This window comes from Bicyclus anynana, chromosome 14 (assembly GCF_947172395.1).
Source record: "Bicyclus anynana chromosome 14, ilBicAnyn1.1, whole genome shotgun sequence".
NCBI lineage: Eukaryota > Metazoa > Arthropoda > Insecta > Lepidoptera > Nymphalidae > Bicyclus > Bicyclus anynana.
The window spans coordinates 10,644,034-10,746,985 of NC_069096.1; the positions used below are offsets into that span (position 1 = coordinate 10,644,034).

The window sequence follows — 102,952 nt, forward strand, 5'->3', positions numbered from 1 at the left end:
ATAAGGTCAATATTAAGTAATTAATACGTCAAAACCAAAGATTGACTGTATGTTTGCAAAATAAATAAGATTATAAAGTTTCAGTAACTAATAAAATTCTTTTATCGTAATTAATGAAAATTTATATATTTTAGCTTTCTTACATTGAACGTAACATTTTTCAATATGTGAACTATATACTAAATGTAAACGCAAAAATAACAAAGATGATTGAAAGTTTGTTTGATCAGCGAATCAACGGCGTTATTATTTCGTGCCATTTTGTATTGGGGGTTTTTTAGACCCTTTAAAACAAACCCTTTAAATCCCTCTAGCTCCGAAATAATGATCTATATACAATGAAAAAAAAACTATCATCATCCCTATTATATAGACTTCTCTATTATAGGACAGTGCAATATAAGCTTTAGATATATGCACTGGTATATCTATATCATAAAAAATACTTAGCCTGACTGAATGAACTCAGAGCCCAAAAGTTAAATGTTTCTTTTTATTCATTAGCCTATTTAAGTATTATCTTCATTAATAAAATATTAACCTTTTTATTCATAATATATGTACACATTTGTTTAATTATGTGTATTGCACCTTCCCGCTCTTTCTTGGCAATCCTGTCATCAGCTCAGGGGCTGTCTATCAGAGATTGCTTATTTATTGCAATAAAGCCGCATTTGCAAGCGAATTTCAAGTTTTAATTATTCTTTTTAATTATTAATTTATCTTATAGTGTGTGCAATAAATTATTTCTTCTTCTTCTTAATATTTTTTTACAATCTTGTATAGTTAACAAGAAATTGGATGTGCCAACCTTGACATAGTGGTGTTCTTATGCCCAAGATGGTCGAGGTATCAGGCACTACAATAGTGTTAAGGTGTAAAGTGTGGAACAATTAAAAAAATAAATTCTTTATTTCTTCAAATTATACCACTACCAATAAAGTTAATTTTATGAATGAAACATTTTCGAATAAAGTTGCAAGTTAATTAAATAGGCTTCACAGGTAGGCTTTTCTTCGAAAATGCTTCGCTAATCTTAGGAGTAAGGAATAAAAAATATAGATTTATCAGTTCTTTACCAGGATAATCAAACTATGGATTCTTTGATATTACTTTTGTAAGAAAGCAATTTCAAACGATGCCTGTAGGCGGTACTTTCTTGGGAGTGCACGCACGGCTGTAAATATAAGCCTTTTTTTCAATTAAGTCCCAGAGTTCAATAAGAAAATCAATAATGTTTATTTATTAAGACCACTCTAAATACAATAAGTATTTAATATACAAATGAGATGTAAGTAATGTTTATATTAAAGAAATATTACCGCTTGAATCATCCAATCAAGAGACAAGAATTCCCCTTTTCGTTTTATAGATGTTTTCAAAAGGGAACGTACCTTTCGCTTAGGATATCTCGGGTAATCTGTACAGCTTTGAATCGTTCAAATGGTCATGGTAAAAGAATTGATGGTGTTACACCCCGTTACACACGTAGTCTGTTCTGTTTATTATTTAAAATTACTATACACTTTATAGTCATTTTAAATAATATTTTTGTCTTCTGAAGAGAAGAAGCCTTAAGCTGATTATGATGATTATTAGATGTTTTTACACCTATAAAGTATTTGCTTAGAATTTTTTACATTGCGAGAGTTAAATAAGTTTAAATTTTCTTAAACAAGTTCTCATAATTTATTTACTCTCTTTGATAAATTGTAAAATGCTCAATACTTCGTTACAACTTTCCTTGAATCTTTTTCGCAAAGTTTCTAACCACTGACTAATTAATGGTTCCAAGCAATAAACGTAAAATTAACTCTTTGCAATTAATGTTAATTTCATCGCCCCATTTTGTAATTCATGTATTTTTTTTTTATAATTCAGGTATATTTTTATACTCTTACAACAGAGAAGCAAAATGTTATAGATATTCTATTTTGGGAGGATAGATTTGATTACCAGGACAAGCGTATTTGTGTGTGTTACTAAAGGAACGCATTGATCAATTATTACCTTGACTACAATCTCACGTGATGGTAAGTAATGATGCAATCTAAGATGGAAGCGGGCTGATTTGTTAGGAGGAGAATGAAAATCCACACTCCTTTCGGTTTCTACACGACATCGTACTGGAACGCTTAATCGCTTGGCGGTACATCTTTGCCGGTAGGGTGGCAACTAGCCACTGCCGAAGCTTCCCACCAGCCAGACCTGCACCAATTAAGAAAATCTCAGTCAGCCCAGCCGGGGATCAAACCCAGGACCTCTAGCCAGTCTCCAGCCAACCATACCACAAACCATGTTTACTCACTTTCTGACAAACCTTCAGTTTCATCAACTAACGTGCCTAGGTGTACAGACAGGCACGTCAACATGTTTTGGCGTTGGTTGGAGTTGCTACTCTATCTTAACTTGGACAATTTAAGTTCTGAAGCCCTGAAACCTGCTAATTCCCTTAGCTACCATGGTGTAAACTCCTAGTGGCCTACCATACTTTCCTAAGGTAGAAACACGAGCTGATATTTCGGCCTTCCTAAAATAAGGCAAATCTGACATACAGCAGGAGTTTACCGTTTCTGTATAAAAGGTCTACGTAGTATTTTGTGTTTACTTTTGATTTTCTCTTTATCCATGTCCATCACGTTAGCATCATTTTTATTATAATAACCGCTACTTCATTATTGAGGCGGACTTTCTTAATTATTGCTTGGCGCCTGAGGACATCACTGGGAATATTAAAGAAATACACCATTCACTATTTTTAAACAATGTCTCTTAATTACTAAATTGTGTTCTTATGAGATCTCTCATTATGACTCTTTGCTTCAGTCTGTCATTAAAAATAATTAAAGTATAGGGGAAGTTTAAACTTGAACCTCGATTACTACACAGTTACTAGTAGTATTAAAATTGAAAAAGTCTTCCACCATACCATATTTTATTTTTTTTCCATTCTATATATATCACACTAATATTATAAAGGCAAAAGTTTGTGTGTAAGTGTGAAAGTGTGTAAGTATGTTTGTTCCTCTTTTACGCAGCGGCTACTGAAGCGATTTGGCTGAAATTTGGAATGGAAATAGATTTTACTCTGGATTAAAATATAGGCTACATTTCATCCCGGAAAATCTATGGTTCCCACGGGATTTGTAAAAAACTGAATTCCACGCGGACGAAGTCGCGGGCGTCTGCTAGTATTAAATATTAAATTATATATTATTTATATATAATAAAATGTAATGTTTTTATTATTTTAAGGTCTGCAATAAAATATTTTTGCTACTTTATGTCAAGAATTTAAATTACTGCCCTAAAAGTAATTATAAACGAAGTACAATTAATTAAAGTATCATTTGCCGCTCTCAAACATAAAGACATTTCCGAAGAAATTACTTATTATGTAGCTTAAATAAAGGTAAAATTTATTTCTATTTATATTGTTTGTGTGAAAGTGGAACGAAATACTATATATTTTAATTATAATATTAAAATCTGGGAATAGTTCTGGAAATTTCTTAGTTAAAAAAAAGTAGAAATGTCCTGAGCCAGCCAGTTGTACTAATTTTTAGGGGGAAATAATAATAATTGTATCTAAAAGACATAGGTATTAATCACGCTCATCCAAATCTGCGTCAATAATTTCATACGAAATTCTAAAAATAATTGATAATTACCCCTTTGTAAGACCTCTTGGAAATAATGCCTACACCAAGGTAGTAATTTATGGGCTATCATTAGCACTGTTGTCGCTTTTAAATCCCTCGACCTCCATTGATCATGCTCCTACGAAAAATCCGACACCTATTATTATTTAAAACTGGACAAAAAATATAACGTGAAGTTTTCCTTCCGTTTTTATATGGAATACGACCGTTTTGACGACCTCTTGGGCGCAGTCGATAATGCCATGATTGTCAACAGAGTGGTTCCCAAGTTGCGTGCGATTCCCAGATTGGCTCAGCTAAGCTATTCTGTTACGACATTTTTATAACTCGCAAGTGCGAGTTTCGATTTCACCTCTATCTCTGTTTAACACGTTACTATAGAATGAGAAAGAAAGCGGAGAATTCAAATTCGCACTTGCGAAAAACAACTTTAGAGAATAGCCTCGCAGGTCTGGTGTGGTGGTAGGCATAAGCCACGTACTCCCAAGCGATTTAGCGTTCCAGTACGATGATGCGCAGAAAATATCATACAAGAAACTGGTACCTCTTCAAGCAGGTCCATTTTCATCTTACTGCATCATTACTTAACGTCAAAGATGAAGTAGAGACGAAGGAGATGTAGGCATTTGTAGCAACGGTCTACGTATATCTACGAGATACTACGATGCTACGAGAGCTACGAAAGTTATTTAGATTCGAAGTATATTGTGCCCTAACGTTCGTATTCGCTTTTTTCGCATCCAACGTCATGTAGATTTGATTAGACCCTACATCAATTACGTGCTTCGAGTATGCGACGTATTTACGGTACCACTGAACTGTAATGAAATGTAGCTTATTTGTATTTCTGTTTCTATACACCGTAGCAATATAATAAAGTTGAGGAATTCGTTATGTTTGTTTAAATGCGCTAAACTGTAGAAGCAAATGTTGGATTGTAAAAATAATATTAATTGTTCTAGTTCGTGGTAAGGGGGTTTTCCAAAAAAAACATTTTAACTTATTTTGGACTTTAATTTCATAACTACTGGTTTCTCATTTAATCAAGCAAAAAGTATCCGCAAGGCTCCTACGTTAAATTGTTACCCATCAATCAGTTACAATATAACTTAATAACTTTGCTAATTTAAACTTTAAAGGTATTGAATAATCGTTTATTTTGTTTTATGGGAGGGTAAACCGCTTAGTAACGTAATGATTTCTTTCTTTATGATTTAATCTTAATTTATGATTTTTGTCGAGCATCCAGAGACGCACACATTTTTATTTAATTAAATAACTAACTAGTTTATGCGGTACCATTCATACCATCCGGTATTAGTAAAATATTAAATAATGTATGTTTTTTAACGGTATCTACAGTTCGTTTCATGTAGAATGGTGCGGGTAACAGTTCGTTTCACTCTTGAAAGTTTGCCACGATTTACGATAATAGTACGTATTATGAACGTCATACAGGCGACTGTCACCGTACCCATGCTATCTGAAAAACTACTTTAGTTATCGAATATGTTTTTCCGGTCAACAAAAACTTCGTCGGCAAAAAAGTTTGATGACGTAGCACCTGTTAAGCGTATTGTTAGAGTTAATCCCATTATCTAGAGTGCTCTTGAGTTTTAATAACCGCACTCGACACGAAGTGCGATACAAATCTGATGTTCATTCGACTGTATGTGCCACCGAATGATGTCATGGACATGCGTCAACGGATATCAACTGGACAGATATTGAGAGAAAAGTTTCCTTACCATCATCATCATAATATTTTTAACGGACAGTCCTCTTTTCTCCTACAAAAAGAGATATTTGTGGATCAAACAAACAAATATCTCTTATTTAAGCAATGAAATAGGGAAGGTTAATCGTGACTTTCTCTTCTCAAATAAAACTATATAATCCATTATCTTACGAGCCGTGACAGCCCAGTGGATACGACCTCTGCCTCCGATTCCGGAGGGTCCAACCTCCAACTTTTCAGTTGTGTGCATTTTAAGTTAAATATCACGGTGAATTAAAAACATCGTGAGGAAACCTGCATATCAAAGAATTTTCGTAATTCTCTGCGTGTGTGAAGTCTGCTAAACCGCATTGGGCCAGCGTGGTGGACTATTGGCCTAACCCCTCTCATTCTGAGAGGAGACTCGAGCTCAGCAGTAAGCCGATTATGGGTTGATCAAATTAAAAATTCTTTATTTTGCCAGAATATGGTACAAGATAGATAATTTCGTGCATAGGTTTTATTTAACTGTATTTAACGCATATCCTGCCATAGTTCCTGGATTTATAAGACGGATGTCCTAGGTTCGATCCCCAGCTGGGCTGATTGAGGTTTTCTTAATTGGTCCAGTTCTGGCTGATGGGAGGTTTCGATCGTAGCCAGTTGCCGCCCTACCGGCAAAGACGTACCGCCAAGCGATTTAGCGTTTCGGTACGATGTCGTGTAGAAATCGAAACGGGTGCGGAGTTTTGCCCCGTTCCTAACAAGTTCCCTCTCAGATTGCATCATCATTTACCATCAGGTGAGATTGTAGTCAAGGGCTAACTTGTACAGAATAAAAAAAATGTTCTAACTGTAACTACCTCCTTGGTCCAGTGGTTAGCTTGTGTGACTTCGGTACATTCAGTAGGTTCGAGTTTTGGGTCAGGATAGCAGATACTGACCTTTTTCAACCGACTTCAAAAAAAGGAGGAAGATCTCAATTCGACGTGTATGTTTTTTTAATGTTTGTTACCTTCTAACTTAGTCATTTATTGTCAATTTTTAAAATTCTTTTTTGTTTGAAAGAGTATACCAGATTGGAGTATATATGGAGTATTCCGTATTGGTCCCATTTCATTTTCATGAAAATCGGTTTCATAATTTTTGTATTCAGTCAAAATAACTGAAATACGTCTTTGAAGTCGGTTCCATTTTTATGATAAAAGGATTATTATTTTCAAAGAAATTTTTAGCTTAATTCTCAGCCTGGAGTTTGGAAGTTGGTGGTATTACCTTGGATATAGATGCCCTGGATAACACGTTACAGTGTAACGGTAAGGTAATTATCTTTATGGTACACGTTACGGTAAGGTAAATATCTATCTTTTTCCTATTCAAAGATGCAATTGAGTTATCAACCTAATAACTGACACACATTGGGTAATAAGGCGTCTCTGTTGGTAGAAAGATACGGTTATTGACCTCTCGTAATAGGTAACAGTCAGTACTACAGTCTGCAGAGACGTGCCTGTTTTGTAATTTGTAGTTTATAGTAGGATTACAGTAATAATAATGATAACATAAACAAAGCAACATTCTGTACCTATTGTATTTCTGAATTACTAACACTTCTACAATGAGAAGAGTACGTTTTAATTTAGAATCAGAATTAGAATTATTTATTTGCAAGAAATATTAAATTTAGTCATACATGGATGTTCTTATGTTCTTATATAAATGTTTAATTAATAAAATTTAAATTATATAAGTGAAGATTAAATGACATTAAGTTTAAAAGAAATATAATTACAACTATTTGAAGTATCAGCAAAGTACTCTTCTATGGAGTAGTAACATTTTTGTTTTAGGAACTTTTTAGCCTGTTCGAAGGGTTATTAAGTTTTTCTTTAAGTGTAGGTTTGGTAATGCTTCTGTCTGCCAGGTGTTGTGGCAAGCTGTTATAAATTTTAGGAGTCATGTGTAAGATACTTTTGTTAAATTGCGCTGATGAATGTTTTATGTAATGAATTTTATTTTATCTTCATGGATTCTTAGAAAATGTGAAGAGGCTTTCATTTAGATTTTAGAAATGAAATAAAAGATTACCTTTTTTATTTATTTATAAGCAAATTGGTATTTCTTGTAAGCATTTTATTTTAAACCAAAATTTCTTTATTTATTCAGAATTTTCACTCTATTTTTTTACTATACTCCCTATATAAATATGAATGAAAGTTATGGTGATAAGTAAAGTCGCAAACTTAAAACTAAAGTCACGAGGTTTCCAAATGCGTCTTTGCTTTGTGCTTGCTTAATTATTTTATTTTATGTGTATAATCATTGAAAATGGCCAAAAAATACCACTTACGAAAATTAGTCTACAAACAAGTTGAACTTAACTTTAATTTACTTTATCACAAAAAGATCTTTCGAACGCGATTCCGATCGGTATAAAACTTGTAACTTACAGACAGTAGTAGTAGCACGATCTTAGTATTATTTAAAAATCGGCTTATATGTTCCGATGTGGAAATGCATTCTTGTTCTTTGTAACAAGCTTACTTTGTATTACACCGTGTACTCGGAAAAATATTATCTTTTCTGTGCAGATCATAAAGTATAATATAATACTTTACCTCGTGTTTTAAAATACCTAAACCAAACATGCTTCTTACATACACAGCTTTATGAACGAATAATACTATATTTTTACTACTACAAAATTTCATAGAATTCGGTCCAATCGTTTTGGAGGAGTTTGGTAACAAACACCGCGTCCTTATATATTTTAGTTTGTGTGTAAGTATGTTTGTTACTCTTTTACGCTGCGGCTACTGAAGCGATTTGGCTGAAATTTGTAATGGAAATAGATTTTACTCTGGATTGAACTAACACATAGGCTACTTTTCCCGGAAAAATCCATGGTTCCCGCGGGGTTTGTGAAAAACTGAATTCCACGCAGACGAAGTCGCGGGTATCCGCTAGTAGTAAATATTATAAAAATTAATATTCAATCTGATTTGTTTATTAATATTTTCTATTCCTCAACTGACTCATAAGTTTTATTCTCAAGAGGTCACTGGTTAACCAAAAGTTAAACTTATGTAATCCTGTCTGTCAACGTTTTACTCGTAGTCATGTTAATAGATTAGATTGTTCAAACTCTTTATAACGAACTTATGGTCGCTAACTATGGGCTTCATCAGAAGTTACTCAGCGGGCGCTGGAGCTACGCGTGGATTATCTCTGTATTAGTGCGTGATTGAGCCAGATATGAAGAGATTTGCCAAAGTCATCGATATATCTCAACTTGTAAAGCTGAAATGGCAAAGGTAAAGACACATTATTTGAAAAATTAATGGGGTCCCAAGGTGCTCGGGACTGTGGTGTTTGAAAGCTCTTACAAGAAGCAAGCAAAAAGCCGAAAATGTAATGATAAAGATATTAATATTGCAATTTTTATATCTAGTCGAAACCCTTGGCCGGATAAAGTTATGCTTAAAGTTGAACTTTTGGATAGCTAGTCAGCTATACTAAAGGGTTTACACGAATAATATTATGTGTTTAGCCAAAATATAATATAAAGGAAAGATTAAGAAATACGATTTCGGGCTTAGATATACATAATGTTACCTTCAATACTTACTTTATAAACTTTCAGCTATAATAGGTTATGAAAACTTTAAGAAAAGCTTGAAAATTCATAGAATAGTGTATAAGTAAGTAATCAATACAATCGCATTTTAAGGTAGGTTGGAGAGAAATAGCAAGTGAATTTCATACAAATTATCTCCGATAATGCTGTCATTTAGAGCCTATAAAAAGCTTTCGTAAAACATGAATCCAATTATATGAGCGGATTCGTAGTAAAGATCGACAATTTTATTTGTCACATCCCACGTAATTGACTCGACGGGCATCATGTATTATTTTTCTCGTTTTGTTTTTAAAGCCAATATTCTAATAAAGGTAATTTATTTTAACCTAGCATACGAATACACTCATTATGAGTATAGTATGACACGTCTTGCGCTTATTCATAGACACTAAACTATATGCAATGTAACAATGTATTTAGGCTATAGATTACATTAACTTGCTTACTCCTACATCCATAAATAAATACGTATTCATACGTAATAGCGATGCGATAGTAACGATCGATGTATGTGGTGACACTATCAATTATCTACGACGTGGTGTATCTTCACAGATACCAATTACTATCTTGCCACATCTGAACACCAATAACCTAAATAGGTTCGTATTTTTTCAGAGCATATATTTAAAAATACATTTTTAAATTATGTATTGTTTGTTTACAAAATGTTGTTCAAAATATATTAAATAATTTATTTTCATTAATTTAATAACAAGTTATCTATAACTAGCGGACGCCCACGACTTCCTCCGCCCTTAGATTAAATCTCTTTAATCCAGCCCTTACAGTAGTATCGCTGTAAAAATGGAGTAACTTCTCCCGTTTTCCCAACATTTTCCTTTACTGCTCTGCTCCTATCGATCGTAACGTGATGAAAAGTTTGCTATAACCTACCCAGGAGTATGAAGAATAACTTTGTGCACAACAATATCTACCAGCTGTAGCTATAGAAAATAAAAGAAAACCTTTTCTGTGGAAGTGGGGTTACAAAGGTAAACTTAAGACATACCACGCGTGAAGGTATCTAATATTAATTCTTCATTCATCGTCGTAGAATCAGTTGGTAAAGGTCTATGATCCGTTTGCACATTATTAAAGTCATTATGAAGTTTCAGACCCTTATATAAGTCGTGTCATATTAAAAGGGTGCTGACAGCTTAGCTTGCTTTTGTACCGCATCTATGGGATGTTATTGTTTTCATATATCATGTGTACATTGTACATAAAGGATTTTTATTCTAAATGAATAATCATTGAAAAAATGTATGCCGTTCGCGTTTAATTTTTGAAGTTGTTCAAAGTGCTCTTTTTTCGTGAAACGAACTAGGTACGTCTACCTAATCTACCAAGACCAACTTCGAAGAAACTTAGCAATAACATTAATAATCTAGATAACGGGGCAAATTTAATCGAAATTTGTAATATAAATATTTGTAGAGCGAATGAGCTAGGTAATTGTATACAATTACTCTCGCGATAGATAAGGTTTGAACCAGGTTAGTAAAACCAATCTATAATATATAATTGGCTCACTACAGGGTTAAGCATATAATATGAGAGGCGAGTTAAAGGACTCCCTTTTTATAGCAGTGGTGATATGGAGCTTACACACACCATGGTGCTCTAATACGGATTGGTGGACTTAGGGTAATATTTGACTATGTTATGATCATTACCGGATTTTAATAATAAGCCCGCCAACACGCATTTGAGCACCATGGTGAGTCTAAGCTCCATATCCTTTGACAGAGAAGAGATCGCTTTTTAGCGATAAGGTCGCCTATTGTGCATTTTTTAAGTATATTTTTTTGTATTTCTTGTATTGTATGTTTCTTTGTGGTGGTCAATAAAGTATATTTTCATTTCATCCCCTCTGCTATAAGAAGGGAGTCCTGGTCCTGAAGGAGGCCTTTAAAATAGGCTGACAATGGTAAAACGGGAACGAATTAAAGTGCTCTCCGAGGTGCTACTCCGTGCTGCTGCTACTGAGAATTTCTTACAAAAAATAATATTTCATAGACCGACCCAGGATTCGAACCTAGGAATTCATGATTCAAAGCTACATATGATTAACACTTAGACCAATTTTAAAAAATATTTTATAATATTTTATCCAATATATAAAAGAGAATGTCACTTCTCTTTTTCACTAAATTTTCAATTCACTAAATTCTTGAATATTTTGCACGCTTTTAACGGCAAAACATGTTCGGATCGAATTGTGTATTTAATTTTATAACCAATGTATGTTTGAAGAAAATAAATAAATTATTATTATTAATGATAAGATTATGATGACGTATAAAATGAAAATAAATGTAAATCCAACTGTTTTCTAAGTCCATTATTTCCTCCAGTGAGATGACCTCAGTGGTCGACAAAAACATTATTCCTTGGGGTCAGACATCAGCCCGTAACCTACATTGAACGTCGAAACCGCATTTAAACTAAGTTCAATTTCAAACTCAAACCATTAACGAAACAGAGGTAAAAGCACTCGTATCTAACATTGAATTAAATTTCATCCATTTACAACTTTCCTGGTTCTCATTAAAACTGATTAAAGTTCTCCTAAAAGTCTCACATTCCTGTTTCTGTACAATTACACTACGATATTTAATTACCTGTTACTTGGGATATAGTGAGGCTAGTAAAATAAACACAAATTGAAAAGCAATAGAGTTCTAGAGTTTTTTTTATTATTATTTTTTACAACTAAACTACTTTAAGTACTAGCAGCCGGCTAATTCATTAATTTCGGGCTGCTGATCTGATGATTTTTTTACAGGAACTAGAAATAATAAAATAGGGATTTTTATATAATCTGTATACTGATATAATCTGTATACGGTTTGTACTTGCCTACAAAAATCCTCGCCTAATTTCGAAAAAATATTGCGCGTTTTTTTTTTTATTTTGATAAAGAATGTTATATTGGTGTCTATGGTAAACGGGGTCACGATAAGATATCATTTTTATTCAGATTAGAGTAGAATATTACCTTTAAATCTACCCAGACATTTAGGAAAATTAATAATTATCTAAAAAAAGCTTTCTCGTTTTGATTATTATCTATAAATTGCTTTCTCACTTTATTGTCAACTACCCTGGTCACTGACAATATCTTAATTAAAAATTAGTACGTAGAAACACAGAAAACTGCTTTGGACAGGTTTCAGCACAACTTCGGGAGAACCGAACTTATAATAATTTAAATGCGAGATAAGATCTATTGATTTGAAAATTGGAAAAGTTGATTAATGAGTTCCCATTGTCAGTGTCAGGCAACGAAGGACTGATCGTTGATGACGAGATTTGTGACGGTGGGCATTATGACGCTCAAAATTTATTACGCCGGCCACAGACGGTCAAGTTATCAGAGTATAGCAGCGGTGTCTGTAGTAAGCGCAGTGATGTGTAAATAAATCAGTGTACTTTTAGAACAAACGATTGAACTACATTTTTATTCTATGACAAGGTAGCTCGTGACTGCGATCTTTAATTAATATAATCCTCTCTCTCTCTCTTGTTTAACTCTTAATTAAGCATATTTAAAAATAACAATTTGTTAGTAATAATTTTTGAACAACTTGAAGTTGGGAGGACGACTTCTTAACCTCGCAACTCAATTAACCAACTGTTATTTTTACATATGCTTAATTAAGAGTTATAAAACTTAACAGTCACATTATCTTACAAATTGCGTTTTCTCGTTACTCTCAGAAGTTTTTTATATAACCATGTTAGCTACCAGAATCAAGAATTTTCTTTACTAATATTATAAAGAGGAAAACTTTGTTTGTATGTTTGTTTGTTTGTTTGTTTGATTGATTGTAATGAATAGGCTCAAAAACTACTGGACCGATATTAAAAATTCTTTCACCATTCGAAAGCTACATTATCCACAAGTAACATAGGCTAAATTTTATTTTGGAAAAAAATAGGGTTCCGTAAGATATTTGGGTTTTTCGGACACAAGGTGTAAAAAATCAGGGTAGGGGTAGGTAGGAGTAGTTAGGGGTAGGATAGGAGTAGTTGAAAGTTTACATCGAGTTTCACGCGGACGAAGTCGCGGGCGTCGGCTAGTCGTATATAAAAAAGTTGATCGTGTCATCAAGATGGAGCTACTCACGAAAAATTAACTTGATTAATTTTAAAAATCATGTTACAGAAGGTGGGAGAAGTAAAATAATATTTCACTGTACACAAATTTATTCGATAACAATTTCAGCATAGCTTCCGCTATAATGTTAATATTACACGCTGATGGTAGTATATCAATGAATCTGCTAAACAACCCTCTAATTTAAAATATTTGCAAAGTTAGTGTCTACTGTTGGTAGCACGAATATGTTAACAATACAAGTACGTTTTAATAATAGTTCCGGAGTATTATTATACAAACCAAACGTTATAATTCTATCTAAAACACATTAATAATTAGAAGATATTTATAACGATCGTAAAATAATATTAAAATATCGAAACACAAAGTTGAGAAATTAAATACAAACTAAATCATAACGTGACGTCATAGTTGTCAAGAGTAAAATAACCAATGATGAATTTATATCATGTAAAATAAATAATTATATTTATATCAATAATTAATAATAACCTCTCCACTGTTCGGATTGATAATCATTGTTACTTAATTAAATTTAACTATAATAACCGGAAGTCATAAAAGTATGAAATGAAATGACGCTACTATACGCTAGGCGGCGACACTTATCTATACGAAATAGGCGGGAAGCAGGTACTATTTGTAACATTCGGCCATCCTGAAGAAGCCGTGTCCCACGGCGTTCTGGTAACACTCTGGTACCTCCCACTGCACCATCAGTTATCTGGAAAGAACAGGATCCAGCAGTAATTTGAAACTGACAAGGTTTTGATCAATATACATAATCGAAGTGCTATCATAAAGCCTAATTCGTTTCTGGTAATTATGTTCATGGGTCACTTAGACTTCAAACCCAAACAATAAGTATATTGTGCTATCTATATGAAAGAAATTCAGAAATTATGATAAAACAAAAACATCGCTATTAGTACTTCCAGACAGGTACCTAATCTGGAAATACTTATTTTACTATAAAATCACATATTTGAATTTTATCTGCATATTAGTTACTAGGTCATTCCGACTTCAATAAATATGAATCACTAAGATAACTTGATTAATCAACATAACTCGGACCAATTCAAAATCAAAATCTAAAATCATTTATTTCAAGTAGGCTCAGTTTACAAGCACTTTTGACACGACAGTAGACTATTTGTAAAGATTCTACCACCGGTTCGGAAGGCAGGTTCTGCTGAGAAGATACCGGTAAGAAACTCAACAGTTGCTCTTTTGAAAAAGTCATAGAGTATTATAATTTACAATTGATAACAATTACAATTTCTTATAGTTTTATTTCCTGTGTGAAGGTGGAAGCTGACCCAATGGCCTCCAAGCGCTTTTATCTTTATAGGAACTCATCAATGTTGTAGTAACCTCGACTAAGTAAATGTTTTTTAACACATTGCTTAAAGCTATGCATTGGCAGGTCCATCACAGTTTTGGGGATCTTGTTATAGAAGAGTACACCCAAACCTACAAAAGATTTTTTTTTTACTCTTTGGAGACGATATGCAGAAATAACTAACTTATGCCCGTGTCTAGTAAGACGTGGGTTTAAATCTCCTTTTCGTTTGGAATTCGTTCGTTCAATTTAGGTAAGCACACAAATACTTAGGTATTTCACACAGACAAAAACGTGTGTCACACAGACCCATGTCACACAGACGCAGGTCACACAGACGCAGGTCACACAGACGCAGGTCACACAGACGCAGGTCACACAGACGCAGGTCACACAGACGCAGGTCACACAGACTTAGGTCACAAAGTCGTATATCATACAGACATATAGTAAAAGGTAAGCCATAGTCGAATATATAGATATAGACAGACGTGAGTCGCATAGAAGTGAATCACTGACGAGTGCCACATAAGACAGAAGTCACGTAGAAGTAAACCAAGAGGAACCGAATCACATATATCGCCACTTATGCATTAGTCACATAGAGAGAATCTTACAATAATATTATTTCAATTGTGCGTTTTTTTTTTATTTAGAACTGTGAAAATCAATGTTAATTCTCGACTACCGTATATGAGGACATCTGTAACTTCATTTTCCTCCCTATCTACCAGAACAATCTGCAAATACGTAGAACTATTAATCTTGTTAATATTACAAGAATATAATTTAATATCTGTTCTTATTCACTACCACATTCTATCAATAGACGAACTTTGAATTAAATTAATTGAATCTGTAAACTGCATCCCATAAGGTCTTAGCCCCCACACATTATAGTACAAATTTTATACGTACCGACCTATCTCATGTTACGCTTTAGAAATCTCTTATGATTAGATTTTAGTATATAAGTACATTTATATTGTAGTTTTCCCAAAAAACATATGTTTCCAAAATCAGTAATTCTGTGTATATCTATAATAATAATATGTGGGTACGAAACACCATTTTCATTACAGACATATTTTTGTTGATATAGCTATTGTTCCGTTTATTGTGTAGGTCTTGCTCTTGTACCTACATTAGGTGGCTGTAGTTCGCGGGTTGGACAAACTGACATTCAAACATTTTTATGACTGAACATTATGATGAGCTTACTGGAATAAGGAGTATTAATTCCTCGTGTAATATAGAAAAGTGTATCGTCTCACGTTTTTCCACTATCGGACATAATAACTACTATTTACTCGAGCCATCTATGATCGTTTAAATTTACACACACCTGACCATTAGCATACATAAAGTTCTATAGCATTCAATATAACCCTGATTTACCATTCTTCAACAAACTGTTAAATTACGGATAGTGGAAGCTTTACTCCATTATTATAAAGTAACTAGCTGACCCAACCGATGTTGCTTTGCTTTAGAAGTTTTACTACTAATCACCCTTATCGTTTAAGGGTATCAAAAATGTATAACAACCTTTTCTCGGACCTACCTAATATTATCTACATATAAAACTTAATCAGAACCGGTCAAACTATTTTGGAGGATTATAGCAACTAATCATATTATGATAATTTTATATGTAAAGCTAATCCAAATGATATTATTTATTTACCCATTAACTTTTAATCTTTTGATAGTATATAGTGAACTGAAAATTGTAACAGGAATACCCTGACTAAAACACATTTTGTAAGAATAATCAATTGATACAGTTAGCACCATAGTATAAATGGTTCCCTAGTATTTACAAAAGGCCCCTTAATGATGTAGACACATATAGTATTCAAATAAATAATTAGAACTCCCTTTAACTTTAGGCATACGATAACTTTCCATAAGCGCATGGTACACAATACTGCATGTATTTTTTTAATATAAGAAAAAGTAAATCTTTATATTTTTTTCACTTATTTAAAACCTGTGGTATTAAGTACTTAAATATGATATTTTTGCAACTACTACTAATTGTTAAGTTTTAGCTTAATTAATCGGTCTCAGTATAGTTTTCTTATTTAAGCAGTTATTTTAACTAATATAATAGTTTTGTGTATAGGTGCGTTGAAAGTTGTAATTTTCGTATTGAATTTGAAACTAGATGGCCCTGAGCTACGGATGATGCTAGATGCGGTAACTTTGGTGTGTTACTTAACCTAAACTAAATGTTGAATTGTGATTAAGGGCTCTTATGTTCAGGGTATAATGCTTATCATTTCTCATCGCGAAGACGACTCTGTTCAGTTAGAGTTAGCCGTATACCACTGTATTCTAATTAGAGAGTCAGCTTGAATTGTCTCTTTCTTTCCTGGCTTATAAGTATCTTATTTGTGAACCGAAATCCTGAATAGCTAGCCACCCTTAAGCTAGGAGTAAACGAGGTAATAAATTATATTAGAACTAAAATAGCCCGTTGAGCAATTGATAAGTACAGACAAACCCTAAGAGCAGATTTTATTATTTATCAAATCTACATCAGCTAAATCCTCGAATTATATGATAGAACTCTTCTTCAGAAGTTACTTCAATAAAGTACGCGATAGGCATACCTAATTATCACGTCTTGGCTAGTACCTACTGATTCTAATTTACTATAGCGCTATTAATGAACTCTGTAAACGCTTTACTGTCATAAACGTCAACACCAAGTAATATCAAGTATTTAATTTTTCTAATTTTAAATGCTTTGAGATGTCCTGTCTGACTGTAATAAAAACTGGATAAACTGAATTCTGAACGAATACTATAATTATGATTAGTTACGATAAGTTGTTATATTTCATGAACAGTTTAATATGGGAGTATTTTATAGGGTGATATAATAAGCAATAACATTTAATAGCTAATTGTGCAACCTACCGTACAAGTAATTCAATCAATAATATTAAACAATCTTATTTTGCCCGCGGTTATTTAACACTTTTATGGAATACTTTACGAGACTCTTTTGATATCGGTATATGTTAATTTGGTTGTTTTAGGTAACATGGCGTTATGAACGGGATATTATTTATTTTTACTTGGCAGTTGGATGGATCTAAACATAAAAAAGGTTTTTTCTAATATTTGATATATTATATGCTGTTTTTTTTTTACTGTTTGTGAAATAGCTCTATTCACTTATCAACTTCGCCAAGGAGAGCTATAATTTACTCAATTAGCTAAACAGAACTTTGTACAAAATGCCTGTTTACTTTTTATTATTACTCAAACAAATCAATAAAATGTAGCTTTGGTAAGAATCATACATTTAAAATAAATCAACTAAGGTTATAAACAGTTTTCTTGCTAGAAACTATTATACGACTGCAAGACTTTTGTACAGGACAAGATTACTAATAGGTTTTTGAATCAGTGACTAGTTGTACCAGCAACTTGATCATTTACTGCCTTCTATAAAATGTATAACAGTATAATAATCATTAAAAACTTTAACTTTCACGTATCACTACTTGAACACATCACGAGTACTTTATCCATATACCTACATGTCTCGTCACATAGACATATGTAACCTATACCTACTACTCCACTCTAATATTTACTAGTGAGCACCTTCAAAACTTTTCATAACAATGGGCGATTTTTACTATTTTTCTGGCAGTATACTCAATTTACTTGTCGTACCAATGTATTATGTAATTTTATATGCACGCGGCACACCAATGGCGAGGCGTTTGTATAAGCGCAAAAAAAAAAAGTTTACGATATAAAAGTATACATAGCTGGACTAACCTGGACTGCTGCCGCGGAGTTCACGATGTCGCAGCAACCCAGCAAATGGCTCGGCGCGGCGGCGCGGCGGCGCGGCGACTAGAGGCTCGTGCTCCCGCAGGTGTAGCAGGGCCCCAGTCCAGAGGGCTGAAGCGTAGGAGAGGCGCCATACACTGCAAGTTTTCTACACGTTCGCTGCCGCATTGACGATGCTTCTGTCTTCTTAGTTGCTTCTTTCTTGTTCAGATGAAAACCCAAAGAGTTAATCAGACGTTTTGAGGCTGGAAGGCATTTGAACGTAGCTCCACCAGAAGGCTTTTGATGATAGACGATAAAGCGTCTTCTCCAATAATGTTGCACTTCTCGAAGTCTTCCTTAATCCTTTGCTCTTACCGACATGACATCAAATTTTTCAACAAAGTCGACTAGTCGTAGAATGCTGTATCCGGACACGCTTGTATGACGATATTGTAGTCTTCGAAGTCTTTGTACCAGCGTTCATCAGGGTATTGTAGACGAAGCTTGATTACAAACTTCTTTGAGTTCCAATTCTGTGCGTCACATGTAGTTGATTTCTTGGTAAGGGCGTGGTGTAGAAGAAGAAAAAAAATTTCCGTTTTTGCTTTCTTCGATTCTTCTTCTTGCCGAGACCCGTAGCGTAGGATCCCAACAGTTTTATGCCCACTTCTGAGATGTTACAGAAGGTGGGAGAAGTAAAATAATATTTCACTGTACACAAATTTATTCGATAACAATTTCAGCATAGCTTCCGCTATAATGTTAATATTACACGCTGATGGTAGTATATCAATGAATCTGCTAAACAACCCTCTAATTTAAAATATTTGCAAAGTTAGTGTCTACTGTTGGTAGCACGAATATGTTAACAATACAAGTACGTTTTAATAATAGTTCCGGAGTATTATTATACAAACCAAACGTTATAATTCTATCTAAAACACATTAATAATTAGAAGATATTTATAACGATCGTAAAATAATATTAAAATATCGAAACACAAAGTTGAGAAATTAAATACAAACTAAATCATAACGTGACGTCATAGTTGTCAAGAGTAAAATAACCAATGATGAATTTATATCATGTAAAATAAATAATTATATTTATATCAATAATTAATAATAACCTCTCCACTGTTCGGATTGATAATCATTGTTACTTAATTAAATTTAACTATAATAACCGGAAGTCATAAAAGTATGAAATGAAATGACGCTACTATACGCTAGGCGGCGACACTTATCTATACGAAATAGGCGGGAAGCAGGTACTATTTGTAACAATCAATTGTAAAAATGCTCCCCGGATTCTGAATCAATATTACGCGCGCTACAGACTTGATCGTCAGTAGCTGGCTTTAGTGAAGCGACGGCGACATATTTTGCGAGCAATTCGTTTTCTTGTATTTTATTGATGATCCAATTACTTACTCGTCGAGGCACATTTTTGTACGTCATGACGATTTTACGTTTTAGTATTAAGGTTTATAGACAGACGTTGGACAGGTGCGTGTGTATGTATCCTGAAGGAGCGTCATCTTGAATATAATATGAATTCCTGGTAACGGTTTCACCTGCGTGATTCCCGTTCCCGTTGGGATAAGGGTTTAAAATATGGCCTATAGTACTCGGTGATAGTGTAGCTTCCTAACAGTAAAATAATATTTCAAATCGGCTTAGTAGTTTCAAGAGAGAATAAACAAACAATCATATCTTTATAATATCATGATTATATAATGATTTATTTATTTTGCTATCATCTGCGAAAAGTCGACGAACCCATGCGACGACGTCACCCAGGTCCGACTAAATACTCTCTACGTACCTTTCACCCCGAAACCGGAGCATCCTCAGGACTCTATAACGTGCAATTGCACGTTGTAGAGTCAACATCGTTCGACTTTTCGCGGATGATAGCAAAATAAATAAATCATTATATAATCATGATGAACTTCCGCAAAGTAACGCCGGCTTCTATCCAATATTTATAATATCAGTTTATTAGACAGTCAAAATCGCATAATATGACTTCGTCTGCTGCGACGGATTGTTTAATATCACTAAATGGCAATTTGGATTATCTACTACTTAGTTTTCCAGCACGTCCAGCGCTGGTGTCTCCTCACCAAAGTCTTTGATTATCTACTACGCATGAGCATCCAAAAATCTATCTCGCCTTGCCATCCTTGCCCTATATTTATGATAAAAGCCCGACATGTGCAGGTACTTAATACAAATTCTGTTCATCATGATATTGTTAACGTAAGTACAAACAACCCCAGGATAACTTTTGTATACTTACTAGTACAAGCAAAACATAGAATAGGGCCACTGAAGTTTAGTTTCATAACACGAACAATATAATGGGATCGATCGATACCAACACATATTCGGCTCACTGCTGAGCTCGAGTCTCCTCTCAGAATGAGAGGGGTAAGGCCAATCGTCCACCACGCTGGCCCAATGCAGATTGGCAGACTTCACACATGTAGAAAATTAAGAAAATTCTGTGAGAAAGAGATGTTTTCTTCACCGTTTGAAACACGTGATATTAATTTCTCAAAATGCACACAATTGAAAATTGGAGGTGCACCGTTATTCGAACCCACACCCTCTGGAATCGGAGGCAGAGGTCATATCCACTGGGCTATCACGGCGCTCAATATAATATAATGGGAACTAATCATAAATGAAATTGATCTCTGTGTCTGTCTACCAACTCTATATGGGTCATCATCATCATTATCAGCCTATTTTAACGGCCCACTAGGGCTATGCCTCCCTTTTGATACTAGAGGGGATGTGGAGCTTAGACCCACAACCTTGTTCTATGGCGGGTTGGTGGGTGGGTGATAATGTTAAATTGAAATTGAAAAATTTAATGACCGACGGCTTAACATGCTCCCCGAGGCACGTGGTGTAACACCACTAACATACCCAACTCTAGGCAGAGAATTTTAGCTGAAGATTTCTTAGAAGAAAGTAGGTTTGACGAACTCCGTGGCGCAGTGGTGTGCGCGGTGGATTTACAAGACGAAGAAGTTCGATCTCCGGCTGCGCCTATTGAAGTTTTCTTAATTGGTCTAGGTCTGGCTGGTGGGAGGCTTCGGCCGTGACTAGTTACCACCTTACCGGCAAAGACGTACCGCCAAGCGATTTAGCGTTCCGGTACGATGTCGTGTAGAAACCGAAAAGAGTGTGGATTTTCATCCTACTCCTAACAAGTTTTCATCTTAGATTGCATCATTACTTACCATCAGGTAAGATTGTTGTCAAGGGCTAAGTTGTAGAGAATAAAAAAAGTATGTGTGTATATAATTATGTAGTCAATGATTCGAACCCAGGACCTCGTGATTCAAAGTGATTCAGTTAATAAACCGGTAGGTACCTGTTAATGTAAAATACAGGTATAAAGTTTACCAACCTAAGTGGTAGGTAATTACAATATTTATGACTCGACTTTACCTAATGCTAATGATAAACTAAGTCGCAGAGAAAACTCTTGCAAACTTTCTGGTTCACGTATCTTATAAATCATACATTAAAACTAAGGCGATAAACTCGACATTCAAAACAACATAATATACTGCAGTGACTAAAGTGACTTCTTAAATATTTACAGAAGGTTACGAGATTCTTTGTTATTTTATGATAGCTCTGTCTATTAAATATTTATAACCTTTAGCATATATATAGAACTTGACTTATATATAATTTAGTAGAGAGAGAGAGAAGTCATAGTCCTGTATAAGCTACGTTTCTATTGCGTGCCAAACATTCGGAATAATAAAGACTTGATTTTGAAACTCTGTTTAATGAATACACAAGATACAATACAAATACAAAATAAGCAATAGTGTTAAAATATATACTATACGAAAATAGCGGACTGTGAACCGAACCGTTGCGTTTCGAAATTAACGAATGACTAACTTGAAAACTGCCATACCAACACGCGTCGGATATAACGCTGAGTTGGCATTCCAATTAGGGCTGCTACAAACCTATCCCTACTTTTTTTCTTTTTACAATAAAACTACTAAGCGTAATCTCAGCCACTGACGATCAAATAAGCAAACATGTCTGCAGCGCTAACGGCTTGTTAGTCGCGAAGTGCATGACGGCTCGATTCGACACAAAAAAATATTTTTATTCATTCGTTCTACGAGTTTGCAGCGATTCAAGCAATATCGTACGTGTGTTTTTTCGTCAGTCAAGTATCGAGAGGCGGGATCGAGCGCACGTATCGTGCGCACGCTCGTGATACCTAGGCAACTTCATTACCTAAAGTGGGTTCCCAACTTTATGCTTTAAAGGACGTGGATTCCAGTGGAATCGATTCTGTCTGTATGTATATATACATTATATTTATTCATTTCAATTTCATTCCATTTTACAACCTACGCTTACATTGGGAATAGAGAGATATCTGTGTATTGTCCAAATAAATGTAATTCTTCTATTTCATCTTTATTGCGAGCTTATAATAAACCTAGCACATATAACGCGTCAACATCCGAGCGGTGCCACGCCATCGTTTTTACCTAGTGGGCTGGGCAAACTTATACTATATAGGAATGGCTACCGAACTGATGTCTGTCGTTAGCGCTGCAGGCATGTGAGCTTACTTGATTGTCAGTGGTTGACATTAGTGGTAGTAAAGGCGTGAGGCTAGTAATAACAGAGTATTTTGAGTTTGGTTTGAACGCTGGAAGATACGGGGAACCTGTCGCTCTCCAGAGATACAAGGCGCGTTTGGAACCCTCGAAACTTTAATTTTAAGATTTCGAAATTCTATTTATCATCAATAAATATAGCAAAGGACAATGGTCTGGTGTTTGTTGATAGAATTCATAAGCGTCTACTAATGTAAACTATTACAGTTTGTAGAAAATAATTTATTTAATTTTATGAAACAGAGCAAAAGGTCTAATTAAGTCCAAAAACTAAAATATATTCACATCAATTACATTTAAATAATTGAGTATGGCAACCATACTATTTATACGAATATTGCATATATCGGACAACTAGGGACGCGCACGATATCGAAAAGCCAGTATCGAATCGAATAAAATATCGTCATTGAACTACACGTATTCAATGCATCAGTTTAATTTCAGTAGAACAAACATATAAACTAATATTTATGACGAATTAATATAATTATTTTGAAATATATATAAAATATTTTGATTTTCAAACAAGAAATAGTAATTAATTTAAATGCAATAGGTACACCTATTTAATTTAAATTACTTATTTCTAATCATGACAAAATACTGCTAAAGTTCACTCTTACTTGGCGGCATTTTACATTTAAGTAATAAAATAACCAAAATGTAATAGTCAAACATGTTAATAACAATTATTAACAACAGTAAGCCATATGATATATTTTAATAATCAAAGGAAACGAACAAGTGTTTACAAACGTATTTATTGTTTAAGTATGTTCGACATGATTTTAAATAAAACTAAAAATAGTAAGTCCTGAAGATTACTTATTGATTACAAAAATAACAGTATCGAAAGGAGATCGATAATCATTAATCTATACTATAAAGTATCGATACTTTTACGTGTTCCTATGACAAGTCATGTACTAACAATTCAACTGTGAACTGTCAGTCAGTTGTCACATCGCGTCGTAATTTCGTTGTTTGCGTACTTAAGCGTCTTGTAAATCTTGTTGCATTTTTCCGATACTTATCAAATGATTTTCTGTACCTACACTCTTTTTTAACGACCGCTTATGTTTATGGACACCGATTCTCCCGCTAAACTACTGACTTAAAACACTATTGTATTAAATTCCACGTTGGTTTTTAGGTTTAATTATATTCATTTTTATAAAGTATGTATATTATCCATATCCATGTCTAAGAGAAAAATGGGGATCAAACCTACTTTTTATGTTCTTCGATCGAACCCAAATACCCTGCTTCATAATCGTGGAATAATTAAGACTTCAATTTAAAAAGTAGGTCTCTATTCGTTGTTGACAAACATAACCTCTAAAACTTCAAACATAAATATCTCGAATTCCAGACTTCACATAATATTAAACCATAAGAATAAATTGTTAAGAAAATTATTATCTATCATTTTATATTTTTTTCATTCATAGACGCTTAAAAAAAATGTCAGCAAAAATTTGTTTGGAAATAGACCATTGTCCTTTCGGTTTCTAATTATCACTATTATCTAAAAACATTCTTTGACGTATGAAATGTGCTTGTAAACTAAGCCTCATTGAAATAAATGATTTTTACTTTGAGTTTGACTTTGATACTCGTAATTCCTCAAGCTGGTACCTAAACGCTGTTTATGTTTCAGATGCATTTTCAACGTGTACCTAAGGTTTAGTGAACCTTAAGGGAGAGTTTCTCTTCAACCTTTATTCCTCCTCGTGGCAAGAAGTTATCCATAAGGATTTTTCCACATGAATAAAAAAGATGGTGCGAACGACCGGATAAATTCATTTCTTGACATAGTAATTAAACAAAAATAATGTAATAACGGTATATTATCTGTTACTTATAATATAATCTTTTACTATAATGTGTGCAATAAGCTAATATTACAAAAAAATCATAGTAGGTTTCTTGCTTTGGTGTTCTACATTTTGTAAGGGATTTAAGTATGTTTTTGAGTTTAAGTGCTCGTAGGTATGTCCTTGGGCAGCGAAATCTTGAACTGCAGCAGAACTATGAGGTATATTGCGATCATGCTTATTGCCTGAAACATAGAGACAAGAAACAATTATTGAAATACATAAGCACTTAACATCAGTATGTCTAAAGCCGGATATAAATTTGTCTAAGGTGTCGTGTTGTGACGTATCAGAAAAGAATCAGAATCGGTTTCATACATTTTGTATCGTAAACCATCACGACATGTCACAACACATAAGTGTAAACGTTACTATACAAAATTTATGAAACCGAGTTACTGATTCTGTTAGACATATTATCAATTAATAGCAAAGATATGGCGGGTTGATATAAATGTCCTAAATGAAACTCTTACTCTTCTCTTCTACTCTGCCAGATTGTTGCTAAGTTATTAAATACGTTATTGGTATCTGGGTGCTATTGTCGCTTGGATTCGTTGGTTTCATCGCGGATAATGTTAAAATTAATAAATTAGTCACTATCACACTAATATTATTAAGCCGGTAGTTTGTGTGTAAGTGTGTGTTTGTTCCTCTTTTACGCTGCGGATACTGCAGAGATTGGGCAGAAGTTTGAAATGGAAATAGATTTTACTCTGGATTAACACAGGCTACTTTTCATCCCGGAAAAATCCATGGTTCCCGCGAGATTCATGAAAAACTTAACTCCACGCGGACGAAGTCGCGGGCGTCCGTTTATAATTAAAGCATTTTAAATACCTTAGACTTTTTAACAAAAAGCAAAAACATCCAAAACAATTTGCCTAAAAACGGTCGGATGGGCTTGACATCGGATATGGCCGCTCTCTGCGACAGTATTTCACTTTATTACAAGGTATCCGTTACGGGCTACGACATGACACCTTGGAGCATAATTTAGTAACAATAAAAACTGAGCTTTATAATGAAATTATAAAGTCACGTTGTTAAGAGTTTTGTGGTCTGCAGTCTAAATGAATCACACTAATATTAAAGGCTGTTCGTCTGTGTACATAGGCGTATATATAGCGGGTGGGCCGGATGAGCCGTGCCCACTCTAGAACGAACCTGTCTCCACCCTAGGATTCTGGGCTACCAATATGGAATTCTACTAAGATACTAATAATAGACTTGATGTCTGGGGCCAGGCCCACCCTAGGAAATAATCCTAGATACGCCAATGTGTGTGTATGTTTGTTACTCCTACACGACGCAATCACTGGTTTGATTTGGTTCCAATTTGAAACTTAAATTATTTCTTGGATTAGCACATAGGCTACTTTTATCTCGGTTGATTCCATTGTTCCCACGAAATTTGTGAAATTCGGTATATCACGTGAACGCAGTAGCATGTGTCTGCTAGTAAGTACTAAATAAACAACTAGGTAGGTACTCGTATATCTATTTACTGTTACTATGCTACGGTGCTGGTAGAACTACAACTTGATTTTCTAGTAAAAATATTCGTACTGACCGATGTAAGAAGTTCTCTATTAACGTGAGCGTATCCTTTCAGACTAACAACAGCTGGATTCATTTCTATGGCCTGGATGAAGTGATCAATCTGTAACAAAGGCCTCAAACCTCAAAAAACCAAAAGGTGGCAGAAACTGAATGTATTTTATAAGCTGAATTCAATTTTACAACTTAATTGTTGGTATATTGTATTATTATTACCCTAATTTCAAAAATTATTAGGTACCCTCGGGTTTTTTTTAACAACAAAACTATTTTTAATTACTTAGATAATAAAAGACAATCCATGCAACTTGTGGAACGAACGAAATGTAGAACTTTTTCATCAACTGCACTGCATGGTATAATGTAGGCAAGAAGTACTGTGTATGTCAAAATGAAAATATTAAGTACCTCTTTTTGTGTTGGTCGGTCTACAGACAGAACATCAATCGAAAGTAAAGTGTCTTGAACTCCAGCAGCTACCTGATAAAATAAACATCACAATATGATTATCATCATAATATGGTTCGAAATTTAATCAGGGTTTTTTTTATATTACAACAGATCGGTCGAGTTTTCCGGTCTTATAATTTATTTTATGCTGATATAGGCATTTATCCTTTTTCGCTGTGTTCCAGATACATGTTTTCCTAGTTTCCTGATGGTTTATTGCTTTAATAAATGGGACGTCGCCAAGAAGAATCAGAGGGGTCAGTTGCTTACCTAAAAAAATATAGCTAAATGCAACCAAAGTCCTAAAGACATTCAGTCGATTTGCTTTTCAGTAATAATCGCGAGGTACCCATATTGTTACAAGTATTGTGAAGCTGGATACTCTACGAGTAGATCTAGATCTAGAGTATGCAGCTCTACATAGAATTAATATTTTTCTCATCCTCCATAATATTATGAACCTCCCCCCTCCCTGGCTTCGGGCTGGCAACGCCCATGAGCACGCTACTGGGTGAAGTACGAGTATAGTAACTAATGCAAAAACAAATTTAATTTGAAATGTATAAATGAAAAAAGGCTAGTAGAAACAAACTGTAGGTACCTGAAGCGTGGCTTTATGTGAGCAATCAGCAAAAATAAAGAGCAGCGTAGAGCAGTAAGCAGCGTCCACGAACAAACCCATTTCTTTGAAACTGAACTTGAAGCCGTGGTCAACGATTTCCGACAGCGCGCCGTATACCGCTATCGTTATATTAAAAAACCTAATAAAAAAAGAATGTTGAGTCAACTATTATTGTTCCGACAGTCGTTACAGTCAATGGTCTTATAGCAAAAAGCTTCGACCAACACCATAATGAAGCTTTCGCTAAACTGCTGAAACAAGCGTCGGATACAGAAGGTAGTTATTATTGAGACGGCGCGTATTGCTAGGAGTCCTCACTCTGGAGCCCTGATCACCGGTTGCCTGGGCACTCACATGTCACGCAGCGGGAGGGTCAAATTTTTTTATAAATTTTTAATAGTGTATTAAAACTTGTATTTTATCAACATTGTTAAAAATTAAAAAAAAGTTAAAAATTAAATAAATAAATAAGAGAAAAAAATAATTTCTAAAAAGTCATCCAGTATTATTCCGGTAGACATTTCAGATAATTAATAGGCGAAGAAAGGTTTGAGCAACATCTTCAGAAGCTTTCGCTTGACATTAAAATGTTTTAAAAAGCAATGTCAATTAACAAATGAGTGAATATATAATCGTCAAAAAACGTATTAATTGGAGAAAAAAATATTAGGGATTATCATCATCATCATCATCATTATTAACAGCTCTTTATTCGGCTCACTGTTGAGTATGAGTCTCGTCTCAGAATGGGAGGAATTAGGCTAATAGTCCACGCTGGCCCAATGCGGAATTACATACATTACAAGTAAAGAATTAAAAAAAATCTCAATTCACAAGGGTCTTATTTTGTAAATTCCCATCCATAAATTACAAGATCTCTCATTCACATGAATGTGAGATCATGATGAGCATCATCATCATCATCATCATCATCATCATCATCATCATCATCATCATCATCATCATCATCATCATCATCATCATCATCATCATCATCATTGACAGCCGATGGCCGCGAGCATCTAGCGGCTTCCCGCAACCCGCTTGATGTCCTCGGTCTACCTTGTAAGGTTTCGACCAACACTGCGCTTTCCGGTGCGGGGTACCCATTCTAGCACCTTAGGACCCCAACGTCCATCGGCTCTTCGAACTACTACTACATGAACTCATAGGTAGGTATAGCTTACATAAAGAGGCAGTAGGTGGAGTAAGTCCGCGCGTACGCATTGCCCAGCGATTGAAGCAACTCGGACAAGTTGAGCCAGAGATATCGATAACTTGATATCAGACTCGCTGAGCACTCTACGTTCACGTCCTAATAAGAAAGAACAATCAATAACTACTAGCCTACTCTACGTGGTTTCATTCGCGGGAATACAGGGAATAAATACGAGTATCGCTGATAATGTAGCTTTTCTTTGGTGAACGTATATTTAATGTTGAGTGATGTGTTTGATTTCTCCTGGTACTATATTATTGATGCTATAATGTGCTATAAAAGCTACAAAATATACAATGAATTGTTATATATTGTATGTATGTAGTTATTTTCGTGCACAGATTTCATTGTGCATTTATGAAACCAGTGGTTTATATATGAAAACTCAACAAACAATCGCACTCCCATAATGAAAATGAAATAGTAGTTAAATGTGTGAGGAAAAGGTTTAAGGTTGTTAGTTAAATTATACCTTAAATTTTTAGTTTTCGGCAAATTTTTATCACTATTAAATAATAATACCTGACTTTTCAAAAGTGCTTGTAAACTAAGCCTTTTTTAATTGCTTAGATTGAAGTTTACGAGCGTAGAGCATTGTACTTATCTAAATATTATATAACTCAAAACTGACTAACTGACTTAGTGTTCTATTAACGCACAGCCCAACCACTGGGCGGATCGGGCTGAAATTTGGCATGCAGGTAGATTTTATGACGTAGGCATCCGCTAAAAAAGGATTTTGATCAATTCTACCCCCAAGTTGGGGATGAAAGTTTGTATGAAACTTTGTCAATTTTTATCAGATCGTGCTGAGACTTTGCATGCATAAAGCTACTATGGCGTAGGCAACTTCAAGAAAGGATTTTGATAAACTTCACCCCTAAGGGGATAAAATAGGGGATGAAGGTTTGTATAAATCTTCTTAGATTTTCGGCTGATTGAACTGAAAATAAAGGTTGGAGCTACTACGATGAAGACGTTCGCTTAAATAGGATTTTGATAAATTCAACCCCCATGGGGATAGAATAAGGGATGATAGTGGATCTCCTTTGTTCTGCGGCTACTGAAGCGATTTTTCTGAAATTTGGAATAAAAGTAGATTTTACTCTGGATTAACGCATAGGCTACTTTTCATCCCGGAACAATTCGTGGTTCCCGCGGGATTCGTGAAAAACTGAATTTCACGCAGACAAAGTCGCGGGCGTCCGCTAATTGTTGTATATGTTCTAAGCTGAGTGTCCTACTGATATATAGACAATAACAATAACTTATGTTTCGAACATACGAGTACCTACATATCGTGTAATAGTATAGTCTAATACCTCAAAGTAATCGATACCTATAGACAGAATTTAATTAAGTAAGTATCTAGCTAAATGTTTTTATTATGATGTATGCTAATCCAATCTCATCCGATAGAGTGATGTGTTCCAAGATTGAATCAGTTTGCCTATAATAATAACCAATGTGTTCTATAATTTAAAATAGACCGAGAACAAATTTGAAAGTTTTTCAATAGGTAAGGAAACCCACTGTTAAATATTAAACCTTCAGGGATTCTGTCAAAGGGTTGCCATGATGATCGGCATCATTTCCCAGGCAACACAAACACAAGCTACACAGAGTCTGCGGTACCCGATATCTGACGTCACCCGGATGGACCTAGTTCTTAACTCTGGACGGACCGGACGGAGTGACTGATACACTCAGGCCAAAACACCCTTCTAGAGGTTTAAGCCGAGGTCCGAATCTCAGAGATGACGCCCTTAGAGAGTCGCTTGCTTTACCCATCTCGTCTGCTTCTGCCTTCCACCCCATCAGGCGATTCTGCGCTTGCCCAAAATCATATTCCATACACATCATTGCAAGTTAAATACAAGCTCTTAAAACGGTTACCTACCATGAAGCTGAGTGAGTGATATTATTTATTAGTTTTAAAAGGAAAATATAAAAAAGTTAACTTTAGGTAGGTACAATTCTTGGCAATTATTATGGGTTCTTTGAAACATTCCGAAGCCGCCATGATTCAAACACCATAGTTATCTACTCTTATATGGTAGAAGCAATATATAAGCAATATAGACAAACTTTTGGATTTTATAAAATGACGAAGATTACATTGGCGGAAAACCGAAAAGGGAAAAACTATTTAGAGGCGAAACGCGACTTGCAATTCAGTTTCAGTTCAGAACCATGAAATTTCCGCCGATGACAAGTAGTGCCAGTCCAGGTTCCATTCTAATTTTCAGCTAAATGCATTGGCGTGAATTATTAACAAACATTCATACAAACTTTGGCGTTTACAATGTAAGTGGAGCAAGCAATACATTACCCTGTGAAAACACTTCGAAAGGCTCAGCGAAGCTATCTTGATGCCTCTGCAATTAATGTACCAGAGAGCGCAGTTCATGTTGATCATTGTTATTATGTGGTAATACGCCGACGTGTGCCGTAGCAGGAACCCGTCCAACAAAGCACACAGACTGAGAAGGAAACCCACCGCTAGCAGCAAACAACCAGCGCTTATTATGACTATGGTTGTTTTCAAGTTGGGAAACTGCAAATTTTCCCCCGTTATACGGTAATATCTTACCTGCAAGTAACAGTAAGTTTTTAAACTATTTTAAGCTATAAATAGTAAATCTATCTAGACCACAGAGCATAGATGAAGCAGGTGGTAATAAGACGAAGTGTGTCACAGGAGGAACCCGTCCAAAAGAGCACACAGGCGGAGAAGAAACCCGACCACTACCAGCAAACAACCAGCACTTATTATGACCATAGGTTTTCAAAACTTCAAAGGTTCACCTGTTATACGATAATATTTTACCTGCAATTATAATAGAGATAGTTTTTGGCTATTAAATACTTACGACCTATCTACGAGTATACCTCAGAACATAAAGCTAGTGCGCGTAGACGAATTTAAAAAAGATTTTAATGTATTCTACTCATATCTACCTACACGACTTTGTTCGTCTGTGACTTTCTGATAAAAATACTGAACCAATTTGGATGCAGATTTCGTTATTTAAATGCATATTTTTATGGAACTAAGTAATTTGAAAGCGGCTTCCTTTTTCTTAAAAAAAGAAAATAATTTAAGCTTTTATTGGTAAACTTGAGGTAGGTCTCCTCTAGGCAATGGCTAGTTCATTATCAACCCATATTCGGCTCACTGCTGAGGACGAGTCTCCTCTCAGAATGAGAGGGGTTAGGCCAATAGGGCACATTGGCCCAATGCGGATTGCCAGACTTCAGAGACGTAGAGAATTAAGAAAATTCTCATGTATGCAGGATTCCTCACGATGTTTTCCCTTCCTCACCGTTTAAGACATGTGATATTAAATTTCTTAAAATGGATATAACCAAAAAGTTGGAGGTGTATGCCCCGGACCGGATTGGAATCTATGCCCTCCGGAATCAGAGGTAGAGGTATATCCACTGGGCTATCACGGCTCAAAAGCTAGTTTAACAAGCAAAACTACTTTTAAGTGTACACACAAATTACCTACATAGTACAAGTATCTTCCTTCTGGTCTACGACGAATTTGAGTCACGTATATTTAGTAGCAACTAACTTTGGCATACAAGTAAGTAGAGTATTCGGTAACTTTGTTAAAAATGGGGCCCTTACTTGAAACTTTCCCCAATTCGTTTTATAAATGGCCACTTGATGTGCTACGCCCCATCCGACGAACGGTATCCAAAAGTGTGGCACGAGGAAGGCGACAAATAGAATAGAATAGATGTAGTCGTCGAACTTTTTCGTCGAACCTAGTATCATGATGCGTTCGTAGCCAACGACGAGGACGATGACTGTTGTTACGATGTAGAAGAATATAGCGTAGGCCGTGGCGCGAGATCTCCAACTGAATGTTATTGTACCTGAAACAGTTTTGACGGCCTTCGTGGTGCAGTGGTATACGCGGATTTACAAGATGGAGGTCCTGGGTCCGATCCTCGGCTGGTCCGATTGAGGTTTTCTTAATTGGGCCAGGTCGCAAAGACGTACCGCTGAGCGATTAAGCGTTCCGGTACGATGTCGGGTAGAAACCGAATAACCGCCCAGCCCGTTTCCCCCTTAGATTGCATCATCACTTACCATCCCGTGAGAATGCAGTCAAGGGCTAACGTCTTGTAAAAACTAGAAAAAAAATAATTCTCCTTGTCTTGTAATTCCATCGTGCATACCACTGCGCCACGGAGGCCGTCTTTCGTACAATTTGTGAGTATTATACTCTCATTAAAAACCTTGTGCCATTGATAATGATGATGATGATGATGTAGAGATAGAAGGTATGGTAAGTATGCACTTACCAGGTCTTGATCGAGTGATCGGCATAACAGCCAAAGCTCTGAACAACACAAGCAGAAGCTTATGGTCTCTGTAGAACTGATCGTGTATCTCGCACGTGTCACCATCCTGAGATGATAGTAGATTGCGCTGTTCACGCTCCTACCGCACAAAACCATATTAATCATAAAAATAAATAGATTATTAACCATACAAAGATTCCTTTTTAATTTCTATTAGGAAATTAAAATTTATATGAGGAAATCGGTGCAGGTACGTGACCATTTTTTAGAAAATATACTTGTATCTATCCTTAACGATAGCACAGGTGATAAATATTTATGTCGTATTTTTGTAGGCCTATAAAAAAGGAATATCCAACCATGCATTTGATATATAAGCATGGTTAGGTTATCAGTAGGTAGATATAATATCTCGAAAGCTAAGGCAGCGTTTTTGGTGAAAGCTCCCGAGCCGCTTGACGATTGCCGGCACATCCAACAATTATCATCCTACTTGTATATCAAACAATTTACATAAAACCTTGACAATCGACATGCTGTTAATCCAGAGTAAAATCTATTACCATTCCAAGTTTATTTTTATGGTACGTAAATACTTATACTTACATAATCCCTTTGCGTTTTACCATAAACCACCCTATTTATATGTAAATGTTTCATATCTTTTCTCAATAACGAATTATTAATGCCTTCATCAAACATATGATCTGGTATCATTTTTCCGACCCAAAGAATTAGGAAAACTATTAGGTACTTCAGTGTTAAGCGCAACTTCTGTAATGGTAAAGGTAATGGTGTAGGTAAATTGTCATAACGTAATAGTTCAGGATCCGGTGAACATTCTTACAATCGATTACTATCTAGCTAATTTACTGTGAGTAGCTTCATCTTCGCTAACTGTGGCCCTTTTAAAATGGCTCAAAGTCACTCAGCGGGCGATGGAGCGAGCTATGCTTGGGGTCTCTTTGCGTGATAGAATCATAAATGAGGAGATACGCAGACGGACCAAAGTTACTGACATAGCTCAGTGAGTTGCAAAACTGAAGTGGCAATGGACTGGAAGTCCGAAGAGCGACCCTGCACCGGAAAGCGAGGTGTTGGTCGACCCCCCACTAGGTGGATTGAGGACATCAAGCAGGTTGCAGTTGAACCGCTGGATGCTGGTGGCTCAACAAGGGGCCTACGTCCAGCAGATGACATTCATCGGCTTTTATTGATGATGATGATGAGCTACATCTTAAAATGACGTACCCATGCTAGTTACCAAAATAAGAATTTTCGTAAATTAAAAAGTTAAACGTCTCATCAAGATGATTAAGATGAATCTACTACTGCCAATTGTAAAAATGGTCCCCGGATCCTGGACTTTATCAGATGAACAGTCCTAAAATATTCTATGCAACGAGAGCCTGCCATAGCCAGACTGCCTCATTTAATGTAACCTAAAAGTTTGTCAACCTATACTTCTTTTATAGCTTACCTATGTACGCACACAAGTATTTATGGATTTTGTGATGGTTTCGGAAGGTAACAGTTTCCAAGGGTCCAGATCCTCAACTGGTCAAGTATAAAACGGAGTTTTATGATAATTTCTACGGAATATAATGAGCCCATGCGGAAACATGTCTCCAGTCGCCAGACCCTTAGACGTTTCGTGGCAACACTTCGCCAGGAAACCATAAAGTTCTCTTAAAAATCTTTTGCTGGGTCTGGACCCTTGGAACCTGCTGTCTTTCAAAACCATCACAGTCCAATTTTAGCAATTTTCGTACCAATGGTAGTAGGAGCATAGGCTGACTAAGCGGACAAACTTAGGCGAACAAAGGTGGCTAATTATCTTAATTTCATTCAGTCGCATAGGCATAGTAAACAACTATTATTTAAACAGACACACAGTGTGGAGTAGCTAAATTCGTATCACTTATTGCGGTGATTTGTAGGCGCATAACATACCTAGTAGTTAATATCGTTCAACCTTCATGTAATGAGGTAAGTCTGGCTACAGCAGGCTCATGGGCCAAAGGGCCATATCGAAAGGGCAAACAAGACGCGAATGGTATTTCATTAAAATTTAAAGCAAACGATGGCAAACGCTTTGAATTTTAATACAAACGAACGTGTTTGGATAATGACTGGAGTGTTATGGGATCGCCTGAATAGGAAATGGATTTGGTGAATATAAAATGTATTGTACAGTAGGAACATACTTATTGAATTTTACTTAATGGGGATGATGACTATGTTTGAATATATTGACTTTTATGATAGGTACATTTGCGTAAATAAGGTCAATATTAACCTAATATTTTGCAAACATTTCAACAATCTTGGTATTTTCATGTCTACACATTAAATGTAAGGAAGCTAAAATCATGCATTTTTAGCTTCCTTACATTTAATGTGACATTTTTCATTATATTAGTGTAGACATAAAACAACAAATACCTAACAAAGATATTTGTAATATTTGTTTGAAAAATAAAAAAAAAATCACTATTACTAGTACTTCGTCCTGGTACTCGTAATATTACAATGACGCATTCAAAATGTACGAAAGTTATGAAATAAAAATTCCAAGTTTATAACTCCAAGATACCATTTATTCAAGTTAAGATATCACAGTTTTATAACATTACTTTTATGTATAATTTTGTTTCAACGATAAATGAAATAATATTTAATAAATATGGTAAATATACCAAGTAAACAAAAAAAAGTGTTTGTCGGCTCCGACGCACGAATGGAGTTAACTCTTTTAGATCGACTATCTAAGCTAATCGAGGTTCCCCGCAGCATACACTATGTTTACGCTTTGGCAGCAGCGCACGGTGAAAGGTGCGCAGAATAGCTTGCGCACAAAAACGTAACTCTGTCATTCGTGCATTATATTTTACTGCCCATATTTTTTTCATACCGGCGGCTATATTAGAAAAATCGATTCTTAAGGAGTAAACTCAAAATCATACATCATGTACGACACATATTTTTGTCGTCCATTCGCTACAATTACTTACGAAAAAACTCAACAAGAAAACCAGTAAAAATATGACTAATTCGAAATGATTTTTATTATGGTATGGTAGAAAGTTGCAAAAGCTACACTTGTTTTTTTATAAACAAAAATAATTGTATAGTCTGCGAAAAACTTAGAGTCCGCTCTGATTACGGGGCTGCGCAGTAAATGAAAACATATGCCGGTACCTACGATAGCAAATTGACAGCCTCAGTGGTATGCGCGGTGGACGGAGGTCCTGGGTTCGATCCCTGGCTGGGCCGATTAAGGTTTTCTTAATTGATTCAGGTCTGGCTGGTGAGAAGCTTCTGCCGTGGCTAGTTACCACCCTACGAGCAAAGAAGTACCGGCAGACGAATTAGCGTTTAGGTACAATGTCGCGTAGAAATTGAATGAGGTGTGGATTTTCATCCTACTCCTAATATGTACCATCAGGTGAAATTATTATTGAAAAATGCTGCACAGTTTTGTATCTAAACGTCAGAGCGGACTCGAAGTATTGCGCATAATATAATTGTGTTGAAAGAAATAGCATCTTAAAATACTCTAGATACATTATAATGTACTCTATTTACAATTAGCACGAAATGTTAAAGTAAGCTTGCCATATACATTAACACGAAATAAAAATAACAACAGCATATTATAAATGTGCGACGCATCTTTCTAGAGTTCCCGTGGAATTACGTAAAGCCAGTAAGTATCTAAACTAATATCATATGATATTAGCTTATCAGCCCCCCTAGTCGAATGACACGTCGATTCTCTTTCTACGATCGCTATCGCTTCGAAAACTAGAAAAATGTACGGGAATGACAGATCTTGATCACGTGACCTGTTGATAGCAAATGTCATTCCCATACATCTTTCTAGTTTTCGAAGCGTTAGCGATCGTAGAAAGAGAATCGACGTGCCACTTGGCTTGCAGAACGTTATACTTTATAGTGTGCCTAGTGGCACTTTGATACTGTGACGATCGCGTAAACGTAAACGCGAATTTCTAAGAAATTGAAACAGCGTCATTTAGTGGCACTTCTGCACAGATGTTTCAATTCCATATAAATTCGCGTTTACTTTTACGCGATCGTCACAATATGAACACAATGAAAACTCCCACTAGGCATTCCCAACGTTATACGAACTATAGGGGTGTGAACAATATGTCGGACGAATCTCAGACCTACCCGATACTCACACAAAATTTCAGAAAAATCGAACCATCCGCTGAGACACGAGAATTTTATATCATCTTAACAACACATATTCGGCTCACTGTTGAGCACGAGTCTCCTCTCAGAATGAGGGGTTAGGCCAATACCCCTCTGGCCCAATATGGATTGGCAGACATCACACACGTAGAGAATTAAGAAAATTCTCAGGTATGTAGGTTTCCTAACGATGTTTTTCTTTCACCGTTAGAGACACGCGATATTTTAATTCTTAAAACTTGGATCGTCGGTTCGACTTCCTCGTTAGGCTATGAATTATTGAAGTTCTTTAATCCAAAAGGTCTTATGATATCAAAATCGCAAGCTTCTGCCAAATGAAAATACTTTAGTTTGCTATACACGTAATAAATATGTAATAAGCATCGAGTGATATGTACTACTTACTAGAGAAGCTGTTCCGAACAAAAATCATGTCGCAACACACATATATATATCGCACTAAAACATTTGTACACAAAATATATTTATTGGTGTTGAATATTTTCTTAACTAATTAATTAACTACAGATAATTTTGTTGGTGAATTTGTGTGTGATGAATGTCCATAGTTAATTCCTAGTTAAGTTTAATACTGAAAAATATTCAGCACTAAATCGTTCACAGAATATTGTTTGCTTGCTTAACATAAGTTATCAAGAAACTGTTAGACTTAGAACTTGCATAGCCAGAAATACTTCATTTTAGGAGAGCTGACTTTGTCAGCCTATGCCTCCTCATAAGTATGGTAGCTAATTATTGTGTTTGGACCGAAGTGGTGTTAGAAGCTTACATAAAAACTCTTTGCGAAGATTTAGAAAAGTACCGTTCGTTTTAGACGGATGATAAGATTTTATAATACATTACGGCACATGTGCATTTTACTTTACATTACGATATTTAAATTGGTGAAATAAGCAATACTTTACTAGCCGTCTACTATCCGTTTCATATTTTATAACACATTTGTGTTATAAAATATGAAACGGATTTTTTATACATTTTCTACAGTATATCGTGAGAAATCATTAGTTCTGATGATAGCTCCGTGGCAAGTTTTCGCTAGAGACCTTTAAAGTACTCTTGAAAAAAATTTTAACGGTGTTTTTCAAATGGTTGCCGTGAATATAGTTGACAGTCTTCCTGAAATGAGGTATGTCACAGTCATATGAAGTGTGGCGATATAGCCGCAGTCGAATGGAACACAGTAGTGTCTTCTCTAGTACGTAGTACATGTAACTCAATGGTAATAGGTACTTATGTTAAACTATATTTGATTTGAACCCTACGACTTAAGTTTAGTCAACTGCGCCATTAGGTCCTTATCGATGTCGGAAGTGGATTCGCCAACTTTGTTACGTGATACTGAAGGTGCGTTTGCCATCTGAAAATAAACGTGATTTTTTATTTTACTTGTTAAAAAAAAAATAAATTAAATTGTATATTTTTTAAATTAAATTATGTAAATACTAGTGGACCCCCGGTAAAGCTTCGCCTTGATTTATTCGCATATACTTCTTCCCTAACCTTCTCTTCTCTACTCTACTTTTACCCTATTTTTCCATATATTCTCATCATTTATACCTTCCCTGGACTATGGCAAAAATTTCAAAACCAAATCAGCTAAACCATCCCAGGTATTCTGGAGTTTTAGCAAGACAAACGAACATCAAATGATTTTTGATATGGCTATATACTAGCGACTTCGACAGCAAGACAATTGGTGTAAACTATAATTCTACTTGACAATTTTTTTAGAAGATAAATGGGTGCATGCCGCATTTTCACTCTCAGGCGACTTGATTTCCAACCAATATCGTCATATTTCAACTGATTTTAACGATTAATACCTTGTCAAATTACTTAAACCACGAATCACCTTACCTCAATAGGTAAGGTGAAAACCCCATGAAAATCCATTTAGTAGCTTTTGAGTTCATCACGAACAGTCAAACAGACGCGCTGACGACTTTGTGTTATAATAGGTGTAGATACTAGATAAACATTTAACACTCCTTTTAACTAACTTCGAAAAAGGACGACGTTCTATGATCGTTATTTAATTTTTATCTTACTTTTGCCATATCAGAAAACGATAAAACAGATATATTTAGGCTAATTATAAGGCCTTTAAATTCCAATAATCAATAAATTCAGAGCAAATTCAACCTTAAGAATTGTTTTTATGGTTGAATTTGCAAATGTGGCTACTTGAATTGACTACCAAGAAATTGTGTTTGGCACTAATTTAGTGGAGACGTTTTTGGTTGCTGATTGTGCATCCACTTTATAATAGGAGATTGATGGCTATTGATGCTAATAAGTGAAGTGATAAGCTTTTAAGCCATACCTTCCCGCTAACTTCGATGCCAATTTCATCCAACACCTGGTTGACAATGCCCTCAGTCTCCTCTTCGTCGCCCGACTCCGTCATGATGTCATCTAATGTATCTGAAACTAAGAAAAACATTTTTCCAGATATTGACAAAATCTTTGAAAATGAACTTACTAAGAAACTAGCGGACGACCGTGACTCCGTTCGCGTGGAATTCAGTTTTTCACAAATCCCGCGAGAGCCGTGGACTTTTCCGGGATGAAAAGTAGCCCATGTGTTAATTCAGAGTAAAATCTATTTCCATTCCAAATTTCAGCTAAATCGCTTCACTAGTGCAGCATACAAGAGGAATAAACATACACACTTACACAGAAACTATCGCCTTTATAATATTAGTGTGATGTGCTCATTTATTCCTATACCCTGAGATCGGTTAGTAGGTATAGCTTAATAAAACCCTTATCTGGGGGAACTAGTAGGTCCTTGTCTGGGGGCACTTTTTTATTGCAACACTTAGTATGCATGTAGATCAAAAACTTTTGGTGATTCCATCTTTACTTTATTCACGCACAGCACAAGGAACCAACAAATTTTCAGTTGTTTTATTTAGTTTCATAACATACAACAAAATACCATATCACACGTTACCATAGATAAAATACCATATCATATGTTACCATAGTAGTCTCGTAATGCGAAATGCGACTTGAGATTTGAACAATATTGAGTCAATGGTAAAAAGTTTTACTTTAAAAGTTTGAGAAGAACTTACTCATGTCATCGGTCATATCCATTTTCAAGTTGGCCTGTTTGAACGCTTCCATGTCCTTGGCTATCTGGTGCGGGTTCATTATCTTGTTCATGCTTCCCATTGTCTTGGCTGTGGTGCCCATGGCGCCTGCTATGGCTATGTTGGCGCCCATCGCTTTGTTATGTATCTGTATACTTGATACCTGCAAGTAAATGAAATCAATGAGATGATGTACCTTCATCATTATCAACCTATTTTAACAGCCCACTAAGGTCAGGGGTTGTTATAGGAGAACGGATTTTTTTTTTATTGTACAAAAACAAAAAGTGTTACATAATTTAGGTACATAAATAGCCATCCACTATTTGCTACTCGTAAGTTAATTTATAAAATTACACACATTAGGGACACAATTAGGTACTAATTATGACCCCTAGCAAAGTGCATCTCCGAACCCTCTAAATAAAGTAGTCTCAGCGGCGGATATTGAGCTAAGGCCCACCTGCAGGTGGATGCTGCTCCAATGGGGGTTAGCGGAATATGACATCATAAATGACACCATAAAATTATAAATACTGTTAGATTATAATCTATCCAGTGAGATTGTGAACTGTCAAAAGATTGTGAACACTCCGTACATACTTCAAAGAACCTGAACTTGAGTGGCTCAGAAACCAATGTTTAGTTTAGCTTAGGTATTTTTTTATTTGTACCTTCTTCCTTACAATCTACTGAATTTCTCTTGAAATCACATTAAATTGTAAGCAGTACCTATGTTTTCTACCTTCATTGTAATTTGTTTGTTGGTAAACAGTACACGTCGAGTAGGGCTATACACACATTTTACACATTTTAATTCCATTACTTTTATAATAATTACAAAGTGTAAATTGTTAATTTTCTTACCTTACTATTAGCTGTGTATAACCTTGTTTTTTGTTTCCTCATTAGTACAAGTTGCTTTGCCAGCATTTTACATCCTTCATTGTTTCCTTCCTTTGCCATTTTTTTGATCTCCGCCTCCTAAGAGTCAAAAATATTATATATCATCCTAATGAATAGAAATATGTAGTAATATTAATTTTATAGTTTGTTTTGTTAATAACTTTTGCTTTGTAAGGATTAATATTCCCTGCTTAAAAATATATAACTTTTATTGCTTAATTTATGTACTAAAGAAAGATACAGTACCATTGCATTATTCAAATGAAAAAAAACTATTTTTTTTTAATTGGAAGTCTATGTTTCTTAAGTCTCAGGCTATCATATACAAATATTTTTTACAATATACAAAACAAACAAACTCTTCTGCTTAACAATATATAATTGTATTCATTGTCTGTATATCTAGTGTAGATATTAGTGTGTAATTTATAATAAGATTCATATGCATCATCATTATTAATTTATTATTAAGCCATATTCAGCTCACTGCTGAGCTCGAGTTTCCTCTCAGATTGAGAGGTGTTAGGCCAATAGGCTGGCCCAATGCTATTATAATATATTGCTTGTTTCCTTGTTTTGTGGTATACAAATAAAGTGCATAAAAAATATATTGTTAACCATAAGAGTTTATTAGCAAAATCAGCATAAATAGATGATTTTTTTTGTTCCATGTAATATAGTGCAATCAGCAAAAAGACTATGAGCAGATGGATTTTAGGTTGGTTGTTGTAAATAGGTGATTTAATTTTCAAAACAAACCAATTTCTTTTCTTCTCTCTCTAATGCTAACTTATCCCTCTCTAAATCTCTTCCTGCCTTGCGTAGCTCTCGATCATTTTGTCTCTGTTGTTCTGAAAATTTTAAATGTTCTATTTAGAAATCTATGACTCAAACTTCAGGGCAACTGCACCTTCAAAGTGCAGATTAAAACCTTTTCTGATAAATAGTTTGATTCACTCTTGAAAGTTTGCTGTGATTCACGATAATAGTATGTACTAGCGGACGCCCGCAAATCGTCCATGTTGAATTTAGTATTACACAAATCCCTCGGAAACCATGGATTTTTTCAGTATAAATAGTAGCCTATGTGTTAATCCAGAGTAAAACCTATTTCCATACCAAATTTCAGCCAAATTGCTTCAGTAGTAGCGGCGTTAAAGAGTAACAAACATCCAAACATCCATACAAATTTTCACGTTAATAATCTTAGTAGGAGTAGGATAATAGGATTACGAATGTCATACATGCTATCTGAAAATCACTTTAATTCAGGAATACTGAGAATTTGCAGACTTGCAAACATACATGGTTACATTTGAAACACAACACTTTCCTTTTATACTTTATTAATATAATAATCTTACTGAAATAAGTATTGTTAAACTTAAATCTTCATGCTGAGGATGTTTCAGATTTTATTATTTAGAGTATGATATAAGGTATTTCATATTTGAAAATGAGGTATCAGGTAATAATGATGGTGAAAATTTAACACTTAGTATTTGAAAATAAGAATCAGTATCATTTGACTATTTAAGTGTTTTATGTACAAAGATATCATAATAGGGCACTTGTAAAATAGCTAACAACCTTAAATAACAACATAGATAGTAAAAGATATTTATCTTTTAACTTTATGAGGTATGTCGTAATATTATATTCGTTAGATTAAAGATGAGGTCATACTACTTATGAAGTCTATAAATAAAAGACATCATTATTGGATATGTGAGCTAAACAAAACTGTTAAATTACCACCAAATATGTTAAATTTTATTTCAATTAATCAAAACAAGATATTTCCACGGAATTTAAAATAGTTTGCTAATTACCTTTAACAGTAGGCTCTTTCCTGAAGAAATTCATTTTAATGCCTAATGTAGGTCTTTAATTAGTAAACTTCTTACTTCTATTATATTTTATTTAAGCTTGATTAGAACGATTAATTAGTACAAAGTAACGATGACTAATTTTGTTGTTTTATTTATTTTCCCAATGATAGTAATTTCATTTTCAACACAAACACAAATGAGTAATTCACGAATGTCAATCACAGATCACTATAGACTAGAACAAAGAGTATAATAAATATATGTATGGAACTGTCCCCCCCTGGACTAGAAAATGTCCATCGACAATTGACATTAGACATTGACATTGACAATTGGCAATCATAGCGGACTTTTTTAATAGTTTCCCAGCTCTGGGTTCTAAAGACAAATCATGATAGAACCCACAGACAGAAGAAAAATGACTCCGTAGCTAAGTTCCACTTAGCGATCCTGACCATCACGCTCATGATTGCAGGTTTTCCCGTTCCAAGAGCTTGCGAGCGTTTTTTGCCTCATAGCTCCGGGAAAGTACTCGGTACCGACATGCTTACAGGTACTCCTGTCGGCAAGCAGCATTGCTGTGTTTAGATTTTAAGGGCATGATTGCTGATGTATTTATAGGCACATGAGGCTCAAAGCCCATGCCTAGAGATAGGGCAGCACTTATAAAGTGCTCCTTCCTTGCATGTTCTTATATTTAAACCGCTTTGGCGGTATTCACTTTGGCATTCACATTGGCCTATAGATAGGCAATGAGGTAGATTTATAGACTTAGAGCAAGTTTGATGGTATCCGCTCTTTCGGATTTCGGATGGAGTTCGGAATATCTCAGCAATTTAAAACAAAGGGGAAAAAAGCCTTACATCCTAAAATTAAAAAACGTAATTACGTAAATGAAACTTTTATTTTCGAGAGCAAAATCGAAATGTTTTTACTTACACTTCAGTCACTTCATTTATTAAATACCCCATAGACATATTGTATTAATATTAATATTCCTAAACATAAATGTTTTAAATAGTTACATTCATTAAACACAAAAGTGCTAATGCACCATCTATATTTTTTTTTGTTTCATATTTTTTACGTGTAAAATTATTTTTAGAAATATAAAACGAGTGTAGTCATTATATTTAAATAATAAAATCAGGGGTGATAGAAAGCATTAAAATCAGGACAACACAAACAAAAAGAGAATAAATACCTAAGTACCTACGACATCTTAGTTTATAATTATTGCATCCAAAATAAAATATTGTAAAAGTACTTAACATAAAAATAAATTAAGTAGGTTGATAAGTATTAGGATAAAAAAATAATGACGGTTTTTTTAACAATAATAATTTTCGTAAAGAAATATGACTGTCAAGATTCTAAAATTTTTCAGGGACGGACAATTTTATTATTTAGCTACAAATAAATTAGGTATTATAATTATATTATTATGAAATTTTTAAAATGTTTGAAGCAATATTATGTATGATTTCACAAGAATAGGTAGTTATAATTACATAAATAAGAAAAAATATATTTTCTATCAATATTCATTGCTAGTTATGGTGTTTTCTATAATGCATTACATTCACCAAGACCAAACCGGGCGAAAAGGACCAAAATTCCATAAATCTGGAAGACCTTCATGGGGTTCTTCTTTAAAATCGCTTTCAGACCAACTGAATGGCTTAATGACATCTTTATTCAGTATCTCTAATGACCCCCTTTCGGCTTCCTCTTGCTGGTGTTTCACTAGATCCCTTATTTCTAAGCCGTTTATCATTGGTACGTCATCAAATTGGTTAGTGTACGTAGAAGCTACGTTTCCTTTATTTACTTTGGTGATGTTCAGTTTGGCAGGTTCCGTGAATGGTGGACTGGATATCGCGATGAAGTCTAATGATGTGTCGCCAATAGAGCCTGTAGAAAAAGAAATAATTATGGTAAAATAATAATATGAAATTATCTTATAATTATGTAAAAATAACTAGTAGACCCGAATGCTCACCACGATATGCTATTTCGCTACGAAAGTGCGATGGAATGAAAAATAGAACGATATTTATGAATTTAACTGTCGACATTTGATTTATTTTGGTCTCAAGAACCATAAAAAAATAAGATTAAGAAATAATAACAATAAAAGAAGTATGTTTCGTTTATCTGTCAGTGGTTTGTATGTGGACATCTGTCAGTTGACAATCTTGGAGTGAGCACGCGATAGTAACTCTCAAGTTTATTTAATTGAACGTGGGTGAACGCTTGACCTGGATCTAGTCAGTTTAATAATGAGATTGTGAATTAAGTAAGTAAGTCAGTTATCGACGGCCATTGCAATTTACATTGTTAGTTACTTGGCTGAGATGTAACACGAGCGGGGAAAGGGAGCGTTAACTAGTTTTAAAAGGATCCTTTAACCCTACTACTAGCGGTTGCAAATCCGTGATTGACTCTATGCCATACGATAGCTAATCCTACATTCCATCGGATAGTATCAGCTGCTGCTATACTTGATCAATAGTGTCATTAAGGGGTATACCTGTAGAAGTAAGTCAAGTTATCATCCCGGTAATGATTGATAATGTTACTTTGTATATTTGCCATCCCTAACGTAAAGTTTAGAACCTAGTCGAGACCAAAGAGTAAAATAATTTATAGTTCGAGACGATAGTAGCGGGGAGTAAACGATACGACACGATATCCCGATAATTAGCCCGTGACATGTATTCTCCGATAGATAAATAATTAGTCAGGGCCCATTTATTAGCCCACACATGAAATATTTTAATGGAGCCATTTTTGACCTATTTACGAGTACTTTCGAAGAAAAGTTCGTAGTTGTAAAAATAAATACAAAATGAAGCACTTACCGCTAATAATTTTAGTATCAATAATTCCGTAAGGTTTCTTATTTTCTTTAACAATATCTCCTCGGTATCCTAGACCAGATAAATATTCCGCTTTCTGTGTGAAACAGTTTTTACCGTCCTTGCAATTGATTTCGCTGGTGTTGTTAATAGTGGACAAGTTGTTTGACCTCATCAGTTGGAATATACTCTTTACAGTTGTTGCGTTCTTGTGACCGTTTCGAAAAATAACTGCTCGAGGTGATTCAGACTCTGAGAATATGTTTCCGTGCTCTTCTTCCATTTTTGTGACATGTGTAATGTTTGCTATATCCTGGAACCAATGATGTTAAATACTGTTACATGTGTTATGTCATGAAAAATGAGGCGCTCAAAAGAGGAAATTTCCACTTTTTAACGTTAGTTGTGGTGAACAACGAACGTTATTTAAAAAACAAATAATACCTAAATATCGTGTACAATGTCGAGCTGTGTTTTCAGGAAATTTTAAACTATATATAACAAATAAATAATAGAATTAAAGACAAAATTGTGCTCTTGTGCGCTCAGTTTTGTAGCCTATTATTTGGATCTCTTTTTGCGGTGACTTTGTAGGGACGTAACCGATCTATAGTGTAAAATTATAATTGCCTGGAACAGACAGATTTGTATTTTAGATCAACTAGAATTTTTTTGTAAATATTCATCCAGTGGATTTTCGTATATGCAGCATTGCATCTTATATTATGATTCTTATTCTTGATGTAATGAACGTAATACGGCAAAATACAAAGCCGCAGTGATAAAAGGGTCCTCCTGGGTCGAGATTTGAAATATTGAGTTTCCTTTCATCCAAGAAATTCACAGTAGCGCCTCGAAGTTAATATATGTTGGTAGCTCAGACAGATAAGATATGTACCTATTTAGTCTGAGGTTGGTAGCCCTCCATATGCCTCAGAAAGCATGCCAGCCATTGGTCCCGGCCATTATCATCTGATAGTCATCGTTAACCCCAAGCCCGCCAACCCACATTGGGGCAGTGCCATTGGTCTAAATTCTCCTTAGGACACCCTTGACCCTGCAGTGGGATGAGGTAATCCCGAAGTCCTTCTGCACTTCTAACAGTGGAATTCATAGAAGTTGTAGAGGCACACCCAGGGGATTATTCAGCCGCTGAGTGTCGAATTTAACCTCTATTTGTTGGAGACTTTGACAATCAGCGGGTGAATGATGAATTTCCACTGTAAGTTGTTATTTTGTAAAGCATTCTTAGATCTTGAGATTCCTTCCTAGTAACTAGGTACTTAATAATTAAGAGAATATAGTAGAAACTAGAAATTTTGACGGCCTCCGTGGCGTAGTAGTATGCGCACTGGATTTACGAGACGGAGGTCCTGGGTTCAATCCCCAGCGTGGGAGGAAGATTGTAGTCATGGGCTAACTTGTAAAGAATTAAAAAAAATACTCACAATAAAGAACGGTAGACCGTACGTAGCCCAGTACGTCTTCTCTAGGAATGCGTCAGAGATGTCGGCGGAGTGTGTTCTGCCAGGAACTTGTTCTATCAGCCAGAGGAGACCCTTCGCTCGCCCGCTGCCCGCGCGGTGAACTATCGTATGCTTTATATCACTGTTGAAAAGATAAATGATATCTTTGAAATAATTGGTAAACTTTTTCTAGACCAAGATTTTTACTGATACCTAATTGCATAAATCTAAAGAGATTCTAGCAATTTTCAATAATTTGTTTTCAGCAGGAGCTAGAAAGTGAATTATCATGAACCGATCACATTGTATGTGAAATATAGCTGCCGTTAAACAGCCTTGCTATGTGCATTGTTGCTTCAGATCAATTACCATATGATAGGACCTGCCTCGCTAGACGTTACCCCTCTGTCAAAAATCATTAAGATCACGATCCAACGTTTATATAAACTGCGTCTTTAAAATAAATGTTTCACTGTGTTTAAACTACACGTGTGTGTACGAGTATTATGATTTTTAATTTATAGTTGTGTAGGTACTAAAGACACAGGATGTATTTATTGGTGTTAAACATTTTGGATGTGCGAGTTTACCTCGTTAATTGTGTTAAAATTACACGTGTGTGTATTATGCAGGGGCGTAGTAGTACTGCCGTTTCAGCCATATCAATGATACGGGGTACTCGGACTACAGAGCCTCCTTACACAGTAAGGCACGCTACGCCACTGGTACTATGATTTAAATTTATAGTGGTGGGTGGTATAAGGACACCAGATATATTTATTGATGTTAAATATTTTCGATGTGTCCCTCAATGTCTCCCTCAAAAAACGACAGACTGACAGATAATTTTGTTGGTGAATTTGAGTGCGATACATGTACCTATATATACAAAGGTTTTATTTATTTTTATTTCATGCATGCCCTGTGAAGTGTTCTCTTTATGGGTTTCCATCTTATCATCATCTCCTTAGCCCGTCAGTCATTATTATAAAAAAGTAGGTAGTTAATTAGAAGAAACTAAAACTTTAATTATGATAAATCAAAATGGAGTGCATAAGAATTGTCGTTGATAGAAATTCCCTAGTCTAAACGTTGTAAATTAATATCAACACGGCGCAGTTCCAGTAGTGATTGCCTTTGTTTATTATGACACGCATGTTGTACGTCCATTGATTACTCGTGTACGATGTATGTTGTGACAACAGAGATGATTATGATTGATAACGCAACGTACACTCGGCTGTTGGAGCGTTGACGTTGATTGGAGAGAAAGCGTTTGATTGTTTTAGAAAATTTCCACTTTGTACTATCTACTTACTCTAGTACAGTTTGAATATAATGTTTTAACTTAGCGGAGGCACTGTCCTCATTTTTGAAGGTCGGTTAAAAAAATATAATGATACAATTTGTGAAGAGTTTTCGAGAATCTGGCACATTTAAGTGGGTACAACTTTTTGGACCTATAATGCGATGTCTTAATTTTTTACGATTATTTTTGTCAAGTGAAAACCGTGGCTTTTTGACCCTTTAACATAATTTTAACGTAATTATATTTTTTTTATTAAGCGTGGTTATTTTTTTTTTTAGTTTTTCATAATTTTCAAAGTTCATCATAATTTTGGATTCTGCTTTTTGATGCAACATGCTAAGTTATCTTGCCATCATAAATTAGGTGAAGCCAAATGATAATATTTATGCTTGACAATCAAGCTTGATGAAGCAACGATAAAGGTCAAAGTTTGGTACATTTTATCTACAAGATGCCTATTCTTAGATATTTAAATCAGGGATATGTTCATTTGAAAGATATTTCATGTTTTGCATAAGGGGCGCCATTGATTTGAGAGAGGTTTCATCCTGACCTATTGAGTTGTAGGTTTTCGATTACGGAAGGGAAAGAAAACATGGATGAAAGTTCTTTGTATAAAAAATCTATCAACAGCAATACTCACTTGTTAACCTTGCTCTCTGTTACGATTTCCTTCTTCTCGATCTTATGCGCGACGTATTCCGCAGAATCTTGTAGTTGGTTGAACTTGTTGTAATCGACGACGAGCCACTGCTTGCAGCCGGTGCCCGAGTTGCTGCGAGCGAGGGTGTGGCCCCAACTGCTGACGTTGGACGCAAGGTGGTTGGCTGCTGTTATACGAGGCCCGAGTGGTACCTAAAATCATCATAATCATCATATTAATATGACGACGCTACGAAGCCCGAGTTTTATCTAAAATCAACATATGACATTGAAGACCTCTACTAGACCCGAGTGGTACCTAAAATCATCATATCATTGTGACGACCTCTACGAAGCCCGAGTTTTACCTAAAATCGTCACATCAATATGACGATTTCTACGAAGCCCGAGTTTTACCTAAAATCATTATATTAATATGACATTGACGACCTCTACGAGGCCCGAGTTGTACCTAAAAATCATCATTATCATCATTTTTAACAGGTCCAGGTACCCTAGGAGCAAAGATGATGTCGAGTAGAAACCGAAAGGGGTATGGATTTTCATCGTACTCCTAACAAATTAGCCTGCTTCCATCCTAAATTGCATCAAAATTTACCACCAGGTGAGATTGTAGTCAACTAACTCTAACAAATCTTCTTAATATGCGGAAGGACATTCATAACGAAATCTCAGAAACCACTTGACGTTTATGGATAGTAGAGGTCTGCTAAGAACGGCCGGATTAAGGAGGGTCGCAGGCGTCCGCTAGTATGTATATATATATTATTATTATTGTTATATAAAAAAAAATTGGCAAGTGAATATATTTATTACTAGCAGACGCCCGCGACTTCTTCCGCATGGTATTCAGTTTTTCAGAAATCCCGCAGTAACTTTTAGATTTTTGGGATGAAAAGTAGCCTATGTGTTAATCCAGAGTAAAATCTATTTCCATTCCAAATTTTAGCCAGATCGTTTCAGTAGTATCGGCGTTAAAGAGTAACAAACATTCAAACAAACATCCATACAAACTTTCGCGTTTATAATATTAGTAGGATTTAATTGTATGCCAATATAATAACCTTCTCATATCAACAATAGTTTCCGTATCTGTCTTTAAGTAGAATACTAATAAGTATTCGTTTGTTGGCATGCATTTGAAATATTTACGTTTAACTGAGTAGGTACATAGTAAATATCTACATCACTTCATAAGCTTACAGTTTACGCAAATATGAGGTACGTAAATAGACAATAATCTATATTAAAATATTTGGTTTGCTCATATGCAGTATTTTAAAGATATTTTTAACATGTTTGTGGTTTTAGGATTTAAATATATTGAACAGCGAATGATATTATTCCGTTTGAGTGAAGTTCTATTGACTCTGATAACTTTTTATTCCTTACAATCGATCTTTATGATTAAAAGTCATGATTTTCATGAGGCATTCACAGTTAATTATGAATGGATTCTGTTAGTTTTGCTGATTATCATCAACAGACAGACGAAACAAATTGGATTTTTGTATAAAAAAGGGCAGTAGAACTCAATTAGTCTTTCAAGTATATTTTTACTAGTGACGTCCGCGAATTAATCTGTCCTTACACCTCTTTAATTCGGCCCTGTCGCAATATCCGTTCTTAGCCGACGTCTTATAACTATAAAATGTCTTCTTTGTACGTTAAGAGCTATTTAATATTTCGCTTTAATAATTAATTATACGACTAGTATAGGTACAGAAGATTACATTTTGGGTAATTTTATTAAAACTAAATACAGACACTTTGATTCCTTTTCTCTTATTATAGTAGTTACTAGTATATAAATAGACTATCTGACGCCGCCCGGTTTCACCCGCGTGTTTCCCGTTCCCGTGTATGGGGATAATACATAGCCTTCCTCGATAAATGGGCCATCTAACACTGAAAGAATTTTTCAAATCGGACCAGTAGTTCCTGAGATTAGCGCGTTCAATCAAAAAACAAACAAACTCAAGCTTTATAATATTAGTATAGATTGGTGAGTAACAAATGACCTCACCTGTTCAGTTATATTAACATTCTTCCACAGTTTGTCATTGTAATTCCTGAGCGCGGTTCCGGTGATAGCTAGCCTGTGGTTGTCTCCTCTCGCTATGTAGAATTCGTCCTGACTTGTAATCGAACCTGGGTACCCGGCGAATTCCACTGTAGCTCCCGGCGCGGAATCGGTATCTTTAGATGTTTTGTGATAGTTGAGTTTGTACCTTTTCAAGATACGCGTCATTGATGAGTAGCTAAAAAGAATAGACGTCATCATTAACAGTACATTTTAGTAGGCCTCCCCTGTTTATAGTAGAGATATTAAAAAAAAAGAATATTTGCCATATCTTTTAAATATGACTAACTTTTCATTCCTTTCCAAAAACACAGTTGGAAAACACTGTGTTATTCGTATGACAACAAAAGTCCAGCGGGCGTGGATCGAACCACCACCTCTCGGTGATGGTCCGATCCCTTTACCACTGAAATATTGAGGCTTGAGCCTTGAGATTATGGAGCTTAGACACACCACTCTGTTCCAATGCGGCTTTGCGTGTTTTTAGCTTCGAATCTTGTTACGATCACGAGGATAATGACTATGACCTTAATGAAGGCTTGATGTCCTTACCAACTCCAGCTGAGAATTTTCACTAAATAAATAGAAGACCAATAGGTATTTTATCGCTTTCATATGAAATCTCGTGCCTTATTAAGAATGTGGACTCGAGCGATCCGATGCCTAACTATGGCTTGGCAACTTCGTTCGTAACACTCACGATGTTGCGTTCGAGGCGGGGGGCGTGTAGCGATGAATGAAAACCCCACGACTGATGCACGTCATTTCCCTGCACGCACGATTTCGCACCCGCGCAGTCTTTTCGCCCGTCGCCCGCATATCATGGGACTGTTACCAACGAACTTGCCAGACTTTAACATAGGCTAACGTACCAATAAGAAAACAGTGTTGTTTTTCTGCCTTGTGCCCTGTTACAGCTGAGGTCGTGGGTCGGGAAAATGCAATAGCAGTTGGGAAGTCGGTAGTGTTACAGCAATTTTTGGTTTACTAAAATATTCTATGGTCACAAGCTTTTTATTCTGTGCAACTCACCTTCCCGCCACATCTTGCGCCAAAAACAGCTTCTTAATATCTTCCCCATCCTCCGACGTTTCGTTCGCGATTCTCAGGAAAGCGCTGGATAATCCTGGCATAGAACTAAATTCTGTTTCTTGCACGGATATGTTTAATTTATGCTGGATCTCAACCACCTCTGCTACCGAGTTTAGCCAGTATAGATCGGATATGTCGGTCTCATACTCATTGTTGCTGCGGACAACTCCGTGATTCCATCCGGTGTATATCCCTCCGATTTGTGTGTAATGCAAGGCAACCTGTGGACATTAATTATTGCAGTTAATTAAAATTGCATCTAAACCTAAAAACTCAAAGGTGACTGACTGACATAGTGATCTATCAACGCACAGCCATGACATGCTGGTAGATGTTATGACGTAGGCATCCGCTATGAAAGGATTTTGATCAATTCTACCCCCAAGGGGATAACAGAGGGGTTGAAAGTTTGTATAGAAATTCCTTAATTTTTCAGAGTTACGTTCTTAAATCATATCTAATATATAAAATTCTCGTGTCGCGGTGTTCGACATTGAACTCCTCCGAAACGGCTCGACCGATTTTGATGAAATTTTTTGTGCATATTTAGTAGGTTTGAGAATCGGCCAACATCTATTTTTCAAACCCCTAAATGTTAAGGGTAGTCCACCCCTAAATTTTTTTTTTATTTTTTAGGCAAAATTTTTTGTTTTTATTTTTTTATGACACAGCATACAAAAATACATACAACCCTAAATTTTCACCCCTCTACGATCAACCCTTATATTTTATTTGTTAATTAAAAACTATACATACAAATGATTTGTAACTAAAACGTAGTCAATTTGAGCTTTATTGTTATTGTATAAAGTTCATATTAATAATAATTAGAAAACGGGGTAGGGGTAGGGTAGGGGTAGGGTAGGGGTAGGGTAGGGTAGGGGTAGGGTTGGGGTAGGGTAGGGTAGGAGTAGGGTAGAGGTAGGGTAGGGGTAGGGTAGGGGTAGGGGTAGGGTAGGGGTAGGGTAGGGGTAGGGTAGGGGTAGGGTAGGGGTAGGGTAGGGGTAGGGGTAGGGTAGGGGTAGGGTAGGGGTAGGGTAGGGGTAGGGTAGGGGTAGAGTAGGGGTAGGGTAGGGGTAGGGTAGGGGTAGGGTAGGGGTAGGGGTAGGAGTATGGTAGTGTAAGGTAGGGATAGGGAAGAAGTGCAAATAAATAAATTAATAAGTCAAAGCGAAGCTTGAGCGAGTCCGCTAGTCAAATATATAAAATTCTCGTGTCGCGGTGTTCGAACTTGAACTTCTCCGAAACGGCTCGACCGATTTTGATGAAATTTTTTGTGCATATTCAGTAGGTCTGAGAATCGGCCAACATCTATTTTTCAAACCCCTAAATCCTAGGATAGGGTAGTGGTAGGGTAGGGGTATGCTATAGAGATAGGGTAGGGGTAGGGTAGCGGTAGGGTAGGGGTAGGGTAGGGGTAGGGTAGGGGTAGGGTTGGGGTAGGGTAGGGGTAGGGTAGGGGTAGGGTAGGGGTAGGGTAGGGTAGTGGTAGGGTAGGTTTATGGTATAGGGATAGGGTAGGGGTAGGGTAGTGGTAGGGTAGTTGTAGGGTAGGGTAGGGTAGGGGTAGAGTAGAGGTAGGGTAGGGGTAGGGGTAGGAGTATGGTAGTGTTAGGTAGGGATAGGGAAGAAGTGCAAATAAATAAATTAATAAGTCAAAGCGAAGCTTGAGCGAGTCCGCTAGTAAAAATATAAAATGTAACGTGATTCAAGAATTTTTAAAATTCAACCTCTAAATTGGTGAAATAGGGGGTTGAAAGTTTACATCTTCCACGCGGACCGCTAGTCACTCTATAATATGACTTATGATATTCCGACCGTAAGATACAGGATTATATCGATAAATTGGATGAGGACGATTGTAAGTATTTATTCGAATTAGAAAGAATTTACACACATAAATATGATAACGGTGATCATAAATATTTATTTTAGAAAAGCTGAGAGTGTTTAGATATTTTTCATATAATAGTTAACCGTTTCTTTCTCAGGTTCATTGTCACACACAGTTTTACGCTGGAACCACATTTTTGGCAGTTGCAAACTCTATATATCCGCTTAATTTTGTGAAAAAACATTGGCATCCACACGTTTGGTAAGTAGGTACATATAAATGCATTAATTTAGTGTATTCTGAACATTATAGACGTTAAAACAATCTAGGTTTATCCCTGTACCTACTCTTAAATCTATGGTTTAACGAGTTACTATTTTTTCAGTGAAGAATACGGTAAGGTGTTTGTGTTGTACGGTAAGTGACAAAATGATTTGTTTGACCAACTGAAACAGAGACCATTGACATGATTGGTTACAAATGCTCGCAAACCTGCGCAAACCAAATTTGTATTAGTAATGGTTTGTTATGTTTCAAGCGAAGGGGATCCAGCTTTAGGTTGTACTTGAACGATACTTTCAGAGTTTCAAAACTAACTTACATGATGCCAAAATGGATCTGTAGCTGCTCGCTCGGCGGCATAAGTCTTCCATATATTAACAGATTTGTCCAAAGTGTCCCTCAGTTTGTCGCATTGCTTCTCTATGGGCTGGTCTTCGCATTTCGCTCGAATAGTGTTTTCCAAATGCGTATGAATGAGATACCAAGTTAGTGCGCCTTCTACTATTCCCGCTGCGTACGCTTGTATTTCGTCAGGATATGAGCCATCTGTTTCTATTTCTAGAAGCGACCACCTAACAAAGAAGAATATTTTATTAGAACATAAAGACATTCATTCAAGAGACGTGATAGCCCAGTGGATATGACCTCTGCCTTCGATTCCGGATGCATCTAAAACTTTTCAGTTGTGTGTATTTTAAGAAATTAAATATCACGTGTCTCAAACGGTGAAAGAAAACATCGTGAGAAAACCTGCACACCTTAGAATTTTCTTAATTCTCTAGGTGGCCGTGGCTAGTTACCACCCTACCGGCAAAGACGTATCGCTAAGCGATTTAGCGTTCCGCTACGATGCCGTGCAGAAACCGAAAGGGGTGTGGATTTTCATCCTCCTCCTAACAAGTTAGCCCGCTTCCATCTTGCATCAACACTTATCATCAGGTGAGTCAAGGGCTAACTTGTAAAGAATAAAATAAAAAATACCCCCCTACACATAGCAAAAATAAACTTGCGTCCTCTAAAAAACGCAGGGTAAGGCCTAAAAAATGTAACATTTCAATGGATTATAAATCTATACTTCTATATTAAAATAATAAAGCTGAAGAGTTTGTTTGTTTGTTTGATTGAACGCGCTAATCTCTGGAACTACTGGTCCGATTTGAAAAATTCTTTCATTGTTAGATAGCCCATTTATCGAGGAAGGCTATAGGCTATATTATCCCTGGATTCCTACGGGAACGGGAATCACGCGGGTGAAACCGCGCGGTGTCAGCTAGTAGATGACATAAAGTAACTGACCCGGTAGTGTCAATGCCTTCTTTGAAGTAGGCCCGGGCCACTCCCTTTGCGATATCCTTTAGATCGTTGCTCTGACCCCAGTACTCAATGCGATATCCGGTCTTCTCTGAATAGAACACAGTCGCCGCGTAGTTTCCGTCTTCCTGGATTCTAAAACAAACGAGAGTTATTTTGAAATAAATACTACGAGAATTAAATCTGATAGCGTTGCGATTACTTAGACCGTGTAAACGTCGATTAAATCTTGATTCATATTAATTGTGGTATTGTGCTGTAATTTGAGAAATATTACTGACTAACAAATGTCCTGCGGTCTCACCTGCGTAGTTTGCGTTCCCGTGGGAATAAAATATAGCCTACATGTTGCTTATTGCCAATATAGCTTTCTTAAAGAATTTTCGAAATCGTTTTATGGTTATTTCATAGAGTTTTAAGGCGAATAATATTTTACGAATTGGAATGTCCAAATGTGAACATCAGGATATTCTCTTTTCTTTTTGAAAACAAATTGAATACCTATTAGTGATGTTGTAAAAAAATCATGAACTAGTATTTTTAATTTTTTTTTCAAGAATATTTACAATATCTTTAAAAAGACTAGTCTACAAGAAATTAACATAACTGAAAAGTTGAAGATGCATGCACCGGACCAGATTCGAACCTACGCTTTCAGAATCCACTGGAATGTCACGGCCCTCCCACATGACATAAAAAAGGCTAAAGCTAATGCTTTATACAACAATAGTCCAACGGGCAGCGATCGAATTCTCTCTCTCCTCTACTCTCCATTTCTTTACCGTGGAGCTATTAAGATCATGTTTACCTCTTTTTACCGTATAGACTATAGATACCACATATCTTCGAACAAAAGTAAGTACTAGTACTGAACAAGTCCCGAAATAACAATAAACGGCCTCGCTTAGTTAAAACGGCCTCGGCTGGAACCTCGTCCTTTTAAAATCACATCGGAAGGATTTACACATTTCTCGGCCGCGAAACGCCTTGTTTCCTGCCTCGACGGTTGTTCTTAATGAACGTATATATAGGTATACTAGTGAACGCCTACGGATTTACTTGTGTGACTTTCCCATTCCCGTCGGAATAGGGACTAAAATAGAGGCTAATGTTACTCGCTTTTAATATTGCTTTGCTTTGTGTAAGATGTTTTAAAACCGACCCAGTAGCACAAACAATAAATCGTTCCTCTTTATACATACTTATAATAAATCTGTACAGAGGTCAATTCTGTAGTGATCGATACTGATGCCAAAAATGCAATCAGTATAATTTTTGTCTGTCTGTCTGTATATTCGTTATAGAAACAAAAACTACTCGACGGCTTTTAACGAAACTTGGTACAATTATTCTTCATACTTCTAGGCAGGTTATAGTATACTTTTCATCACGCTACGATCCATAGGAGAAGCAGTGAAGGGAAACGTTGGGAAAACGGACGAAGTTACTCCATTTCTACAGCGATACTACGAATACTGTAAGGGCTGGATTAAAGAGGTCTAAGGGCGGATGAAGTCGCGGACGTCCGCTAGTTATACATAATTTAGTCAATAGATATATTGATTAAATGTGTCAAATTAGTGTCTAATCCTTATAAAAAGTATCGCCTGTCAGTTTGACACTTTTAGCAAGTAATTTAACTGATTAGGCAAATATAGATTTCTTTGAAAATTGGCTTCATGAGTTCGCCATAATTGTCCTAAATTATGCACAATTTTTGCTTCTGTACCATTCGTATAACTTAGCCCGTTTGTATGGAGACTGGGTTTCTCTTTTGTTTGTCATTGTTCCAGTTTCATACACTATCCATCTAAGCCACATTGGATCAGCGTAGATCTTAGCTCCAATTCCAAATCCTCTCTATCTATCTATGGTAAACAATGAAAGTTATTTAAAACATAGATTTAAGCAAATATATACCTAGAAATATGTCTATAATATTGAGAATACTTATAATGAAACTGTAGCAGGTCAAATTCTGTACATTGAAGATACTTTGAAAATTTTAGTTGGTTGAAGGGCTATAGATACCTAATCGATACTGAATTTTTATTTTTGTCTGTCTGACTGCCCATATTTTTGTTAGCTAGGCATCGCGCTGAAACTATAAGGAAATAAGCTGCAGTGGGCCATTGAATATGATTATAACATAGTATCTGTTCCTGCGAGAATACCAGGTAAAATATTTAGTAAAATAAGCGTTATTCGTGACTGTAGGTTATATTTTTTATAGCCTACACTCACAAATAACGTGGCATTCTATCAGTAAAATATTTATCAAAATCGGTTTAGTAGATACACAAATTACTTCCTACAATACCACAAACTTTATCTCTTTATAATATTAGTAGGTATAGATCAAAACTATGTGTTTATTCGAAATCTCATAACCGCCAAACCGATCTAAATAAAACTTTGTGGATGAGTATTGAGTATATTTTTTTATACATTTTACGTTTATTGAACTTTTAGAATCTAAATCGATCTATCATAAAAGCAAAATATAGCATTAGTAATTTCAATTTCACTGTGGAAGGAAGCGTAAATGTGGAAAATGATTTATATAGTGTGGTTCCATACAAAAATATTTACTACCGAGAATTTCAAAACACAACATTCCGTCATCGCAATGAATCTCACACAATTTAAAAGCTTCCCAAAATAATGAATGTTAAAAATATTTATATTCCTTTTAAAATATTTAAACGAGCAATTCTGGGCACTTATATATATATACAATATCTTAATGATCAGTTTATTTTTCAATGGTCTCCTACAGGGTAGGTACAGGCCTGCTCACCCTTATTTAAGAGAGAAGGTCTCATACAATGCAAAGAGTTTAAATGTAAGTAATTACATCAATACATTATACCTTTGGGTAAACGTCCTACACTGAAAGGAATTTTTCAACTGTAGACAACTATAGTAACTGTAGATTACATTATTAAACATATATATGCGATTATTTTATGCTAGTGGAACCGCGTGGTACGGTGGTAAGTAGTAATATATAAAAATTACTCATAAAAATATTATGATAGCATACAATATAATTTCAATAGATCTCGAAACCTACATCCAGCCTCGACCCGTGTAATAAAAGCAAACTGTATATTTGCTCAACCTTATATTATATTCGAAAATAACTCCATCATACGCTTTAGTTCATAGACATCGTAAATGTCTGACCCCGTATAAATTCTTTGAAAAGGAAAAGGAGTATTCTTAGATATGTTTGATGAAAAACGGTTGAGCCGTTTTAAAGTTGTTGGGGGGTGAAAGTGGGGATGAGTAACCGAATGTTTACAAATATGTATATACTCGTGTGGGTAATTGAATATTGACCGAAAGTGTAATTAATAATTTCATGACCTGCGGAAGTTTTTAAATATTTTCAGTTGTATGTTTATGTAGAACGTTATCTTGCAAGTTCTGCGACGTGTTGCAAAGTTTATAGACATAGTTTTCCACTTACTAGGTAGGCTGACGCTAACTTTTTGGTCTGTCAATTAAATACTATACAAAATACAAATCTATACTTCTATACTAATATTATAAAGCTTAAGAGTTTGTTTGTTTGTTTGATTGATTGAACGCGCTAATCTCAGGAACTACTGGTCCGATTTGAAAAATTCTTTCAGGGTTAGATAGCCCATTTATCGAGGAAGGCTATAGGCTATATTTTATCCCGGTATTCTTACGGGAACGGGAACCACGCGGGTGAAACCGCGCGGCGTCTGCTAGTAAAAATATAATCTCCCTGGCTTGGGTTAGGTACAGTTATTACATCTAAAATAACTGTACCTAACCTAACTTTCCTATAACATTATAGATATATGTAAATTATATAAAGGAATACCTACCTTTCTATCTGTCCAACGAAGAGCGCCAAGATTGCAAGTACTCCAAGAAAACCCAAGATGTATGAGCTTATTTTAGTTTGCATCCAGGATGCGCCGACCACTTTCAAGATTTTACTCATTTTGCCTTTCTTATATATCAATAAGGAAATTAAATATATATTATAATATGAAGAAGATGTTTAGGAATTTAATAGCAATGAAGTGACAGTGCGTGTAGATGAGTTTTTCCAATGGGAGAACTGTCATCAAAGATGTTGCGTGGCTCGTTCACGGTGTTAGTGCCTCTCCAAATGCGTTCGGAGTCGGCATTGGAGGTTGTTGGAATGATGTGGTGTATCCTCACACCTGAGTTTTGACTGTTATCCGTCAACCCTGTAACAATAGAGAAGTTTATCAATATTTATAGTGTTACTGTAGTCATCCGATCATTTTTATGCCCACTTCACACTGCTCCAATTTGAGTTAGCAGGCTTAGGGTAATGTTTGGTTTGGTTCTTATTTTCTTGTAACCAAGGCTCGGGTGTAATATATGTAAAAACCCAAATTCGAGATGTTACTAAGAAATATTATTACTGACGAAAGATTTTTGGGAATTTATAGCCCGGGCGAAGCTTGGGCGAGCTGATAAGTGAAAAAAATTTAACATCTTTGATAAGTTAAGATAGGTTTTTTTTTTATTTGCTCAAATATGGGTAATGGGCATCTAAATAAAATGAGTAACCTCATATAGAATAGAATAGAATAGAATATATCTTTATTTGTCCACACACGAGTAATAAAATAAAATAAAATAAACAAACAGAACATACAAATATCTGGTCGTGGACAAAACAGGTATCCACCTCAGCACGATGCCACAGCGAGCTGTGGCGCTGGTTTTCAGGTGAAACCTTGTGAGTTCACGGACGTGTCTACGTGACGTGTCTTAACTTAAAACTTATACATGAATACAAAGTAAAATAAAATAATGATGATATCAGTATAATATTTGCTTTTTGCGTTTGTCAGAGACCCCCCTGTGTCCATAATGTTTGTCCGGACCAGCGATGAGACAGTTCGTCCAATCTAATTGTTTGAAATATTGAATTTACAAAAACTACGTAAGCTATCATCCTAAAATTCTGTAGAATATAGGTTACTACTATTACATACTATAATCCAATAATTCAATCAAATCAAGTACCTACCGCTACATGAGGGATTGGAAAATATTTTCTGAACAGTTAGTTAATATAATAAATATAAACATAAATAGTGAAACGAGCTTTTATATGAAAGTGAAGCTTTTATGTAAAACAACACAAAAGGTTTTATATGAAAGTATACTCTGATATGTAGCACAAGAGTGTTTGCCAAAACAAATGAGTCCAAACTCGATTGGTATACCTCGTGTAGTTTAGAAGTTCCTATGCCCACCTTATTCCTTCCCCATCATCCCATCTACAGGGTAGGTACCTACTATAATATCATTGCATTGTTACCGAAACTCCTAATGTATCAATAAAATTCGGGTCTATATCAAATCATTCAAATGTCAGGAAGTAGTTTCAGTTTAACTTCCAAGATTTTTCTCGTAAATCCCTATAGATTAGTTGATAATGGAGTCTTAAAGTGGCCATAGGTACTTCTAATCTACACGAGGTAAACTATCCGTGTTTGGACTCATTTGTTTTGGCAAACATTCTTATCTATCAGATTTCTTTATATAGCATAAATAATTAATGTAAATAAATAATCAAAGCAAAATATTATATTTGAAGTAGACTTTTAGAAAGTCAAGTCTGTGAGTATTTGTTATGTTGTAGGGTCAACATATCCTTAAAATACTTCGCTTACGGGGTGAAACGTGTATAGAGGGTTTACTGGCGTAGTTACATAGGTTCCTCAGTTTTTTGCGGATAATACCAAATTAAATTAATAATTACTAATCATTAATCTATTAAATGGCGCTGCGTGAAAATCGTTAATGCGCGAAGTGCGTAATGAGTTAATTGCGTAATTTTGTGTGGTTTCAACTCCAGTCTTGTCTTTGTAAGACGCGAAACCAGAGCTCCTGAAGGAGGTCTAAGTAACGCCTGCTTCTTTTCAATATTTGTCATAAAAAAATAAAAATAAACAAGATATAGTGCACCTACCTAAATTCAAACAGAATGTACCTAGCTAGGTATATTGAATTCCTGAAACAACACTTTGAAATGTCTTTAAATTTTTTCTTTGCTATTCAATTAAGCTCACTTGTGAACACTCAAGTTAAAATACAAAAGATTCCCAATTTACAATTTTTTCCAAACAATGAATCACAGATGCACTTGTAAATGTTTATTCCGTTTATTTCCAATCGTTCGAGTGTTATGTTCGTTTGTCCTCGCGAATACAACTAACTGCTAAAGTCGTCGGTAGTTTGCTATCACAGTATCAACAAAAGATACTACTATGGAGGATTGCTCTTGTTATCAATTAAATGTAACTAAAACAGGAATTAAATATCATTACTTACTAGCCTTTCAAACAAAAGTTTTATAGATATGTACTCTTACGTAGGTACATATGATGAGACGAATTTTGGCATAGTTGGTGACGTTTGGTTTAAAACAATCAGGTTCCGAATTCACATCTCGCATTTTGTCACTGGTTTGCTTTCAGAAAATGAAAGCCATTGAAATTTTAACATTGAATGGTCATAGAACAATATGTTATGCTGTGATTTTTTTGTTACTCGTTTGACTTTATTATATAACTTCACCCGCCTGATTCTCGTTCCCGTGGGTATACATGGATATAATATAGCCTTTAGCACTCGGGGATAGTATAGCTTCCCAACAGTGAAAGAATTTTTCAAATCGGTTAAGTAATCGGTTTTGTCTGGTGGCAGGCTTCGGTCGTGGATAGTTACTGGCAAAGACGTATCGCCAAGCGATTTAGCGTTTCGGTACGATGCCGTGTAGAAACCAAAAAGGGTGTGGATTGTCTTCCTACTCCTAATAAGTTAGCCCGCTATCTTAGATTACATCATCACTTACCATCAGGTGAGATTGTGTTCAAGGGCTTTAGGGTTGTAAAGAATAAAAATAAAAAAAAGTTTAATCACTGCAAACAAACAATCAAATTTCCTTTTAATAATATTAGTATAGATAAATAACGAGTTATCGAACCAAATAACCATAGCAAAGTCTAGATTGACCATCTACTTGACTGGACATTTTATGTTTTCCAAATTCAGTCGTCGGTCGGAAATGTAGAAGGAATAGGCTACGGGCTACATATCCAACGATGTAGATGGTCAATGATCAGGTCAAATAAAAGAGACGGCTACCCGTATCTTCTATAGAGCTTTTCAAATGGCCAGGAACCGTACATGGAGGAATATCGTTTATCGGGAGGTATCGCCACGGTAAGATATCAGGTAATGACAGTTAAATTGCCTCAGATCTGATACGGTAGAAGATTTCGGTCGTGGCTAGTTTTACAACCCTACTGGCAAAGACGTAGGTATCCCCCAGCGAGCTATCTTTGCGGTACGACGCCGTATATACTATACCAGTCAGGATTCAAGGGTATAGGGTAAATGCAATGTAAGCGCGATTCCATATTAGATTGCATGGGCGACCCCGCTCTAGAAAACGCAGTGTATTTCGACCCCCCACCAGGTGGACTAACGACATCAAGCGAGTCGCAGGGATTCGCTGGATGCAAGTGGCTCAGGATCGTGATGTTTGGAAGTCCCTACAAAAGGCCTAATTCCTGCTGTGGACGTCCATCTGCTGATATGGTGATGATCACTCATGACGCGAAATTTCAGGTAAGCGTTAATTAATATTGCTCAATAAACAAAAAATCTGAATTGTTCTATAATTACAAATAAATCGTCTGTAACACGTATGAATTGCTACATTATAATAATAAAGAAAAGTTATTAATACACAATTATCGTGCACCGTGTCAGCTTAATCTTTTCTAATTGTAAGTGTACCTATTTGTTAAGAATAATCTACGTTTTTTTTTATTCTGTACAAGTTAGCCTTCGACTACAATCTCACCTGATGGTAAGTGATGATGATGATGAATCTAAAATGGAAGCGGGCTAACTTGTTAGGAGGAGGATGAAAATCCACAATCCTTTCGGTTTCCACACGGCATCGTACCGGAACGCTAAATCGCTTGGCGGTACGTCTTTGCCGGTAGGGTGGTAACTAGTCACGGCCGAAGCTTCCTACCAGCCAGACCTGGACCAATTAAGAAAACCTCAATCGGCCCAGCCGGGATCGAACCCAGGACCTCCGTCTTGTAAATCCGGCGTGCATACCACTGCGCCACGGAAGGCGTCAAATTATTACGTACGTATAATTAACATAACGTATTTTGAAACATGACCAATATTTGTCTTTTTAGCCCCCGACACAAAAAGAGAGGTGCTATAAGTTTGACTTGTCTGTCTGTCAGTCTGTCTTTGGCACCATACACAGATGAAGCGATGCCAATTTAGTTTGTTTTGTATGAAACGTGTTTGATGACAATCGGTTGAGCCGTTTACAAGTTCTGGGGAGAGTTCTGAAAGTGAGGAAGAATAACCGAATAACCAAAAATACTCGAGTCTCAAATGAAAGCTCACTGAAAGAGAATATTGATCAAGAGTGTAATTTAATAATTTCATAACCTTCGGGGGTTTTTCGAAAATTTAAATTTTATGTTATTCTTTCCAACAAGGCGAAAATACTGTGTTTTGCGGAGCGGTCGTACTCTAAGAGTGAGTATGACCAATAGTCCGGGTAAGGTTCGAGCCCGCGACCTCTCGTATCTGAGTCCATCACATAACCGTCGAGATAGGAGAAGGCTCGAGAAGTTAAAATAATAACCAAGAGTAGAAAGTATTTTTAAGTATGTAAGCGAAGATCTTTTCACAGCTATTAACACCTAAAATACAGATTTCGTGTTTTCACAATAATAAAAGTAAAATTTATTAGCTTAGCTTAGATTTAAAGTGGACCAAAATATTTCTTTCAAAATAAAGAACAACAATTTTACAAACCTACGACCAACTAAAAAAAATACCTACCTTCAGGCTGCACTAACTAAGTACCTAACCAAAACACACTACATTTCCTAAAAGTAAAATAATAAATATAGGTAACCTATAAATAATAAAAAAATAAAAGATTATTTTTTTTAATTCTCGAATCACATTATCACTTCATTTAAATTTTTCAGCGAGTATCGAGCCAGGGCGATCAGACGGCTGATCTAGAGCAAGCCTAACGTATGAACTAGCTCTAATATAGCTCATTTCCGTAGCTGTGTGTAACCGTACACTACCTACGACTTTACACGTGTAAGAAACAATCGCCTAATAATAACTACCCTGTTACTATCCACCTGTGGATCTAAGGGTGTCATGTCATTTATCATCACTAACAACCCATATTCGGCTCATTGTTGATCATGAGTCACTTTCAGAATGTGAGGGGTTAGGCTAATAGTCCACCACCCAATGCGGATTGACAGACATAGAGAATTAAGAAAATTCTCAGGAATGCAGGTTTCCTCACGATGTTTTTTGTTTACCCGTTTGAGACACGTGATATTTTTTTTAAATTCACTTAACATTTGACAAAAGGGTTTAATGTAAAATAGGGAAATTCTAAATTTATGCTGAGTTATTCCCGTGGGAATACGTGGATAAAATTTAGCATATATGTTACTCTCTGATAATATAGCATTCTATTGGTGAAAGAATATTTCAATTCGGTCCAGTAGTTTTCGAGTTAATTCGTATCATACAACTTACAAAAAATAATCCTTCTTTATAATATTAGTGGAAATTTTCTCAATATTTGCCTATGATCAGTGAAATGCATCATCTCATACTCAACTTTGAATCTTCCCCCCTGAACTTTCCCCCTGAAGTCTTTTTTTTTACAACCAGTTGTGAAAAGCAGAAAACACAGACTTCAGGAGGTAAATTCAGACTCTTTGTGTAAACTAACAAAAATATTTTTTTGGTTTTTTAAAAGGTTTACTTCTCTAATTCCCTTCACTCATAAAATAATGGAACGATTTTTATGCGGTTTTACAAATAATAATTTTACAATCAAAAAAAATGTTTCAATCAAAAAAAAGGAGCAGAGTTTGTTAATACATTTAACAGTGTTTTAAAACAACAATTTTGTTTTTGTAAATTAGTGATAATACAGGGAAAAGAGCAAAATAGTCCAAACACGCATCTTTGTAATAATAATAATCCTATAATAATAATAAATTATCTTCCAGTCATTAGCTTCATTAGCAAAACTTTTTCCTTTTGGAAATGATGCAATATTTTGTGATGAGAATACCTACATACAATACTTAATTTTATTTACGCTGACATGTAAGTATATTTGATGTATAAGCAAAACAGGCAACATGCATTGTGCCCTCAATTCGGTATTCTTTTACTTATTACATTTCGCTTCACTAGTTTTTCTTTTATAATGATAAAACTCTACAGGTAATATGACAAATAATATTTTGAATTATTTTGACAACCTTCTTCGAGATAAATCCATCTTGCTGTATTGGTTGAGCAGCGGCCGGCAATAGTTGTATGAAATTCTTTAATAAATAACTGTATAAAATCATATTTCTCGTGTAATTTAAAAATGGAACGATCTTCTACTCAAAGAAGAGGTAATCAAAGGTTTAATTTAAATTTCGAACTGGCTTGCACATAGCTGCATTACACAAAGCTGTTGAGTGACAAAAAAAATCTTTGGCGCGTAAAAAACTACTGGTATTAGTTGTTCGTCAACTTCGTCATTGGTTTTAAAATAGTATTACACGTAAAATAAAGCAAAAATTGACAGTTTTTTAAGTGAAGTTTTCTACATGATTGAGCGTCCCTTTATTTTAAGAGGTCAATGAATCTAATATATGAAATAAGAGGGAATAGGCATCTTCTAGGCAAGCATGTCCCATCTTAGACCATCTATAGTTGCCATAAGAAAGAAAGTGTCGGTATGTCCCATTCTGGAGCTTACAGAAATAACACAATCAGAAAAAAAAGTGAAATCATGGTCAAACGTCGCTACGAATAGGTAAACAGTTTGCGGAAAATCAACCAACTGGTATTATTATGATGAAAAATCAAAACAATCCCTGAACTTATTACGTCCACGACGTGACTTATCACAAGTTTTTATACTTATAGTTATTGCCGGTAGCAGGAAATACTTAAACATATTAGTACTGTTCAAATATTAATATTTATGCTTCTACAATATATAATAGTTGACTAGTAGATGCCACGCGGTTTCACCCGCGTGGTTCCCGTTCCCGTAGGAATACAGGGATAAAATATAGCCTATAGCCTTCCTCGATAAATGGGCTATCTAACACTGAAAGAATTTTTTAAATGGGACCAGTAGTTCCTGAGATTAGCGCGTTCAATCAAACAAACAAACAAACTCTTCAGCTTTATAATATTAGTATTGATAGTGAAATAGCCTACTGGACCCGAGGAGCATGTTTATACAATTGATTACTATCAAGTTAGTTTTCCATGAGTAGCTTCATCTTAATGAGACGCTCGATATATGAGACGCTCGATATATTCTCGAAAATACTTGATTTTGGTTACTCAGAAATTTTTATTACTTAGTAACTAAGTAATAAAAAATTCTGAGCGTAGGAAGGAGATAACGTATCACGCAATTTGTAGGACAATGTAGCTGGTACATATACTCGTAACTATTAAATAAGCAAAATTAAAAAACAGCTGGTTAGTAAAAAAATTTGATGACCTCGTTAATGATACAAGTTCATCAAAAATTGTTACTAACCAGCTGTTTTGTTTGTTTGTTGAACGAAGAATGTTTTTATTAGGCTCGGATAAAGTGCAAATGTACTGGCTCGAGTGCGAGGTGCAACCCGACGCGGTCCCTGTGAAGCCTCGCGAGGCGCCATGGCAACGAGGACGTATATCTGGTTACGAACTTCCTATTACACTCATAGATAAAAATAAAACCACATTAAGGCTGGATGTAATCGGTAGTATTAAGAAAACCAATTAAGTAGCGTACTAGGACAATTAAACGACTATTGAATATAATTTGAAATTTTTAATTTCAGGGCTTTATAATCGATACTGGTCAAAAAAATATAGTTTTTGTCTGTCTGTCCGCATTTATTGTTGAACGAGCATCACGTTGAATCTACTGATAAAATTGAAATATTCGATTTTTTTCTTCAATACAAAAAAAAACCTCATGTTAAGACATTTGACATAACAAAGTATTTTTACCAAAATTGGAGTTAACGTAGTATTAATTGTTGTAGTCGGTCTGTTTCAGATAGCTTTATACTTAAAAATGTAGATAGCAGCAGCTTAGATAACTTTAGATGTTATTCTTGTATATTTTATATTTTTTATTTCTTCTCCATAATTGCCACTACGACAACAAAAATTATATTTCGATGTGGCTCGCCTTACAGATAAGGTAATGTGTGAGATGAAATTAAACGCTACTTGAATCTCATTATCAAGGGTGAAATATTTTATCTAAGATTTTATCTAAATATAGATTACAAGGAAATCCATATTTGCAAGAGCGATCTCGTCAGAAGAAAAATGACGATATGTAAAATAGAGCTGGAAAGTTCTTTATAAGTCCTCAATTATTACAAATTATATTTATCAATAGGAATCGTGATAGCCCAGAGGGTGTGGGTTCAAATCCGGACCGGGACATGCACCTCTAACTTTTCAGTTGTGTGCATTTTAAGATGAGAGGGGTTAGCCAATAGTCCACTACGCTGGCCAAATGCGGATTGGCAGACTTCACAAACGTAGAGAATTGAGAAAATCCAGTTATGCAAGGCTTCCTCACGATGTTTTCCTTCACCATTTGAGACACGTGATATTTAATTTATAAATGCACACAACTAAAAGTTGGAGGTCCATGCCTCAGGCCGGAGTCGAACCTACGTCCTCCGAAGAGGCAGAGGTGATATCCAATGGGCTATCACGGCTCTCACTTATAGTTTATATCTATACTTAATATTATAAAGCTGAAAAGTTTGTTTGGTTGAACGCGCTCAGGAACTACTGGTACGATTTGAAAAAATATTTCAGTTAGATAGCACATTTATCGAGGAATGTTATAGGCTATATATTATCCCCGTATTCCTACGGGAACGGGAACCACGCGGGTGAAACCGCGTGGCGTCAGCTAGTAGATATAACGATAACGCATTTAAACATAATCTGTTAGAATTACCTGGTGAATTTGTTTACAAATAAACCTCGCCCGCAGCGCCGATCCATGGAAGCACTTTATATTTTTCCGAGTACGTTATATATATAAATATCAAAAAGAAATTTCAAAGGACGTCCGTCGGATGCGTAAACAGTTCTGAAGTAAATCAATACGTCTGGAGCCAGATCATACATTTGGTTTTATAAATTTTATGATGATGTTCTTGTGGTAATGTATATTTTTGAATATCACGTGTAACGTACTAACGTGCTGGAATAGTGGAGTTTGTATAAATGGAAACGCTCCGAAGCATTGATAGCCCAGTGGGTATGACCTGCCTTCGATTAGGAGGGCGTTGGTTCGAATCCGGTCCGGGGCATGCACCTCCAACTTCTAAATTATGTGCATTTTAAGAAATTAAATATCACGTGTCTCAAATGGTGAAGGAAAACCATGGTGGTGGAAACCTGTGATGTAGTCCGCATTAGGACAACGTGGTGGACTATTAGCCTAACCTCTCTCATTCAGAGGAGACTCGTACTCAACAGTGAGCCGGTTGTTATTGATGATGATGAGAGGCCCCGTTGGTCCTATGCTTAACATACCTGGCAATAGATCATGAGGGCCAGAGTTCGAGGGCAATAACATATTGAATGTCCTTTTAATAAATTCTTGCTCATGGTAACACCGCTGAGGTCATGCCGTATGCGTGTAAGAAAGGGAAGCCAGACAGAGTAACGTCGTAACGCGTTACGTTACCAATCGGTACCCTCCCATAAGAAGTTGTCACTTCAAAAACTATTGCAGAACTTAGATAATCTGAACTCGTAAACTATAAAATCCATGCAACAACTTAGAATATGTTAAGTTAGACCTAGATCAGCATAGAGGTCAATGTACACCTGTTGTTTTGCTGTTAAAAGTAGCTATTCCATTGAATTGGGGGGAATGTACTTAAACGACCTGATCAAATACATTGAATAATGAGTACCTATAGAGAAATATCGTTTTTAAATTCTACCCGACCGGCTGTATTCGGTCACTCTTTCGCTAAATTGGCAAAACTAAATTTTTGCGAAATTTTTCGACTTTATGTTTATGATTCTGTTTTCAGACTATATTTCCTAATCCTTGCATATACCAACCTTAGGTCTATAATAGTTCCATTGGTTACTGAATCATCAAACTGTGAAATTAAGCCAAGTTTTCCATTTTTTGACCTGAATGGCGTCGTAACCTACGAACGATAATTTGTAGACAATTTAATTAGCTTTCAATAAGGTGAAGAGCCGGGTCTGTAAACCTTGCAGTTTTCTCAAATTCTTGAAACTTGAACGTATGGTAAAATCACATTTTTGCAAAAAATTATTTAATATTTCCCAGATTTTCTTTTAACGTAGCAGATTTTTTAGTTAATGTTTCATGTTTTGTTAAAAACAACATAATTATTGAGACTACTCAAATAAAAACAGATATTCAGGTAAATTCGGTAAGCACACAAATGACGTCAAATGTGTAAATAAAAATAAGCCTGCGTTAACATTAAATAGAGATTATAATTACGCACGCCTAAGGCGAGCCTCATACCTACATTTTCCGTATTCGTTTTCCTTGTTCGGAAAATCAAATGCATGAAATCAATATAAAATACATTAAATGACACACATATACCTAATCGAACGGGAGAAAATGAAGAAAAACGTAAAGTATCACGGAATTCCAAATAGGAATCACGCAATAGGAAAACGAATACGGAAATTAAGTGTATGCGGCCGGCCTAAACATACTTATAAAAGTTTTAATACATATGACAACATTACAAATAGTAGGGGATACGTTTGGGATCCGAATATAAGACGACCTTCACCGAAAGTGATTTCGTAATTACATGTACATAGTAAGTATATATTTAATTAGTTAATATTAAGTACATATTTTAACGTCCTCACGTCTCAAACAGTAAGGAAAAACATAGTGAGGAAATCTGCATACCAGAGAATTTTCTTAATTCCGTAAAGTCTGCCAATTGGGCAAAATTGGGGCTGCGTGGTGGATTATTGGCCTAACCCCTCTCATACAGAGAAGAGGAGCTCAGCAGTGAACCGAATATGAGTTGATAACGACATCAAGTAATATTGTGACGTCACAAAACGGACGACAGTTTTTTTGACGTTTTTATTTAATTAAGTTTTACGAGAAATCCTAAACTTTTATTAATTAGTATCGATATATTTCGGACCCTTATTCCATCCTACTTCCTACTAATATTATAAACGCGAAAGTTTGTATGGATGTTTGGATGTTTGTTACTCTTTAACGCCGCTACTACTGAAGCGATTTGGCTAATATTTGCAATGGAAATGGATTTTACTCTGAATTAACACATAGACTACTTTTTATCCCAAAAAATCCATAGTTTCCCGAGATTTGCGAAAACTAATGATTTTAATGATATGAATGTTTGTTACTCTTTCACGCCTCGACTACTTAACCGAATTAGCTGAAATTTGGTATTGAGATATATTATAGCATGGACTAACACATATGCTACTTTTTATCCCGGAAAAATTTATGGTTCCCGAGGGATTTGTGAAAAATTAAATTCCACGCGGACGAAGTCGCGGATGTCCGCTAGTGTTATATATATACGAAATACATCAAAAACAATATAAAGCGTTGTTTATATCAAATTTGATATGAGTCGTCTATCCTATTCTAACGTAAAGTAAAGAAAGCCTACGAAAGTAAAGTTCAGTATTTCGTAACCTAACTCAGGACTCGAGGCCAGGACTTCGTGATCAGAAACCACATAGACTAACTACAACCAACGAGGCAAAATCAAATATATTTACGCCAAACAAAAACATAAATCGTGTATTCCAGTTGAGTGATTGCTGGCTCGATGATATGCGCAGGCGGTGTTATTTCAGAAGCAGATAAGTCTCCAGTACTTTAAGTATGTGCGCTTATGGCTTTGGCGCCGTCTGCCGATGCACATAACATTAGTTATGGGAAATTTACATAAGCGTATATATTTGCTCGTATCAGCGAAATAAACGATGTATTTACCGTGATATTCAATACATATAAATACAATAGGGATGATGACAGTTTTTTAAATTGTATATAAATTAGGAGTATGTTAATAGTAAAGCAATTTTGTAAAAGTAACAGGGTATCTGCGATCATTACTTTAAGGGATTTAAAGGGTCAGATTTGCGGCGCTGCCGCGGATCCCTGAAAAACGCCCCATACAAAATGGTACGAGCTGGCTAACTTGTTAAGAGGAGGATGAAAATCCACACCTCTTTCACGTTCACGTTTGTACGTGCCACGACCATGACCGAGCCTCCCACCAGCCAGATCTGGACCTATTAAGAAAACCTTAATCAACCCAGCCGGGGATCGAATCCAGGACCTCATGTAAATCCGCCGCGCATACCACAGCGTAACGGAGGACGTCAATAAGGCAGACGAGGCTGTCTGATGTGACTTCAATATAACTGTGTTTTTTCAAGTGCCTATAGCCTATATATACTTATATTATTAACACAATACTAAAACACAATCAAGCTTTTTTTGTCTGTCTGTCTGTCTGTTTCTCCGGGCTAATCTCGGGAACGATTAAACGTGTCTTTCACTAGTAGATAGAGGAGGTTATTGTGCAACATATAGGTAGGCTACACGGAAAAAATCTATGGTTCCCGCGGGATTTGTGAAATATTAAATTTCACAATAAGAAAGTTGCGGGCTAGTTATATAATATACTCAGAGGCACTATTATCCGCCCACTTAAATATACTCGCGTCATATTAACGTGGGCGGATAATTGTGCCTCTGAGTATATATTACCTACGTCAAATAAGCCAATGGCGTTTGTAGTTGTACGTAACTCGTAGTTCTAATGTAATCTTTGTGTTTAGAGTAAATAATGCTAATCTGTTTATTCTTGAGGTACCTACTAGCTGTATTCGCCAAGCAAACACTTAAATGCAAAGTGCATTTTACGTTGTAATGACGTGTAAATGGAATGAATGCTTAGGTTTTAGCTTGATGTACTTTGTGATTTCAGCAAAAAAATATAAAAAAAACATTCCTAACCACCTTAAGCCCGCCAACCCGCAATGAAGCAGAGTGGTGGGACTATTCTCCATCCTCCTCTAGAAGGCCGTTAAAAACAATTAATAAAATAAAAAACCCGACTACATCAAAAAAAACTAAAAAAAAAGTGTAGAAAGCAATTTGAAAACAGTTGAAAACTTCAGACTTTTTTGATTTATTGGATCATTTTATTAGTTGCCTACAGTACAGTTACTAATCTCATTCTAGTATTCTTTAAATTGTTAATATGTTGAGTGACTGTTTTTTTTTTAGTAATCTAAAATAGAAGTGTGAAATACCCCATTCACTAAAATTTAGGATAAAAAACGTATCAGTTATTTTTAACGGTCTCGTAAAAGGCAGAACAGTTCGTAGAAGGGCTCAGGTAGACATACCGACATTCCTTTTTAGTTGTCTTTAAAGATTGACATAGATTTGGTAAAAGTAACATATTCTCAAAAATATAACAATGCGTTTTAAAAACTTTTCTTTAACTTGCAATGTATATGTAGACAACTTAATTTTAAAGCAGATATCTTTAACCAATTGTGCTGAAATTTTGTTTGGTTGACAATGCATGGTTAACTTTGTGACGTTATTCTAAATTCAACATGGCGGCGTATTTAGGATAGCGGATTAATTGTTTTTTAAGCACTACTACAATATAGGTATCAAATGAAGGGGATTGCTAAGAATAATTCGAAAAATAAAGTGACGTCAGTTTAAATCCAATATGGCGGCATATCTAAGATGGCGGAATAATTATTTTTAGTTCTACTAAAATATAGGTATCAAATAAAAAAGTAAAAAAAAATGAAAGTAAAAATCTTTTTAAAAACAAGCTTTTATTAGAATGCGATAAAACGAAAAAATTAATTTTCACTTTACTTTTTCTTACCTACTTTTAAAGTCATTACATTAAATACATGATATAAGCTTGTCGCGAGATTTCCTTGTATAAATAAACAAGTAAATTAAATAACTAGATGTTCAAATTGATTGATATAAACTATTAAAATTTTCAAACTAAGGAATTATTTAAAGCTCGCGACGCGATCTATACGAGGCGAGCAAGATTTTTATGCGGATACATTCTGATACTTTAGCCGCAATGAAAAAAGACAACAAAGGAATGTGGAATATTTTTTGAATATAACCTTTATTTAAAACTAGCGGACGCCCGCGACTTCGTCCGCGTGAAAGTCGTTGTAAACTTTCAACTACCCCTATCCTACCCTACCCTAACCTACCTCTACCCTACCCCTACCTTACCCTACCCCTACCTTACCCTATCCCAACCCTACCCCTACCCTACCACTACAATACCCCTACCCCTACCCTACCCCTGCCCTACACCTACCCTACACTACCCCTACCTTATCCCTACCCTACCCCTACCCTACTCATTAAGGCTGCACTTCTTTATTTATTCCTCCCACCGCGAGTCGCGTCGAGCGCGGCAACCGTTACACAAAAATAATCCTTAAAGCATGAATTAGTATTCACGCGCGATGGCTTAGCGTATTTCATGTATAACTTTGGTGTTTCTTTACCGATTTTTATGATTCTTTTTTTATTGAATAGGTAATAATGTTAACTTTCTTATTAGGGATAAGTGATGAGTGTTATAAACATAACTGCTAAGCTATCGGGAGTTACACGTGTTATTGTGAGTTTATAGATAATTTTAAGGAGAACATTTCCGTCATACATGATTTCTATGTAGCTTTAAAAATTAAGGCTGTACACGCGACGGAATCTTAAAAAATTGAGTAACTTCTCCCGTTTTCTCAACATTTCTCTTCACTGCTCTGCTCCTATTTATGGTAGCGTAATGAAAAGTATACTATAACCTGCCCAGAAGTATGTTGAATAATTGTATCAAGTTTCGTTAAAATCCGTCCAGTAGTTTTTGTTTCTATAAAGAACATACAGACAGACAGACAGACAGACAAAAATTTTACTGATTGCATTTTTGGCATCAGTATCTGGCCCTGATAGTTATTTTGGAAATATATTTCATGTACAGAATTGACCTCTCTACAGATTTATTATAAGTATAGATGTTGATAAAATCAAGTGCAAAGATCAGAAGTTTGTTGTAAATGGATGGGATTCTCCTAATGCGGTTTTCCCTATTAGGTATGTTTGCGAATATACATTTTTGTTTATATTGTACCATGGGATCGTAAAATTAATCTTTTTAAATGTAAATACACAGAATAAAGAATATCCAGAATTAGTCTTTAGCATGGTGAAGCCCGTATCTTAATTCTCTGCGTGTGTGAAGTCTGCCAAACCGCACTGGGCCAGTGTGGTGGACAATTGGCCTTACCCCTCTCATTCTGAGAGGAGACTCGAGAACAGCAGTGAGGTATATGGGTTGATGACGACTGACGACGATGGTGAAGCCGGTGAAAATCATAAAAAAAAGAATCACGCGTCTCGAACTTTTTTCTTAATTTGTATTTCAAAATAATTGAACACTAACAACAATTACGTAAATTAATATAATAATCAATAATCTTATTTCTTTAGTTTTTGTGAACAGTTTTTAAAATATTTTAAAAACTTAAGACACCATTTTTCTTGAATATTATTGAAAATAATGATGCGACGCTTCGTGTCGTACTGACTCAAGAATGTATTATTTTTTAATTCTGTATTTGAAACGGCTACGACATCGTCGTCTTCCGTGCGCTTTATCTGCCTATTATTCTTTAATCTGTGTGTAATAATATCTAATCCACGTCTATCGCAGGTTAAGTAACGACAAAACACAATCTACCTTCATTTCCAGGCGCCAACATTTTATTTAAAAATCCGTTCCCTTGTTATTTCAAAGATAAACCTCGTGTTATATTATAATGTTGTAAAATGAGCAATTCATAAGCTAAAAATAAAAGAATGGAAGGGAATTCACCAGTCCGAATACATTTATCCCCTTCGGCTTTTGTATCTTCTTTTAGAGTAAGGGTCGAAACACAAAGCGGCGTCAAGCCGCTTCGTAACTTAGCACACATTTTTCTGAATATTTATTTGCTGTATTGGGGCTGTAGTAATACACTGGGAGCTAGCAAAGCAGGTCAATCAAGCCCGAAGTTTAAAGAACTTGGCCACACGGAGCGTTTTTTTTTTGCGAGTAGAAAGACATTTGGACTGATGGGTTTTGTGAGCTGAGTTTGATATACTACTAATTATCTCGGTATACGATTTAAAACCTGAGCAAAAACTGAATGTTTTTTGATAATAATCTAACAAGATTATTTCTACTAAATTTCGTTTGCTTCACGTGACTAAACCACGTATCTCTTTAAGATAGATACAAATGTCGACCAATGGTAGCGAAAATATTGCTATCTCTTTCGTTTTGTTGGGACGAAAGAGTTGGGACTGGGGCTACATCGCGTGCTAGGCATACTGATTGTTTAAGTAGGTAAAAATTGCACTAAAACCAACCTACGTGTCTATAAACACTTGGTTTAAAAACATACATTTATACAATTGGTATGTTTATAGGAAGTATTCAAGTATGGGCAATCCTACGAGCTTTAAATACGGACTTTTTCATAGTCGAAGCCATTCATAGTCAATGCAAAGGATTAAAAAGTTGCATAGGTGAATGCACTTGAGTATGCATGTATGCAGTGAATGCCCCCATCGGTGAGCGGAACCCCACCGGGGTTCGATGACCCCTGGATCTTTGTCATTTAATAATAATAATTAGCTCAACACTGAACACTTAAAAAATAATACATCGTGGGAAACTAGGTGGCGTGAATATTAAGAAAGAATAAGCCATATCATAGATACAATACAGAATAAGTAACAATTTGCTACAAAAATATAAACATACATAGACTCAGGTGACAATTTACGGATCGAATATTATCAGCCTGCATTGTAAAACACAAATCGCTTCAGAAATTAACAGTTTTGGTTAATCAATTTTGGTCACTGGTTTAGTCAAATTAACCTTAATTGGTGGGCTCAATTATTAGGTACTGGAACTACAAATTGCTACCTACCTACCTACTATTGATATTATGTAAGCACCTGTTTTAAAACGTGTCATTATGAAAAATGTACAATATTAAAAAATAACTTAATACGTCCCCGTAGAGCGAAAAGTCAATAACTCGAAAATCAGTGTTTTGCGAAATATGAGCGTTCAAAGTTTTAAAAAATTTAAATATCCATACCTTTTTTGATATTAAAAATCTTTATGTACATTGTACATAGCCTAAATTTAAACAGTGTTTTTTTTTAATTCAAGCAAATATAAAACTAAAAAAGGTTAAGAGAAAAGTAAAAATATATTTATAAATGGGTATTCTCTATAATATCACTGACTAAGTTGTGAGTTAGACCAAAGTTACGGACATTTCACTCTTTTTTAAGTAAAAAAACACTGGTTTAGTTAATTTTGAACTGACTGATATACTTACGAAATGTGTATGTTTTAACTATTATTTCCTATAATAAAACTATTTTAATGCAATATATCAAGTTATATTCGCAATAAAATAAAATACTCGAGTTAGTTAGTTATCGCTTTATTGTGTTGCATTTAGTTATTTATGTAAATTTTAATTTATTTAATTTTAGTGTATAATAATAATAAACTTAATTAATTCAACCATTACACACAAGGTTCCAAAGGTTTGACATACTTACTTTGCACATTTAATAAAACAAAAATTACGGCAGTTACAAAAATGATGGTTTGTCAGATATTAAAGAAAACAAACTGTTGATTTTAATGACACTTATAAACGCAAAATAGCGACTTGGTGACTTTCGCTCTACGGGAACTATAATCTTTTAAATAAAAAAAAAGGTGTAACCAAACCATACATTACAGCAGCCATTAAATAATTTTTTATATGTTTTTATACGTACGAACTGAAATATGTTTAAACTTAAATAACCTTATTAAAATTATGTGATTTAGTAGGTATTTCTTTTGGCTGCCCGTCATGCAACAATGGATCGACGTCTTTTCGTTCATTAAGATCGTTATGGTTAATTTTGAATAGGAATTCATGAGAATTCCCCATATTAAAAAAAACGGTTTTAACTAATTATGGTCTCCGCATTCGGATATACAGGCGCCGCCTCTGTTTAACGGGCACAGCACAGTGTATTGTAGGATACCTTCGCTGTTATGTTGTGCATAGACACCTACCATTAGGGTTATCACGGCCTGTAGCCATGTGGCACGTCGATTCTCTATCTACAAACGCTAACGCTTCGAAAACTAAAAAATGTATGGTAATGACAGATCCGATGGATAACTTAATCACGTGACGAATGTTAATCCCATAAAATATTTACTTAATTTTCGAAGCGTTAGCGATCGTAGAGAGAGAATCGATGTAATGACAGATGCGATGGAAAACTTCATCACGTGACGTGTGGATGACGAATGTCATACCCATGAATTTATTAATTTTCAAAACGTTTGCGATTGTAGAAAGAGAATCGACGTGCCATGTGTCAGACCTGGTGGGATTGCAGTCAAGAGCTCACGTGTCATTGAATAAAAAGATGGTACTTACAGCGTCAGTGGTGTGCCCACAAACACAGAATGTCGGCGTTCTCAACCCATCGGGATAGACCTGGCGACAGCGGTCTGGTTGGTCGATAGACTCTGTTTAGACCGCTACTGATCTGTAAACAACGAAAAACATATTTAGGCACAGTTGACGTTCACAATGTTTTCATTTCCGAGTGGGAGTTTTCAATGTTTTCATACTGTGTCGATGGCGTAAACGTAAACGCGAATTTATATGGAATTGAAACAATTGTGCAGTAGTGCCACTAGATGACGCTGTTTCAATTTCTTAGAATTTCGCGTTTACGTTACACGATCGACAGGTTTAAGGGTGGTGGCGAAGTCGCGGGCGTCCGTTAGTAGTTAGTAGTTAGTTGATTAAAAAAACCAATGTTATGTGGATCAACGGCTAATTGTTTTACCGAATTTTACTCGTATTGTTTCTATAGTCTAGATATTTTTTATATAGAAAATAAAATTTTCAAATACGAGAACATAGCTCTGAGTTCTAAATTTTTTAGGCGTTAAAAAACTTGGGTATTAACAGTGAACGTGTTTTTATTTTTTACCATTTTTTACTTAGTAACTTAGTATTACTATGAATTTTTGAGAGTGAGATTGTAGATAACATTTTACTAATTTTTTTCACGTAAGGGGCCCCTGTAGTCCGGGGGCCCCATATCATGGATACGGCTGATACGGCGGTAGCTACGCCCCTGTAGCAGACATCGCAATCTTCACCTGAAACCTAACCACTTTATTAACCTCATTAAACGTAGATTGCTTATGGTCACCGTCTGCAAAGAATCAGCTTGCGAGATAAGTTGAACGATTAGCGGCGCGGGCCCTTCGAGGTGGTCGCTTCTTTAAGCTAGCCGCATATTACAGTTTTTCTGTCAGAAATATTTCACGCTCGCCAAAACACACACTGCTTATAATCAGTGACGTGCACGGGTATGCAATATAATTATAGACAAATTATACAAAATCGGTTCAGAACTAAATTTGATTCAATGGAATTCGAGTTGGTGCTGGCACCATTTGAGGACCTCTCTGGCGTAGTTCGTAGAGCTTTGGTTCTCAACAGAAAAGTCCTGGGTTCGATTTCCAGCAAGGGTTAGTTAATTTCTAAATTAGTTCAGATCTAGTCTTGTGGAAAACTTTTGTCTTCAGGCACTGAGGAATTTCGGACGAAAACAAATGTCTTCGAACTGTGCGTGTTGCTGGCAACACCTGACCTATGGTTCCGAGACTTAGTCGCTAACTATGGGCCTCATAAGAAGGCTCACAGTCACACAGCGGGCGATGGAACGAACTATGCTAGGAGTATCTCTGCGTGATCGAATCAGAAATGTGAAAATGAAATGAGATCCGCAGAAGAACCAAAGTCACCGACATAGCACAACGAGTTGCGAAGCTGAAGTGGCAATGGGCGGCGCACATAGTCCGAATAGCCGATGGACCTTGGAGTTCCAAAATGCTGGATTGGCGACCCTCCTGGTGGAGGGTTAACTTGATCACGTGACCTATCAATAACGAATGTCATTCTTATAAATTTTTTACTTTTCGAAGCGTTTGTGATTGTTTATAGAGAGTCGACGTGGCTTCAGGCCCTTACATTTATCACTAGGTGACTCCAAGTTTTATCCGCGTGGTTCCTGTTCCCTTAGTGGGGATACTGTGTAGCCTACAGCCTTCCTCGATAAATGGGCTATATAACACTGAAAGAATTTTTCAAATAAGACCAGTAGTTCCTGGGATTAGCGCGTTCAAGCAAACAAACAAACTCTTCAGCTTTATAATATTAGTATAGATGATGTGCGGTCGGCATTACGAGTACAATACGAGTACGAGACAAGTACACTAGCACCGAATTTGACGTGCTTATCACGTTGCTATCATTTGAATGCGTCTGCTCAGTGTTCACTGCACGGACCGACCACGTGACTCTTGCAGCATATGCATGCTTATGACTAACTACAGAAACCTTTAGAAATGTTGGGCAATACTCTGAAACCATGGAATACCCACTCCAATACAGTAAAAGCTTCTTATTCACGCTTCATTTATTGACGTTTTCACTATTCGCGGATTAAAAAATTGCATCCCAATTCCTATATTCGCGGCTAAATATTTCGTTATTTGCGGATCTGACCGACGAAACTGACGTAAATTCTGCAAATTTAAACTTTAACTTGTAAATACCTATTGCCGAAATTGCGAATGGATGGTTTAAGAATGCCACTGCTTAAAATCACTTAGAAGCTTTTAAAAATGCCTAAGACTAAAGATAATAGTTAATCAATAACTTCAATTAATTGTTTTTTCTTTATATATTTGGTATTTATTTTGTCACCCAAGAACGTATCCCTTATAATCCCATATAAATCCCTTATAATCTTGGTTGGTGGGAGACTTCGGCCGTGGCTAGTTACCACGCAACCGGCAAAGACGTTCAGCCCAGCGATTTAGGTTTATGACCAGTTGTGTTTCTTGAACAAAAAATATTTTTTTATTACTCATCTTGCTTAAAAAGTTCGGTGTTGGTACCAAAGCGTCGAAGTTACATTTGAAGTTTAATTGAAAAAGTAATATTTTTTTTCTGATAGCAACAAGCGAAAATCAATGTCTTCAAAAAAATGTCGTAAAACTCAGGCTGTATGGTCTTTGCCTATCCATTGGGGACAAATTAAAGATGAATAAAAAAAAGTCGTAAGAAGTTGTAGTAAACTTTTTTATGCAGTATAAAAAATGTAAAAATAAAGAAATATTTTCATTATCATAGTAGAATTATCTATCAGGTTTTTTTTAAATAAAGTAAGCTGCCGGGTGGTTAAGGTGGCTGGGGATGGGCATTGGGCATTTTTCTTTGAATCCTAAAATCCTCGATGGTTCCGTGGCCTGTTCGGATTTGAATCATGAGGCAAGCAACCATAATCCAAACTTTATGGTTACATACCTATGATAGCAGCATAGGCAGACAAATAAACACTCAAACTAACATACAATACAACAACGGACAAACTAACAGCTTTTATATTAGAATGGCAAAAGTCGCGCCTCTACAGGCCTCATTCTATAATGATTACATTCTATATTGATATTAATGATTACTATTCAACTTGAATACAAGGAAAAATAACAGTGTAATATGTACGTATTGTTATTGGTTTTCATGGAAGTCAGTTCAACTCAAATGGTAGGTAAAATTAGTCTTAGATATTAACAAGTCTTGGAATTTACTCACGAAGATAAAACTACTACAGAAAAACTGGTTTTAAATAAATCATATCATTCAAACTTGTCGCTTTCGTCACGTGATCTATGAGTGATTGTCGCTACATACGAGCACCATATGTATAATAATTAACATAATGTGGCTAGCTACACCAATTAGCGCAATTGGTATAAAATTAATGTAAATTCTGCTATTTTTAACAAAGTCAGACTCATTTCAAATATTAATATGTATTTCATACTCCTATTGTTTTAATATGGGATAGAAAATAAAAATGTCTGCATCTTGTGTCTCGACTGAGATGAAGAATAGCGATTAATCTTTGTTCTTAAGGTAGTATAAATATAGCCATTTTCAGTCAATTTGCGCGCTTATTTCTTCTACAACATAATATATTGATTTCTAATTTCTTTCAGACGCTTTATTATGCATGCATAATCAACGATCAATATTCATTAGGTAGGTATTATTCATTAGAATATTCGTTAGAGCATATGAGGTGCATAAAAATAATGCCAAAGAGATGCATACATTATTTTTATTAAAACATGCCAATTTCCTTTATTAAAAAAAAGATACAGACAAATTGATAAACTCCTCGTTTTTTTGAAGTCGGTTAAAAAAAACTTGTTTTTAAATAAAAATAAAACGCGCGTCAAAAGTCACGCGTCTCCTTGACATCCGCATATAGGTACAAACTTTTTCATAATTAATTAAAATTTAACACTTACAACAATTACGTAAATTAATATAATTATCAATATTATACAATAAAAAACAGTCCATCTTATTTCTTTAGTTTTTGAGAAAATTTTTTAAAACATTTAAAAACATAAGCCATTATTCTTGAATAATATTGAAAATTACTGATGCGAAGGTTCGTTCGTACTGACTCGACAATTTTTGAATTTTGTATTTGTGGCGGGTCCGACACCGTCGTGTTCCGTACGCTCCATCTGTATAATATTGATTAATCTGTGAAAGTGTGAATAAACCCAAGACAGTTAATAAAAATTGTATACAGTCAAACAGACCTTTTTAAACGACTTTAAGAAATGGAGGAGGTTCTAATCGACGCGTATTTTTTTCGAGGTAGCTGTTTTATCTTATCATCTAATCTAAAATGGCTCAGTGCCGAAAGTTTTGGACAGTCTGTTACCAGTGTTAACCTATGGATCTGAGACATGATCGCTAACTAGGGCTTCATACGAAGGTTCTACCAGTTGGTTTTTATAAAACAAAGCATCAAAATCTGTCTTTAGTATCTGTTTTTACGTTTTCTGACATCAGATAGGTATAGTTGTATATGATTAATGATAACCGCATGAAAGCGTGCCATATGCGTCCGGATTATCTCATTACCTTGTCGCTTGACTGATAAACACAGTGAAAACGCCTATCGCGTGGCGTAGAAATCATACTGTTCCGTCTGCGATACGAAGTATCCGTATACCTATATAAAAATATACTTTTCACTACTCTTGCTCAAAAACACTGTCATATTACCACTCCAAAGCGGGGCTAAACAAGCATATTAGCCTCTAGGGGCTAAAGTAATTTTGTTTTTTTAATTCTTGTGTGTTACGAGTACTAGCCAAGTACTAGCCTACTATAAAACGGAGGAGGTTTTATTCGAAAATAGAATCATTATAGGTAAGGCCCTGATTGTTTTGAAAAATAAATAAAAAACTTTAAATTGGAATGAAATGCAGCGTTCTTGTCTGTGGAATGTGTTTATTTTTTTTATTTAATTAAAAACAGAGTGTAACACGTGGGGCTAAACCCATTATAAACTCGGTTTCTATTCAGGCGGCCCTCGCCATCGTTTCGGGCCCTAAAAATACCTCGTATATTATGGGTCTTTTTAGCCCCTTGTATAACAATCTACTATATAATATATATTTTGGTCCTACCTTGTTCTAAGACAGTTTTATAGCAAGTCTTTTACTTCTGAGGCTGTCAAAATGTGGAATAATTTGCCGTCTTTTGTCCGTGCGAGTAATTCACTTGCCATTTTTAGGTTTCGCTTGAAACAACATTATTTGTCGTTGAATTAAAATTTTATTTTTCGAAGTATTTATTTATATTCATTTTATTGTTATACATATATAAGTAATATATATTATATATTTATTTAGTGTAGTATATATATGTAAATTTAATAATGTATGTACCAATACCTATATAATTAATTATTTATATATACATATAATTACAATGTATTGCACCTTCCTGCTCTTTCTTTGCACGTTCTCTCGTCAGGGGTTGCCTGGTAGAGATTACTTATAGTAATAAGGCCGCCTTTGCATGCTAGGTTTAAATTATTATTGTTAATGTTTTTATATAATTGTATTTTTGTGTGCAATAAAGTATTTCTTCTTCTTCTTCTAAAAATATCATGTATACTCCGCACCACGATACAAGTTCCGTAGACGCGGCGCTAATATCTTATTGGCGCTCATCGTCATTTTGGTAATGTCATTTGTGTAAGGCGCTGTCAATTTTAGTTCAAGTTTTAGCCACGGGACTTCTTTCGTGGCGCGGAGTCTTGTAATAATGTCACAGAATCGTGTAGTAATGTCATAGAATCTTGTGCCAGAGACTATATCACAGTATTAATTAATTAATTACCTTATATACTGTGATGTATTTTGTAACATTACTAATGTCTGCCAGTAATTTTGATCTTTGGTTATTTTTATTTTATATTTTTGCCCAACTGCATACTATAGGTAAATATTTCGTTTTTGCCACGGAAGTGATAATATGTCTGCGCTATTGTACGAATATCTTATCAGCTTAGATAGCATTCCTAAAATATTTTGATGAATCACAGTTTTCCATAACTATGACGAATAAGAAATTCCATGGACGACTCATATGGTATCAACTGCATATAATTGGTATACCTACAGTCAATGATAATTTTATACCTACTATTGCCTACAATACGTACGTACGTACGGAGCCGTGATAACCCAGTGGACCTCTGCCTCCGATTCCGAAGGGTGTGGGTTCGAATCCGGGGTATGCACTCCAACTTTTCAGTTGTGTGCATTTAAAAAAAATCGCGTATTTCAAACGGTGAAGGAACATCGTGAGGAAACCTGTATATCAGAGAATTCTCTTAATTCTCTGCGTGTGTGAAGTCTGCCAATTCGCATTGGGCCAGCGTGGTGGAATATTGGTTGATAATGATGATGATACGTTTTGGAAGTTTCTATGATAGTTTCCACTGTTTGATGATCACAAGCAATGACGTGCACAGGGCTTTGACCCAGGGTAAGCTTTTTAGACCTCGTATCCAAACGCAATGCGCAAAAATTTAACAAACAAAAAATCGAGCTTTTAAGATAACTTTTTTAATTTAGGTGAACAATTTTTTCTTATGCTTTTTATGAAGAGTACACAGTAAGCAGAAGTCAGAACTAATATATTGCTATGCAGTACACGCCCCTGGTGTCTAAAAAAAATCTAAAAGAGGGATAATAATAACCGTTAAGTTACCGGAACTAGACACTTTAGGAGCTATTGTTTGTATTTTTAAACCGAGACGGGTAATTGGTCGCTTTAATTAGTCTTAAGTTCAAACAAACACATCAAACAATGCTATGCTGGGAATTTTGATTAGGTGGATAGGATATCTTTAACTTCAATACTTTTTTCCTTTGTTAACTTAATTATTTACGACTGTTTTTCTAAGGTCATACTAAAAATATTTTTGTTAAGCCTTAACTATATTTCAGGTTGTTGAAGAGCATGCAAAGGATATTTTTATTTTTACCATAGTGCAGATTAGTAGCTTTGTAGTTTAATTAAACCGAAACCTACTCGTTTATATTTATATTTAGTAGTCTGAACTTTCAAGATGTTAAAAAATATATACATCGTTTCATTTGCTTTGTGTTAAAAAATTCAAGACCTATATTACATTTATTTATTTATTTATTTATTTATTTATTAAGTTTGCTAGCGACTTTTACATATTTTTACACATACAAAAAATCAACTTATGAACATGCTTAGCGTATGCAAAATCGTATTAAAGCAAACATTGCTTGCAAAACCACTTTCATCTAATATTTTACAAAATACATTCTTAGATCTTATGGCGCTGTAAATAGCTAAATTAAGCGGAATCAAGTTAGTTTTCTGTAAAACCTATTACTCATATCGTTTTGAATTTTGTGGTTGTAATAAATCATATTTCTGGTCTGATGGTAATTTTCAAAACACGTTTTTATAAACGTTACTCGATAATTGCGAAATTGCCTCTGAAATTACTTAAAACCCCTTTTATCGCAGTTAACCTTCTTAAAATGTTCTCAATTCGACTACAGGTACCTACTTCTCTTTGAGCATTTTTTTTCTAATTGTAAAGCAATCATTAAAGTCCTTTATCTTTTTAAACACCCAATAGGTTTTATTTATTTTCATATTTCATGAATTTTTGAAAAATATGTTCATAGGCTCAAACCACCGAATGCGTGGTCTTTGAATATTAATTAATTTTCCATAGATAGGTACACGTAAGTAGTTTATGCTTACACCATTGAACTAACAAACCAGTGTTATCAATCACATGGTTAAGCAATAGATAACGATGCCATAAAACACTATGAAAACCATAGGTACTCGCAAAATCGTAATAAACTCACATTCGCATTTATATCATAACATAATATACTAGCGGACGGACTCCTTAATCCGGCCCTCTCGCAAAATTCGTTCTTAGTGGACCTCTACTGTCTATAAACTACCTCCCTGCCAATTTTCATCTTTGTACGTCTAGCGATTTTCGTGATGAATGAAAAAAATCTTTCGCATTTATATATTCAGATACTAGCACGACCTCGCGGTTTCACTCACGAAGTTCACATTTTCGTGGAAATAAGCGGATAAAATACAGAATTAAGATTATCCCTGATATTGAAGCTTTCTATTGGTGAAAGTATTTTTGAAATGGGTCCAGTAGTTTTGAGGCTATTACATGGTTACATACAAAAAAACAAAGCTTTCCTCTTCATAACATTATTGTAGATCTCTAAATACATTGTATAAAGACCTGCCTAGCTAGACGTTACTTTCTGTCAAAGTATAAGATCAATGATCTAACGCGTTTATAAAAACTGTTTCTATACAATCGATGTTCCATTGTTGTAATCGTTTTCGCCGTGTAAAGAGCTCCCTAAAAATGCCGATTTGTGTCGTTGAACGCCATAAAAACAACTAATTAATGACGAAGTTACGTTTCATTTCTAAGTATTTGTAACTTAAATACATCAAGTAATAAAAACAATATTTAAAAATAATCGATTATTCAGCCATAACAGCAATCATATTTAAAGTTCTATGTAATGTAAGGACACAAAATATTTTTATTTGTGTTAAATATTGTCGATGTGTAACTTTACCTCGTCCCCCTCAAAAAACGGCAGACAATTTTGTTGGTAAAGGAGGTTGGCGAAAGTGGGAGTCACACTTTGAAGTGTCGTACACTCATACCTTTGTTTTAATTAAAACTATTACTTTATAAGATGCTTATAAACAATATATTTAGATTTTACAGAACGGGAATCAAAAGAAAAAAAATGTGTATTTTATTAACAAAAAACTACTTGTTGCCTACGACTGAAACGCCTTGTAGTTTTTATGAAGCCAGCGCGCAGTTGTATGTCATCGGCGGTGTTTTTCACATTTATGTATAGATAGGGTACCTACTAATTTTAAGGTATGTCTTTTTTCTCCCTGCTTTTAAAGACTGCTTACCATTTGCTTTTTCTTAGTTAAATCATGATAAACAACTTTTAATAAGTGTCCATTAAGTACGCTACTTCTATCTGCTAGTCCCAAGGTACATGCAATCTTGCCATTCTCGTTTGGGTGCGATACGACTTAACTTACACGTCCATATGTATTTTGTCTGAGGTGTAAATTAAGTTATGAATTAGGATGTACTTAACATTGTACGATTTGTGCGTGACTATATTGTCGTCTATATAATATCTCAATTTATCGTTCTCAAGTCGTCATAAAATCGATAATTAGGGTACGTAGGTCGTAGGTACTTACAGTAACATGAAAATTGGCCTCAGTACTATGTGATAGAATTCCATTAACATAAATTCAAGGTGGACTACCAGTTTTGGTACGCGATTATTTACAGAGGCTACAATTCAACGTTTATTGTTATATATGTTGACAATTTTTTTTGATGACATTTTGGAATTCATTGTTATGGTAAGGTCACTAACTATGGGCCTCAACGAAGGCCCAGATACACACTGCCGGTGATGGAACGAGCTATGCTCGGATAATCTCTGCGTGATCGAATTATAAATGAGGAGATCCGCAGAGGAACCAATATGACCGACATAGCTTAACGAGTCGCGAAGCTGAAGTGGCAATGGGCGGGGCACATCATAATTAGCAGAACCGGCGATTGGTGGGGTCACAAGAATGGGAATAATAGGAGACCGGCCAAGTGCGTATCAGGCCACTCACAGAACAGGATTCCGTAGATTAAATTAGCACTTTAAACCCCTATTATCTATTTAATTAACAACGGGATTGGTATACAATTTTGCGATTCCAATTATGTTTTTTAAGTTGGTCGACTTTAAATAGCTATTGCTGCCTATCCGTTATATATATTTTCCGTACTTTCATTAAATATCCTACTTCCATTTTTTCACGTATCCATAAAACCGTTTAGCTGGTACAGGGAGGCGGACACTAAGAAACTACACTACCTACTTAAAACGTTAATATTTCACAAACGAATCCCAGAATCGCAAGATAGTGTTAGTAGACCCCTCATGTATTTTAAACACCTATCCAACGATACCCCGCACTTTGAGATAAACTAGTAAAAAAAAAATCATTCTCACTCATGTAGGGGATGTACTTACCCTAAAAAAAAACATTTTTCAAGATTTTATTGTACGACTTTGTTGACAATTTTATTGTTCATACTCATGTTAAATTACAGCTTTCTAGTGGTAACTGGTAATAATGTCTGCGCTAAATTGCGGATAGAAGGACGGACGGACGAAACTATAAGGATTCCTTATGGACAACGGAACCCTAAAACGCTATTTAAATTGAATAACAAATCCTTTTTACTTAGGTAAGGATAAGCTTTCTATAAGGAAGGATTATGATGTCAATAGTCTATAGCTATGTATAAACATATCATCCCAAATTACACTCAAAAGCAATCCCCATTTCTTTATTCATTGAACTTGCTTGACGAGAGGGTCAAATATAAAACTTCATCGACCCCTATATTTATTTATTTAATTGTTGTTGCCAACACCCGAGGGATCAATCGACCCCAAGTGTCAATATCGACTAAAAATTTGTTTAAAATTTGTTATATAGAACTTTTAAGAATTGTATTTAGAAAATATTCCCTACTAGCTGACGGCACGCGGCTTCACCCGCGTTGTTCCCGTTCCCATAGGAATGCGCGGATAATACATAGCCTATAGCCTTCCTCGATGAATGGGCTATCTAACACTGATGGAATTTTTAAAATCGGACCAGTAGTTCCTGAGATTAGTGCGTTCAATTAAACAAGCAAAATCTTCAGCTTTATATTATTAGTATAGATTTGTCGTTGTAAATTAATTTTACATGAAATATAAATTATTATAAATGATTGTGAGGAACGTTTTGCGATATTAAAAAGCGTGTCCCGCCTCGCAACGTTCTAAATATACGAACCACGTGTTTCCACCGAATGAGGGGACATTGTTCGGTTCACAATCCGATTGAGGTCAAGTGCCTTACGTCTAGACATGGGTACCTCAACGATTCCAAAAACGTACTAATTTTTTACAAACACATAGAATACGTAGTATAAGAATTATCTAAAGCGTAACATTTTGTATTATTACATTATTTTCTATACAAAGAGAAATCTGCATTGAAAACAATCAGATTTACTTTAAGCAAGGTAAGAGAAAGTGTTCCAATTGAGATCATTGTATACTGATAAATAATGAGAAAATTGGCACAAGGCAACATCTATAACAGTGAGTTTTTCAGGAAAATCCTTTACGTTTTATTGTACGTAGTTGTGCAATATGTCAATGTAAAATAATATAAAAAAAAACCATAGCAACTTACGTGTGCATCGATTTTCCTCTCGAAATTCAGGTGGCCTTTGACGTGGGACACACAGAAGGGACTACATTTGAATATCACTAGTAAGGGCTTTCGTGCGAACTACAATGAGCCCTGGGAGACACGACCGCACTTTGTTACATCGAAATGACGATTGTCGATTAGGGTTTACGGTTTACGATCGTCGATCGGTGGTCGTCGCAAGCGCACGGAGCCACGGGCGGCGCTTCTAGATAATACGAGCAATTATAACATGCGAATGTCGCATTTAAAGAACATCAAATTATTATTAATAAAATATTACACATTTTATTGGTGTTTTAATTAATCTTTATTAGGGCATTAGTGGCCTATTAGCTACTAATTTCTATAATACATCATGTTTACTCGTAACATAAAACATTAGAAAAAAGTTGTTTGTTTTATTCTATGTGATGCTCGAATCTTATTATTGTAATTCATAAAGTTGCATCGTGCCGTTTTTATACATTTATTTTTTTCTAAAGGGTTCTACTATACATTCTTAATTTTGCTATAACTTAATTTTACACAGACCGAGACCAGACCATTCAGTATCTTCAATTTTAAGACTAGTGCCGCCATCTGTTCGACTATACGTACATTACGAGTTCTCGCGGTTCCTTTAGAAAACGTCGCTGGTATTGACTACATAGTTTCACGTAATGCTAATAGATGACGCTAGTAGTTTAATAATTTGTAAATATTTGTAATTTTAACGAATTGTAGTTCACCATAATGTCTTAGAGGGTTATAAATAATTAAATAGTGTATTTTCCAAAATATAATAATAATTAAAACTTATGTCTAATAACAGATAAAATTAACAAAGTACCTAATCCTTTGAACATATTGAGGGTACTTAGATAATATAACTTTTTTGTAGAAGCAATCAAAAACTACGTGGCGACTCGTAACAGATCACTTGTTGTAAGAGTCTCAAACTTATTTTTCCTTCTCAAAATGGACATTAACAAGATCATCGAAGACTTTGATACTCGAAACGCATCACTAGAAGCATCGATCCTCTCTAAAGAGGTAAGTAGAAAATAAATTGCTACTAACTGTTTTACTGAAATCTGAAATCATTTAAAGCGCCTATAAAATCGATAACCTATTTTGTCTCGTTAGGGTTCCGAACGTACGTAGTACAAAAACGGAACCCATAATTATAACTACTTGTATTTGAAGAGTACTTAATCTTCTTTGGGTAAGAGTTACCAGGAAACTCTTATTAAATCTACACGCCACGTTATCACGTAGGCGATAAGTTTCGTCATCATCATAATTAACACCCGATGGACGTCCACTGCTGTACAGAGGCCTCTTGCATGGGTTTCCAAACAAAACGGTCTCGAGCCGCCATCATCCAGCGGCTCCCTGCAACCCGCTTGATGTCCTCGGTTCACTTAGTGGGGGGTCGATCAACACTGCGCTTTCCGCTACTAATCTGTCAAGTTTAATATCAAATATATTAATTACTTATCTTTTTGTATAAAAATCTATAATTTCTCAGCATTATTACACCAAATTTTTTAACGGTTTAATAATAATACCTATATGAAATTATACATTGAAAACGGATAGGTCATAATTATCTCGTTTCTAGGTACTTTGATTATTAGGGTTCCGTAACTTCCTTACCTCAGACACAGAGCCTTGAGATCACTTTGTTGTCCATCTGTCTGTCTGTCAAGATCCTTTAGGTATCACCGGAACGCGTAGAGGTATGGAGTTGAAATTAACAAAATATTACTCTGTCCGTCTATCTGCCAACTTGACAAGACCCTTCGTCTTGGGAAAGCGTGGAGGAGAAATTAAAGCCGTAGGTAGGTATAGAGTACTCAGGTCACTTGAAGCTGTGAAAATTCAAACTTCTAATTTAATGTAAGCCTTTTATTTTGACACTCAAAGGAATCAAAATTAATTATAGACTAAGTACCTACCTGACCTACTTTCTACCGTTAACCGTTGAAACGAAATTGGGATGGTTAGGGGTTTATCACATCAAAAATAGATAATCTATTCTGTGACCTACCTCAAACTTCGGAGGAGTATTGTAACTAAATACATATTTAGAGATTTTTTTGTAATACTCGTACCTACCTACTAGCGGTCGCCCGCGAATTCATGTGCGTGGAAAATTGTTTTTTATTACCTTTTTCCCTTGGACTTGCAGCTGCAAGACCTGCCGTTAATCGTAAAATCCTTTCATCACGGCCGTCTAATAAAATACCTTTCCATCATCTGTGAGTTTTCGACACAATTCACAATCTTTTGACAAGTTTACAATTCCGCGAGATAGATTATAATCTAACGGTATTTACAATTTTACGGTGACATATGAAATTATTTAATAATAATAATTACATATAAAGGATAGAAGAAATTAGAAGATACAGATGTTGTTCATATTAGTTTCTTCTCAGCAGAACCAGCCTTTCGAACCGGTGGTAGAATCTTTACAAATAGTCAACTGACGTATCAAAAATGAATTTAGAATTTTTTAGAATTTTTGGTATTCTAACATAATTATTGTCATTATTCATCGAGCATGGTTGACCTATTTTTAATTTTCGTCATAATGTTGCAATTTGTTACTTACTAACTTACTTGAATTTTCTGTTGACCAAAAAATTGTCACCGAATACCGTAATAAAGTTTCAGTACTTACCTACTCTTACCCATTTACGGACCTAACCTGTTACGGCTGTTACATCAAAACATAGGTAACCTCTCATCTAAGTTTCAAGGTCTCCAAATAGCCCATTGAATAGACTCAGAGTTAATTAAGAGTAACATTAAGTATGTACCTATACCTGGTTTATTTTAACCGACGAAACAATGGAGGTGGTTCTTAAATTAATATAATATAGTTGTGGTATGCTAACACTTGTACCTATTTCGGTTTTTTTTTGGGTTACTAACCCAAAGCTAAATTCAGTATGAATTTGCCAAGTAATCTATACAATTATTATAAAACTGTAACAGGTCAATTTCTGTACATTGAATATTTTGAAACATTTTTGTTGGCGGGCGGATACAAGCCAAGAATATTTTTTTCGATTTTTGTTTGAGAACATATAGGATGCTTGGGAGTATTTCCCATAACTCTGTGGATATATTCTTTACCAAAAATTAATTAATAATGTTCAAAGAACATGTGTTCTAAAATTAATATTTTCAGAATATTTCTTTTGTAAATAGATCTTAAAATGTGTTCATTATACTCCGTTCGTCGTTATCAACCCATATGTGGCTAACTGCTGAGCTCGAGTCTCCTCTCAGAATGAGAGGGCTTAGGCCAATAGTCCACCACGCTGGCCCTAGCGGATTGGCAGACTTCACACACGCAGAGAATTAAGAAAATTCTCTGATATGCAGGTTTCCTCACGATGTTTTCCTTCACCGTTTTAAACATCCGAGACACGTGATATTTAAATTCTTAAAATGCACACAACTGAAAAGTTGGAGGTGCATGCCCCAGACCGGATTCGAACCCACACCTTCTGGAATCCGAGGCAGAGGTCCACTGGGCTATCACGGCTCAGATTCCTAAACGACACTAATATTAGCTTTTTTTAAATTCTGCTAAAAAAAATCTTATTTCAGAAATCAAGATCGCCGAAACAAGCTTTTCAAAACAAAAAGGCTGACTTGCAAAAAGGTAAGGACTTCTGCTAAATACCTACTTTCTTAACTACCCTTCTTTAATTTTCATATAATATAGGTATACATTTTTTAATGCTTTAATAATAATCATCATTGATTTTATAATAAAGCCATATTCGATGTGCACTTATTTTTTCTTCTTCGCGGGGAGGAAAATAACCCTAACGAACTTCTGCCGTGATGCCGTCAGGCAGGGCATGTCCGACTCGCACGGACTAAAAATAACCCCCACAACTCCTGGGTTAGCATTACTTCGTGCTGACCGATCAGTTATCATTCCTCGCGTTCTTTTTTCTGTTGTCTTTCTCTCGTTTCCCTCCGAACCATCATTGTTCAGAGTCTGATCATTGTCCAGAACAATTAGATATAGATATATTTTTATATAAACAATATATGATCTAAAAAAATCTAATAACTATATATATATAAATGAGTCCATATTTCCCTTGGTCACGCCACGTCACGCCATCACGCGTGGACCGATTTCACTCTTTTTTGATGTGTTTTGTTATTGACAGGAGAAGGTTTTTAAGACAGAAAAAAATTAAAAAGGGTAGGGTGGGGTAGGGTAGAGGTAGGGTAGGGTAAAAAAGTGTCAATTATCCTATTAGTTTGCTTAGTAAAAACCGTTCATTATTAAAAAAACAGTATCATACGAACGAATAATCAAATTATCATAAATATTTAATAACAGCTGAAATAGAGTTAATAATCTATATTAGCTGTTATTAAATATTAAGCCCACCAATCCTCTTTGAAGCAACGTGATGGGTCTAAGCTCCATATCCCCTCTCCTATACGAAAGGTAGCCTGGCTCTCATGTAGCTCCTGGCTGTTAAAATAGGCTGATTATGATGAATAAACAATCTGTTTCTCGGGTCAAGGTTTCGCTTTCCGTAATACAATATTGAAAAGAATATAATAGCTAGATAGAAGAAAAGATCCATCTGAGCTTAAAGCTTTTAAAAATACAAAAGAGCTTTTATTATAAGTAGATTTATTAGAAAAATAATAAGAAAATACTTTATCTAGTTAAAAAGGTAATATTAACCACGTTCCGCTGAAAACTGGGTCAAGGTTTAAGGAAGTTCAAGGAAAATTATAATATAATAATTCCACATGATCCTGTCTATTGAACACATTTTAATTTTTACACGATATTTAGATATTTTTCAACAGACATCCTACAATCCTACTAATATTATAAACGCGAAAGTTTGTATGGATGTTTGGATGTTTGTTACTCTTTGACGCGCTACTACTGAAGCGATTTGGCTGAAATTTGGAATGGAAATAGATTTAACTCTGGATTGACACATAAGCTACTTTTTATCCCGAAAAAATTCATGGTTTCCCGAGATTTGCGAAAACTGATGATTTTGTTACTCTTTCACGCCTCGACTACTGAACCGAATTAGCTGAAAAGATATATTATAGCCTGGATTAACACATACTTTTTATCCCGGAAAAATCCATGGTTCGAAGTCGCGGGCGTCCGCTAGTACGAAATATATGCTTTGGCTGGCTCAATGTAAATCAGTATGTTTTCAAAAAGGCACTTAACTTATAGAACTTTTACATGCTTTTCCCATGCTGTTGATTTTTAGCTTCACTTCGACTTTGGCTTTTATGCTTTTAATGAGGTAGGCACCTAAACGTATAACGTAAATCTATATTCTATACTTATATTATAAAGCTGAAGAGTTTGTTTGTTTGAACGTGCTAATCTCAGGAACTACTGGTTCAGTTTAATAACTAGTTGACGCCGCGCGGTGTCACCCGCGTGGTTTCCGTTCCCGTAGGAATATGGGGCCTTCCTCGATAAATGGGCTATCTAACACTGAAAGAATTTTTGAAATAACCCAAAAATCTTTTTGATAATTGACTTTATTGCTATATTATTAGTATAGCAAATAATGTATACTATAACATTACCTATAATAAGGTAAAATTTGTGAATTTGTGTTTGTAAGGTTGTAGGGGGGTAATCTCTGAACAGATTTTGTCAATTCTTTTACCAATATAAAGCCACGTTATTTGTGAGTGTCATAGGCTATATTTTATCCCCTTAGTCCTACGGAAACGTGAACTACGCGGAAGGAACCGCAAAGCGTTTGCTAGTTTTTAAAAGTAAAATGTAAATTGTAAACTGTTTATACAAAACCGCGGGACGATCGCTAGTCTTAAAATAAATTAATAAATAAATATTATATAACCTGATACCCTCGCCTACGGGATTTTATCGGAACGTGGAAATTTTATGGAGAAACGAACCTATCTCCATAAATTAAATATTTATTCCCAGAAATTGAAATTCCTGAATAATAACTTTCATGTTTCCTTTCAACTAAAGAATTTCATTATAATTATGTAGGTATAAAACCGTGATAGCCCAGCGGATTTGACCTCTGCCTCCGATTCCAGAGGGTGTGGGTTCTGTAGGCTAGACCACGGGTCAGTTGTGATCTTGTTAAATTTAAAGCTATTGCAAAATAATGGATATTAGCACTGATTGAAAAGATGTCGTAGGGAAATAAGTATTGTTACTTTTTTTGTAGACAATTTTGTGGTCTACAAATTTACCATAGGTATATTATTGATTAAACTTACCGTTTTGCTGAAAATCGTGAAAAACTATTTTTTTTAACCTTGACCTTGAATAAAAAAAATTCCTTACAGGGGAAATATGGGAATCTTTCTTATTTTTAATCATATTTTAAACAATCTTACTGATTTTCAGCTTGGTGGGTAGCTTTACCCTTATTTTTTTGGTTTAATTTGACCGGTCTATATGTTGCTCACGGCCTTAAGCACGACCAATGCATCTTACGAAACAAGTTACATATTTTATGAACGCATTCACAAATATTTATTTATACTTATAATTAATCTGTAGAGAGGTCAATTCTGTACATGAAATACATTTCCAAAATAACTATCGGGGGGTGATTAGTGATGGATACTGATGCCAAAACTGCAATCGGTAAATTTTTTGTCTGTCTGTCTGTATGTTCGTTATAGAAAAAAACTCGACGGATTTTAACGAAACTTGGTACAATTATTCTTCATACTCCTGGGCAAGTTATAGTATCCTTTTTATCACGCTACGATCAATAGGAGCAGAGCAGTGAAGGGAAATGGTGGGAAAACGGGAGCAGTTACTCCAATATTACAGCGATACTACTGTAAGGCTGGATTAAATAGGTCTAAGGGCGGACGAGGTTGCGGTCACCCGCTAGTTAATAAATCAACCTTTATTTGCTAATAAATAAACCTGTATTTAATATATTACGAATGAGTTCATTGTATTGTATGGTGTTGTTAATTATCAGTGCTAAAGTTATCAATGTTACCCAAAATCGATGTTCGGTTTGTAATGAATATCGAACATCGATGTTGAGCTTTAGATTTTGACATCGATGTCAACATCGATGTTTTTCATATATCCATCATCCCTACACACGACGCAGCACGTGTCCTCCCACGAATTGTACCTTTGCAGACAACTGTCGTATTGGTTCAACTTGCCGGGGTCTATATATATAGACGAGGTCATGAGGACAAAAAATATCATCGGTTTTCTATTGATGGAAAGTTATTCTACATTTTTTTATGTTGGATAGGCTTGCGCTTGACTACAATCATGCCTGATGGTAAGCAATAAAGATGCCTATTCACTCATGCCTTGAAGGTGGTCAAATTATACGTGTCTGGAAACACAGACGGCGGAAGGGCATTCCATATCTTATTAGTTCTAATTATACATCAAACAAATTAAAATAAGGGTATAAATCGCTAGTCATTTCACACCTAATAATAATTATAATATTTTTTTCTTAAATTAATGAAAATAAATTTAATTAATAAACTTAAGACAATTAGTTATAGTAAAAATATTTTGAATGATATTTTATAAAACAACAATACATTATTTAAAATGAAAAAAGTTATGAAATGACATGCGTTTGTAGGTGCATATACGCTGTATAGTAGATATATAGAGAATACTTATATATAGAGAATTTTTGTTCAAGGGTTTGTAGTCTATAAGGGATGCATATTAATTACGTCTATAAATAGGTGAAAAGAAAAGTTGAAAAAAAAATATTGGGGTTCCTTCCCTACATGCAAAGTAAGGATGCATTTTTTTCGTCTATCCTATAGTGTGGGGTATCGTTATCGGTATTTTTGTGCATTACTTATGGGATTAAAGAGCTAACTTAATTTACGGAACCATACAATGCGCGTGGCCCGACACCCACTTAGCCGGATTTTTTCATAACTTATAATATTCTATAATATAGGTATCTTTTTCTATTTATATTAACTATTTAATATTGGCGGGGGTTTTCTAAAATTATAATTTGTTTAACATATAAATTCTTCATAATTACAGATGCTTTGCTGGCTGTAAAAAGAGACCCTGCGGTGTTGGAAGCCAAGGTGACAGTTAAAGATCAAAGTTTAAATCCTCCCAAGAGTTTAAAATTCTCAAAAAGCAAAGGACCTCAACCACGTAAGTTATATAGTTTGTGGAACGAAACAAAATGCTTACTTTAAAAGTATATATTTATAGGTGTGTATATTACCTAGTTGTTACAGGCAATGTGTAAAATTCAGGTATTTTTTACTATGGCTAAACGATGTATACAATACCTGGGGCGATTCTGGCAATGTATGTATAATGTGTGTAATGTAGTTAGCATATAAATATAACGTATCATATATTATGAATAATTATGATTGTTCATTACATGAATTACCTAGGTATTATAAAAATTGACTAGGGATTGTATAGATCACCAACTGGTCCACCGGCAATGTGTAAAATAAATAGAATTTGGTATCATCTGCATAGAAAATTCATAAAAAAAAATGTATTTGTAATAATTATATACAGGATGTCCCGTAATTAATGGACAAAACGCATATGGTAGATACACCATCTATACTACAGCCTTTCTTGAGTAAACAATACTCATCAAGAAAGGCCCTGCTAACGTAGGTAACACTTCCGTTAGCAGGGCTAAACCACTGAACCCATTTAATAAATTGGTCCTTGGAGCAGAACATAGGCCAATTTTTATGCTGGAAAAATCCATGGATCCCACGAGGTTTGAAAAACCGGAATATTCCGTGAACGTAGTCTTGGGAATCCGCTAATTATGTATGTTTATATATATTTTTTATTATTATTATTTTTTAATTTAGCAATGTTTTTGTGTATCATGCAGAGAAAGATCCAGAGCCCAAGTATCAATCGGACTTTGACAGCAAGATGTTGATGGAGCGCGCTGCGTTGTTGTCTTTGTCGGCGAGCCAGTTCGACCTTCTGCTGAGATACGTGGAGACCCTTCGACAGCAGCGTCTATCGGCACAGAAACAAATCGTAGGTTCTTTTTTTTTTATTCTTTACAAGTTAGCCCTTGATTACGATCTTACCTGATGGTAAGTGATGATGCAATCTAAGATGGAAGCGGGCTAACTTGTTAGGAGGAGGATGAAAATCCACACCCCTTTCGGTTTCTACACGACATCGTACCGAAACGCTAAATCGTTTGGCGATACGGCGGCGAAATCGTATTTCTGTTTTTACAGTCTAACATAGTGTTTTCAACGAAATGACATTACCTATATACTTAAAGTAGTATAATATTAGTAACTAGCGGACGCCCGCGACTTCGTCCGCGAAACCCTACCTACTACTACCTAGCCTACTCCCACTTTACAGCTACCCTACCATACAGGGGATAAGTAGGGACTCAACCCTACCCCTACCTTACCCCTAATTTTACTCCGACCCTACTGCTACTATACGCCTATTCTACCACGCGACGGAAACTTAAAAAATGGAGTAACTTCTGCTGTTTTAACAACATTTCCCTTCACTGCTCTGCTCCTATTGATCGTAGCGTGATATAAAGTATACTATAATCTGCCCAGGAGTATGAAGAATAATTGTACCAAGTTTCGTTAAAATCCGTCGAGTAGTTTTTGTTTCTATAAAGAACATACAGACAGACAGACAAAAATTTTACTGATTGCATTTTTGGCATCAGTATCGATCACTAATCACCCCCTGATAGTTATTTTGGAAATATATTTCATGTACAGAATTGACCTCTCTACAGATTTATTATAAGTATAGATGATATTTTCACGAAAAACCGATATTTACATAATTTCGTTCTAATTAGACATCAAAATCAAAAAATTCTTTTATTGAATTCAACATTTCAAAATTCATTTATTTCAAGGCTCAGTTTGCAAGCACTTTTGAAAGGTCAGCTGACTATTTGTAAAGATTCTACCACCAGCTCGGAAGGCAGGTTCTACTGACAAGAACCGGCAAAAACTCAACTGTTGCTCTTTTAAGAAAAATCATACAGTGAAGGTGGAAGCTGATCCAATGGCCTTTGCCATTGAGCTTAATGATCACTAAAACATACATCTATACTAATATTATAAAGCTGAAAAGTTTGTTTGTTTGTTTGATTAAACACGTCAATCTCAGGAACTACTGGTCTGATTTGAAAAATTCTTTTTGTGTTAGATAGCCCATTTATCGAGGAAGGATACAGACTATATATTATCCATGCATTCTTACGGGAACGGGAACCACGCGGGTAAAACCAAGCGGCGTCAGCTAGTACCATGATAAAATACCTAGGTACATAACCTTATTGGTCTGTATGAAATACACTCAACTGCTTAGAGAGTCTTTCTATCTATTATGGCAGAACTTCTCGCCTAATAACTTCGATGACACTGCTGCAGTCTCATTAGGAAGTCTATAGCAAAAACAAAAAAAAAAATAGTCTAATGAAAGTCTACGTACAAGTTTTTCATAGATTTTGTTAGTTCGGAGCCGTCTTACAGCTTTTAAGCCCTGGGCGATACAGAATAATGGGGCCTCTTTAGACAGAGGCTTAGACATTTTAAAACAGGTTTGCTTTCTACATTTGAACTATATATTACGCAATTGTCTAGATATATATTTATCTACGCAATTATATCTAATGAATATTGCCTCTAGAAAGTATTTGATATTAAAAATCTGAATATCTTAGCATTCCATGGATTCACCGTGCCGGGTCCATAGCGTGGTAGAGAGAAAAACACCGAGCAAAGTCCAGGACAGGTGACTACTGGATGTAGGGTTAAGGAATTCCTTGACGATCGATCAACACTCCCCTTCTCTGCTCCTGTTGTTCTCCCTACCTATCCAAATTTGGTAAGATCCTATTAGGGCAGCTTGGGATACTCTATATTTCGGATACTGTGGGATACTCTATATAGTTCTAATATAGAACTAGCTGCACATCTAGAGAGGCCAAGCAAGCAAGTTATAGAGAGATTATGCTGGTAGTCATCTCGCACCTACTTCTACATAGACAGTTTTAGTTAGTTCATTTGTTAGGTCATAATATTTATTCACTTTTAAACTGTGTTCCTTCGGGTTATTCAGTGAAGATTCATTTTTAATTATGTGGTATTTTACTTCCAGGAGTGCGGGTTTTGTAGAAACAATCGTCGGTCGGAGCTGTGGTACACGACGCACACGCTGAAGGATGCCAAGGGGCGCGTCATTTGCCCCATCTTGCGCTCGCTGGTGTGCCCCCGGTGCGGGGCAACGGGTGACCACGCGCACACCGTCACACATTGCCCTAGAAGGCGTTACTAGTTACTTATTAAGTTTTAAAACCATTAAAATTTTATAAAAAAAAAAATAGCCTACTTATTTTCAATTTAACTCATTACAATTTTTAGGTGCATGACAAAACGTTCCTCTAAGCCTAAAAAAATAGATAAACCACCTTTTGTTTATCTTCCTTTTACAATACAACATGCGCTGGAGACAATTTAGTGCAGAAATAGTGGTGCACTTTGGTCCTTTACTCCAATAAAATATAAAAGACTAGTTATTTTCAACAAAAACAATAAAACTTGTTTATTACATAAATTAAAATGTCGAAATTCGGTCGAAAGCCTTAAAATTAGATAAACTACCGTTGGTTAACTATTCTTGAATTCTGGACCCATTATAGCTAAGCTAGACTGCCGCGGGTCTATTGTGTCCATTTAAAACTTTTTATGCCCACATCGGATTTATATGCCGAGAAATGTTGATAAAGTCCACGCAAAGCCTTTTTGGTTATGTTTCCTTCTAAACATCGTGCATATTGCAGTTTACTAGCTTGTAACCTAAAAAGGATAAAATAATTAAGGATAAAAAAGCGAATACTAATTACAAATCGCATAGCAAACTAAAGCCTAGGATTCAATGATATACAAACGCATTTAGATAGTAATTTTAACTGGCTGTGATGTCACCCGGATCTCAGCTGAAAATCAGCGATGGGCGTTGCTTTTTTGCAATGAACAGCTAATGTTGAGCTGTAAACCCTTTCTATTTGGTGTCAAAGCAGGAGCGAATCAGCTGTATCAATGAAACGTAATATAACAAAAATATAAAATGAAATCGTTGCCAATGGGACTAATATTTAATACGCGAAACTTTCTATGTATGTACGGATGCTTGTAACTCTTTCACGCAAATACACACTACTTAATGAATTTGGCTAAATAGTATGCAGATAGATTATATCCTGGATTAATATAATACATAAATTAACCTATGTACCATAAACCATGTATTTCCCGGATTACTCGGAAGTTTATAAAAAACTGAATTTCACAGGAAAGTCCTCCGATTTTCATAAATATAACTTTTAAAAGAACTTTCCTAGAACCGTTTTATCTCCCCCTTCTAATTTTATATATTTTCGCTACAAAAAGTAGCCTTGACTGACTTTGACTATATTCTGCAAGGTTTAATTTATCGCTATACCAAAATTATTCAAAATCGTTACACCTGTTTAAGCGTGAAACACTTACTTATACATTTATACTTACTTTTACATTTATAATCATCATCAATATCAATCCATATTCGACTCACTGCTGAGCTCGATCCTGCTCTCAGAATGAGAGGTGTTACGCCAATAGTCCACCACGCTGGCCCACTGCGGATTGGCAGACTTCACATACGCAGAGAATTAAGAAAATTCTCTGACGATGTTTTCCTTCACCGTTTGAGACACGTGATATTTAGTTTCTTAAAATGCACACAACTG

General features: G+C 35.4%; 4 protein-coding genes across 5 annotated transcripts; 1 reads left to right on the plus strand and 3 right to left on the minus strand.

The window, feature by feature from the left end:
• Positions 1–24,924: 24,924 nt before the first annotated feature.
• On the minus strand, positions 24,925–33,741 carry LOC112043594 (gustatory and odorant receptor 22-like). The gene is made up of 9 exons (XM_024079078.2): positions 33,631–33,741; positions 33,025–33,163; positions 32,342–32,592; positions 31,037–31,297; positions 28,673–28,800; positions 27,465–27,624; positions 26,822–26,893; positions 26,427–26,516; positions 24,925–25,038 (listed from the first exon to the last, which is right to left on the minus strand). The coding sequence occupies exons 1-9, from the start codon at positions 33,739–33,741 to the stop codon at positions 24,955–24,957; spliced, it is 1,296 nt and encodes a 431-aa protein (XP_023934846.1). The 3' UTR covers positions 24,925–24,954.
• Positions 33,742–35,602: 1,861 nt separating this feature from the next.
• LOC112043570 (charged multivesicular body protein 2b) lies at positions 35,603–43,361 on the minus strand. Its single transcript, XM_024079048.2, has 6 exons — positions 43,106–43,361; positions 42,033–42,124; positions 41,235–41,351; positions 40,350–40,530; positions 39,593–39,699; positions 35,603–38,626 (listed from the first exon to the last, which is right to left on the minus strand). The coding sequence occupies exons 1-6, from the start codon at positions 43,137–43,139 to the stop codon at positions 38,528–38,530; spliced, it is 630 nt and encodes a 209-aa protein (XP_023934816.1). The 5' UTR covers positions 43,140–43,361; the 3' UTR covers positions 35,603–38,527.
• Positions 43,362–43,990: 629 nt separating this feature from the next.
• LOC112043568 (putative phospholipase B-like lamina ancestor) lies at positions 43,991–90,335 on the minus strand. Of its 2 annotated transcripts, XM_024079042.2 has the most exons (11): positions 90,129–90,333; positions 78,762–78,873; positions 59,870–60,241; positions 55,992–56,141; positions 55,015–55,267; positions 52,520–52,800; positions 51,431–51,665; positions 49,385–49,596; positions 47,415–47,574; positions 45,970–46,279; positions 43,991–45,019 (listed from the first exon to the last, which is right to left on the minus strand). In XM_024079042.2, exons 3-11 carry the CDS (start codon positions 59,986–59,988, stop codon positions 44,688–44,690), a joined length of 2,052 nt encoding a protein of 683 aa, XP_023934810.1. In that variant the 5' UTR covers positions 59,989–60,241; positions 78,762–78,873; positions 90,129–90,333; the 3' UTR covers positions 43,991–44,687. The 2 variants fall into 2 exon arrangements, with proteins under 2 accessions (XP_023934810.1, XP_023934814.1); XM_024079046.2 differs by lacking the exon at positions 55,992–56,141 and having other exon boundaries at positions 90,129–90,335.
• A 658-nt stretch (positions 90,336–90,993) lies between these two features.
• Positions 90,994–101,545, plus strand: LOC112043569 (uncharacterized). Its single transcript, XM_024079047.2, has 5 exons — positions 90,994–91,181; positions 93,756–93,810; positions 98,212–98,331; positions 99,050–99,204; positions 101,323–101,545. The coding sequence occupies exons 1-5, from the start codon at positions 91,107–91,109 to the stop codon at positions 101,497–101,499; spliced, it is 582 nt and encodes a 193-aa protein (XP_023934815.1). The 5' UTR covers positions 90,994–91,106; the 3' UTR covers positions 101,500–101,545.
• The last annotated feature ends 1,407 nt before the right edge of the window (positions 101,546–102,952 follow it).

What these genes read in the sequence shown, in the direction of transcription:
- LOC112043594 (XM_024079078.2), bottom strand. Translation starts at nt 33,741, where the DNA reads ATGATACCAGATCATATGTTTGATGAAGGCATTAATAATTCGTTATTG. An exon ending in CACATAAAGCCACGCTTCAG is followed by an intron (nt 26,894 to 27,464) that starts GTACCTACAGTT and finishes TTATTTTATCAG; the next exon opens with GTAGCTGCTGGAGTTCAAGA. An exon ending in ACCGACCAACACAAAAAGAG is followed by an intron (nt 26,517 to 26,821) that starts GTACTTAATATT and finishes CCTTTGTTACAG; the next exon opens with ATTGATCACTTCATCCAGGC.
- LOC112043570 (XM_024079048.2), bottom strand. Translation starts at nt 43,139, where the DNA reads ATGAATTTCTTCAGGAAAGAGCCTACTGTTAAAG. An exon ending in GAAAGAGCCTACTGTTAAAG is followed by an intron (nt 42,125 to 43,105) that starts GTAATTAGCAAA and finishes TAAAATTTTCAG; the next exon opens with AACAACAGAGACAAAATGAT. An exon ending in AGAGAGAAGAAAAGAAATTG is followed by an intron (nt 41,352 to 42,032) that starts GTTTGTTTTGAA and finishes TTTGACTCTTAG; the next exon opens with GAGGCGGAGATCAAAAAAAT.
- LOC112043568 (XM_024079042.2), bottom strand. Translation starts at nt 59,988, where the DNA reads ATGAGTAAAATCTTGAAAGTGGTCGGCGCATCCTGGATGCAAACTAAA. An exon ending in TTCGTTGGACAGATAGAAAG is followed by an intron (nt 56,142 to 59,869) that starts GTAGGTATTCCT and finishes CGTTTGTTTTAG; the next exon opens with AATCCAGGAAGACGGAAACT. An exon ending in TGATACTAAAATTATTAGCG is followed by an intron (nt 45,020 to 45,969) that starts GTAAGTGCTTCA and finishes CTTTTTCTACAG; the next exon opens with GCTCTATTGGCGACACATCA.
- LOC112043569 (XM_024079047.2), top strand. Translation starts at nt 91,107, where the DNA reads ATGGACATTAACAAGATCATCGAAGACTTTGATACTCGAAACGCATCA. An exon ending in AAAGGCTGACTTGCAAAAAG is followed by an intron (nt 93,811 to 98,211) that starts GTAAGGACTTCT and finishes TCATAATTACAG; the next exon opens with ATGCTTTGCTGGCTGTAAAA. An exon ending in TATCGGCACAGAAACAAATC is followed by an intron (nt 99,205 to 101,322) that starts GTAGGTTCTTTT and finishes TTTTACTTCCAG; the next exon opens with GAGTGCGGGTTTTGTAGAAA.